Source organism: Brugia malayi (genome assembly GCF_000002995.4).
Source record: "Brugia malayi strain FR3 genome assembly, contig: Bm_v4_ChrX_scaffold_001, whole genome shotgun sequence".
NCBI lineage: Eukaryota > Metazoa > Nematoda > Chromadorea > Rhabditida > Onchocercidae > Brugia > Brugia malayi.
This window is the reverse complement of record NW_025062479.1, coordinates 650,001-766,730: the sequence shown is the minus strand read 5'-3', so window position 1 is coordinate 766,730 and position 116,730 is coordinate 650,001. Positions and strand designations below refer to the sequence as shown.

Genomic DNA, 116,730 nt, shown 5'->3' with positions numbered 1-116,730 from the left:
GTTCGCCTAGTTTTATTGCTCTTCATAAAGGCTTTTTCTCAAACACACTGTAAGAGCTTGTTAATATAAAATTTAATTATGGCACAAGATTCATTGTCTTTCATTAAATACAAATAAAACTGTATTACACTACAATTTTCGTGAAGTTCTAAAAAATAATCCTTGCGGAGATCACATGAGTCGCTTGCAAGTCACATTTCATTACTGAGGAAGACTCGATGTTACTAATCCAGGTTCGCTGTTTTGCAATACAGCCGCTGCCGCAGCACATGCGAAGTGCAACAGTTTGTCCACCTGATATTCTTCGAATTTTTATAAACTGGTCTATTTGAAGATAATGAGGTGTGCGGGTTTTTCCCTAATGAGTTTGCTGCGAAAATCTTAAAAAATTGTTCTCGTAAATGTTCAGACAAATAAAGGAATAAATGAAAAAACAAAGTCATCTACCTGCACAAGATCATCTTTAGTTCGCAAAAATCGCAACTCATTAGTAACTGCTACTGTATAAGCAATGCCTTCTGCAGCAACAAAGTCCTCAGCAATCTTTAAAAATCATTATTTTCAACATTTTTTTTTTTTGATTTAAATCTAGCGTGACATCACCAAAAACAAGACAATAACTCAAAAACCTACTTTAACGCATGAATTGATATTCTGAACTTGATGGGCTGCTCCGGATGGTATAAATACAACGTCGCCTTCATTCTGCACAAACATACGGCATTCAATCCCTGCAGCAAAGTTTCGATACCGTTAATAGACATGGATTAAACAAAAAGCGTGTCTTATTTTAAATAGATTCAAAAAATAGAATTACAAAACTGATGACTAAAAATTGAAACAAACCTCTTTCTTCGAAAAAATCCATCATTTCACGTGTCACCACAACGTCTTGGTTGTGAATAACATCACCACTCCATTCTTCCCCCTAAACAGAATTTACGTGACATTTTTCTATCAGCATGTGAATTTCACCTTGGACTGTATTCAAATTTAAATCGATGTAACCGCACTTTCACTTCTTTCCATTCCATAATGGCAGCACGGATTTTCGCATTATCACTGGGATGAAATATTTTCCAAATAGCACCAGCTTTTTCCGGTTCACGAAGAGCACGCTCCTTGTGAAATCCACGGATACCCTCTACATCTAACCGTCGCTCAACAGCTAAAATAATCTAACTTTCAGATTATTTTATATTATGAAAATTGATATCAATAGGAAGTTGCAAATGATCAGTAATGCTAACTAACTTATCAGTATTCAAAAAACAAAAAACTTGCCATCTCTCACTTCTTCTCTTGACATTTCATCCGGCGCTTTAACAAACGGCAAAAAATTTACTGCATCAGATACATCAAGATGCAATGGAGTGGAAGCCAAATGTGGAGCGTTATATAATCCTAAAAGCCATATAATTTTTGATAAGGAGATTAAAGTACCACTTTGGTAATGATGAAGAAGATCGCAAATATCTGGAAATTTATAACGCATACAAGAAAAACATGCTTCAAAGAGGGTTAAAGCTTACCGAAGCAAACATAAACTTTTGGTCCTGGATCTAGTTGCTCACATCTATTGTTGAATAAATTCAACAAATTCAATCTGCCACGGCCACTTTCCTTGCGATCAATATGTGTGTAATCCAGAAAAGGCATGATTTCATACAAATTTACATACTGTTCAGGAGCAATACTAGAAAATAATTTCGACTCCGGAAAGTCTTTTATCTGAAAAAAAAAAAAAAAAACTGTTTAAAATAGCAAGAATGCACATTCCAGAAAGATGAATCAAATAACATGATATAAAAACTGAGGACCATCACTAAGTTTGAAAGTTTCTTTGGTAGTTTAAATACTAAACTCTTAACAGTCGTCTCACCTTCATGTAACAGTCATCATTGCCCCGTTTTAATCCAAATTTCGACCAGAACATTCTCAGTGAGCACGGTTTATCACGAATCATCACAGTTGAAAAGTTCCGACTATCCAGAACACGTAAATTCCGATCACCTACAAACCTTTTGAAAGACATGCAGTAAAATGAATTTTGGAACTCAATGAATGAATTCCAATAAATGTGGGAAAGGACAATTTTTCCTAAACATTGCATTTCTAATTTCTGGACCATGATTCACCCAAAACATTTGGCATGAAGCTTTCTAAAATTTGGGGACAAAATGTATGATATAAATGTTTCAATAATAGAAAGTTTAAAGAAATTCCTAGATAAGAAAGCAAAACTAACAAGCCAAAATTTTTTCGAAGGCTGCCTGTGTCCACAATGACCGACGGTAACGGGGATGACGATTTACGTTTTCGACTACAATGGGATTGTGTGCAGCTAAATGAGCTTTAAAACGGGCGTAAGCATCCGACGAAAACTACAATTACATGCATGAAAGAAATCCATAAATCCAACATATACTTCAGTAAAAAAAAACAGTGTAACATTGATTTGAAAAAAAAAAAAAAAAACTTCAGGTGTATGGAAGAGAAATAATAGCAAAAATGCTGGAAAGCCCTTGCCTGATCTTCGATAACACAAACTTTCTCGATCGGAAATTTTGAGAGAGGGGAAAAGCAAGGGCAATAGCATTTTTCCTGAAATAATACCGGAATAAATATTTATAACTAATACTTGCACAAGTCACCACAGCTGAAATAACTTACCACTATAAAAATGTAAATTTGAAAAAAATCTGTCCAATACAAGCTTAATAAAGAAATCTGATTTGAAGAGAAAAGGAAACCAAAAACCATATGGCAAGTTAGTAGGTACTTTTATATTTGAGAAATCAAAGACATAAACAGCAGTAATAATGATCTTTTGCAATGTACGAAATACATAAGGAACAAATCAAATAATAAAATATTTGCACAAAAATAAGAGCTCCTCACTAACCTCCTGAAATAATTTCACATTACAGCCTCGTCCGTGATTACCGTTGCATAAAGCACCACCCCTCTTGACACCATATCGTACGATTTGTTTCATCGACTGGTAAAGTGTATCACGAAAAATGTCTTAAAATATATGTAAATTATAAACATAAAGCAAAGACTTAAAAAAAGATTTGTTGCAAAATATCCGCTAAAAAATTTGGCTGAATTACCATCAATTTCGCATATTTTTATTAATCAGATTTCTATCTGAAATTATTGGAGAAGTGACGAGAAAAAAAAAAATGATACCAAATGAAGGCAAAAAAGATCCCAAGTGAAACATAGAAGAACTGTGAACGCGACCATTTGTACAAGGAAGTGACTCTAACCAAATCGGAGGGTAAGAATCTGAAAACACCTTCCTTTAATATGTTTTCAAATTTAAAGTCAGCTAATAAGCTCGAGAATGACGAAATGAAATCCAGTGGAGAATGAAAAGGCAGAGAAAGGACGAAAAAAAAAGACTGAGTTTATTAAATTGTGAATGTATCTGAAACTCCCTACCAATTAAAAATCCTTATTTACATTCCTCTTCATATACCAATCAACTGCACTAATCCATCTTTCTCTATTTCCGATGACCTATATAGCTTTTTCCTTTAGTTCTTATGAAACTCAAAACCATCTGCATTTCACGAATGAGGATGCAGAATAATTCCTCGGGCACTATGTAATTTTCTTAAAGTTATCATCCCTTTCTTGCATCTTTTGGTAATATTTGTCTCAGGCATATCGGGAAGTCTTCCTTTTGCCTTATTAACTGCTTGTATTTCCATTTAAACTTATTCAAGCTTTGATCCGTGATGAGCTGACTTCTCCTTATTTTTCTTATCATTCCCAATAAGCATTTACGCTTCTAGAATTTATCAAATTTCGATCGCTTGACAAAATTAACAATATAGATTTCAAGAAGTGCCCATGGAAATCTCAAATTTATCTTTCAAGAAGTCATTTAAAGTTTTTTTTAACTCATTCATAAAATTCGCCACTCGTTCGATAATCAACGATGCGGACTTAAGCAGGTTTTCCTTAAATGCTTTTTATTAGAGATTCGTGTTTCTTCCGCTTACTGTCGTATTTCTCTGCATAATACATAGAAAACATGGATAACAAATGTGTAACAGGTAACATCTCGATATCCGCTGTACAATAAGATTAGGTAGGCTATTTTGTTGCGCTAAAAACTATGAGTAGCAAATTCTTCGCATATATCTTGTGTAATTCTTCGCTAAAATTAAGTCCCAACAATCTATCTATATCAAAACGAATTTTTCTTCTCGCCGGGGAGATGTTCGACAAATTAAATAGCGAGCTTGAAAAATTGAATAGAATGACACACACAAAGAATTCAGTGTCGTATTGCCAATCATTAGTGCCAGAAAGAGAAAGTCGTACAATCTACTTTTAACCGATCTGTTAATCGCTCTCGCAAAAATTGCATGCAACCTCTCAACATGAAGCAACTGAATTTAGGGTTGAGCTGCCTCAGTTTTTCAGCACGCAATATTTGAAATATTTGCATCACATTCCTTGCATTAACCTATTTTCTCTATGTTTATCATTTGTTAACTCACTTTTTACTGATTAATATATCTTTCACTTTTTTTTTTTTTCATATCATATATATTGAATATTTCAGTACTACCAGTGCTGAGCCAGATCAGCTAAATCGTCAAATTAAAATGATATGACAGCAAAACCATTACACAAAACCACAACACACAGTCTACGATTTAACAACTCATATTAAGTTCATGCTTGACGCCGAAAACTTTGCAAAAATCAATTAGTCTAACACTATAATATTGGCAATCACATTAACAATAAACGGATTTTAGTAAACTTGACTTATTAAACTTTGCTTAAAGAAACGTACCAAAAAGACAAATAATTAGACATGCATATATAAGTTTAGAGAATGTCTCACCACGCGTTTAGAAAAAATCTGTATGAGCTTCCCTTACTATGAAAAGTTGCAACTCTGTTGCGCCAAATTCTTATAAGAAATAGAACAAAACACAATAAATAATACTGGTCATACCTTTTCCGTCCAGTTTTTTATAACACGCTGTGCACAATTCTGACCCACAAATTTCACAGCAAAAATGAGCATTTAGGATAGCAAAACGACACGCGTCACATATTTGCTTCTCACCAAACGTATGATTGTAGAATGCATCTTCCTCTACAATGAAATATCATAATGAAAAAATAGCTCAACACTATCAGTGAAATGTAATCTGCAGATTTCATAGTAGCAACCATTATTTGAGACCTAGTAATGCCGAAGCACTGTGGTGCCTATTCTCAAAAGCTTCAAGAGACATCCTGTGCCATGCTGACATTTTCAAGCCTTCCCAAAAAGTATATTTTGTATACAAAAAGCTTTTCAAAATCAAATAAAGAACCTGAGTCCTACTTTTTTTTCTCATTTAAATTCGGTATGCAGCTAAAATAATTTGCTAAAATCTCTCATGTTCTACCTCAAAAACCCATAAATGCATAAACGAAATTCATTAGATTCATGACCAACAGTACTTCCATCCCTTTTAAATAAGTTCGAATTATGACAAAATATGTGAAATGTGATAACTAAATTCTACATGTGTTATTTTGAAAATCAGTCCTGTAGATGAGAATCATTATTCATTATGCTTCAACTCAATTATAAAAAACATTAAAAAAAAAAAAAAGTAAACTTACCACGAAAGTCCGATATGGCTTCTTGTTCACGAATTACCACTTTCTCGTAACTTGAATATACGCACTGTAGAACGTACGCAGCCATTTGAGACGCTTCTGCCTTTTCCTTTGGCTTGCCTACAGAAATTTTCCTTCTTCCTTTCATTAATCCACAAGAATAAAAAAACCAAAAAACAATGAAATCATATACTGCCGAAAAGGCTTACATCTCGTCTGTATTTTGGAGAGTTACAACATAAAATAATCAAACCAGTTTTATCGATAAATTGCTCTGTTGGAACGTCCATTTCCAGCAAAAATAATGACTTGATTTTCTCGATATCGTTAATCACAAGGTGGCGACATAATTTGGGGTCATCACGATTGCGTCTAAAAATAATGTTAAAAAGTTTCGCTATTTTAAAAGGAATATTTACATGCAGAAAGTTTTTCAATATTAAATAATTAGTGTGTAGTATCTTTCTTCATTCAAATTCTGTATGCAAGATGCAATAGTAACTAAGTAACTAATAAGGAAGAAAAGAGCCATATATATTTCATATATAGAGGACCTATGTATTTTATAAATCGACATAAGAAACCTACAACATGCGGTTGTAGAAACGACAATCCATGGCTTTCTTTTTATTCGGCGCAGCAGCACAAATTATGCAAGGGTCATACAACGAATTTACACACGGTCTTTCCTAAAAGATGCTTATTAATTGTCATATTTTTTTTTGGAAAATTTTTTTTTTCGATTCCAAAAATTTTTATGTAGGTCAACAAAATTTAAAGTCCGCTGTTATCCCAGTTATCCCAATACACAAATCCTTTCTAAGAATAATATAGTAGAAAATGACATAATATCCTTTTGCTTCAGGACTAGGATTCCATCAGAAAATTATTTGCTACAAGTATGCACGAAGCATTCCCCAACACCTGCAAACGCCAGTTCGCCAGGTCACAGGATGTTTCCACCAATTTTCGGAAATATTTATATTTCTTCGGTTCGTTATAGCGATCAGATGTTACAGTTTCGCTCTTCGTATTTTCATCTGAAATACAACAATGATACATGTGCAAAAATTCCCAATTTCTGAAAGCAATTTGTTCAAGAAAACAGAAAAACAATATACAAGTAGAAAATAAAAATAAAAGAAAACAAGTTATCTCCAGGACTGGTTAAATGTTCACTTGAAATGTTTCTCATAGGAGTTTTTTCTTTCAAATCCTGATCACCACGACACGATCCTAAACAAGCTTATCAGTAAATTAGCTTATAAACAAGCTCATCAATAAATTCTGCACTAACTGAATGACAACTTCTACGTTGACTTCAACTTCTTCCACCCATCCCAACTTCATCAGCTATCTTGTCCACAAGCATTTTGTTGTTGTTATTGCAATTCTAGAAGATTAAAACTAAAATAACATAAAGAGGCAATGCTAAGCGGATAGAAAAAAAAAGCTAACTCTGTGGCACTATAACACGTTCTGTAATGACTTCCTCGTATATGTCGCCTTGACTGCCTATGAATTGAGTTGCACCATCATCTCCGCAACCCGTTTCAACATTAGACGAATCGATTACAGCATGCTTTGCAGAAGTTCTTGGTCGCTTGCGCGGTAAGGCCGCATCTGATTGTATACCTAAAATTTTTGAACTGAAAACTGATAATCTTCTAAGGTCAACACGCTATTTAACTCGGCTGAACTTGACAAGGTCTAAGAACATGAAAACTGGCTTATGAAAGGGAGAACATTATTTCGATATGGAAATTCGTTTTCATGAGACCTCTAGCAATGCTGAACATAAAGAGGACATATGTCATTACTAAGAGATGAACTATACCAACATTATGTAAATTTAGTCACTTTGATACGACTAGGTAGAACACCAACTAGAAGCACCATATAAAAGCTATGGCTTACTCAATTTATCACTTGCTCCTCCTCCTGGCGATGCATCATTTTCCTCAGAATTCCTGGAAAATAATGAAAATAAGCGACGGTTTTCGGCAACCGTCAGTGAAAACTCTGGACACTGGCGTTCATTAAATAAATTTCATGCTAGGACTACGAAAATTTCAGAAAACTAAGTCTATATAGTCTTCTCAATTTCTGAACAGCAAATTCCTACAAGAGTAAGGGAAAAAATCCAAAAAACGTACGTTGTTAGATGTTCAGCATGACGCTTACCAACAGCAGCCATTGTTCGAGCCTATGATCAATCAATAATTCAACTTTAACGAATTACAGTCATCAAAATATAGGAATATAGAAAGTCCCAAATCAGCAGTTTCTTCTTCCAGACATGTCATTCACAGATTATTAATACATACGTGGAATTTATGTTACTCCATCAGCTCATCGTTTTGGTGGCAGAAAAATCATAGAAACAACGGAATATGATTGAATAACACTTGAAAGAAAATAAGAGCCGCAAAGTATCCTGGGATGATGAGAAACAAATATGAACAGAGAATATGATAAAATAAGATGATAAGAATTACGAAGCAGTAGATATTTCCGGCTATATGCTTTTTAGTTTTCAATCCTTCAACTGGTTTTCAAGTTGCCAGACAAAGTAATATACGGTTCGGCCCAGCAACCAGCTAACATACGTGAGCAGTAAATCGCTTGCAGTTATAGCTGTTCATATGAAAAGCCAAGGGAAAACGCAGAATACCAGATTTAGAATTGCTTTCAAAGAAATGGATGGAAGAATGAAGAATGTGAGTGTTAAGGAATCAAACCATTACATTTCTTGCAATATCTGAAGCTTAAGTATGGAATGGATAGATGGATAATGACACTTCCCAAGTACTGCTAGGTACCACAGAGTAACTAACTGTAATGTTGATTTATGGTACTATGTAGATTGCGTCAAAACTGCTCATAAATGGATATGCTAACTAAGCAGGGGAATGAATTAGTTTAGCATTCTTTGGACTAGATCCTCCTATCAGCGGGCAATTTTCGGAAAAACCTACGAATCTGATAGTTAAAATCTATTTCATATAACCAACGTTTTCAGCTGGACTGTGTAATGCTGCAGCTAACATTTAGATTACTTTTTCTTGGCTGAAGGACATATCGGAAGTCTAAAACGACACTAAAACAGTATTTGAAGCTTTGGATTTAATCCATTAATGAAGATTTGGATTGCCAATTTATCCTCATATCCATTTCTGGAACGCATGCCCTATGCAAGCCAAGAAAAATCTGTTAGTTGACGAAGATTGGATAAGAGAATCAAAAGATGAATAAAATAGATTGATGGTGGACACAATTAGGCTCTTCTGGAAGTGCCGAATTCAGAACAAAACCTTGCTATGTTGAATGATATTATTGTTCTGATAAATTCATTTATTATATCGATTGAGAGAGGTATCTCAGTCTTTTAGATTCATAGAATTTTTTAAAGGATTTCTTCAAACCATTATGAACAGAGAAAGCTGTCACCTAACCGATATCATTGATTTTATGGAAAGTCAGTAAACAAGAAACTAGTGAGCCTAATAAAGGTATAAATCAGTGGATGAAAATTTCAACTTATTAGATAGGTAAATTTGGAGGAGGAAGCTCTGTCAGGTTGTCCAACGTTTTTTCTGAGATTTTATCCGAAATTATGTCCAAAATATATAAAATATTTATAATATATGTCCCAGTTTTATCTAATACTCTTCCATAATTCTCCACTGTTCAAGTTCTTGTCCAAATGATTTCACGAAGGATTGTGCTTCAGTTTTTGTTTGTTTGCAACTTTGTGCTAAATTCTATGAGCAACTTCATTCCCGACTTCATCCAAGATTTTACTCCAGCCATCACCAAATTTCACTTTTCACTTTTCGAAATTTAAAAAAAATAATAAAAACACACCCCTCCTACACGTAGTCGTATTCGCAGCATGCCGAATTGCAAATCGGAACTGCTTCCAATAAATTCAAAACACTGTAAATGATAACATTCTAAATTCACTCATATTTATACTTTCTCCATAACTCATAATCATTAAGCATTTACGTAATCGTCCTAGTGCCTTTACTTCACCAACAATTAAAGGTGTGGTCGCATTTTCACGTCTACGCCTATTCAACGTCGACGACACGACGACGAGGACACAATTACAATGTCCTATCGCATTAATTCCAACGAGCAATCTACACGTAGCAACAGGAGAACAAAGACACGGACGTATCACCCCTCATCTAACCTTGCTAAGACAGATGTGAGAAATAGTCTGTCTCTCTTCAGCCATATTTCATCATCCGTTGTACCTCTTTTCCCGCCATTATAATTTGAACTGAGTAATTGTTCCATTTTTATCAAATGTCACGTACGTAGCTTTTTTGCCTCTTCCTCTCTTTTCCCGTCTGCTCTCCTCTGTCTCTCATCCTTTCTCCGTCTCTCTCTCCATCTGGCATCCATTCAGAATGTGTCTGTATACGGTACAAGGCGACCCTCTCTATGAGGAATGTCAGTCATACTGTAGCCGAGGCTAAAATACCCTTACAATCAGTCAGTTGCACAATATGTAATGCTGCTGAATGCTAGATTTGTTTATTGCTGTCATTGCTTAGCTAATGTCCCTCTGGTAGATTGTTTGCCAGGAAAGGTGTGGTACCTCTTTGGTTGTTGTCTTTTAGGTGTCACACATATTACCTCATCTCTCTTCATACAGTGCATATTTTATTTTCGATAGTTTTATTAAATCATTAAATAAAGCAAAGTTACATCAGTAGGGAATTTTCTTTTTTTTTTTTTTAAATTAATTATCACTTATCGATCTGAAAATGCTGGTGCATGACATGACATGAATGGTATCATATAAAATGAATTGTTGACTTGATATTGACGACTGATTTGATATTTTACAACAAGCTGAAGAATTGGTTTGTAGTTGTGATAAACTAGTAAACCTAAAATTAGGGTTTTAAGTATATTTGCACGATAAATAGTAATTTAGATGAGATGAACTATAATGAGGAAGCATTAATATACTTTCTTGTAAAGTATTTCAGAGTTGGAAATCCTTTCACTTTTTTCTTCTTTAGTAAAACGGTCATGCATTGATAAGCAATTGTATCATAGTAATAGTCAGCCATGCTTGCGACTCGTTTTTAAGGTTAAGCTGGTATCGATTGGTTGTGTACTGGTTCTTCACATGATGCAAAAGCTCAGAAGTGATAGCTTTAGTGTCAGGCTTGGATAATCGTTCTAAAGTAGATTTGATGGAAGTATTGGATAATTGAGATTATCCTAGATATCGTATCATGGTCATTGTTGAAGAGAATAGATACATTGAGGACTGGACCATTCATATAATGGACTGACGTGGTAGTTAGAGCATTGTTGAAAATCTTGAAACATTAAGTTCAATCACAGGCATGACGAAATGAAGCAGTTAGAAGAATGAATTGATAGGCATTTCTAATTTGATCTTTGGGATAGGTTTTTATCGATGAACATTTATCCGACTTATTTGTAAAAGTAATGTTTCTTTAATTTCGTTTGTTTAGCATTTGTAATATTGCATAAGTTAGGGAGGATATACAAGAGCAGTTATCTTAATCTTGAATTTGTATCATTTAGACTGCTTAGATATTAAAGTTTTGCTTAATTTGTTAAACTGGCTTCTTTAGGTTAATCTTTTCTGCATAGCATTGCAAATAAAAGATTATTGGATAAGCTTTTAACAAACGTATAATAAATTCTGAATCTGAAAAAGATACGCTTAGGGACTAATTTATGTTGCTTCATTTTGCTTGAAAAAATTTTAATTGCTTCTGTTGCTGATTTTAGTTTTTAGATATGACTGCTATTCCACCGAATGTTTCGAAGGCTTGTTACATTGGAGTTAGCAAGATTGGTGAAGGTATATTGAAGTTTAGTTTCTGACATTAAAGGAGTTTGTAATTTTTAAACTTAAAAAATTAAAATTTTGAAAGCTATAGTGATCCAAATTTTTGAAAATAGTTTCTTTATTCCTAAACATGTTTAGGAGTGTATGGTAGCGTCTACAAAACTGTCGATGAACGTGCAGGAAATATGGTATTAATCAAAAAAATTTACATGAATTCAGCATTTGAGAACGGTGTACCAGCTACATTAGTACAGGAAATCACGCTACTTAAATTACTGCGGCATCCAAACATTATTTCGTATGTTTTTTTTTTTAAAAAAAAAAAGCCCTTTTTTTAGTTGCAGTGTACTGACTAATAACATTTGAGAAATTCCAAGAAGAGTCTTGTAGTACCATAAAATTAGTAGCGGCTGCATATCGTAGTTTTGCGCAAGACATTTGTTCTTTTTAACAAAAAATAAATTTTGAATTTTGGTCGAATAATATCAGATGGAATTAATGAACAAGTGTTGGAAACGAAACTCGGTAGCAAAGATTTTAGGAGGCTCATGTGTCACCATATACGCAGCCAAAGAATTTGGATTTTACTTAAAAATCTATTCTTGCACATTATTTTTGGTTACACAAATTCCGAAACTGCAGTTAAAAATTGCAGCGCTAGATATTTTTGTCCATCAAATATTTAAAGTGAGAAGTTCTCGACTTCAATCTGAGATTTGATGAATATGTGCGGCTTACTAGTGCAGATATATCATTATAGCTCTAATTACTTCACTTCACGGTAATTGTTCACGAAGTAATTATAGCCTTGAAGACGCAATAATAAGCAACAGTCAACTGTACCTGATATTTGAATTTATCAGCATGAATCTGAAGACTTACATCAGCAAAATTCCCAATAATAAATTGATGGATAAAGCCAAGGTCAGTACGATTCTTCCCCTATTGGTTCTTTCGTCGTCTCCGTGAAAATGCAGCTTGTTAACTCTTTCAAATGCAAGAGAAAAATATTTATATGTGATTGAAATTCATTTTAATTTATTTATTTAGTGTTGGAACTCCAACTCATGAGAAATTGTAAGTTTAATTGCAGCAGAAGTCGTATTTGTACCAGATTCTGCAAGCTGTTTCCTACTGTCATCAAAGAAATATTCTTCATCGTGATTTAAAACCTGAGAATTTACTTGTTGACGATAAGGGTTTTCTTAAGCTTTCTGAATTCCATTTTTATGAAGCAGTTAACACGCCAGAGATATGCTATACGCAGAAGGTTTTTTTTTTTTTCATTTTCTTGTTTCCAAAAATAGAGCTGGAAACTCGTGCTTACGCACAAAATTAAATGTTTGAATATTGTTTGCAGGCTCATACTCAGTATTATAAGGCTCCGGAATTACTATTTGGTTCTACTTGTTATACTTCGGCAGTAGACATGTGGAGCATTGGCTGCATTGCTGCTGAAATGGCTCTGAAGAAAGCACTGTTTGCTCCGGGTGATTCAAACATTGATCAGATTTTTCGCATTTTCAGGTTTACTTCATGTCTATTAATTATGTTCTTTTTCTTTGCATTTATCGCACGGTTTTTTATAATTGCACTTTCAGTGTGCTATCGACTCCATGTGATGAAACATTGCGTGTTCTTACAAATGTGCCCAATTGTTCAGAAACATTCCCTAAGTGGAAGAATAACCATCTTCATGAAATTCTTGATCACTTTATGGATATTAGTGGCATTATGATCGTGCAGGTTGAGAATCTTTCGACTAAAAATTTTAAATCAAACGAAACTTTTTTAACCTTATTCTATCACTGCGATTCTAGGGCACTCTTTATTTCATTTCATTTCGGCATATTTTTGCAGAAAATGCTTACTTACGAGCCGGAGAAACGAATTTCTGCAAAACAGCTCCTGATCGATTCATACTTCGCTGATGTTGATCGAACAAAGCTTCCAACTAGCGAATAATACGAACCTCAATATTGTCATCACTCAATCAAGATTAATAATTTTTTCATTTACTTTCTGATCTGTGAAAATAGTTTTTTCTGTTTCGTTTTGTTTTCTTTTATCCCAAAAATATTATATTGCGGTTTGCTAAATAAAAAAAAAAAGCTGAAATTTTTAATTTTTTTTTTTTTGATTTAGTTTCTGAAAAATAGGGTATGCGTTTCTACTTAACTAGAAAACAAGAAATTGAATTTGTCTTCTCTCTGTTGTTGTTAAAATTTAATACGACATATTGTTGTCTTACTGTGAATTAAAAAAAAAAAAAAAAACTTGTCGAATGGAACTGTTTGATTTCCCTTTTTATCAATATCATCAAATATAATTGATTCATTCCAACACCGATCTTAGGTGGTCAAATGTATTTCCTTGATAGATTTATTCAAGATTTGTTACTTCATAGCATTATCACAGAGAGCTGCTGTACCATATACTGTTTGAAGTGTTTGTTTTTTTTTTGTTTTGAAATAAAGATATATTCAAAAATAGATGAACTTCAAGGAATGTCATCAAAATACTTATATTTTCCCAGTTAGCATAAATAATGTCAGAAACTTGGACTGTCCACTGAACAAAAGGAAAAATAAAAGAAGTGTATATATATCATTAGAGGGAGATAGGGCTTGTAAAGTCGCTGTTGCATAGAGGTGGCGATACGTCATTTATTTTTGGACCGTGTGGTGTGCATTTGTTTATGTTAATTTTATAATACAAGAAATCACAAAATTTCACTTCTTGTAGTGGGAGGAATATTTTATTTTACGAGAATGTATAGGAATTTGTTACATAAAAGGCAGAAGGCTAACTGAAATAGGTTTACATTACAAATATAGCATGTAGCAATGCTAAACTAATAAATAGTAAGCCACAAAGGAATTAGCAGTAAGTTTCCATCAGGTGCTATGTGATGGTAGGTATGTTGGTTGTTGTTTGAAGTGAAGAGTGATTGAGCGAGTAAAACTGATTTTAAGATTTTTGAATGAATGGAAAGAGTTAAGCATTCACTGATTGATTGTCTTTTCGGGATGAGAGTGCTGCTAATGGCCGATTTAAGACTAACCTGACTGGCTTTATGCTACCTATATCTGTTAAGTCATTATTTTCTTTCAATTTTAGATTCTGCTCTTCAGCGAAAAATTTTGGTGGTGAAGTTGCTGGTGGTATTTTCAACAAAAGGGGCATTTCATTTGCTTTATTTAGCAAGTGATTTGCTTGATTCTGAAATTGCTGTTGTTGTACACTTATTTGCTCCGAATTTTCAAAACGGACAGGTTGGTTTGCTTGGCTAGTTGAAATAGGAATATTCTGAAGACTGTGCGAATTTTCCGGAGAGATTATTCCAACAAATGGTAACAACTGCAAATTGTTACCATTTGTTGGAATACCTGAAGTAGGAGTAAAGAATGAATTGGCATTGTTAGGCAGTGCTACCGAATATAACGGGATATATGATGATTGTAATTTTGCTCCGGTTACATCAGGTTGAACATTAAGTACTGCATTTGCTTTTGTAGCTACCGGTGTTATACTGATGGGTGGTGGTGGTGTTGGTGGACTTATTGTCCATGTCATTGGATCAAACATAATTTTACTTTGCTTTTCGAGGAATTCCTTTGCACGCTTCATTATTTCCACTGGATCCTTCAAATTCTCTTCATCTTTCGAGTTTTCGCCGCACCATGTTGACCGTCCGGAATAACCACCGGACATGAAACAGTTGTGATATTGCGCTTCACAAATGATTCCACTTAACAATAGAATTAGCCAAATTATGCTTCTCGTCATACTTTTTGAAATACCCTGAAAAAAAATTTTTTTCTGTAATCAACTTTTTTTCTCATTTAGTACAAAATCTGGATAAAGCGGAATTTGATATATTAGAGTAAAAGATAACTTCATAATCTATTTTGACATACTATTCTATGCCACTATTAAACATTTCAGAAATACTGATAAGGTCTTTATCACTTCCAAATAGCCATGTTGCCGCATATGAATTTACATGGAGTTATCCGATATAATTCATTTCTGATATATTGATACAGTTTTAAGATATTGACTGTATTTCTGAAGATATTCACGATGATATCAAATCAATAAATTGTATCTCTCATCTAAGGTTCATCATTTCGGTGGAAAATGAAGCAAATTAAGTCTACATTATTCTCGAAAAACGAAAATACTGGAGAATGTCAATTTCAAATGAAAACTAGATTATCCGACTATGCGTTTGCATTTTTTTAAACGAATAGAATCCTTCGAAGTACTCTCACTATTTTTACCTCAGTAGAGTTTAATTATTTGCTGTTTAGGAATTACTGCTAAATTCAAATTGATTTATTTTCTCAAAGAAATTCGAATCTGGAAAAAATCGAATGACACGATAATTTCTACAGACCGTTTCATTAAGCTTTATTTTTGTTTTCAATACACCAATTTGAAATTTTCAAAGTTTACATGAAATAAATAGTTTTACTATTATTGAAGCTTGATATAAAATCAGTAAATTTGTGAAAAAAATCGCATTATTATTAAAAAATTTTAATTAATTATCTAACTTTATAGATTTCCTTTTCTATATCACTTACTTTTCTCTTCAATATCAACTTCAGCTTCTAAATGGATTTTCAACAATAATATCTCAGTAAGAATAGTCCATAATTTGGTTACTTTTTCATTGGTTTATAAAATAATAATTCTTAATCGTAATTCGTCCTAATAAACGGTTTTGCAAAAGTTAAAAAGAGAGAAAATATGGACAATGATTGGTATGGTATTGCTAATATTTCATTCAAGCAAGGAAGAATTAAGTGACAAATAATTTAAATAAAGATAATTTCTGATAGATTTCAATAGAAAAAGATGAATTCTAGGTAACCTTAAATAAGATTCAATCCATATAATAACCTTAAATAAGATTCAATCCATATAATCACTAAAGTATCTATGAATTGCATTCAAAACAAAAAAATGATTTAAGCACACCAAATGACATAATGTACTACTGGCATGTAAAATGGAAGGTTCAATATTTATTTCATTTCTTCCTACTTTATTGGTCTATTTAAAGTGACACGACAAATATCCATTCTTTTTTTAATTATTTTTAAACCACTTCCAGTCGCTTCATGATGAATGACTTTAAATCTTAATGACACAAATATAGACGCATGCATACACACATACACATACACTCGTAAACAATGAGATATTTATTGCATTCATTCATCATTGCAATATATTTTGCAAAAATTTTTGAAATCGACATTTGTACAAATGGAATAATAAACATTATCAGATCCTTAACCCAAGATGAATGAATGAATTGAAGTGATTTAGACTTTTAGATCTTGCACCAGATTAATTAATGATTTGACATGATTTCGATGAGGAATACCCTTCTATACAGGCATTTTGTGGTATGGTTATAACGTTGTATGTCACATGTTGCATATTTTATTATCTATGCATTCTTGTCAAATTAAAATTGCATTCTGCAGTAATTCTTACAACATTATTCAAATAAAAACATAACGAAATCATTCAAAAAATAGTTGAAGAGAAATTAAACTTGGAAAATAAATACTTAAAATGTGAAAGGAAAAGGAAGTGTATACACATGAAATTACAAGTATCGCTAAAAGAGTAAATTCAAATTATTTAAAATCAAAAAAAGGAAAAAGAAACATTTCACATAAGCTTAAAGTTTTGTCGTAATAATTTGAAATTTCCTTACTGTTAATTACATAAATCTTTTCTACATTAGAAATGATTCAAACTTTCATTGTATATTTATGTTTTGCATAATAGTAGCAAATCAAATAAATCACTATTTATTTAATAAATAATAAAATAAAGAGAAATTCTTGGAAAAAAAAAATCAGTCTTGCTAAAGTGATTGGTTAAATAAATTTATTAGACAAGTTTGATTATTCTTTTTCTTAATCTAGTGCATAACTTTCAATGATTTTGTTTCGAGCATATCATGATAAAAAGCAATAATAACCCGACTAACAGTAATAATATCATGTACAACATAGCATTAATGAGTAAAAGTAAAGGATGGATAATGATGTTTGCCAGAAGTGGTACCATAAATATGATCGATATCACTAGTTGGACAGTTATCCTGATAAAGTAAAGCAATTCCTTCTGCACTACCATATGCTTCATGATGGAGTATTTTCATTGGTGGACTTAAAATTTTTGGATGTGGTACATCGTGGATTGATTCCTGCTGTATATATGTTGTTGAAGGTATGATATCTGGCATCCATCCATTAACACAGTTTCCACTTAGTTCCGCATCTTTAATAGTTAATTAATGAATACTTTAAAATATTTTATAAATGATCAATTCTATAAGTTATGAAATTTGGAAATAAAAAGCAGAATGAATCTGATGATATTTTACAATTAACAATGAACAGTGAACCTGTATTCGATGACTGCAACAAGAGCGGAGTTTGACATTGAGGACCCAAAACTTCGTCCGCACTTTTCGGCAAATTATTCATCCATAAACCGTTATCATAACGAGCATTCCGCTAAAAACATAACTAAATTCTCTTCTTCTCATTATACTAGATAGCTTCTAATTAAGCAATTCTTTGCTATAAAATATTCTATTGAATAAGTCACAAAAAAAAAACAAGCCGTGAATATGAGTTTCACCTGTGACCTCTAAACTTGCCATTATAAGATTTTAAATGACGACATAATTTCGAGGAGGAAAGCGTATTTGAAATTCCGTATTATAAACTCCTATATATCTGATAATAATAATTTAGTTATAATTCAGTTTAAAACTCCTATATCTGATAATAATAATTCAGTTATAAATTCTCCTCTCAAAAATTTACCTCTACTGATGCTACGTTTAAGCGATATGTTATATGTTAAGATATTCAATGCAGTGACCTTTTAGTGAATATCTAATATCAGTGATTCAAAAAAGTATTTGAGTATATTTACTCTATAAGGATTGTTTTTCAAATGTTTAAAGCATTTTTAGGTGTGAAGTAAGACTGTATATGATCGAATTATTTGGAAATTATTTGGGAACAAGTTAAAATTATTGAGTGACTCTTAAACAAAAAATCGCTGAAGCATTTGGTAGATAAAACATTGAAGCAATCATTTTAAAACCATTAAAAACTTCATTTATACATTTTTTTTTTTTTTTTTTTCAATTAGAAATGTTATTAATGACTTCAGTTTTTTTATTCTTTTTTTTTTTCATAACAAAAGTCATCTTTGGTGATGGTAATAATAAGTACCTTTGGACCAAAATAATTTGTCCATAGAAAAATATAGGTAGCGACAAAAACCAATGTCGAATTGAGTGCAATTTCATAAAGTGGATTGTCGGCATGATCGAATAGTATGTAAAGACCAAAAGAATTATAGAATGCGCATAACATAGACTGAAAAAATGTGTCTTCTTTTGTTTGAAACATTTTTCTGTTAATCATACGATTACTTTTCTATAATCAAATTTTCTAAATTGATAAAAAAGGACACTTTTATGTAATAAATTCTTTATCCTTTTGACCTAATTGAACGTCTCATTCAGTTTTCATTTCCATTTTCATTAAAATGAACAAAAATATAAATTCCAGTAAAAAAGAGGTTAAAGTGAGAAAAAAGAACTGCTGGTGAAAAATTTTTGTGAAATGAACAATGATACCGAAACAAAGACGAAACAAAAGAAAATTTCTATATCTTCTTTATTGGATGCCACTAGATTTCAAAAATTCATATACTCTTTATCAGATGTCATTAACATTTTTTCTAGTATAACTACTTATTCAGCATTGTCCCATCAATTATCAAAATTACTTACGGCTGTATTTCCAACATTTGACAAATATTTTGGAACTTGAAGAATTGAGTAATTTGATTTGTACAAAATGAAAACAAACCAGAATAATGTGTAACCAAAGTGTTGTTCGGATGGAATACTCAGTGACCATACAGTCAAATTGTTTACTAAAAGATATCAGAAGAGCTGTCGAAAACGCATAGAAATCAAACTGAAATTTTTATCATCATTTACCGTCGAATTTAAAAAATCAGAAAATTTAAATATATAAAAAAAAAAAAAAATCAGAAAAAGATTTTTAGTCAGAAAAAATTGAAAAACCTAAAATTTTCTTGAATTTACACAAGCATTAGGGATAAACTTAGAAGTAAGCGGTAATTCAGTAAATTCAACAGCATTTCAAATTCCGAAGAAATTATCAATCACGTTGTTAGCAATGGTGGTATTTCCAAGATGACAAAGGATATTTAATCATCTATTGGAATATGACTTGCTTATGGTACATTTTGAACTTAAGTAGATATATTTTTTTTCCAAAATTCTGACCTTATATCTGCTAGACTGATCTAACCACTAAGTAAAAAATCGATGATAAAAGTGCAGTATTGATTAGGTGTGATCCTACTACTGTCAATTGATTACTTTAGTGAGTAACAAACTTTTCATAACTTTATGTGGAGAAATTGAGGAAGAATTTTGTATATATGTAGGCAATGCTTATTTCTGTGATGACAAGATAGGATGAAAAAAAAAAAAAAAAAAAAAAAAGGTAAACGATGCAAGGGAATGTTGTGTTTATAGTATTGAGCAATTTGAAAATTCTTGATAAAATACTGACAAATCGAGTAGGAAAAAGGAGAGCAAACGGAGATGAAGTCAGATAATAAATAAAATATATATATATTTCAAAAAGTGAATTACCAAAATATAAAGTGCAACAGGAATCAGGAGAACCCAGAAGAAAGGCTGGCTTGGTGAAAGTAAACATCCTGGAGCAAGGAAGAACGATGTTAGTGATAAAAGTATTGGAATAATCACTGAACATAGTATTATCATCCAGTAACTGAAAAATATCCATTTAAAATTAGTAAAAATTTGAGAAATTTGCATGTGGCACGTTATCTGTCCTTATTTGAAAGCACACTAGTAAATAAATAAGTACACAAAATATATAGTTTAAGTTGGTTTGTTAATAGCGCTATATTAATTAAAAGTATTTGAAAATCAGTCAGTTATTTATCTTATTTGTTAAAAAATGTTAGAGGACACTAATTTTTTAATAGCTAAATCATCCTAAAACTTACTTCGACTCTGTCTTTCCTGTTGCCAGAAGTCGATAAATGTGAAAGGAATACATAAAAAGCCATGCAAATACTGCTGAAGTGCATAAGCTTATAACTGTATTCCGTGCAAGGCAAAAAACCTGAAAAGATTTTACAATATCAATAAAATAGACAGAATAAAATTTGAGTTTTGGATTATTTAATTCTACAATGAATTACAAAAGTAGGTATAATAAATATCGAAATGCTCTATTTTCACAAAAAACGATGACTTTAAAGTTAAATGCAAAACCAAAACTCAAAAGTTGGGAATTAAATTCGAAAGTAGAAAGAAATACAATGCTTGGTTGAAGGCGATGAATTAAGAAAATAGCGACCACATCGAGTACAAACATAAGAATGAAGCCAAATCGAAGAAGTCTCAGACGTAGACAAGGCCGATAAAGACTTCGGACTGCTGATAGTAGAAGTAACACAAGAGCAAACATCATGCATAATGATCCAGCATAAGGTATGGTTTTTGAAGGTATAAAACGAATCTGCAAGTTAACGTTTAAAGAAATTTTTTAGCTTTAAGAATTTAGAAATTTAAGGAATGAAATAGAAATTTCATTTCTCCAAATTTTCATTCCTTTCGAATTAATCCGATTTCAAAAATTTTACTTACCAGAGCTCCATGATCTGGCCGAATAATAACTGTGTAAACACCGGATCTTTCGAAATTACAAATAGCATGGGTACGATTAAGTCCTACAAGTGTCGCTCTTTTTGCAGACCAGTCAAGAAATACATTTCCCGCATCTATATCTCCATCTGCCCAATCGTTAGTTCTAGACAGTTCGTCTTCTTTAGCCGGATTTTCTACAATCACACATTCTGGATATCTCCAAGCTTCTTCGCTAACCGGAAACAGTACTTGAATTGCACATGTGGCATTGTAATAAACGGCAACGATTGGTGCGTTGCAGTGAAAACGATCCACATTGTTGAACATACTGTAAAATGTGATTTTTCTCGGATAAGCTATTGTATCATCACATAGAAGCTTCATTTGTATACTACGAAAATTCTCCGTACGTTCGTCCACAAAATTTTTGAATTTCGGCCATATTCGACTTCCATCTGCAGAGATCTCATCTACTGCGAATACTGCAAAAACTAAGCAAATTAAATTACATAGATTATATTTTAATCCTTTAAAAAATCATCATTTTCCAAAAGATATATACATATATATATGTCAAAATTTAAATGACGCTAAAGAGATTTTATTTCGGAAGTCTATCTGAATGTATTGTGTTCTATGTGTAAAATTAAATTTAAACTGTTTTGAAAATGACAATTAAGCAGTTCAAATTGTATGTAAAATTCCTCCGCCTGTATTGCTATTTAGACCAGCGGAGAGAATAAAGAGAGAAATATTTCCGAACTATACTACAATTAACCTAACTGGAGTAAAACTTTCAAAAGATACCTGTGCTATTAGTAAACAAGCCAATTCCGTTTAATCCGTCATTTTTTTTAGTTATCTATGATTTTATTGCATTTTAATACAAAAAATGGAAAACAAAAAAAAGAAAAAAAATGACCCATATTTTGTCCGGAAAACATAAATGGTTTGAGATAAGGATGAACTTGATGCAAATTCGCTACATGGATACCATAATTGTTGAATAGGCGAATTAAGTGCGCATTATTTGGGTAATCTTTTATTTTTAATAAACTGTCCCCCATTTTCAGTAAGTTATTGGTATAATCAGCTGACCTGCAAATGGTTATGGTAGAGGAAACAATTCATTATACTTTACATAAAACTTTTTAAAAGTTTGATTTTAAAGCTTTTCTTTAAACTCAAAGATTTTGTTTGAATTTTTGAAATAAGATACAAACCTTAAATGACTATTGGGTGAATTATTTCCAGTAAGTTCATCCCTGATCAATTGTTTTACTACTTTTCTCACAATAGCAACATTGACACCTTTCAAATGCAGCATGCTGCTTGTCACATTTGATAAAGTTTGTACAAGTTTCGTCCGATCAGTAAAATTTAACTAAAAATTACAAATGTTTGCGTTTTTCGAAATACTATTTGCATATTTATAAAAGCAACATATTCCAAAGCATAGTTGAAAATTTCTGTACCCACAAAAATTTAGTGATATCAAAATAAAATATGAAGATCTTTGGAATATTTCAAGAATTAATTAATATTCACTACAACTATATTACCTTAGTGAAGGCAGGATGAGTACAGTTATAACTGTTGATCTGATCCCAGTAGGCACTTTTCAAGCATTTCCGTATAACCAAACCTACTTCACCATTTGGACAACTCTTAAAGAAAGCAGATCAGTAAAATGAATGTCGTGAAATAACTCAGAAAAGTACTATGTTACTTACAAATTCATAAAAAGTCGAAAAACGTAATGAATGGTTCTCTCCAGATTATAAAATTGTTTAATGCCTCGTGGATAAGGCGATTCATCAATAAAATTTACCTGCTTATTCATATCTAATTAATAACTTGAATAATAACGGTAATTTAAGGTGACAAAAAGACATTACTTGTCTTGCAGTTGCTCCAACAATTGTCGTTGGCCACTGGATGCCATACTCAATGTTTGATGGACATCTATTTCTAATTTTCAAACATTTCAAAGTTTTTCGATCTAGAACTTGATCTGAACCAGAACATCGATCACATCGACGACCGACTGCCTCACCCATACATTGGCATTGACCTTTCGAGGTACAAGTTAAGTCTGAGGAACCATAACCACATTCACAGGATACGCATTCATCACCCGAATAATAGGTGCCACTCTACAAATCATTTTTTGTTTTTCTCTTTTTGACAAGTTATTAAAAAAAAAATAAATAAATAAATGGAAATACTTTCGAGAAGATAAGGTAACCTTGCAATAGCATTCGCCCGTTTTAGTATTGCACTGCTCTAGGAAACCTCTTTCAGTATCACAGGAGCATTGTTTACATTTCGGGAAAGTACCATACCATCCTTTTGGACATATTTGCAACGCTCTTTTACGTTCACAATTTTGTCCACTTAATTCTTCACTGCAGATGCATTTATATCCTAAAATTGATGTCTTTCGATTTTCTCAAATTAGTAAAACGAATGAATATAAACTAGAATTAAATGAAAACATAAGCAAAAAAAATTAGCAATTTTTATGGTCATATGAGCTCAAATTGATGTTCAAAATGATAACAAAAAAGATAAAATTTTCGAAAATAAAAAAAAATAACTGAAACAAACAAGATGAGATGAAATGAAAGTAACCTTTCGAATTATTTTTTGTATGACATATGCCTTCTTTACCACATAAATTCGGTAATGAACAAATATTGACGCATCCATCACCAATGAAACCTGTAAAATTCCAGTTTATATTCTTCACTAATTAGCACATGAAAATCACACTTCTAACGATAATTGAAATTCTAAGTATCATTTGAAGGTAATCCCGAAGATTACATTAATTTTAAACTATGGAAAAATAGCTGTTAAAATATTTCACCGCAATAAACTGCTAAAAAAGAAAATGATGAATACCTGGGTTGCATTCGCAACGATGCCGGTCCCATTCTCGAACACAAATACTGTTAGGAGGACAGGCTTTTGGTGAATTACATCCGTTTGGTACCTTAACTCAGGAAATTGATTTTATAAAACGGAAGAGGAGTTTCAAAGCATTCGTTTTCTTGAAAAATACAACATTGAAATAATTTTCTTTTAACGCTTGGTGAAATTAAGAAAATGGCGATAGAATCCAAAGTTAATATTATTTCAGGTGTTATGCAACATTTTCGCATATATATAAAAGATGATTAATTAATACTTGACAACCAGGTTTTGTCATCATATTTTCAGCTAATTTCAACCGTAGATCATTGATTTTAACGTTCCGAAGGCATCCTTCAAAACGCTGTGGATAACTAGTTGATGGTGCTAATCCCGAATAAATTTTGCGTATGTCACGATATAAACCATTATTTTGCAAAACAATACGCTGAAATTTGAATGAATGATTGAAATTGTCTGATGAAAATTCAGGTTGGAATTTGGAAGCTTCGATGAAGCAACAAAGAAGAGAAGAGACGTGAATAAAATCTCTGAGACAATATAGGTAGCATTTTAAATTTCCTATTTAAATTTTTAGGTCATTTAAACTTGAAAAATATATTTTAAAAAATTAAAAAAAAAATGTCAGATAGAAGTTAAAACCTTTTTGTATAAGTGATCGATGACGATAAGCGTAGAATATTTTTCGACAACAATTGAAAGACTTTTCAAATTACCGTCAGCAAAACTTGGAAATGATAACAAATACTGTTCAGGACCAATGCTTATCAATCCTTTGCCGTGACTTACCTTCAAATTTAAAAAACAAATTAGCGCTTAAATATTTCAAATTTGAAATTTTTTGTTTACGATATTGCAAATCGCTGTGTCACATTTACACACACACACACACACGTATCCAACACTTAAAACTAATCTTTTCCGAATCTCTTGCGACATATTTTTAACTTTAAAACGTTAAGCATGAAGGATTACTTTATAATTGCCAACCATTATTGTGCTGATAAATTAATTGGATAAGTAAATTAATCTAATTTGAACAATAAACTCAAACGAAATAAGTAACGAAAAAGCATACCGAGAAAATAATGAATTGTGACCTTTTAGAAAATTCAACCGCAATAACTTGTGTTGCACGTGAACGTGTCCGAAATTCAAATGACAAATTGTGGAATTTCATACCATCTGGTACATTCCAGAAGACGAACGACTCTTCATCATACAGTGAAACAAATGAATCTTCTAAAGAGATGAATTTCAGTGATTTTCAATCTCCCACAAATAAAAAATCCTAGCCAATATGTGAAGAAAAAAAATTGTATCACAAAAACTTCACTTCATATACATACACGATGATTACGAGCACTATATTGAATAATAATAATAATAACAATAATCACTTCGAAATTTAATTTTCATATTTAAAATGAATTAATAATTTAATTACAGAATGTGTACCATTATCGGTGCAAGGTCCATTTGTATGTGTTGTTCCTTTACAACGGCAATGATATCCATCCCATGCTGGCTCACAAATTGCAGTATGATGACAAGGATTACTGTGACAATCATTTCGTTTTTGTTTGCAGCCAGGTTGTAAGTTTCCAATTTTTTCAAATTCTTCAAATTTTGAAAAATCCACGATTGTTTCATCAAAAGTTAGATTTGAGATACATCCGATGAATGGTTCCTGAATTCTTGCTGAACTATACTGATTACCATCAATTCCACTAATATAATTCTGTTCAGCAATAGTTACTGCTCGACCGCCAAGATTTATAGCAGCAGGAAGATCGAAGAATCGATAACAACTTACGGCTGGATCTTCACATCTATAAGTGAAGTTTTTGAGTAATTTATTGCTTTACTTAAGTTATTATTACATAAATTATTTAAGATATTTCAATACTACAACTATAATTTTTCACTTTTTTACTTTCTGATTATTAAAAAATCGCATAAAAAAAACTATGCATATCATTCATCCTACTTCTTCCAATAAAATTTAAGGGATCTTGACAATATTAACGAACTTTTTCGGTAATTTTGCAATGACCTCAGCGGCACATTTCTGATAACCGGTGACATTACTATATTTCATGGCAATATGAGCATCGCAATTATCCAGTGATATGATCAATTTCTGAATTCATTAAACTATATTGGATAAAATATGAAGTTTTGTTTTATCTCATTTTCTTCCTAAAGGCCTTTTGGAAGCTTATGACAGCTTTTTAGCGATCAAAAATATTGAACGATCAAGTATCGACTAACATTATCATAATAATCAAGTGTTATTTGATGCCATTTCCCATCACTTACTCGATTTTCTGGCCAATCATCCATTCTGACCTGAATAATTTGTAACACTCGATATAGTCTATTTTTAATTAACAGATTTCAAACAAAAAATAATTTTCATAGCCAAAAATAGAATTAGAACTGATAACTTTTAATAAAAAGAAAGCTAAATTTGTAGATGATGATTTGAAAAGAAAAAGTGACCTCATAAATATCATAACCTAAGGAAAACCGTCCTCGAATAAGTGCATCCTCGAGTGATACTTCTAGAAAATCGGATGACAAATTTCCGGCAAAAAGCATTACACCATTTGATTCCACTGTTGCTATACTAAATATAAATTATTCGATTCAGACATTTCAATAAGATGAATGAATCTTTTTGCTATTACTTTTCTAAAATATGATTTATCATTCTTAAACATAATAATAGTTTAAACTAAAAAAATTGAAAAATGAAATTTGGAACTAAAAAACTTTCACAGACCTAAACTGCAATTTCCAGTGCATTCGAGTAATCTGTAGAGGTAACACGATGTAACCACCATCTTCTCCAAACGACAATGAACGAAGTCTACACTGTGAGTCTGTGTCATGGGAATGCCAACGACACTGTATACACCTGGCTGTTCGATTTACTAATTTACAGACAGAATTCGAGAAGCACAAGTTTGGTAAGCAATTGTCCACATAAACTGAATTCTCGCAATTTTCGCCTTAAAAATTTGATCATTTGTAGAATGCTATTTCATTGTTAAGTTAACAGTAGTTGAAATTTCCAAGAAATTTCAATGAAAAAAAGAAATAATATTTTATTCTCAAACGAATCTTTTTTTTTTTTTTTCAATGATGTAACACTAAATCGAATTTATTTGATCAAATATTTGTTGTTTAGCTTTTCATCTTTAAAAATAATTCTAAAAATTTACAATAATGCAAAGATTTCCATTGAGAAATCTCATCGATAACTTTCAAATAATTTTTTTCCCATTACTTGTGAATTTTTAATTAAATAATAATCACTAATAGTTAATAAAAATTTTCATGTCTTCATTTTTTATCATATAATTTTATCTATATGACTTTTTTTTTTTTTTTGTTAAATTTTATTAAAGTTTTTCTAGCTTGAAAATTCATTGTGATATCCATTAAGAGAAAGTGATTTAGAGTTATAGACGATCCCTTGGGAGAAATGAAGTGCATTAATGTTATATGAACATTTGCATATAAGCTTATTAGGATTGTCGTTCGAAAAGGAAGAAAAGAAATGAAAGCTATGGATAAGATGTGAACACATTGGGCACAGGAAAATAAGCATTTTGTGAATGGTAATTATTCAGCACCCAACGGGTCAAATCATCATTAAAAGCTCTTACTATTCTATTAGTTTCTGAGCCAAAAAGGGTTAGTAAAAGAAGCCTTAAGGACTTATTCATATCACTCTAAGTGTTATTATTACATATTCGTCTTGTGCTACTCCAAGAATTTTTATTCCTAACAATTATTCATTGATGTTATTGTTCTTCTTGATGTTAAATTCTTTTCAATACTTATTTCTCTAGCTATGATAAAAATCTTATGAGCTTATTTGGACAGCAAAACTTTATTAATAATTAATAATTATTAATCTAACGAATGTGTTCAAGCATCTTAAAATTGTAATGAAATTTCATGTTCTCCTCATTCTCATTTTTCAAGCTTACTTGTTAAGCAACCGAAAATTGCTTGAAAATTTTCTTAAATTTCTTGCTGCGAACTATTGATGAACTTAAGGAAAATTAAAAATTGATTGTTTCAGAGGATATTTCTGCTGAGAATTATTTCACTTATAATGAAATGAGCAAAAGGAATTCGAAGTTATCATAATTATTGCTATTTAATTGCAAATTTTTCAGCTACTTGACTTCCTTCAATAAAAATTAATCACTATTTGGGAGTGATAGACTATCAATTTCGTGAATAATTCATTTAAACCGGCAATTTATGTAATTAAATTATGAAATAACCTGTCCATTGTGGTGGACAATCGCAACGATATCCATTTTCTAGTGATACACAAGTACCCTGATGTTGGCATGGTGATGTGAAACACATATCAAGACGATAATTACAGGATTGTTCAATGCCATCGCCACCTGTAAAACTTATTAAACAGTTTGGTTGCAGAATTTCGAGAGCTACAACATCTTTCCCAGTTAACTTTTAGTATTTTCAATTGACAGTAATCAAAATGACCAAGCTGAGGGGCAGTAACCAAAATGACCACGCTCAGATTCAAGGTAAATGTACCAAGAATGATTAAGGATCTGAAAAACTAAACATTTGCTTATTTGATTTCTAAAAAAAATTTTACTGTTATCTATATCAAATATTTATTGAATTTTTGTTATTTATGAAGCTGATGATGTTACATAAGACAGGTTAAAATCTATCTGTAACAAATATTGAGGAGGATTTTTTTCAATAACTACTCTTTTCTTTGACACAATTACGGTTATCGGCGATAAATATTCAAATTATATATTACCATAATCGATAATTTTAAGAAGGATTTTAATTTGATTTTTATCTTACACGGTAGTTTATTGACTCACACTTGCATGTCATTTCAATGCCCTCTTTAATTAAAAAGTTACTACGTGCTCTCTTGTCCACTTTTTTCTCCCTCTCATTATGATTATATTATATATTTCAATTTGGAATTGCCAAGTTCGTTATGAAATATGAAGCTAGAATGAATAATGTGTCATATCATATAAGGGCACTGATCCGTGTAACAACAGTTTTACGAATGACATTTCAACGCTTTTTTCCTAACTTTTGAATAACTGCCAGCTGAAATCAATCATTTTGCCTTGTTTGCAGACTATTAATGAATGTTTAATGGAATGGAACTCATTGTCCAGCACTAATTTGAAAAGGACTATGGGTGGCAGTAAGTCAACCACTAGGCCAATTGCTCAAATTTGGCGCATTCATGCAAAGAGATGACGAGTGTTGCGGATAGTATATATATATATATGTTCACTTATTTGCGTATTTATATCTTAATTTAATATATTAAAATACACAAATTCATATAAAAATATTCTCGCAAAGGCAGAAAGATGCATATAGATAGCCCATAGAAAGTAATTAAATTACTCAATTGCTAATGATTTATTGATGATAAGATGTGTTTCATTGGGCTTTCTACACCCCAAAATGTTTAATGGGAAAATCCGTTTTGATCCTTAAGGCTGTCTTCCTAGCATCTCTTATCTTCGTCATTAAATAAGATATACATATATGTATGCAAAACGAAGCAGTATATTGTGTTTTAGTGAGAGATTTCATTGGGAAAACAAGTGTTGAAATTGGTTGACCCATCTGTCATCAAAATTAATCGAATGTGACATACATGAAATTCAAGAAATTGATCGATGCTCTATCATCTATTGTTGTAATTATGAATGAAATCATACATATCCGTAGCATATAAATTAAAATTAAATGAAACTAACTTGTAAATCCGGCTGGACATACACATTGAAATGAATTGACAGTATCCAAAGAATGCATCAAAAAATTATCCGTTTTAAAATTCTGGAATTTTGTTTCAAACTTATTTTGATTTCAAATTGAACTGTGCCAGGTAGCGGTTCACATGGCGTATTGAAATATTTGCATTGAAAAAATTTTTTCATTCATCAAAAGAAAGAAAAAAGAGAGAAATTTTAATTTATAAGAAACTGCCTATTTTCCACTTCAAGATTTTATCCATTTGAGAATATTGAAAATTTCTTTATCTAACGAATTGATGGAAAAAGTTTGATGCAAGGAATCCATCGAATGATACATCCAACGAATGTGATTAGTTTATTTTATAGCTAATGAGAGAGATGATTCCTTTATTTTACAGCAAAATTTCAGAAAGCCTCTATTTACCTGCGTTGTTTTGACATATTTTTGAGTGTTTCTACATTGTTGAAAGTATGGACATGGTTCATTAGAACAAGTAGCATCTCTGTGTATTGTCAACCTCATGCCAATTATATCACTTAGCTTGACAAGACCGTTTCTAATTAATCCTTCTACACGCTCCGACCTAAATTAAAAGGCTTTTAAAATTTCAATTACGCTTTTCCCTATTTGCAAATGCATAGAGCTTGTAGCATTGTTAGATTTCATCGTATTTCAAATTTAAATTCAAATATTTTATTAAATGGTTCGTATCTGCACACGCTAAATGCTCTATGAGCATTATTATTATGTACCCATGTTGTCTTATAATTGATTTTAAAAATCGATTTTCAGCATTTCATATAGTTTAAACGTTTCAGAAGCTACGAATATTGCTGAAGGGGAGGATATATGGCATATTAAAGTAGGTGCATTAAATTACTTGTTTCTAACAAGTTAATTAGTTTAAAAATTCAGCAATTTAATTAATCAAAGAATGCACGGCTTATGCATTTAATAAAATAAATTACTTACCTTTGAACGGTATTTCCTCGATGAACAATAAATGATACATTCGTGTACTTGTTATGAGTATGAATACTAAATACCCAAATATCATCGCTATGCCAATCATCTAAAAGTGAAATGGCACTTGTGAATCGTTCAAAGACATCATTATCCAACAGTTCTTCATAACGAATATCCGGGAATCCAAGAGTAACCGTATCTCGAATAATTGTATCATCCATGGGTATATAAATGAATCGACATTTGGCACAAACGTTATTTGGACCATCTAAAAATATATTCCTGGCTATAAATTTATGTCATTATTTCAGACTCAGGCTCTAAACATATTTTTTTTGTCTTATTTCTTAGATGAATGAATTTCGAATTAAGAAATGATAAATTATTTTTACCAGAAACACAGATTTCATAAACAGTATTTATATGTCGCTTCCAAATATTCTTCGGCATAATGGAACCTTTATGTTGATCCACCATTAAAATATCGTTTATTTCAATGTCATACTCCAAGGTTGCATTATGATCTGGATCACTAAATTTATCCTAACATTAAGAATTTAAAATTTTAAGATTGAACTTTCTATATAATCCTCTTAACTTTAGCAGCACTGATGCTCTTGTATGATTTAGATTAGCGATTAGCGATACTAGTAATGAGAGAAATATCAAACTTTTTGTTTTTTTTTTTTTTTTTTTTTTTGCAATTTTAGGAAAAAAACCATCAAAAAAACCGAAACTAAAAGAGAATTTGGATGTCAATAAGTAAAATTAATTAATGAAAAACGGACAAAGCTGGAACATATCCTATCACTTGTTCCATAGGGTCATCAATATGATTTGCATAAAGAATAGTGAAATCACGAAGTTGAGGTCTGTTATCGTTAACATCACTGACATGAACATAAACAGGTACAATAGAACTTAACTGACCACTGAAATCATCTCATTCTACACAAACAACAACAACAAACATGTCATAAGTGTCAACACAAACATAATCTATTAAAATGGAATTAACCTGCTAATGAAATTAAAAAAAGAAATAAACCTGCTTGCTTGGATTTCAAGAAAAAAATGATTCTTTTTTGCTTCATAATCGAAAATTGCTCTCGAAAGTATATGCACCACACCGTTTTGGCTTGAATCCTACAATATGAGAAGGAATTTTATTAAAATTCTTTCTGAATGTTCAAAGCAGTACGCTTTACTGTTTTTGAGGGTTTAATAATAATAATTACTCATTCATTTTTAATTCCCTCACTTTTTTCAATTCATTTTTTTTTTAAATTAAGGTAATTAGATAAGAACATACCGTTTCAATATCGAAAAGCTTTGCATCAACGCCACCAAATATTCGAAATTGTATGAGCGCATTGTCACCTTCATCTTGATCACGAGCAATAATCGTACCAATTGTAGTACCTATAGGACTATTTTCCGCGATCCATAAATCATATCGAAGTGATTCAAATTGTGGTGCATAGTCGTTCACATCAATGATAACTATTGATACGATAGAAAAAGATGATAACGGTGGATTACCACGATCTTGTGCTTTCACTGTTAGTTCATACCTGGCAAAATTATATTCGCTAGTGATTAATGGAGATAAGCATTGTTAAGATTTTTAATATAACCTACGTTGTTGGAAAAGACAAATTTGTTTATGAAATGATTAGAAATTTGATTCTTCCTTAATTTCATCTTTTCTCAGAAACAATGAAATAGCATATGAATTTTAAAATGTATTTTGTGAAGGAGCTAACCTGGCAATCATTTCACGATCCAACTTGCTAACTACTCGTAGTGTTCCAGACGATCTATCTAGCTTAAAAGTGTTACCATTTCCATTTTCTTCAATCAGGTAATAGTCAATAATTGCATTATCACCCTCATCCATATCGACAGCTGATACTTGAGTGAATGATGTTCCGGTTGGCGTATCTTCTGCTATTGCAACCGTGTAATTTTCAGACGTAAATTCCGGAGCATTATCATTGGCTTAAAATAATATACTTTAATAAAAAACTTAAAAAGCAGAAAATTTGAAATATTTTGAAATACTGCAAGGAGATTAATTTCAAGAAGACATAAAAGTTTGCTGAAAACAACTGTAGAAGACGAATTAAATCAGAGTGAAAGAGTGAATGGAATAATTTACGGGAACTGAATAAGAATTTTGAAATATTTTAAATTGTATATTGACAAATTGCTTTGAGGTTAATAATTAAGATTTCTGAGAGTATTTGCTTAGATTTTACATAATTATTAAATTGTTTCTAATTTTTGTTCCCTTAAATTTAACTTTATTTATTTTATTGCAAGAATGAATGAGGCATTCCAATTACTGTATTCCCATGAGTAATCCGTAGGTTCTATACGAAGTCCTCAAACCTCTTAGCATAATTTTCGCTACCAAAAGCCTTATTAATTAAAATGTTTACAATGGCTTTTTTTTTCTTTTTGCTTATTGATATTGCAGATGTGAATTCGATTAAAATGAGTCATATTGGATTTCCTATTTGATCCTTTTAGATCCTATTATTTTCCTGGAATAAAATTGCAAATTAATGTGACATTGCTCACTTGAAAGATAGAAATTAATCATTAAACCTATCCTGAAAGATAAATTAATCATTAAACAATTTTTTTAATTTATTGCAGTCTTTCTGTTTTAACATCAAATATTTTCTGTAAAATTTGATGAAACATCTTTCCTTCCACATTTTCATTTAAGATAATTGTTGAGGTGTGATAGAACAGTTGAAGGATGGCAAGGCAATCAAATAAGCAATAATTAGCAATGTGACAAGAGATTGCAATAACTACAGTAAACATTAGAGCAATACTGGTGACAATCATTGGTCACATTCAATATCTTTCGTTTTGTCAGATTAATTAAGGGAAGAAGACAAAATGAAAAGATAGGCGAACATATGAAGGAAAGAAAGTATATTACGGCTCATTGATCTTTGTACAATTTGCATTGAGGAGCACACATTTGAAGTTTGGACAAAGCTACTTCCTCTTTTTTTTTGTCTCTCTTTTGCAATTGACAAGCATGGAAAAGAATTCTATGAGTAATCATTTTGAGTATGTATATGATGGATTTGTCATCAACATTGTCGCATTTCTTATTGCTGAGTGATGAGGTGATGAAATAAATAGATGAAAAGTTAGAAATGCCTAAGTGAAATTAAATTAATGTCAGAAAGAGAAAATAAAGTCTGACAAAAAAAAAAAAAGATTTGAAAATTTAAAAAAAATGAAGCAAACACTGATAATAGTTATAGAAAACACAATGATCAAATATTGATGAATTGAAAAAGTAAATTTACCATCATCTAGAATAACTTCGAGAAATGTGCTTGCACTGAGTGGATTAGCTGCATGATCGGTGACAGTGATATTAAGCAGATAACTACTACACTCTTCTCGATCTATCTCTTCAGCTATCACTATCAAACCGGTATTCTTATCAATGCTAAATTCTTTACTGTCTGAAAAATACTTGCAAATCTTGCAAATAGTTATTGATAGTGATCATTTTTAGGTGTAATTTTAAAATATAACTCGCGAAAAAATCGATCGAAAAATTTAGTACATAAAAGTGAGTTTTTAATGTGACATTTTGATGAACTATGAGGAATAATTGTTAAATTTACCAATGGAATAGGTAAGTTTGGCATTGTCATGTCGATCTTCGTCTTCAGCTTTCACTTGTATGACTTCTGAACCAATTGGAATATTTTCCGAGATATGTACAGTGAATGGATGGGTAAGAAATACCGGTGCAGTATTAACATCAGCAACAGTAATAATTACTGTGCATGTACCTGTTAAACCACCCTTATCAGTTGCTGTTATCAACACACGTAACGTATCATCCATACGATCAATTTCTCCTGACAACGATAATATAGCTCCCTGGAAAGGCTTCAGGTCTTCTTATGAATAGGTTTGAAAATTAAAATTAAAAATTGTTTTGTATAGCGAAGTTTGTTGATAGTAACATGCACAGTTCGAAGGTTTTTCATGCCCTTCTTTTGCGACCAAGTAAGCTTGCGAAAGCTTAATGAGTAATTTTTATAATCGTATTAATTACTGAAAAATTTTGAAAAGATGATTGGTAGACAGTATTTTAAAAACTTTCAATTCATAATCAAAGTTAAATTATGACTCTATGCATCTTGTTTTCAAATTTTCAGAATTGCCTTCATAGAAATCTTCAAACCCTGGGAAACTATTGCGAGAATCGGTAGAAACAGAATGTTGCACTCCAAACAGCATTCGTTGAAACTCTCATTTATGGCGCATTTTACCGCATACTCTTAGTCTTCTGAACTGAACCGACCCATTTCAACAAAACCCAGGATCAATGCTTATTTTCAGTTTTACTACATACATTCTTAACAAGGAATAATGAATGATTTTTAATAAAAGCATTACGTGTCATACTGTATTTCTACTCTTCTGTTTCATAGAAGTTTTCCAAATGAATTTAAATTTTTTCCAAAATGAAAATTAAACCAACTAGATACTTGTCTAATCAAATAATTAAATTTAATTTAAAATTTAAAACTATAGAAAAAAGGACCTGATCAGCTGAGTGAACAAGTGAAAAAATGTCTTTGTCGGCCCTCTCAATGCGATATACTATTTTATCATCATTATCATGATCGATAGCTTTTACAGCAATTAATGACGTTCCACGTACTTCGTTTTCTGGTATCGTAATATTATAAAAATTAGGCTCAAAATATGGTGCATTATCATTGATATCACGAACTATTATTGTTATCAATAAACTATCAGATAGTGGCGGTTCTCCACCATCTTCTGCTTTTACCTGAAATAAAAAATTTTACAAATTTTAGGTTGTGAGAAACATTTTTTTTTCTTTGTTCCAACAACTATCACAATAAGTTTAATAACCAAAAGCTATTGTTACTCCACTTTTTCCCCTCCGTTCCCTCTTGTCTTAAAAAAAAAAAAAAAAAAAAAAAAAAGAAGTAAAAAGATTTAGTTGGAAATATTCGGACTTTCTAGTCGAAGATTGCAAATTCCAGAAGTAAGCAATGAAATACATTGATCATGATCACAAAAAAAAAAAAAGTAATTTTACTACCTTAAGTATATACTTCTCCTTTTCCTCTCGATCAAGTTTATTTATAGTTGTAATAATTCCTGTCGTTTGATCAATCCGAAATGTTTCATTGGCACTATCTTCTCCAGCTAATTTATATGTAATTCGGCCATTGATATCATTATCTTCATCAATAGCAAAAATTCTTGTTATTTCAAATCCAATTGGTACATTTTCTTCCACAAATAACTCTTGCCGTGATGCGACAAAATGTGGTTTCTGAAAAAAACTTTCTTAATTATCGAAAAGTAAAAATTTCTTGATCATTTAAATAATTTTAGTATTCCAATAATTGATTACATAACAGTTTTTTTTTTTTTTTTTTTTTTTTTCAAGACAAGAAAGTGAACATTTCATTTTGTAATTTGAAGAAATCGTTTAGAAAATGTTAAGGAATAAATCATAATTGATAATATAGTAATTAATTAGTACATGATCATTAATATCAACGATGTTTATAGCACAATTAATTGTTGAAGATTGAGCAGGTTGGCCTGAATCTTTGGCTCGCACTAAAAGTGTTGCAGGATTGAATCGTGAATCTAATTTTTGATGCAATTTAATCCAACCACTTTCATAGTCTATGGAAAATCCATTGACGCTAGATGCCACAATGCTATAATGTACTTTTCCTGAAATCAAATGTGTAACTTAAATCATTGATTTTAATAATGAAGTAAAAAAGGAATTTAACTTATTTAAAATTTATTTCTTCCCATAATCTAAATGAAAATGTACCGTTTTGTCCAGAATCGCTATCTGATGCTTTAATTTGTAGAATATTAGACGGTATGGTGATATTTTCCATTATTGTGGTATTGCAAAGTTTCTGAAATTTCTATTACTTCTCAAGAGATTTTATTTTTTTTTTTTTAGAAAAAAAAAGACACTTGAATTCATTAATTTTATTAATTTTTGAAACTAATACATTTTACTTCTCAAATGTTATTACAATTTAAATAAATATTGTTTCACAGGACGATTGGTTAATCCTTTTTAAAATAATATTTGTTGAAATGGATAAAAAACACATAAGAGTTTTCCATTAAGTTTTATGCTTTTTGAATTAGTGCAGTTTATCAGCAATATAAAATTTGAATTAATCTAATCTAATTCCCTAACAACCATGCATAATACATGCTTTTTTTTTTGACAAAAAAATAATAATCAAAAATTACTGAACTGAAGTTGAAATTAGATTTTTAAATAACCTGTTCAAAAACAGGTGCATTATCATTGACGTCAAGAAGATTAATCTCCAGAAGAGCTCTTGATGTCATCGGTGGTACTCCTTTATCGGTTGCATATACATATATTCGAATAATATTCATCAATTCTCGATCCAGATAATGCGCTGTTTGAATAACTCCTGTTGAATTATGAATTTGAAGTAATTTAGCGCCATCTTCCTCACCAAGCGAATAAGTAATTTCACCGTTCAAACCGATATCTAGATCACGTGCAAAAACTGATGCTAATGTTGTTCCAATCTAGAAATTAGCAATTCAAAAATCAATTTTTGAAATTTTTAAAAGCTTATATATCATTTAACTTTTTTTGTCGTTAAATGATTTGAAGAGTTGCATTTGTGTTAAGCATTTCTTATTCTCATTATTCACCATGTAAAAGCAAATAAACAATAATTAATAAAATGCTAATTATTGTCAGTGCTTTTTATTAGGTAATAATGTTCAATTTCAAAAATTATTTATTTTATACATTTTAATTTTTTAAGACGATATTTTGATTGAAACTTATTGATGAAAGAATGTATTTGTAATATTTTAAATGACATAATTATTTCTTTAAACTTTTACTTAATTTTAATTTGATAAGGAGCAAATTAATAATGATCACTTTATAATTTGTATCAAAAGGTTCCACCCTCTATACAACTTTCATTGGTTTGCTTTTGACAAGAAACAGCATCTTATATCTAATTTCGATTTGCCAAGGGTATAATTATTTACTGGTGCATCCTCTCGTATTTCAGCATAATAGGAATTGCGTTCGAAAATTGGTGCATTATCTTGGACATCCAAAATTTCCACAATTACCGAACTGCTTGCTGATACAGCCGGATCGAGACGTTCATAAGCTGTTACTTTCAACACATGACGATCCAATGTTTCTCGATCTAACGCCTTCCCAACTCTAACAAAAATTTTTAAAAAAAACTCAGATTTCAAAGTTATTCTACTAATAGCATTGTATTGTTAAAACAAAACAAAACAAAACAAAAACAATATATTTTGAAAATTAACAATTTGTTGACGTTGACATTGTACCAATTAATTTTATAAATGATCAAAGCTGATTTAAATCGTTCGAATTAAAATAAATTTGAGAATAGGAAATGTCTGAGAATTAGAAATGAATAATAACAGTAGCTACTTGATTTGTTCAAAAGTATCCAAATACCTAAATTATCTCTCAGATCAAAGATTATTGTGTGAAGACAAAGGAATCTTCTCGTAATTTTGCATGCTCTTACTACTTTAAAGTTAGAATTATATGTTCGATATATGCTTCAAGAAAGTTTAAAGTGAAAGCAAAGAGCACTGCTTAAGTTAAATCATATATTTCAGATGCAAATTTAGATTTTAAAATCGTGAAAAGTATCGAGTAAGCAAATTTTGTTGTTTTTTTAATTGCAGAAATAATACAAATAATTGATGGTTCAACTTTTAACTTTAATTTGTTCATTTCAATGATGTGAGAGAAAAAAAAGAAAAAGGATCACGAGAGATGAAATTATCAATCATCCATTGCATTTAGATGCAAAATGCAAAAACATACTCGCAAGCACATCTATTTTTTTATGCATATCGTTAATAATAGTGAAATTTTCGAAAAAAAAAAACATTTCCACTTTACTGGTGGAAAAAGCTTTTAATTTGATTGAAATTTGTAATAAAAAAATAGCCAACAAAGAAACCAATTGATGAGTGAATTTCTTATTTAATTTGATAAATCATTAAAAATGCATAAAATAGTAAGCGATAGCAAGTAATTGCTTCAAGAAAGTTATATCAATGAAAAAAGAAAAAAAAAATAGGAAAGTGAAACAATGATGAGTTCAATGATGAATTTGTTGTTCCATAAAAAATTATTTATAAAAATTTTTTAAATTAAATATCTTTGCCACTTCTGGATAGACTTTAGACTTTTCTGTTGTATTAAAACAAGTTCAAAAAGTGTTCATTTTTTTTAGTGAAAACAAGGATTGCGGAAAACACAAATATTTGAATAATGGAATCAATGATGTGTGAAAATATTGGTTGAAAATAACTTAGAAATCTTGGAATTTGACCTCTTTTTTTTTTTTTTTTTTCATTTTTTAAGTATCAACAATAAACACATGCTTTTTTCAATTCCAACTTGTAAAAATTTTAATACTTAAAAACAAACAAAAAAGGTAAACAACACATACCTTATTTCGCCGGAAACTGTGTCTAAGGTAAAAATATTAGCTGAACGAGAGTCTTCTGGTGCTACCATAGCATAATACATTGATTCATTAGTGATATGAGTGGCATGTAATTTAATAATTAGTGAATTAACTGGTGTATCTTCCGGAATTTCAGTAATGTATCGCTCTTGTTGAAAGTGTATCCGTGGTACTGTTGGATTTCTTCTTCGCATCCATCGCTTTGGACGTCTTTTTCTAGCGTATTTTTTATGATCGAGAAAAACGGCACTTTTTCGGGATATATTATTACCAGAACAATCATATGAATATACCACATGCCATGGTTTTACGTAAAAGCATACACGTTCTTCAGCAAATAGCATACCGGATAAGGAATCTAGGGAAGCACTTGGTGAAGTTAGAAAATTTGGTCTATTGCATGTTACTGAATTAGACCAATGTAGCACTGGTTGACCAGGATGAATACATGGTGGATAATTGTACGGTAGCCATATGGTGCTATTTTCAATTGGTAACAAGCAACCAGCGGTACAACTATCAAGTACCGGAGGATTAAGATGAAATGTGATTGCATTGATTGGTAATAAAATGAAATAGATTATAACTGTCAATTTATGTTGTAATTGACAGAAATTCTTCATTGCTAAAGTAATTGCAAGTTTAGTTTTTCAAACTATTACATTGCTACATCAAATTTTAGCGAATCATTTGTATTGCACATTGTTGGTGAAATTACTGCAGAATGTGGGAATAAAACAATTTTAGTTGAGTAAAATTTGAAATATAATTAGTGAGTAAAATAAGTGACCGATTTTAACAGAGCACCAAACGGGACAATAAAATAATGAATATTGAAAAGGGAAAGAATGAAAGAGTGAGATGGGTAGAGTTCACTTTTGGGCGTGTCAGTAATGGTCGAGACTGGACCAAGCGGAAGTGAACCGAAATGATGCTTGACCAAAGAAAAGGTTCAGCCTCTTGTTATATCTCACTTTTCTATTATTACTATAAAGCAACCATCGATTATTACATAGATGAAAATAGGACTGTGAAGACGTAATATTGCTTCTAATATTCGGAATATAACGGTCACAATTACATTATCACAATTGATAATTCACCTGGATGTATTTCATTGAATTATCATTATTGAAACCAACGGATAGCATCGATCCTATAAGCAGAATGTCTCGACTAGAAGACAAATAAATTTCTCGATTGCACATTTTGCATTTTTACCTCTTCCATCGTCGCCATTTTTATGACTCACAAGAGATAATTAATGATTTCTTTGCTTGTTGAATGCTACAATTGAATGTAGTGGACAATGTATGAGAACAGAGATTATTTCAATAATTTACTATGAACTATGTCTGTTATGAAAATGATATTTGAGAAATTCGATGATGCATTCGGATAGTGTGTAGAATAAATTTTGGAAGATTAGTAATAGTTAGTTGTTTGACGATTAGTAGTAATAAATGCCCAAGCAATAGAAATTCATTAATTACAAGATTTAATCCATCATGCATATTATTATCATAACAAAAATTTTCTCATTATACATTTTAGTAGAAGGACTTTCATTACTACAACTTTGAATAAGTATAATAGTAAAATACGAAATTTAGATCTAGCTTGAATGAAACAGTTGGTTATTTTTTTTTTAAAAAAAAATTAAAATGATAGAAATTTGTTTCAACAACAAAAAAAAAAAAAAAATGGTTGATAATTCGATTAATGGATTATTGTTTGTGATTGAAATGCATTCATTGTATTTTTTATTTGATTTTTTTTTTTTTTTATTTAATAAAATTATTAAATTATAATGAAATAAAATAATGACACAGATGATGAGAAGCAACAAAAACCAATTTTCTTTTTACATTTTACAATCGGTTCATTTTCATTCATCTCTTAGAAGCTGTTCCAGTAAAATCCGTTTCCAAGACAACTCTCACCGTTGACTAGGATGTGTCATACCTTTCTTGAATTGAAATCGTTTGTTGACTGTAATCGATGTTGTTTTTTCCTGTCACTCCTCATTTTCCTGCCATATTCCATCAAAATTTAAAGCCTTCAAACGATAAATTAAAAAAAAAAAAAAGGAATGAAGTCATGCAAACCAATAAACTACTCTCAAAAATTCGAAGATAAATGAAAAAACCACGGGAATTTCTAAGACATATTTATTTATCATTTACTTATATATTATTAATTGATCATTGCTTGTCAAATTATTTTTTTAAACATTCATTTATATATTTGATTATTTATTTATTATTTATTCATTTATTGGTTTATTCATTTGTTTATTTAAAATTTACTTTTTACTTATTACCTCTATTTATGATTTATTATATTTATTTTACTTATTTATAATTACATTTATTTACAATTAATCATTAATTTATTGATTCATTTATTATTTACATATTATATATATATAATTTCGGCTTTTTACACATATTTGCTCATTTATTTAGTTTTTATCTATTTATTATTTATTTATCATTTTTTAATCATTTAGTTACTTATTTACTATTATTTATTAAGTCATTTATTTATTTATTTGCCACCCACCTATTTATTTATTTATTATTAAATTTTATTTTTTATTTATAAATAATAAATTAACAAGCAATTAAATAATAAGCCACAATTATTAAACATGTATTGTTTGATTAATTAATATGCATTATTTGTTTATTAAGTAACAAATAATTTTTTGCATGCTTACTTGTTTATTCATTCACTTGATTCAATTAATTAATTAACTTATTTATTTATTTTAATTTATTTGTTATGTATTTAATCTATGTAGCATATTTCATGTATCTTATATATTTATTCTTTCATTATTTATTTATTCGTTTACTTTATTTTTTTATCTTATTTATTTTGCAACATATTATTTATTTGTTTATTCATTTATCTCTTTTATTTAATTAATTTTATTTACTTGAGTTTCCAGAAAACTTATGATATCCTTTCATTCAGCAATAAGCTGGCGAAGAATTTAGAAGCATGAATCATACATTTGAATTCCGAGTGAAACGGTGCGGAAAATCGGAGTTATCACTCTTTTAAAAAAGGAAAAAAAGTGGAGTTACATACCGCATATATATTTTTGAGGTAATCTAGCTGATTTAAAATGTTGACAAATTAATCGGAACACAATCCGGAAATCATTTCCACCATTCCAAATTTAATAAACAATAAGCAAAATCTTAAATGAGAGTACATCAGCGTAGAACAACACCAGAAGAGATGGAATAAAGCGCTAATCAAGCTAAGCATTTGACAAACAATTTACGGTGAAGTGTTTTGACCATTCGTCCTATCACTATGAATTTGAACTGAACTATCAAATTAGTCCTATTGATGAATTTTCATTTGGAAAATTGCATCCTTACCCAAAAGCCTATCAAATTTGCACTAAGTACCAATCACGGGTATCCTCTTTTATAATATTGGTTTATACTTTATCACAAAAGATATGTATGTCCATTCTTACCTTAATGAAATAATTTTTTCATCTTGCATTTATAGCAGAGTAAATGAATGTCACCATATTACCAGAAAGCAATATTGTTCATATTTGAAATTTACCGATCCAATCATACTACTGCAACCATGCAAAATGTTGCGAAAAGAAAAAACAGAAATGAATGGAATCGATTTATCATCAAAAACTTTTCTTACAACACTTTGGAAATCTAGTAAAGATATATTTAAAAATGAATCCACGTAAGTTACGACCGAAAGAATTGATAAAAAAAAAAAAAAACTTTCTCTATGAACTGGAATGCAAAATTCTGTATGAAATTAAGATATCATTGTTAGTTTCAATTTAATTTTAAAAAGGCAATTTCAATTTCAAAGCATTCAGAAGTTCAACATTCGAAATGTACAAAATGAGATCTAAAAACGAAAGAAAGCAAATGATATTTATGTATACGTATGTATATATATATAAACGAGAGAATTCCACTCCATTTTTATGAAATGGAACTTTTTTTAAAGCAAATAGCTAAACGTAACTGAGGCAATAATTATTGAAATGGAAGACTTCCAATTTAACACAAATTTAATAGCAAAAACTGTGTACAGCAAAAGCAAGACATTACAAACACAGAATATATATGCATAAAAATGACATTTCCTTTTTTCTTTTCTTTCTTTAATTACAAAAGATACACACAGTTATCACAAAAGTGATATGAATACATAAAACAACAATAATAGCATCAAAGAAGTTATCAGTATAGTAAATAAGACATTTATTTTAAACATCATCAAACTAAAATCTAATCACTACAATGCGGCGCAGGTAAACAAGCTATTAGTGTCTGATTTTATCCAAAATGTCAAATAAGTGGATTTTGATAATTCATCCGGAATTCAGAGAAATTACTAGAATTTCCAAATGTTATCATAAACAATACACATATTGAGAGAGAAAATAAACGACATATATTACCCAAAATATTAATATAGCAACAAATAAAACAATTCGCAAAAAAAAAAAAAAAAAAGAAATCAGAAACCTTTTGGTCTCCTAACCAATAATCTAACATTAGGATATTGTTTGATGATTTGGATTGCATTGCTATGGGTCATACTACGTGTTGACTGTCCATTAATTTCCATCAGTTGATCGCCAACCTTTAAACGACCATCTAAAGCTGCCGGTCCATCTTCTGCAATTCGCAAGACGAACAATGGCATCGAGTCAAACTCCTGTCCACCTCGAATTGAAAAACCGAAACCTTTCGGTCCACGATTCAATTCTACATTTATAAGTGTTTGTTCCTGAAATAGAAATTTGAAATTTTTTTACTAAAAAAAAATAAAAAACGTTCAAGCAAATGACACAAATTGTTCAGGTGGTGGTAGCAGTTGGATTTAAAAAAAAAAAAAAAACATTATGTTTGTGTTGACATCTTTAAATACTTTAGCTTATATGTCAAGTTCTAAGTTCTCTTAAAAGCACACTCGAACGTCTCCACATTTATTTCATCAGAATATCCATCATTGTCGTGTCACTTCAAGTTTGACATAACCGTTTTAATTGACATTGAGAAAAATGTCCACAGTGTCAGCCAGTTTATCTTATTTTAGTCAATAACCTAGTGCTTCAAATGCTATACTGAACTAATTCTTCGGGAAAAAAAAGAAAAAAACAATATCAATAATAAAGTACAAGAAATTTTCAGGAACTGCGAACGATGAAAAATATCAGGGAAGTAACAAATCAAAAGCTTTGTAGAAATTCCGGTTGAGAAAACATAGTTTAAAAAGGAAGCATTTGACGAAGAATCTAAGGCAGATTCCAAGATTTCAATAAATTAAGAATGATTAAAGGAAAAGACTAATAATTCTTTCTTCATAAAGAACTCATCTGCGTGTATAAAAACGTATGTGTACATCAGTCATTCGTTATTCAAAAACTTTAAATTTTTCACTTCTGAATTTCTACTAGTTTAGTATTTAATGACATTTGAACCTTCGTATTTCATCAAAAATGTAGCGAATTACTAACAATGCTTCTTATAAAAGCATCAAAATATAGACTTGATTCTGCATTCCTTATAGTTTTAATATTTCTGTTACTTATGCCTTCTATTTATCCAGTATATTACAGTTGTAAGAAGAATGCATCAGCATGTCAATGTGTACAATGCATTACAGCTACAGGATGAGTGCAGAAGTAGTGCATGCAACACGAAATGCAACACGAAGAACACAATCACATACACCAACCGTAGGGATACGGATGACATTGCAGTGGGCGATGATGAGATGGTTATGGCGTCGTAATCGCTAAATTCAGAATACCGATCAATGCATGATATATTCCACAGATCTTGAAGTAATGACTCACAACTCGACTGCTACAACACCAAGCAAACTGTTAGAACTTTTGCTTTTCTTTTTTAATTTTTATAAAACAGGCCAGAAATAATCCACAATTAAACTACTTAACATGCGTATTTATAACGACAGCTATTGCCGTCATCCACACGAATGCAAACAATTGTTCCGGATATGAACACATATGCGAACAAAAAAGTAACGTGGAATCAAGTTTCTTACATTGATTATTCAACATTTCCGTAGTCTGTTTATCCCAAGGAAGACTATAGCATTTCAGATTATTTGGAACGCAAAAATAAGTAGGAAATTAATGTGACGAGAAATATCACAAAGTGATCTACTAGTCTGGACATGAAAAGTTAATGTTGTTATCAATTTCTTCCACCACAATAAGGTTAATTTTAGGTAGTCTATCAATTAAAATCTTTACAGTGAGCCCACGAAAAAATTCACAAATAATACCAACAGTAGCAATTTTTTATCAATTCATAACTTCATGGTTACAGCATACTCTTTTTTAGATCTTTTTACTTAGTTCTGATGAAATATTTTGAGAAATGAAAATCATAAGTGCCAAATTTCAGGCTACAAAGAGTCAATTCAATTGGCGCAGAAAAAAACAAGCAGTCGGTAATTGACAAAAAAAAAAAGTTAATAATCACTGAAGTAAAGGTAACAATTGTTAGTATGCGTAAAAGTTCGCGTCAGTTAAAAAATCAATTTTTGATAAAAAAGATACGAACAATGCAGAACCATATCATTAAAAAAAAAAAGGTACTAAAGAATATAAGAAATAATGTAGAAACAGCTTTTTTAAAAGAAACAGCTATCTTTCGACTCGATCTTAAATTAAATTAACAAAAGCAAAGAACAAATGAACGAACCATTTCTGGAGGTATCGGCGATATTCTGGTGATGTAACCGTTTCCAGCCGGATATCTGTACTGAGGAGCATCAAATGATTGATTAGGTGATGGACCAAGCTGATTTGTTTGACAGGAAGGATGGGAAGAATGTCCATAAATATTAATTGGTGCAATATGAGAAGTTGAATAATAGGATGTTGCAGAACCTTGAAAAAATAAATAAATGAAAGCAATGAAATAAAGGAAGGAAAAGATAAAAAGATAAAATAAAAGCAAAAAAAAATGATCTCTACATCTCGATTTCAGAATTTATTCCTAATAAAAACAAACATTTCTAGAAAGCATGAGTGATCACTTTAAATGGTACACTCAACCTATAATATATATAAAGTAACTTATGACTGAATTTGCCAAGGCAGGAAATGAGTAACGGATAAGGCTCTTGAAGGACACTTTCTGAAGACTGTTTACATCGCAAGTCTTCGAAAGAGACTCACGTCATTCATTAGTGCTTAAATAATAAAATGTTAGCGTGGTAACAATTCATACCTAGGGGACAGTTTGATGATGAAGGCAATATTGTCAGCCTTACTGATAAACCGGATTTTTTAATTAGCGTAACAATATCATTATGGGGTAACTTGGTAATGTCAATACCATTAACGGCTACTACTCGGTCGCCGATGTGCAACTGTCCACAAAGAGCTGCTGGTGAACCTTCCACTATCCTTCCTATAACTTTATAATAAATTAATAGCGACAATGCAAATGTTAATTAATGTGATTTTTCTTTTGCATTTCCAGCCAGTTTATTTATTTATTTAAGTCAACAATTACCACTTTTTTTCTTTCTTTCTTTTTTTTTTTTTTTTTTTTTTTTTTGACAACCAGTGTCAAATGCATTAATAAATTACATATTGTAAAGCAAACAAAAATAAATTCATTGTACCTTCTTTCATTACCAATTTTTACATTTTGAATCCAAAAAAAAAAAAAAGATAAACAAAATTAGACGAACCGATAGTACTTCCGTTGTTGTTGAAAGAAGATATGATAACAAAACCGAAACTGTCCCCATGATTTCGATTTAGTATAACATCATACATGGTATACATTGCATTCAACTGATTAACTGGAGCAGAGGTTGAACGTGATAAATCTAAAAAGCAAACAAAATTCAACATCCTGAACATCTGTACGGAAACTACTAAAACATAAAGATGTATATGCATTATGAAAAAGCACCATGAAAAATTGACCTCCAGTTTTAGGACGACGAACAACTAATTTGACATGTCCACTAGCAGCTGCTTTTTGCATTAGCTGTACAGCCATTGCATGACTTTCACCTTCAACATTCTTACCACTGATTTCAATAATTTCATCTCCTTGATGTAAGCGACCATCCTCTGCTGCAGCACCTCCAGGTACCACTTGACCAACTGTAATGCTTGTCCCTTCCTAAAATAATCCAGAATTAACGATAATAAATCAGTATTAAAGAAGTTTTCAATGAATAGTAACTTTTGAAAATTTACTTCAGTTCCACCGACGACCCGAAAACCAAATCCATTTGGCTTTCTGATTAGATTAACTGTCACCATTTCAACACTCGATTTTGCAAAAGCCGCCATTGGCATGTAGTTAGGTGTCGAGAATCCCAAACTTGTCGATGAAGGTCGAAGATTCGAAAAATTCTCATAAATATCGTCATTTGGACGCCGTTCATGCTGCTAAAATATGCAAAGCTTTTGCTTACTTTTATAGGAAGCATCAATGAGTACAGAACTTACTTAAGTAAACATCTCAGCTACTTATCTAAATATTTAAACTGCAGAAATCAAACATAGAAAATATTCCGACATGTATATTATACGTAACTAGCTAGTTGGAAACATAATAGAGAAGCTTTTAGTATAATACGACAAGAGGCTAAATGTAAAGTAATTCACCATTACCCTTGGAATAGTGTTTCCGGACCCATGGGCATTTACTATTGTACCGTTTGCGATGGCTAGGTTCTGACTAGTTGCAGGTTGTAGTACAGAAGTATGAGGATAGGTTTTAGTAGGTCGTGGAGGATGTGGTGCTGGAGTTTTCGACCGTGGTACCAATGTTGGAGCTGGACTAGGCCTATGCTCACCGTAACGAAATGCAGCTGACGGAGTACGTGATCTGAAAAATATATGAATACCAAATTATGATAATTAAACGACAGAAATGAAGAAAAAAATTGAAACTGATAAAAACATTTAAAAAGATAGCATAATTTTAGGTCCTTAAAATCCTATCAAGTTCTATGTTTAAAATTAAACGCTTTAGTGTAATTTCACCAGTCAACTGAAATATGAAGTATCTTTTAGCAAGATTTGTTTCGCTTTTTTTTTTTTCTCAATACAACAGTATCAACACAGCAATTTTTGCAATTAGCATGCAAATGATTTTTACCTGTGCTTCGGTGAATTTCGCCTTACAATCAGTTTGGCCCAGAATCCAACAGGACAATCCCTTAGAATAGAAACTAATTCATGATGTGGCATTCCTCGGAAATTAGTAACACGCTCCTCACCCACTGGACAGCTCGAATTTCCACGGGGATATGTGGTTCGCATCTCCAAAAGAGTATCACCTTCCAACAAATTCTCACATCTTTCCGGATATAAGATTTTTTTCACTCGTTGTCCCTGGATACTTTCGAAAATTGTGAATCCGAAACCATCACTACCCTAAAATAGAAAACTTTTCGAGAGAATTTTCTAGAATATTCGAAAATCAATTCTGGAAATGTCTACTTTTTGGATTCATATGCAATGATGAATATATAATTCATAAATAAATAAAAAAAAAATAAATAGATAACCTTATTGATAATAATTTCTTTGACGTCATCTGATCGTGTGACATATGCATTCTCAGTAACAATCTGAGGAAAAAAAAAGATTTGTTTACAGTTGAAAAGTTCATTAATTCATAAATTGCTGAGTGAAAAAATTCTCACTACAAAAATTTCATAATTTTAATCATAATCTTTAGCAATTTTATAATAAAAAGTGAAAGAAAGAGAAGGGAGAAGAAAAAAAAAAAAAAAAAAAAAAAAACCTTATTTGTAGGATCGAAAAGTAATGGATAACCACGGCAAATTTGTAATGTTACGAGTTCACCAACAGCAATTGACTGAAATATTAAACAAGCATGAGCTTGTGATGCGCCCAACACGCATTCACTGTTAACATATACGAGGACGTCACCCATCTGCAAGATACCGTCTCGATGAGCCGGTCCACCAGGAATAACATTTTTGATCTGAAAACAAAGACGGAAGAAATGAATATTTCTATTCATATTTTTATTTTTCCCAAGTGGAAAAATTATTGTAGTAAGTTAAAATTGTAATTATATCTATAAATTGTCTTTAAATTTGACGAAAAGATGGGTATTAATTTAGAAATTAGCAAAGCTAGAAACCTGCAAAAATTCATCCTGCAATGAACTACCGTCATTACCGATTAATGTAAAGCCAAGTCCTTTCGGTCCTTTAACAATACGTGTTGTTATAAGTTCACCACGAAGTTGAGATGGATCCCTTTGAAATCAATAAACATTTATTTTTATTTAAGTTTGAATCATTTTACCAAATCATAATTTAACATATAAATTTTGATATAACTTGATTAAATTAATTAATTCAATTCTACAACATTTGATGAAAAAAAATCATATTAGTGAATACCTTGTGAAACTATAAACAGATCCAGCAGTATGAGATGGTGATGAATGATTGCTGTAAAGAATTGAATGTCGCCTGGATCCTGTACCATCATTAGTTAGAAGAGTTTTTGTACTACTACTACTTGCATCATGATTATTAACATATGCATAGGAATGTGATGGAGGTACCACATCTGTCACCTTTTGTAATGATGAACTGGATGGACGTTCGTATTGAGTACGCTTGTTCACGTGACTAAAATAATTGCTACAAAATATGAATTCAATATTTATGGCAATAAATCCGTAATGAATTATTTATACCTACAATATCTAATTTACTATCTTTTGTGCATTTTTGCATGTCAATAGCAGTGATAACAGTTGGTGGGAAATGATTTTAGATATATCACTTCATCTAATATTACAATTATCTATAGGTAAGCAATTTAAGCAATTTAGAAATGCTGAATCTTACTTCCAACAGATTAGAGGATTCGGTTTAGAATAAAGAAAGGAATATCATCATTCCAAGTAAATATTAGAGACATATCACCTGTAGAAGATAATTTGATCAAACAAATTAGCCATAATATTCACACATATGTGACAGTGTTCCTCACAAAAAATCCAAAATATCTATCTTCCCATGCTGTTTATTGTAAAAATTTATGAAATTTCACACTCTGGTTGAGTGAATATACTTTATAGCATAAATTATGAGAAGTAATAGTTGTCATTAATAAAGAAAGAGAGATGAAGAAGACGATGGGAAACTTTTTTTTTAAAAAAAAAAGAAAAAAAAATAGAAGGCCTATAAAGTATGAACTTATTTTTCACTTTTTTTTTTCTTTGGTTAAAAAACATTCTTATAGCCTGAAGCATAAAGGATGAAGCATTGGGTATGCATGGATGGCACAAAGGCATTTCTTTCTTTCTTTCTTTTTTTTTTTGAAATCAATAAAATAAGGGGGATAGGACAGGAAGAGAAACGAATTTCAAATTTAACTGTTAATGAATAATCGATTAAAAGATAATTTTAATTGAAATTTTGCAGACAAATTTGTGAAATCAAGGTGTTAAAATCAACTTTTTTCCATTTTCTTTCTCTTCAGCCCGTAATAGATAACACATGATCACAAAATAAAACAAAAAAAAAGAGGGAAAAAGGTGAAGGATCTTGTAACGTATTGTCCTGTCGAGAAATGGATTATAAGAATGAAGGGTATGATCGGGAACGGAATCAGATAATACCAATTTTTCATATGACCAAATAAAACTAAATCACATCATGAAACTTGTATATTTTATTCTTGGTGAAATGAATGACGTGTACCACTTAGCGGCCATCAACAGATTAATGAACTTCTGTGAATTTTAACACTGAACATTAAATCTGCTGTCAGCTCTCAGTAAATTGTTAACAAAAAAGCTCTATTACCAAAAAAAAAAAAAAGAAAAATTTGGGTTGTGAATTTGAAATCCTACCAGAAAATTTGATGATAACAACTGTAATGTCCCCTCGGGTTTCAGTGAAAGTTATGAAATAAAAGATAAGTAAATTTTAATATATCCAACAAATTGTTGAAACTACATGGGGTATAGTTAATATAAACTTCCATCTTGATCATCCTTTGCATAATAATAAAATTTATCACAATATATTGACACTAAACAACAAATAATTTGATAACTTACTCAACATAAAATGTCCCATAAATGCCATCATTCACTTTTTCCCAACCATCGGGTAAATCCCTCGGATCTTCCCACTGTGTTGTGCCAGTGTTGTGACTAAAAAGTAATCTAGTATCCACACAAATTTTTGTGACAATTCCTTGTAAATAGGTAAACAAGCAAAACCAATGGAATGATATCGCTTGAGCTCAGATATAACAAAATTATGGGATATCAATTGATAAAAAAAAAAAAAACCACTGTTGAGTTTAAATTTTGGAAATTATAACAAATAGCTTACTCAACAAAGTATTTTTCGCCTTGATCAGAGTATGCAATCTCCCAGTTGGGAGGTAACGGTCCCTTTGCATCGCTTACCATTTCATCATCCTCTAATGGTTTTGGTGTTCCGTAATAATGTCCTTTAAAGGTAGAAAATTAAATTCAAATTCAAAGAAACAAAAAAAAAACACTGAATTGAATGCCGAAAACATTGGTCACTAAAAACAATTCCTACTGTTTCAAACGTAAAAGATGTCAATGAAATCGTTTTATGGGAAAATAAAAGCAAAATGAGAAATGAAAATGGACCAACAATTGTGACAAAAGGTAAGGAATGGAATGTTTGCAAAGTATGTAAATAATATGAAGAGATAAAATTAGAAGTATTGGGAAGTACTGAATAAATTTATCCAAAAAAAAAAAAGTATGAATTGAGAAAATGGAAATATAAATTGAAATCTAATTTAAATAACAAAGAGCTGAAAGCCATTAAACATTTCAATAGTTATAAATGCAATGGGTTCAAACAGATGGATGTAAAGTACAGATGAGAAAAAGACAGATATTTCTGCAAACATCACTGTATTTGCATAGAAAAAGAAAGAAAAAAAAAGACGAATGTTAATGAGTAAGTAACAAAAAAAAGAAAAAACGGAAATTAAAAAGCAAAGGAGAGAAAAAGTAAGTCAAAATAAATTATTAAGTTTAATGGGAAAATCAATCCTGAAATTAATAAAACAAAAAAGTGGGAAGAAAAGAGGAGAAATTTCAATGAAATTTGTCGTCCAAACAAATTTGATACTTAATAAACCAGCTAAAAGATACATATTTCTCATTTTTAATTTAAATTATACACAAGAAAAAAAAAAAAAAAAAAAAAAGAAGGAAGCAAAAAGAAGATTGAAACGAGTTTCGACAAAATGTCGCAGCTTTCAATCATAACTTCATCCTTCCTTTTTTCCTTCTCTCTCGAAATACATATACTACTAAATCCATCAATAACTTAATCCTCCTATCTAAAAATAAAACCATATTGTGACGATTAATTCTGAATAAGAGAAAGTTATCAAAAACCGAAATGATCGATGGAAATAATTAAGTACTATGAAAATTAAAATTATGCTATCCATTAAGCTTCGTATTTACTGCATTCCATATGTTTTCTGACATTAAATTTCATAAGAAATGGGGCAATATTTAAAATATTGAAAAAAAAAAAAAAAATGCAGCAGAATTTATGAGACTGAAATGAAATAAAGATAAACAATTAGTTTAAAAAAAAATAATATGTTAAAACTTGAAATAACAAATTTTTTATATTAAATTGCTAATTTTTGAAAATTTTTGTATGAAATTTACTGAAAGCTAACAACTAACTAAGCTGAATAGACGACAGTAATGTAATGGAAAGTTTGCTGAAGGGTTAGAAATGATAAGGATATAATCATAAGAGGCGAAACACATCAACACGATAGTGATAAATATTGCTTATCAGTAAGGAACCATCATCACACTGCTATGTTTAATGAAGGTAGAAACGTTTGCTGTGTATATCAACAAATGAATATGTATCGTTTTCCAAATAAAATGAACAAATTGAGGCCAAAAGTTAGGAAGATGATCAAATAGAAGGATGGTTCGAGGCCGAACAAGGAGGAAAAAGGAGGAAGGACATGATAAAATCAAACATACCACACTACTACAACGACAAACAAACAGTGTCCTTCTTCAATTTCACATAACACAAATATTAGAAATGGAAATTTAAACGGTGCAAAGTATTGCAAGGTTAGTGATAATTTACAATCCATTCTTGTAAATGTATAAAAATTAGGCAAAAAAAAAAAGTCAATTTCTCCTATAATTAACTAATTTAATCCTAAAAAGAAGGAAAAAAAATGGTAATTATGTAATATTTGCAAGATAATCCACGAAAATACCGATAATAGACATTAACGATCATAGATAATTAAACTTTAGTTTTAATGAAGCGATTAGGATGCTAGTAACTTAACTATTTCCTGTAATATAATTTATCAAACAGGTTTTTGACAGTATGAATCTATTATTAACGAATCCAAAATATCCTAAAGATATCGCTCGATGAGGTAACAGGACCGGAAAATATCAAATTCTGTTTGGACGTATTTAAGCGTGAATATATATAGTTAAAGTAAAAAAAGGGATGGTTCGGGCATATACTGACAATAAATTATAAGTGACTGACTGTAATAATTAACAAAAGAAGTTTTCGTAATTAGGAAATCAGATGCAGAAAAACTGAGGAGACAATTATATTAAAACAATACTCATTCGAGAATTCTGGACAATGAAAATTTTTATGTTAGTGTATTGAAGCATTTATGGAATGCAATGGATTAATTAGCAAAATTAACCCGGGAATGATGTTTTGAAATGTTAGGTTAGTCCTTAAAGAAAAGAATTTCAAATATTTTCTTATCCAATCTATTTCTGAATAAAAAAAAAATATATATATTTAATGAATTCAAGTTATAGACATGAGTGATACAACCGCCACAGAAATTCGTAGAATTCAATAGTGAAATGTTGATTGCAGCTAACAAAAAGAAATAAAAATTTTATGATAAATTTTCAACGAAAAAGCACATCGGAAAGTTAAGCAAACAGATTTGAAGATCGATGTGCAAAATGAAACTATTTTGAATAATGAATGTGTTCAGTTAGTGGTTAGGTATTTTAGTGACAAATGTGATGACAATCTCGTGGATCAATTGAAATAAATTTTAAGCAAACACAAATTTCAGTACTTAAAAAGAGAAACAGAAGAATGAAACGATTATAAGGAAAGTATCAACAATTTGCAGACCACTGCCCATTAGTAAACATTGGAACATAATCAACAATTTTGCAACAAAATATATCGGAAATCATTTTAAATTTAATGCTTAATTTTTAAATATTATTTTTTATAAAATTTACATCCATATCTTTTTTCAGTCAAGACGTACAAACAATTTCATTCATCAGAGCTTAGGGATATTTCAATATACAAATGAAAAAAAACAACAAAATAGATTCCATATTTCTTTCTAGAAATACTATATGAAAAAAGCAAATCAAATCTCGAGAGAAATATCTGCAAGAAATATTGCATTCAAACAGCTAATAGAATTTCAAATGACCAACGGAAATATCTCTATTTGATGCATTTAAGTTTCCGATTATTTGTTTGTTTATCATTCAATGATTACTACTCGCCTTTTGCTCTTTTCATTTTTGCTGTATGTATGGCTAAAACATTTTAATGAAGCTATTATAAATTGAATTGCTTAAGTCATTGTTGTTAAAAAAAAAAAAAAAAGAAAATATAGTTTGATGCTTTCTTCGGTTCACGTCTGATATTTGACGTGCGAATAGTAAGTGATAGCTGTAATTTTTTTTTACGTTATTCTTGCGTAAAATGAATTTTCCTTTTCCAATAAATTCCTACGCGGTTTCTTGGTTATTGCATGAAAAAACGGGAAAGCCCCATGGGAAATTAATACACAATGTTAAAGAAAAAAAAAAACAAAGTGATAATTTTGAGCAAAGCAAAAAGTGCGGTTGTCCATTGCGACAGTTAAAAAATGTCGCAGCATGAGCGCATGACGGAGTTGTCATCTCATTTTAACTTTTTTTTTTCTTCAATTTCTTAGAAAATTTCCCATTCCAATAAAAGAATCACAGAAGGAAATGACGAATTCTGGTACAACAATGAACAGTAAAAGCATCCAAGCAATGATATGAAAAGAACACTCAATCAATCAATACACATTAATTATGTCACAAGTTTAAGGTAATATGGTTAAGCAAGCTTTCGGTAAACAAATTCAGATAAAAGGAATGAAGAGTTTGTTCCATCTCGACCTGTCAGCAATACACACACACACACACACACACACACACACACACATACATATGTTTATGTATAAATATATACACGCTACAGCAACGCGAAGGTCAATCGCCTATCACCTCTACCTGTTATAGTCTTTGCACCGAAAGGTAATAAACATACGTACATACATACATACATAGGTAATGTACATACACACACACACACACATACATATATACATACACACATACAGTAAAAGAAAACACACATATACACAGTATATCCGTGGAGCGAAACAAGGTGTAACACAGGTATCGGTATAAATACTTCAGCACGACGATACACGAACATACAGAAACAACTGAATATATACACATACACAAATACACATGCAAACACACATACAAATATACACATACATAAGGAAACGAAAACTAGATAGAAAGGCAGGTACTTGGGAAGAAACGCTCGAAAGGAACCGTCTATCGAAGTGATCTAACTGAAACGATTGTAATGTGAAAGGAAATGAACAAATAAATTGTGCGATATATATAGCAAGTTTCCTAACAGCAAGAAAAATTACAACGACGGCAATGTATCATACCGTCGCAGCTGTCGCGTAGTAACTAAGGTCAACAGCCATCGTTAGCTTCGTCTATTCAAAGGCATATCCGCTCCAAGTTTGCATCGGATGGAACAGATCTGAGTAGAATTTTGGCGAAAGAAGCACCTACACACCAAAAGAAGTAACTGATAGATGGTTATTTTAGTTACGGAACAATCATCAATTACTCATACCCCTCGAAACTTCTGCACTTATGTCTCAGAAAACAACCGCGGACAATTGTGTGGTATGAAGTAGATGTAGACTGAATTCCGAGGACCCATGTCGCACCTTTTGCAGACAGATTTGTCATCACTGAAGGTCGAAATTGTCTAGCTAAGTGATCTCTATTACTGACTAAAGATCATTGTTGCGTGTTCAATCAAGCTCAAACAATTATAAGCTTGTCATACCTAGATTATATAGATATTTGATATTGATGGAAAAGTAAACTTTTGTAACTATGTAGTAATTTTGTCGCCAAATGTTGCTTGCAGACCCATTTTCATCGTTTGAGACACTAACTGCTTGCTTTAGATTTCAACCTTTTACATTATAGAAATATTCTAAACACATTGAAAGACTTCAAAGAGATGTGCCGCTGAATGCGCTTTTAACAAACAAATTTTCATGTCAAAGAAAACTTCATCTTGCCGCTATCATCTTTTAGCTTTTTCACAATCCTAACCAATTTTCAAAGTCGCTCTCAAATCTTACAAATGATGAATTCGATGCAGTATAGCATTTTTATTATGAGTGCATTTGTCGTGTCAACTTTTTAACGTAATCTGTCAATGAATGGTTCAAAAGGTAGCAATCTTTGCTTTCTTCCAAACCAAAACTTTACAACAAAAATATGAATTTTTATTATAATCAGTGAAGGATAAGATCCTCTATACTTCACTGCTTATAATGAAGTGACAAAGGACCTTTACAAGAAAAGCATATCCACAAAACAGTATCTACCGGTACCTATCGTACAACCATATAGAATACGGAGTACGGTATGTGGTATTTGATTATCATTTTCATGAGTGATCGTCATTATGCTCACAGTTTAAACTAGTAAAGCAGTCTAGACGATTCTCTGCTATTCCACATTTACTACATATAACAATTTTGTATCATTTGAAAAATTTCCATAAATAACCTTTAGATGAAAAGACGAAATGAAATGAAAGGAAATTGTTTAAGAAACTGATCCTTGGCTATAGCCTAGCGTTCCGATACAATATCGACGTGAAATGAGCAGCACTAAATGCTTAATAAATTTGAAAAATGTCCTCATATTGCTATTTAATTTAAATGCTATGAATGTACAAATGAAAATTCATTTACTTCGTGAAATAAACATGTCGTCCGACTTGTTGTTATAGGAATGAAAAAATTAGCCTTTAAAATCTCCAAAGTTAACGTTAGATCGATGTAAAATGTTTCAGTCATTTAATAGCTTATATCGAAGGAATTTACTTTATAAATTCAGTTAATCTCTCTCTCTCCCTCTCTCTCTCTCTCTCTATTTCTCTCCCTCTCATAACTTTCATACCACTTATTTATCACTTAATACACAATTTTCTCCTTCTTTCCATCTGTTTCCTCGGGGAAATTTCAGGATGAACGTCTTGCTTAAATTAAAATTAGTAATTCATTTTGACTTAACCTAATTTAATCTTATTTATTCCGACTCATTTCCTAATTTGATGTTCACCCCAAAGTGCAACAACTTCCATTTAGGACAATCATATAATTATGTATTTGTTACAATACATTGATATCTTCAAATGCAACTTATTATCTAACATACATCAAACTCTTTCCGAAATAAGCTGAAAATAAAATAAGACAAAGAATATTGTGTCATTTCCTAACGAATGTCTTCCTTCTCTTTCTCGCATACATTTTCAAATGAGAACAAAAATTCTAAATCAACTACATGTGATAATCTCTGAATAACATTTCCGGAAATGCATATAAAGATATTACTTTTGATTGAGTTAGAAGACATGTGACTTATGTTTTCCCATAATTACATGCAAATATTACACATCAAGATAACCTCTAAGTCAACAAAATTGCTTATTACAACTTTTCACAAATTAATTCAAATGAATGCAAAAAATAAAATCAATGAAATTACAGTTAATTTAATAATATCAGCAAAATAAAACACTGTAAAATTCCTAATTGTTTTTTTTTTTTTTTTTTTTTTACTATAAATTTATTTATAAAAGTAATTTGATGTATAACAGATAGATAATCTAATTCTAGAATACCTATCTAAGATTCAAGAATGTTACTTCCGAAACTATGAAAAGAAAATAAAGAGAATATCAGTGAATGCAGTAATGATGAAGTGAGCTGAAATCGAAAAAGCACTTCTTCAAGGTACAATTGATTATTTGATGGTAGAGTGAAATTAAATAAAAATTTTTATAGCATAATTTTTTTCAAGGAATGCTGTCGGCATTCCTTCTAACATCCACCATAAATCGTATTCGAATCAAGAAAAAAAAGAGAAAAACCCTTTAGCTGTTGCCAACAAGAAGATTTCAGCAATGCATTCATCTCCTGTTTAATGACAGATGGGCGACACGCAAAAAGATGTAATGGATCAGGTGGTGACAGATCAGAAATTGTATAACTAAGGAAGATTGGGCATTAAATATGAAAAAATAAAAAGTGTATGTAAGACAGATCTAAAAAATAGGATTTGAAAATTTCATCAAAATAAGGAAACCTTGATAACGACCATGCTCCAATAACTGATTGCTATCACGTAACTGCCGAAAAGTTGCAACATCGACAAATTTGTAATGTACACCATCAATTTCACCATTTCGTGGTTGCCTTGTGGTATCTAAAATTATAAATCAGTGAATATTTTGTTTTATCAAATGAAGATTATTCATTCAGATTGTTTACTTCTCTTTGATAATTTTCAAATTTCTTATTTACACAAACTAGCTAAAGCTAAATGATATTATTAAGCATAAATGCTAACATGGCACTGTTTTCTGATAAACGTTATTTCGGATGACAATTTGCAGTTCCGAATAGTCTTCGCTAGCTAGAATTTCTGCTATACTGGATGGAATTGAATCTATAATTTAATTTTTAGTTACAATTATTATGAAAATCCCTTATCAATATTTTTCTTATTAATTTTAACTAAAATTTATTATTAATTTTAAATTTCTATTTGACAGGGGAATGATTAAATTTGTAACAATTGTGCATTGCTTACCACTGCACCTGATAGGAAAGACTATCTTTTTATAGCAGAACTTACTTTCACTTACAATCTCCATGTAAAATGATTCATTTATGGCAAATAAACCTTCCAGCAACTTTCGTACATCTCGTAATAACATTCCCGATACTTTCCTAAATATTAAATCGATTAAAAATTATATGTATTGGTGCTAATTAGTGAATAAATAACATGAAATGAAGCAACAAAATAATGATAGAAGAAATTTTTAACCTTCCATTGATAGATAAAATGATATCATTAATTGCTAAAACATTCAACAGATCCGGATAAAGCACTAATTCCACTAGTATCAGACGACCTTCTGAAGATCCACCTTGTATAGTAAACGGAACCAATGGCGGTTGGCATAAAATCTATAACAAATATGGAAATGAGCAAATGCATTATTTATGCTTGCATAACAAAAAAAAAAAAAAGGAAATGTATTCATGTTTTATAACCAACTGATTCAAAAAAAAAAATTAACCATTCCGATAATAACATATAATGTTTCTCTGGCATATTTGTCATCTTTTTTGATTAAAAAAAAAAAAGAGTAAACAGAGAGGGAAATGAACAAGAAAGCTCAGGATGCTCTGAAAATGGCATCTACCAATCACTTTTACGGAATGACAAGAAACTGTGAGATGACCGAACTAATAAATTAACTCTAATTTGATATTGTATTTCTAATATAATATCAGGAATAGACAAAAATCACTGATACATTAAAAAAAAAAAAAAAAAAACATAATTGTAGCAAAAAAGTTTAAATTTAGCTCATCACAAACAACTCCGAGTAAGTAGATTTTGTATATTAATAAACTTATAAAAAAAAAAAAAGCTGAAATAAGCAATAAATTGTGCTTGTTTAATCTGACCCGTACAGTCCTGGTCATCGTTTCCAGAAAGTTGCATTTTTTATCAGCGTCGTCTGATTCTGATGTATGAGATGTTTTCTGGGTGGTATTGATCGAACTTAGCTTTTTTTCTAGTGTAACTAAATCAATTTTTCCTCGATCTTCGCTTGTTTGTTTATTGATCATTGCTTTTCTCGATGACATCGTTTCAAACTGCCCCCAATATCACATATGCAACAAAACAAAGGTCAAATTTTACGTAGCAGTTTCACGATAGCAGGATATCATCGATGCATCCTGAAAAGTAATTCTGTTCACGTATTACGCAACATATTAAACCATTTGGTGACGCAAATATGTTGAGTTTCTAAAATTTAACATTTCAGAAGGCTACAGTGTTCATCCTAAGAAATCAATTTCGAATTCACTCAACGCAGTGAACGTTACAGATCCAAAAATTTTTTTTTCAAATGTAATTTAAACTAAAAAAGATGCAATTTTAAAATCAGAAAGGTTTAATTAATTCAGACGAATGAATATCCATTCTAGCACTTTTCCAGTGAAATAAACCTGATTGGAGGCTTCCACAAACTCATTTTAATTACTAAATACACATCGTAGGTGAGATTTTTTTTTAAAAGAAAAACTGAAAAATGAAACTTGAGTTTTTAATGGAACTGAAAGCAACAAGCAAATAAAACTGAGAAATCGCCCTTAAGTTGAATATGTGCATGAGCAAATAAATAAATTAGTAAATTCCAGTTTTGAAAATATTTCATCTATTAAACTTGATTATTTTATTTCTGAAGGAAGAACGTGAGAAAATACGAAGGTGAGGAAAGATTGTATTAAAGATAATAAGGCATAGTAAAAGCAAAAAGGAACGAGTAATTACAATTCCGCAAAAAAGAAAAAAAAAGTTTTCGAATTTTCGAAATGAGAAGACGAAATTGCGATTCCACGGCAAAAAAAAGGTGAGCTTTAAAGAAGATTAAGTAAATAACAATGAATACATACATTTCTTCTTATATCATTCATTTCATTTTATTTATGTATTATTCAGCAGTGAAAGAAACTGGAAAGCAATCAAATGAAAATAATTGATTGCCGACAACTAATTTTTGTTTTTGATAAATTGATAAGCCATATTTCATTCTTTTAAATACTTGCCCAACGAAAATTCCATCTAATTTACAATTTTAGATAGTGAAAGTAACTTTTTAAAATGAACAAATAATAAAAGTTAAAAAGAACAAATCGGAAATTACGAAAGAAAAATGAAGACAAATTATCCTAAAAATGCGATAGAATAGATTTGCAGGAAAAGTGAGGATAATTTCATCACATTATAATTTTAAAATGAAAAAAGAAAAAAAAAAAATGTTTGCTGTGATAATTCGATGCCAACTAAACAGCTGTCAATCATTTTTTAATCAGTTGAATTTCTCGCTGTTGCCAAACATTACATATTTTTATGAAAAGTTTCCAATTTTCAATTAAAATCTATTTCTTCGTTAGAAATAAATCAGAAATGAAATTGTAATTGCAATAAAGGAAAAGCTATTGCGCAAAAAAAAAAAAAATTTGTAATTTAAATAAAAATAAACTTTAGAAAATAAATGAATTACACAATAAACAACAAACACAAAACATTTTCATCTATTCCATTAAATCTACTGGAAAAATTAGTGGAAGAAAAGGGAAAAGCAAAGAAAATAAGAAATGGAAAAAAGCTAAAGCTATTGCTATAAATCCCTAAAAGTTCTCAATTTTTTTCTCCAATTTCTGTAAATTATATTTGAAGAGGGTGGAAAATTTTACACATTAAATGAGAGTGTGAAGAGAATTGGAAAAAGCAAAATTTGGTCTATAGCACATGAACCAGTGCCATAAATGATTTCAAATTTGATAAAATTTAAAAATGAATCGATTATCAAAGCGAATAAATTCCCGAAAAAAAGTTAATTCGAATTTTAAATTTCAAGAAATAGCGCCACTTGTTTGATGATAAAGCATAATATTGATAAATGAGTACTGAGGAGGGAAGAGGACAGGGGACAAATTGGAAACACCGTAATGTATGTATATATGTATGTATGTGTATATGTGTGTGTGTGTGTGTATGTGTGTGTGTGTGTGTGTGTGTGTGTGTGTGTGTGTGTGTGTGTGTGTGTGTGTGTGTGTGTGTGTGTATGTGTATGTGTGTGTATGTGTTCATCAATTCCAAACTAATTTTTCACTTCTGCAACAGCGCCACTGCCAAATGACACGACCAGAAGGGAAGATGCCACTTCTCCGACGCACTGTTATTTCTTCAATACGCTATAAAACATCGGCCATTTACTACTTTTCACAATTAAATTCAATTTATTAACTAATTTTCACTACTCCTAATGTCATCCATTATCAGATTCATATTCCGGAAATGTGCAATAATAAATGAAGCATCAGGAAATAAATTATTTTCTAGCTTTTCATTTCTGATTCAAAAAATTTAATTTACAGATTTAGAAATCACTTTGAGAACTAATGAGATGAGCGAGAAGAAGAAAATGAATGTGATCACTGTCAAAGCTATTATAGCTCTAATAAATAATACCATGTTTACCTAACCAAAGTTACTTTTCATTTTAAAATCTTAGCTTAATATCAGACATCTAGCATCTCACCTACGTTCTTCTGTTTTTATCTTCTCGAATAGCTGATAAAGAAAGAATAAATGATTGGAAATTCTTGGGCTGAACTGCCTGATTAATTCAAATTTAGCCATCAGTTATCACAACATAGTCCAGAAAACTAACTATCTTATGTTCCAGTTTAGAAGATAAATTAGCTCAAAAATATCACTGACAGAAATGCAACATAACAAGAAGTACTACCATCTGGCAATCTGTTATCTATTCGAATAATAAAATATGCAACGGAAAAGGTCAAAGGAGGTAGCTGGGTTAGGCAAAAAAAAACGGGCAATAAATCTATTATGCAACTTTGTCTCTTTTACGCTTCCAGAATGCCCAGTCAAGAGTACTGCTTCGTCGAACACATACACAAATTAGTCAAAAGATGATATTTTCAGGGTAACTCTGATAAAAAAAAAAATTGGTAAATGATTTTAATACGAAATCTACAGAATAAAGGGATACAGAAATATTACAACTGTATAATCTTCGGATAATTAGACCATATCATTTTCCCACATTTTATCGTTTTCTTTACTGGTCATAAGTACATCAAATTTTTTTCTTTAAGTTAATGGGTGCTATTTGAGAATTATTTTGTGAAGTTACAAACAATAACAAAGTAATAAGCAGATAAATTGCTGAGTGTAAGGTCAAAGTGTAATTATGTAAAAATTATGTGACTTTGTTTGTTTGGCAAAAACTATAAATAAAGTGATGTCACTGATCATTGAAAGATGTATTGTATTTTAAAAAAAGCCGGAAATGGTGTGTAAGAACAGGAAATAGTAACGATTTTAAGATAAATGTGCATATCAAAAGTATCCCAGTATAATCATTGAAAATCGAATTATTTCTATCAAGATTGAATATTCTTTCTTTTAGCTCCTCTATTTATGGAAATTTACAGTTCACTCGAAAATTGTTGAAATATATGAATAAAAAAGATGAGTCAATCGCTTGTTTACAATTCTACAGCATTAATCCTTTGCCATCTATGTTTGTTCCACAGTCTTTTATAAAATTGCTCATTTGAAATGAATATTTTACACTCCAGAAAATTCGACGATTCTATTTTGTTATAAGTTTCACTTTATATCATACTAAAAAAAAAAAAAGACAATGTGATCAGTTAAGATTTCGTATAGTCATATTTTTTTTAATTCAGTTTGTTAAATTAAAATGCATAAATGAAAAATGCGAAACTTCCTTTTTTTTTTTCGGAATAATTTCTAGCTTTGTAATATTTTCTTGAAAAGACAATCGGAAAAGTCATGAATACCCATCTTATGACTTCATTAGAAACAAGAATGTTAACAGTAATTTTCAATGAATGATATGATTTAGATGTATTAAGCAGAAATGAAACAATAAAATTAGAAATGGAAAAAAAAAAAAAAAAGGAAAAAAAAGGACGAAAAAAAGACAAACAAAATAAGTTAATTGAATGCAAATTGAAAATATAAAATGAAAGTAATTTAATTGCACTCCAAGAAAACTATGAAAAAAATGTAAATTTAACATAACTGTAACAAAAAAAAAAAAAAAAAAATAGAAGGAACGATTATTTAAATTTGTTGAAAATCTTGAAATCAAAAAGGAGTAGAACAAACATTACATTAGTAATATGTACGAGGAAAGAAGGATCGATAATGGCCGTAGTGTGACCGAAGAGACCATCTTATGATTGAAATTCGGTAACTTCCAAACAACATTTGCATCTGATGGGAACAAGGAAGCAATATAAACCGACGACTGTGCTCACTTCTTCTCTCCTTCAAATTTTCAAATTGCTGAATGGACACTAATAATGACGCGTAACTTCTGCCAATCGCATACGATGTACTCCCATCCCGGATTTATCCATTTCAAACAAGAAGAAAGGAAACAGAGGCGATATTCGACGGATATTTCAATAGCAATTACGCAGATTAGCGAAGTAAAGTGTTACTCTAAAGTACCGTGAATTCTCGAGAATTGACGATATATATATGCTCATCAAAAATGACGCCAATCTGAAATTTTGAAAAGGATTACAATTAAATATCAGAAATCGACAAGAATCGAAATTATAACGAATTCACTTGACCAATGATCAAGTTAATAAAGGCAAATCATCTACAGGATGAGATTTGATGGTATTCTAGTTACGCAATACTCTTGGAAATAAGATAGGAACCAAAAGAAACATTAGCCATATGTTAATTGCATCAGGTAGTCAAACTAAATAACTGACTGATCAGGACGGAATGGAGAAGAGATAATTTGCATGATTTCCGGAAGGCTACAAATACTTAAATCATAATTTAGCATTGGTGACGAATAGATTTCAATATTATTGATAATCACAGATAAGGGGAGAATTTAAAAAACAACAATTACAAGGTCATAATTTGAAAGAGAATTCAAGTGTGGTCAAGAAGAAAAAAACAACTGTAAAGGGGTAGCTTCATTTACTACTACCATTTCATAAATCATTCCATAAATGAATGCAATATGTGTCACATGCTGTCACAAATTTAATTTTCTTAACTAAAGTAGAAAATTGATTTTTTTTTTTAGCATTCATTTTTCATTTCGTTTTTTTTCTCCTTTTTTTTTTCCTCTTTTTTTTGCTAAATTTAAAATTACATCAGGATAACTGTTCACTTGTCAACTAAACATTTCCTTTATAAATTATGGAAGGAGAGAAAGTTTGCAATAATAAATGAGTCTTCTTCAGCCATAATAAATGATAAATGCACTAGCAGAAAGCAAATAATTAATTAATTGGTATTTTGTTGATGGTTTCATTAAATGTGCCACAAAGGAGAGAGTAGCAAATAATAGCTAAATGGAATGAAATTTGAAAGAGATGTGGTAACAGTATTAGCGACCCGTGGTAATGCTGTAGAGATGGATAAGGAAGAGAGGTTGAAGAGGTAGGAAGGAAGGATTAGGTAGGGGAAGCAAAGATAGATTGGTGCGCATTTATTGCGCTTCGGGGTGGGAAATGCAGAAAGAAGATTGCAACCGGGTCAAAAGTCAAACAATAGCCGTGCTGCAATTGCTACTACATTCCGAAATATTTACATATGAAGCAGGGGCAGATAGATATAGCGCCAATCTTTTTGCAATAGCAAATTTGATAATAAACAATAATTGATGTGTTTCATCGAAATAATAATAATCTTTTGTTTTTGTTTTTATTTCGAGTATTTTAATTTTAACTTAAACTTTTACACTACTTATTATTATCCAACGAAACATACATTATTGCAATTTAAGAATGCCTATTGTAATTTCTGTAATTTAGCGAATGATGTGGTTTGATTGAATATAAAGGATAAAATGGAGATTATATTATGGTGGTCTAATCGGAATTTGAATCGATCAAAGGGAAAACGGATAGATAGATTGATGGGACAGATAAAAGTATCGAAAGGAAGGTTTAACTTTAAATTATTAACATTAAATAGAAGAAAGGAAATGGGAAAAAGAGAGAGGGAAAAAGAAAGAAAGAAGAGAGAGAGAGAGAAATAGGAGACATGAAATTTTCCCGATGAAATCACTAAATCTACATAACATTTACAACTTACATCATTTCATTGGTGAAATACAAATTATCATTTTTCTTTGTAAAATTTCATTCATTTCAGTAAGGCAAATTAGGCTGTTTCTATTCTCACATTGTTATGCCAAAAATAATTGATAAAAATGACCTTTTTTTATCTCTCATTCGAGCATTGTCAACTATGTTAATGTAATCTAAAGAAGTATTTTCTGAATTAGTGACCGAAGGATGGTTCCATTCAAATTGACCAATCTAAAAGTGACCAGGGATTATAATCAGAAAATGATATGCAAGGCCAATGAGATTTACCACTGATTTTTTTTTTGTTTTTTTGAGCTTTGCATACAAGCATTTTCTTAAATGAATACTTATCATTATTGGTTAAAAATTGCTATGGAAACTTATCAGTAACTCCAATATTATTACCATCAAATAACTGTGAAGTGATAAAATCAAATAATCTGCAAGTACTGTTAAACATTTGATAGAAGAATATATTGCAAGCCAAGTTACTTAAGTCTGATATGTAGTTTGAGTACATTATGTTATTATCAGTTGGTAAGATGGTCAGTGAAGATCGAGAATTAGGAAATTTGAGAAGATAAGGAATTAAATCTTTCAATCAAATGGTTGAATTATGTTGGCTGATGGAAGTAAAATCTGATAATGAGAGGACATTATCGCTATCAAATAAATTTCATATTTTAACATTTATCAGGATTGATGGGTGCACCTGTTCATTAACCGTTCTAGAATAAGATGAAGAAGATGGAAGAATCTTTAAATGACAATATTTAATTGTTTCTTTCTCTTTCTCTATCAGGAATGTTTACAATTGAACTGCTGATAGCCAAAAGTTGTTATCATAGCAATTTTATCATCCACGAAAATTCATTCCATTAATGACAATGGAAGTTAGTTTTTCCGTCTTATCCGCTTCAAATCATCATATCAATGGAATAATTTAAATTTGATAACACATCAAAGAAATGGATCAGCTAGAGTTTATAAACGACAGTTGAACTGGTTTTATTTTTAACTTCAGGAATAATTACACCCGCTAACAATATTAGCTAGGCATATTGAAGGATTGAAAAGTGAAGATTGATATATGTTTAAGACATTTCAGCTTTCTTTCATCCATAGCATTATCTTTTCATTTTCAAGATTATTTGATTTTAATGCATTGAACATGAAAATTTGTTAAGTTAAGCAGTTTAAATTTCGTGAATGAAATGAGGGAAATTTGCTTTCATAAAATTTAATTTTGATAATTCATTTTTGCAATGAATTGAGTGGTTTAAAGCACAGCAGGATATATCTTCCGGAAGCTTTAAACATGCCGAAAAGATACTGTTACATTTTAATTCATTAACACCAGGTGGTGTAAACTACCAATAGCGCCAGTATCAAGTTTAATGAGTGGATTTTTTTGATAGTTGACATCATGAGATTTGTTCGAAATAATGGTATCATAAGCTTACGCCTCTGTATGCAATTATGTTATTAATTAGAAATTTACTCGTAATTTCTCCATTTCAATATAATTAAATTTCATGGTTTAATAAACTTTGTGAACTATATTTCAAACAAACACTTACTTCTAAATCATTCTTATCATACAATGCAATAAACATCATTTACATTGAACTTGATTGGAAACTTTAGAAGCATTAATTATTTTACAATATATTTCATAAGGCTTATTAAGTTATAAAATTTATTTGAAGTAATCAGCTTATTTAAAAACGAATAGTGATTACCGTTTTAGAGAAAAATAAAATCATATCAAAAACTGATATTAGGTAATGGTAGAGGAAGCTGTAACGTATAAAAATTTTCCTTAAGTTTTATTAAATATTTTGCATTATTTGTAGGAGTTATGTTGCAATGCTTTACAATTAATTATCAAAATGAGGATTAAATTTTACATAAATGTTTTCATTTCGTTTTTTTTTTTTTTTTTTTTTTTTTTTTCTTTTACTCAATGAAAGGAATTCAGAACAATTAATGAATTCGAAGAGGCGACAAAAGAGATTTCAGCCATTTTAGAGAAGTAGCAAGGATAGCTTTGAGTAAATCTTGTTAACGTCATGTACTGAAATTTAGACGTCTTACAGATTTGTAGATGACTTTTCACGTCAATAAATTGCTTACTGGTAATATCTGATTGTAAGCCAATAATCATTAATTGTCAAATAATCGAAAGAACTTCTTACTTCATGCAACTTTTAAAATTGTTAACAAACCAACAGATGAAGGAATAAGTTTTTATTAATGATTCAGAGGAAAATTGAATAGAAAGTATATTGTATTGCTGATAAACTTAATCAACTTATTCAGCTTATCATTGTTTGCTAAAAGGAGTAAGTGCAGCAAATAGATAGAAATATAAATAAATTATACATATGAATTTCTGTATGCTAACAAAAATTCATTTGCTCAACATCATTGCAAGTATTTTTTTACAGGAAATACAGGTATGATAAATATAAGCAGACAATGTTAAATAGAGCACTGTTTGGGTGATAAAGAAGCAAAGTAAATAAATAATGGAATATTTGTTATTTTGATATAATAGTTTAATGTTTTAAAAAATTCGCTTTGATTTCAAAAAAGAAAAAAAAAAAAGAAAGGAGCATCTGATGATGCATCAATCGGCGAAGTAAAAAATTGAAATGTTAACAGTGATAATAAACGAAGACAAAACAATCATTTTATAAAACGTTTCTTGAAAGTAACCATCGATCAGTTGCTAGTAATGGAAAATACTGCTATTGTTGCTATTCTAGTTTGCGCCATTTCTGCGGCATTTGCTCAATTACCTGTGCCATATTTTGAAAGACCGGATATGATCACCACGAATACAAGATGCATCGGTATTCTCTTCTCTTTTTTCCTTTTTCATGGCATATTAACAGTAACAATAATAATAGTAAATACAAAGTAAAAATTAGAAGATAAATTATTTGATTAATAAATCAAAATGGTATCACATATAAATATTATCAAAAATTAATACATCCAAATAGCTTCTTAAACTTCAAAATTTATTTAGCTTTGATAAGTTTACCATTTGTTTCACCAGCTAGTTCACAAGTGACGTTTTATGATTGTGTAAAAGTCAAAATTGGTAAGATGATACTTAAGCCAAGTAAACAAAGTTATGTTATTAACTTTGAATTTCTCTGTGCAAGAAATACAACATTTCTTTGATTCAAATTATTGTAGAGAAAGAGTGTGAAAATTAAAACTAATAACAATCCTTTTAGCTTCAACATTTCTGTACAAAATCAAAATTAAGCTATCTTAACTTTAAAAAAATATTTTTTTTTTTTTTGTTTTATTACTACTTTTATTTTGGTATTTTTCGTATATTTCCCCGAAACAGCAAGAAACTTACGATATGAAATTTAAAACATGAAAAGAAGTGTCAAGTATTCAAGATTTTCCTACAAACAGTTGTAATATTTTAACGAAAAATCAATAATAATTTATAAAACTGAAAAATTAATTGCTATTTATATATAAAACAACAACGTTTATTGTTTTTATTGAAATTATTTACTTTATGCCACATTAAATTCAATTAATTTTACTCTCTAATTTTGTCTTAATGACAGCTATCACAATCTTATCCGCTTCTTTACTCAAGCGGAATACTGGATTACGAAAAGATTACGAAAAAGTTTTTAGCTGTAACAAAATGATTTTAGCTCAATCAAATTCAATAAAATTGGCCTATCATAAGCCAAAACTGTGATTTTTATTCGAAATATATCTTGAAATGCTCACAACAAAAGCAACAAAAATTAGCATTGTTTATAAAATTAATAAATCATTTCAACTTTATTCCACAGATGCTCCAATGATGATTATCGTTAAGTGAAGAAAATTGTTAGACGCTTTTGCTTTTTTTTGGAGTAAAAAATGACAATGCCGAAAAATGGGAAAAAAAAAAGTGAAATATTCCGAATCTTTCATATCTATAAGTACCATAAAAATAATGATCAGAAAGGTGTATGATAAGTTTTATGGTTATCAGTAATTCAAGTATATCTGATGTTTCTTTTTAACTAGCATAGCTTTAACTAATCTTTTCAAAGATTTTGCCCTTCTCAACTTTTCTCGAATAGCAGTTCGAGATTACTACAACCTGAAAATAATTTGGGAAAGATTTAGGACCAATCATTTTCAGCATGTACAAGGGCAGCAGCTTTTCGAACGAACATTGATGGCCAAGATACAATTGCCCAATGTTCATCTGGGAACGATGTTAGAGATCGATGCCAAGGATGCTGTGAAGTTTATGCCATTTACAATGGAAGACAAAAAGTGCTCTTAATTATATTTTATTTGAAATGAAATTTTTGCGGGATTTATAATTTGAATCATTGGACTGATATATTTTAATGTTTGGCCTTCAAATGTCTTATTTGAGAAGGACAATAAAAATTGTTTATCAAAGAATTTAAAAAAAAATTTGGACAAAACTTTTTGTTTTTTGTTTCACATTTTGCCTGACTTCAATGAACTAATTAAAGTAAAGTTTAACTTCATAAAATTGAAATAAAATAATTATTTTGTTCATTATTATTAGTAAAAAAGGAAAATACATTGAATTTTATTTCAATAGAATTAATTTCAGGCTGAAGCGGCTAGTTTCCCCAGCAAAGATGGAAGCTGTATTTGCTGCATGACATGTTGATTGATCCATTAATCGTCATTTCATAAATCTAATCGATCCTTGATATCACTGATTTATGAGCATTTATTGTCTGAGTAACAATAATTTTATTTTGCATTTGCTTTTCATTTACACAAATATTGCAAAAAACCTTTCGAAATGAAAATTATAGTTGAGAGATAACACTTGTCGCTCCATCCATACTTTACCTGTAAGTTCTTTAGTTGTTCAGTTGTCGTCTTACAGCTAGCTATCCTGTGTTATAATTATATTGTCACCAAGTCTAGCGACTTGTATTGTACTAGGCTTCAGGTCCTACCAGAAATAACTTGTCCTAAAGCTGAAGGTCAGATGTCACACGACGATGCACTACCGCATACCAAAAAACAGTCAGTATTAAATCATATTGATCTGTACTTTATTTGAAACGAAAATCCCGTAGAAAAATAAGAACAATTGAAACTATATTAAAAAAAAAAAAAACACCAAATCAGTGAATATTAAAATTTTAAAGAAATGTGTTGAAGTATATTTACCAATCGACTTAATAATGAAATTAGCACAGTGAAATCCATCATTCACAATATGAGCTATAATTGATAGCTTTCAGCTATTCCGAGGATCAAAAATTGAGAATAATTATAAAATATGACTTCTTCCTTACCTTAAATGTTTGAAAAAAATTTTTCAGAGTTCTGAAATATGGTTTTTACTTTGTTTCGGACAAGTTTCGTTTTTGTATCTATGAGATTTAAAAATCCCTGAATTTCATTCGTTTACGGTTTATGTAATCAGAAATCTGAGCTTGCAGACATCTGTAATAGACCTAGAATGAATGTCAAATGGATAGTTGTAATGAATGTGGAATTATCAAACATTTTATCAAAGTTAAAGTTTATATATTAATTGAGTGAATGAAAGAAGGAAAGAAAAGTAAAGCTTACAACTTTTTAACATATTATTATCCAAATTATCGCTCTAAATTAGTACGAAAAGCAAAAAAATTCCACATTTACTATGTGCGAGAAAGCAGTAATTATATTTCAAAGATTTGTAATTTAAAAATTTGAATTGCTAAATTTAAAAAATTCACTGAAATGAAAAACATGCAAAATCAATTCAAGCTAAGTCTTTCATCCTATAAACAATGAATGTGTGAATTACTTTCGCCATTTCCTTTAGTCTCTAGAAAATAGTAATTATATTTCAAACATTTGTAATTCAAAATTTTGAATTGTTAAGTTAAAAAGATAGTACAGCTCATCAAACAGTTACCACAAAAAGTTTTAAGTCGAACAAAGTTCATTTGATAAAATTTGCCGAGAAAAAGAAAAAAAAAATGTATCAAATTAAATCTGTTATTCATTGTCACATTAAAATGATTAATTGACAAATTTTGTTGTGACACAACTAATTAGCAAACATTTGAGACGAACATAATTGATACCATATGTATCATTTTAAAACTCATAGCACTTACAAACATGAAAACTTTAACTCCATTCCTTGCTATTAACAATTAGCCTAGTTAAATTTCAATACCTTAAAGTGAAATTTGACTAGAGAACTCGAGACTGGAAACACTAACAAAAGTTAAATTGTACCTTTAATCATCTGTTATATCCTTGTTTAACTACCATGTATGAACTACCACTCATAGATTAAAGTAAACAGAATGCTACAACATTGATATATCCCCTCCAGATAGCATATTTAATTAACGGGACAAGGTTACTCATCCAACCATTCGATGGTCACCAAAACTGCCAGCCAGTGTCGCTCGCTGTGTTAGTACGAAATGCCACCAACGAAGTTCGTTTGTTTGCAAAACAGTGCATTTCCTTGTTGCAACACTCATTGAAATCGTCGTGGGTGGTTTAATTAGTGTGGCATCGAGACGCGTAGCCATTTGCGAATGTCTGCGATATATTTGTTTACGATTTTGCATTGACCTCTGCTGGACCACCCACGATGCTTCGTTTTCAGTTTCTGTTACTGCAACGGTTACTTACACACCAGCAGCCATCACAGTGGATTTCGTTTACATCAAATGCGATCAGTACTATTCCATGCATTTTTGCAACTGCACAATCATCACTGCATGTAATTTGTTTTGTTTTGCGTACATTTGAAATTGATGAAATGAATTTTGTCTCATCATAGCTCTGCAGGGAAATTTATAAAATTCATAAATATTATTAACATTTTAAATTGTGGTATTTCCTTATATGATAACCTTTTCATAGAAAGTTTGCGCTTTTAAAAGGATTTTTTGATGATATATGCATCGTATTATTGAAAATTATAATTATAATAACTAGCACATGTTACAATGTTGTTAAATGTTATGCATTTCGATGGAATATTTAAATGAATAGACAAAATATGTGAATCATAAATTTGAAAGTGTTATCATTTTTACATGAATCAAATAAATTTTACACTTTTAAACTATTATTTTAACAATAAATACAATAATTACTTATAGTATTATCCTTAATATGAAATTGTCCTAATTTGAAATTATGAATTGTGACTGGGATAGAAATGTGACTCGAAGTTGAAAGAAATTATGAGTGCTAAATTCATAAAGAGTTCAAACTGAGTGTGTTTTCTCTTTTCTTTTCTTTTTTTGCATGAGACTGATAAATTGTTCTATAATTTCTTCAATTACATCTTTACATATCATTGAAAACATCGAGTATCGCAATTTAACAATAGGTAACATCAGGTAATAGTTTTGGATCACAGAATAATCGTGAAACACTCTCTTTAACTTTAACTTTAATTTATCGTTTCGATTTATTCGTCCCAAATAACAGAAAGTTTAAATTTCATTTTTGGATAAAATTTTCCTTATTTCTATTGAACTAAAATTAATATTTTTTGAAATCAATTCGTCTTTTCTGCTGAATTCTAAAATACATCAGTCAGGTCGATCTCAAATTTTGATTAGCAAAATTATGCAAAATGTCGGGGTGTGATGCAAGAAGTAGCGAACGATCTAAGTAGTACTGTTTTGCTCTCTCAAATTAAATATAACTTTGACGTTATTCAATCAAAACATCTGCGACACACTAAAACCTATTACAAACTACCGATCCTTATTACATTTCAAAAACGAGTTCTCTAAACTTGTATCAAATACTGATTGCTGATAATAATAATAATAATAATAACAGTAATAAATAATAGCAAATAATGATGAGGTTTGCGAAAAAATTTAAAATCCGAATACCACACCAAATGTATTTTACTTCTTCCCAAATCCAATTATTTAAGGTATTGAAATTTTTGAAAATTAAAATATCCTCTTTTGAATTCTTTTTAGAAAAAATGAATCAGTAAGATAAAAGAGAAGAAATTCAGACCGAAAAATCAAAATAATTGTCCAAAGAATGATGATGCTTAAAAAATTTCTTTTCTTCCTTTTTTCCATTGTCGCAACCGTATGCTATTAATTTTACTTCTTCCTGTCTGAATAATTTTGCAAAAAGGTAAGCGATCGAATTGTGTATAATCGATTGTTTCAAACAGCTTTCAATGAAATATTTGTTGACACTTAATACATCAACTATGTCAATTCAATGATATGAATTCAATGCAATATTGCATACACATATAAACGTATGAACACATATATTTTGATAATATCTGTTAAAAATTAAGTTAAAATCAATTGTTCTGCATCAGATGTTTAATTTCATATTTTGTTTTTATCAAATAATTATTGTATATTTTTGAGTAAAAATTCTATAGAAACTCTATTGTAATAATAAAAAATGAGGCATCGCTGCTATCAAAATTAGTTGTTCCGAGATATTTTCTTGTTTTTTTACTAATTGTTCCAACAGAATTTGATGAGAAATCGAACATTAACCGAGATGGACGAGTTAGAATGGAAAGCGAAGAGAATTAAAGAGGAAATGGAAAGAAATAAAAAATTATTAACTTTGTTGTTATTTGTTATACTCTTTCGTTACTTCTCTTATTTCTCTTCTCAGAGTTTTCAGACAGTGACAGTACTCAGATTTTAAACTTCAAAATTAACATCACAAAATCAAATAGTTTTGTTTGTTTCTAACATTACTTCTTCCCATTCCATATCTAACTCTTAGCTTATCACATAGCAGCAATCAGTCAGGTAAGACTTGAAATCTAATTACATCAAAACCGAAATGCAGTACTGCATGAATTTAAATAATTGTAAAATAACATTGTCGCCATAATAATAATAATAATTTATAAATAATAATAATGATAATAATAATAAATTTACTTTTCCATTCACCAGTTTGTCTTTATTTTCCAGTTATATTCTAGTAACAAACTTATTGACAAAAGCTTCAATAACAATGAAATTAGGTAAGAATTCTTTTCCATTTTCTCATGCCATGCAAAATGGAAGTTTGCACTAGTCTACCTGACATTTCTTGCCGGAACTTAGTTATGCTATTTTGCATAACTAAGTTCCGGCAAGAAATATATGCTATTTTGCAGTTTGCATGTTTAAGTTTGCTAAAGTATATCGGTTAGGACAATTTGTTTGTACTACTGGAAGAAGACAAAGAAGGTTAGTGCTTTGAACGAATGAATTTAAAAAGGTTTTGAATCTTTTTTTAAACTACCTGCTAACACAATGCTAAGTTTTGAAAGCATTTCTTCAACGAATAATTGAAATTGCTGTTGGAAGTATCTTTATGAATATTCACTCAATTTTTTGAAGCAAAAATAGGTTAATTTTATATTGCACATTTTTTAGGACAGAAACAAGCCTAGTATATAGCAGACTTATCCGTAATTTCTGCTGAACAAGATGGCAAATTTGGTGACAATTTACGTCCTTTCATTTTTGATGGTGTAAAAGTTATCCAATACTTGGAATTCTGGAGTGGGAAATCCTGAAACGAGTAGATCAACCACTATAAAAACATGTAATTGGTTGAAAAGCTTATACTTTAATTTGATCTTAGGCATTTGACTGTTCCCGCATTTTCTGATCCTTATGAATAATGCAACCGGGAATGTCGTCTTTCTCGTCAATCGATGCTTTTTGTAAAGTTGACATTCTTTAAGCTGTATGGATCAACACAATGCTTTTTTTTTTTTCGTGACTGGTTACGAATATGTTCTGGTCTCTACGGCTTATAAAGTATGTATTTGAATTTATTTTATCAGTTAAATGCCAGATATATCGTAATTAGTGGTGAATAGACAGACTTTTCGCTTTGATAGTAAATCTGCTGACAAAGTTTTCTTCTTAGTAGATTGAATTTTAATTTAAAAATTTTAAATAAAATAAGACGAGAAATTGAGCATATCATTGCTGCTAGTTATGTAGAAAAATGATATATTAATTAACATACAGTGATAAACAGTCTATCTGTTTATCTTATCTATCTTGTATACTTCACATTGGGAATGAAATTTCTTAATCAAAAATTTTTATTTAAAAAAGAAGTCTTAATTTTTGCTTTATGAATGCAGCAAAAATTGTTGGTCCATTGGCAGTTTAAAATAATTTTACAGTTTGCTGAATAAATCTCATATGACAACAAATTTGAGTACTTAGAATTAAACTTATGTATTAGTTTTATCAATAATTTTTTTGATTATATCGTCTTAAAAACTTTTCAGTTTTTAAATTTAAAAATTTTCGTTTTGACATTTATTGTTAGCTATATTTCTTTTTTTTTTTTTTTTGTTCACATATCTTCGTTACTTGCTTCATACTGTTTAAAAAAAAAAAAAAATTAATTTTGAATATAATTAGATGTAGTTGCTTTTGTTTACAGAATTTTAGCTTACTGATTCATTTATTTTTTAGAAGCTAATGCTAACAAGTAGGAATGCAACAATATTAAATTTATCCTAATTTCAACAAATTCCGAAATTGAATAAAAAAGGTTTGAAACATGAAAAAAATTAAATTGAACCTTTTTTTGATTATAAATGTGATCAAATAATTCATTACAGTGACATTAATGTCACCTGCATTTCAGTATGATAATTATGTTATAGTAATTAAAGTATTGCACTGATTTAGGTGTGAAAAAATGTTGAGCTATTATTTTGAAAGATAAAATAATAAGATTTAAATAGTTACTTGCAAATTTTTATTTATCTGATCAAAATTATAATGCCTTCTAAAACATAAAATATCACCGATATAGTAAAACCAAAAAATTATAATCAGACAATAACAAACAGAAAGGTTATTTAAGGAGTGAAATCGAGTTATTACAATCATTTTCGGTGTAATTTGTACTAGTGCAGTTGCTTGACATTATCTCTATAATAATTGTCATTTTGGTGCGACAATATCCCCTCGTCCTATTGTCTCTAAACAAAGTGGGAGTGTTTTGTTTGTTGTGTATTGTTAACGTAAACTATCCCTCTTAATTCTATTTTAATTTTCTTTTCTTTTTCTTTTTTTTTTTTTTTTTTTTTTTTTTTTGATTTTCAAGAGATATTAGCAATTAGCAAGATAAAACAAATCATTAATCAATTAACAACAGTTATTTGCCAGTAGAATAAATATTTTCGGTAAAAAATGTAAAATTATAAATTTGAAAATTAACCAATATTTAAATTCCTCACCGTAAATACCTCACTTTTAGCTTTTATTTCCTTTTTGAAAAATTTCAAACAAAATGGAGGTTGACGAAAATTCATCGGAAGAGCCAATGAGTATTGAAAGAAATGAAAAAGATGGTTAGAACTATATGGATCAAATTTTCATATCCTATTTCATTTCATTTCATTGTTTCGTCTTTTTGAATGCATCTTAATATCGCCAAAAAATTTTACAATCAGTCAAAAGTTAATTTATACATTAAAAAAGCGTTAAAAAAACACAGACGCACACACACACATTACACATTAAAAAAGCGACGAGTTTTTTAAAGTCTAAAATTTACAAATTTCAAAGGTTTATAAATGATTGCTTAATTAAGTGTAAAAGCCAAATAAGATAAGACTGAATCTATGACAAAAGTGTGACCATTTACTGAAAATGTGTTCGCGAACTTCTTAAGCATAAAGTAAAATAAGCATTCAGCACCTTTTTCAAGGTCAAGAAATAGGATTTAACCCGATGATAACTCGATTTATATATATGCGTTTGTGTGTATGTGTATGTGTGAAGCAATTATATATATAATCGATATGCTTTATTATTTCAATTTGTCACTGATATATTTTATCATTTCATTCATGTTTAATAATTGTAATATCTGATAAGGAAGAGAGTCATTTTGTAGTCTTACTAGTTAGATAGGTAGTGAAATTTAAAGCTATTATTGATTGAATGGCAATAAACTTCAGTAATACTTTCACTTTTGTCATTTAAATTTCATACCTGAAACGACCAAATAGTTAAAAAAAAAAAAACATATTTTGTCACTAATTTTATTGATGAAAGAAATGTCAGTGATAATGCATTCTAAAGTAATATCAAGTTATTCGATTAAAATATAATTTTCTTTCGCTTTTTCTTTTTTTCTTCAGAACCAGATACAACTGAAGAAGAATGGGATATTTTTAATGAGTATGGTCAACTAGAGAAAATTAGCGAAGGTCTAAATTTGTTTCATATGTTCAATAATTTATTTCGATTTTTTAATATCACTGTAAATTTCCATATATAAATTTTTTTTTTTTTTAAAAAATGCTGTTAGGTGCATATGGTATCGTTTACAAGGCTATTGATTTGCAATCGCAAGAAACGGTGGCAATAAAAATGATTCATTTCGAAAACGAGGAAGATGGTATCCCGGTTACATCTTTGCGGGAAATTTCATTGCTCCGTGAACTAAAACATCCAAACATTGTTCGGTGAGTTCTCTTATCTTTTTTTTTTTTTTTTTTTCTTTCTTTCACTTATATTTTTGAAATAAAAAATTGTATAGAAAGTGTTTTGGTGACATTTTTTATGGTATTACATTACTAATTAATTTAATTGTTAATAGTATATTTTGCATTTTTTAGATAATTTTCTAGTAGATCCGTATATCATAAGAAAATAAATTTTTAAATGTTATTTGAAATTTTAGTCTTGGACGAGTTATTCTGGACGTATCGTGCATATTCCTGGTTTTCGAATACATTAGCATGGATTTGCGTGATTACATTAACTCACTTCCGGACGGTGTAACAATGAGCACAATAGAGGTTCTTGCTTCATCTTTTTTTTTAAAAAAAATCATATGTAATTTTCAATGATAAAGTTTGATTTCATCATAAAGCTGTCGTCTTGAAATTTCTAAATGTTTTAGCAAAAAACTTTTTTGTATCAAATTTTGCGAGGCGTTTGCCACTGCCATGAGCGCCGCATTATGCATCGCGATTTAAAGCCACAAAATCTGCTGGTTAGCTCCGAGGGAATTATAAAACTTGCTGACTTCGGTCTCGCACGAGCAGTTAGTGTTCCAATGCGAGCCTATACTCATGAAGTAAATTTGTTCGCATTTTCTAACAAATCAGATCATTCAAGAGTGATTAATCTGATTGATTAACTGATTTCAAATGTAGTTGAGAATATGTGTTGTTTGAACTTTTTGCTTTTAAATCTATTCTAATATTCTCAAGTAAACACAACACTTCATTGAATCACTGTATTAAAAAAAAAAAAAAAAATCAGAACTGAGAATTGATAGATCATGAAAATTATTTCTTATCGGATATCAATAGCTACAAAATGTCAATGATTATGAATTATTTCACTGATACTATTTTCTCTAAAGTTTCAATCATTACGATTTGCTGTTTATTAAATAGATCGCCACCTTATGGTATCGGCCACCGGAGATACTACTTGGTGAGAATCGATATTCGTTTGGAGTTGATATATGGAGTGTCGGATGTATATTTGCTGAAATGGCTGCGAGAACACCTCTTTTTAAGGGTGACTCAGAAATCACTCAGCTATTTTCTATTTTTAGGTTTGTCATCTATCTACAGGTATATCGTTCCTTCATCTTTGTTGCTATTTTTCACTGTTGGCATTTTCAGCATAATGTCAACTCCAACCGAAGATAACTGGCATGGAGTATCGCAGTTACCAAATTATCATGATACTTTCCCTCAATGGAAAAGATGTTGTCTGGACAAGGCATTGCACAGATGCATGGACTCTGAGGGTTTGAAAATCTTGAAGGTTCGAAGTGTTTTTTTTTTTGCAACTCTAAATTTAGGAAATTTAAAAATGGAAAAAATGATAACTGTTTGAATTACAGGCAATGATAAAATATAATCCGGCGGAACGAATTTCGGCCAAAGAACTTTTAAAAAATCCATATTTCAATGATATCGACTGGGAAAAACTGACAGCAGCTGGTTATGATAATGCTATAAAACTCTATGAAAACTACTAACTCTGATCTAATCTCATCTACTATTCCAGAGTTATTCAGCTAATCATTTCCATCTGTTTTTTTCATTCTGCAAATATTTGTACAATTAAATATATGGATTTTAAATTGATATGATATGTTTAAATGTGGATGTGATACACCTCTTGGTAGATAATTATTAAAACACGTTTTCTTCCAATAAATTATTTAATTTATCATCATTTTTACAGAAAATCTCATGTGCAAAAGCTCAAGTTCAAGATCCTAAAATCAAATTGAATTGCAGAAGAAATTTTTCAAAAAGCAAAATAAGTTGAGCTGCAGAAGAAATCATTCAAAAATCCTGAATGGATTTTTGAATGATTTTCAATAATTAGCATAAAGGAGCTAATTAAATTCTGAAGAGATAATAGCCATATAGTTCTAATGATGTTTTACTTTTCTATTCATAAAAATTTGCTATTTCTGGAGCATATTTTCATCGTAAAATTAAATCAGCAAATTTTTTGGAAGGAGATCATCTCAACTACAATTGTCAAATGATTCAAATCCGAATAGCTACAAAAAGTTGTAAAAAATTATAATTTTTGATATTTACGTGGACCTATTCTAGCAGGCAAAATGAATAAATAGCTTTTTTTTTTTTTTTTTTTTTTTTGTTAGCCTAAACAGAGTGAAAACCAAGTGCTCTGCTAGGCTTTATTGTGAATAACTTAAATTCATCCTACTTCCAACCTGAAAAAGAATACTTTAAGAGATAAAGAAGTATTATGGCGGTGTAGGAATTGCCGTAAATTGAAATCAGCTTATCATTGTATAGTAGAAACGAAACGAATAGATTTAAGTTTGAGAGAAACAAACTGGTGAATGAATTTTATACGACATTGAAATATGATAGAAATGAAATTTAGAAGGTTCTTTTGATTAACAATGTCTCCTTCAGAAAAGGAAGAAGGTGAGAGGGAGAAAATGATAAGTAACACACATTCAGTTATCTCTTAACAAAGATATCAAATCTCACTAACAATGCTCATAGATACTAATCATAGCAATTAGATGAATTTCGAAAGAAAATAAACAATGAAATACTAATTTTCACTTTGTAATTTTTGATTAATAACAAAAGAGAAAGTTTGATGGCAGAAGAGAAGAGATAAGATGAAAATTGAATTTCAAATGCTTAATCTTTCGTCCTTTTTGGCCAATGAATAGTTTCATCCTAGACTATGTATGCTTTATAGAATAAATGATTTAAGACAGTATGCGCCTAGTTAAAAGTAAAGCATTTTATATTAGAAATTTTATTATTATCTAAAATTTTCAATTCATGACGCGTGAATTACGTGAAACTGACAAAACAAATGGACATTCTCGAAGTAGTAAAATTTATGAGAAATCATCAATAGACTCAAAATAGTTATATTCAATTCAACATTCACTATACTTCAATATTAGAAGAAAAAATCATTTCAATCATTAATGTAAATAAATTTTAAAAGATCAAAAATTTTTATTTCAGTGTATTATTTGAAATTAATTTTATATATTTGATTAAAGCATCAAATTTCATTTGTTCGATGTATAAGAAATTTCATTCATTTAATTATCAAATAAAATTTGAATTACAATATAAAAACATTACCAACATTGTTATTTTAGGTTACGTGATAGATTAAAGATGAATTATTCGATCATCTCTCCCTCCCCTACCCTTGCTCATTCTCCATTGCATAATCGCTCGTCCCTTCCCTCTCCTAAATCATTTCAAATTATCATTTACCCATCCATCTACCTACCCACCCTATCTTCATTACCGTATCCCACCCACGCGTCTATCATAAATCTGATAGCATTTGGGGAGCAAAAGGGCATTATTTGTAAAAGTCACGTAGTCTCGAGGACTGCTTGCGCCTTCTCCTGCCCTCCACCTCCGCCTCACCCTCATCAGCCCATTTCATTCATTCCTTCCTTCCTTCCTTGCTCGTGCGCTTCCCTACTTACCGTCAATTTATATATTCAATCCTTATTAATTTATATAATAATTACCCTATGTCCAATACGTCCACGTAAACACGTGCGACACTTTGCATTCATACCTGGAACGTATGCATTGGTATGAATTAGCTTGTGTGTGAATATAGAAATGAGTATGAATATTATAATATTATCCTTATGATTTGCTATAATAACTAATGCTTGTAACTTACGTATTCTACGTATAGCACAAGTAATCTAGTTCGTCCTGTTTCCAGATATTTTTTTCCTAATTATATTTGTCTTCATGAAAACACCTGAATTATATGTCATGAAGAATTCACAAACCAATCACTTTTTTCGAAAGTTGCATTTGTGATTTACTAATCTATTAGCTGGAACAAATATATTTCTAATAGAATCATTGCCATCATTTAGTTATATTTTTCTCCTTTTTTGTTTACAATTAATCGTTGTAACTAACTGAGCTGCTGTTATATTGTAAAGGTAGAATACATGTAATATATAATTATATTATGCTTTTGCAGTAATTTTAGAACTTTTTTAACATGAAAATGTAATGCACAGTTACAGAACTGGAATTAAACAGAACGATGGATAGAACTGCTTTGGATAGATACGAACGGACTGAAATCCTTGGTGAAGGTAATGAAGAATATATCATGTTAAGATCATAGGGAGCAGTTTATGAATTTGAAGTCCTGAGAAAAAAAATAAAAATTAAGCATTTTTCATTTTTTCTCTACTGCTAGGATCGTTTGGTATCGTTTACAAAGGATTTGAGAAGAGCACAGGTGATTTGGTAGCAATGAAGAAGATGCGCTTGAGACATGCTTCGGAAGGTGTTCCGGGTACGGCTCTTCGTGAAATGACGTTGCTTAAAAGACTAAAACATCCCAACATCGTTTCGTACGTCTTTTTTTTTGTTTCTATTTAAAGCTTTTCGAATATATAATTTATTGACCATTAAATTACTGGAAGTTAAAAAGTGAATGTAAAAGGATCTTGTGCCATAATTTGATTGTTGTGAAAATACTTATTATTCCAAGTATATTATTGATAATGAGAAAATCATTTGTTTCATATAGTTCTTCCAATTCAATGTTGCTAACATACTGTAGTACATTTTGACCAAAGTTTGATTGATTTTAGTTTGAAAGAAGTGATTCTGGACGAACGACTGGTTTACTTGATATTTGAATACCTTAGTATGGATTTAAAAAAATGCATTGACAAAATTCCTTATGAAGAACTAATGAATAAAAATGAGGTTGGTATACTTACGTTCTTACAGACAACATTCTGTAGTTCCGCAAATTATTCCTTCTTAAAGCACAAATTTTTAGTGGCTTAAAAAATTTTTAAAAAAATTATTAATATTATTCGTTGCAGCTAAAGTCGTACTTGTACCAAATTTTGCAAGGTATCTGTTTCTGTCACCAGCGTAATGTTCTCCATCGTGATTTAAAACCACAGAATTTGCTGGTTGACGGAAAAGGTTGCCTCAAGATTGCTGATTTTGGTCTCGCAAGAGAATTGGAGTTTGCAGAAAGAAGATACACTGATGTGGTCAAATTTTTTCAACTTTATTTTTTCTATTTCAGCACTCCAAAAATTGCGCAACATCTCAATGTTTTTTTTTTTTTTTTTTTTCAAGAAGATATGTTGCCCAGATCTTTAAAACAGTTGTTAGAATTTATATTATTTGCAGAATTTCTGCATTGCAATTTATTTGATAAACTTAGTCTATAGGTGGTCACTTTATGGTATCGACCACCAGAAATACTGTTCGGTTGTACCAATTATTCGATGGCAGTTGACATTTGGAGCATCGGGTGCATTTTTGCTGAAATGGCCATGAAAACAGCTCTCTTTAGGGGTGATTCGGAAATCGATCAGATTTTCCGTATTTTCAGGTTTGTTTATCATATTAATTTAACATCCATATTCAATTATGATGCTTCATTATTGAAATCTTCAGTATACTGTCAACTCCGAAACAGGAACTAGAGAGTGGTGTGTTAAAAATGCCGCGATTTCTAAGATCATATCCGGTGTACGAAAAAAACATACTTTCGAAAATTCTTGCTAGCTACATGGACGAAGAAGGAATCAAGATCTTGAAGGTATGGAAAGCTCATCCCACGTTTCAGAAATTTTGTAGTTCTATAAAAGTTGGTTGGTAACTGTTTAAGATACAAAAGTTTTCTACTAAAATTCTAAAATCTATAAGTACATTTCCATTACTATTATGTTCTTTGCAGACAATGCTTACTTACAATCCGAGAGAGCGGGTCTCAGCAAAGGCACTGTTAAAGAATCCGTACTTCAACGACGTCGACCGGTCGAAACTTCCAGCGGGGAATTATGACGGATCTGCTGTACCACCTCGTCTCTGGTTTTAATTTTCCCATCCTTTTCTGCACTGATCGTTCTTTTATTTTTCTGGTTCTAATAATTATTGAAAACTATATATCTCAAATGTCTTAAACTTACTTTTATATGTTCAGTTTTTCCAAATTACCTAAGTAATGCATACATCATCTAAAATAAGAATTCCGCAAAGATAAAAAAATAAAAAGAAGCTGTATCAGAGTTTGAAAATTTTTTTGAACGTGTGAATTTATTTGTTAACTGTTCACTTTTTGGCATCTCGAATGTGTTTTAATTTGCTTAAAACTTTTCTGTGAATATGGAAAGAGTTCTCTGTTCAATAAAGTTTTGTTCTATAATGCGTATCAGTTAGCATGAACAAGTTTTCCATAACTCATACTAGAATCAGCTTAAATTTGAGTTGAAATTATAATCCCAATCTTTATGGAAAAGCTAACAAAAACTTAGCAGAAAGTTTTTGCGCAAACCAGATTTATGTATTTTTTAACAATCAGAAGCATTGTTATGAAGGGAGGAATATTAGGTGGTCTTAGAACTTCAAATTAAAGTTTTTGAATTATCTCTACTCGCAATGAGGTGCATTTTGCTGGCACATTTCTAAATCATTGTTACTGGATCCTCGAGCTTCAATTAGATGTTTATCATTTGTTGACAATTGATCCACTCCCTTTTTTTTTTTCTACAGATTATTTGTCAATATGCACTCGATTATAATCTGATATGGAAGCATAACATCGCTAATGAATTGAATATGTCTTGATATCTGAAACTTTATCCAATATGTTTATCATTTTAAAAAAACCACAGATTTTGAGCATTTTAAAATTTCATGCTAAATAAGCTCATCGAGGAAGATTTCAAAATTTCATATACATTTGATAGCTAATAGTATGTAATCGTAACAAAGATGGCATTACAGAATTTGTTATTTCGATCGAATTAATGCATCAATATTTTATTAAATTTTATACAAATCTGATAGCATATTTTAATGGATTTTTTAGCAAATATGATTTGATCAAAAGTTTTTAAATTAAATTTTTTTTTCTCTCCCTCGCTTCTACTACTCTCTCTTCTCTCTCTTTACCGCAATGTTTGCCATTTCTATGCAGGTAAATCATTGATTCGAAACATCAAAAAAAAAAGAATAAAGGTTTTGCACGACGAAAGTAGAAAAAAAAAAAAGAAAAGAAATGGCAGTTGTAATTAGGTCAAAATGACAAAGACAATGAATGTGTGATTCGAATGTGTTATTGACATCAAACCGAACGGAGTTAATTTTTATCAAATTTCTAGCTGAATCATCTTCGAACTAGTGTTTATTAAAATTGTTTTCGCCGACTTTTATTCTACCACCAGAAATATTCTCGTGAAATATAATGTGTGATAATGATGTATCTACTACATTTTATCACTAATTGAATGAGATTCATTAGATTAGTGATGATGCTGGCTTCTAGGATTAATGATTAGTTACTAGAATACATAAAAATTGGACTTAAAATTATTCATAAAAGTTATTTAATTTTATCGTACGTTTTATAAACTGTGCAATTTTAGTGGTAAAAACGAAAGTCTACTGCATTTCACGATGTTAATTTGCTTATGGATTTTATTAGTCTCTGAAACATGCGGTAATTTTCTTTTTTTAATTTGTTTTTAATTAATAATTGTGAAATATTAGAAGCTGAATGAGTAAACATTTTCAAAAACACATAATGTTAATAATGTTAAAATTGTTTAGTATAATGATAAAACTACAAAATATTTCATCATTTCTAATGATTTAATTTTATTTTCAAATTTGATTTTCGTGTTTCAGGGCAGATATCATTTACAAAAACGAATGAAAATGAAATTTTTGATGTAGCATTTGGAAAGTTTATTTCCGAAGCTGATCATTCAAACAATGATCCGAGTACGTCGAAATTTGGAATGGTCAGAAATAAACCAGATGATAGCATGTCTAATTTAAAGGTTTACTGCAATATTTATTAGTATATTAGCAATTAATACATTTATAAAACATTTTAATTTAAATGAAATAATTTCGAAAAATCAATAAATAAGTATAAGAGTTTGTCACATGTATGCACGAAATGGTCTAATCAATAAGATTATTTTATATTAAAAGTGTTTTTCATTGATTTTTAAAGAATTACTTAAACTAATCTAATAAGTGCTTATTTTTCTAGAAATCAGATGACATCAACAATCAAGACATATTTGGTAAACAGTCATTTGAAAACGATATGATGTCTATATCGTCAAGGTTCCAAGAAATGAAATCAATTATTTTTTTGGAGTTTTTTGATTTTATAACAAAAGATTTCTGTATTTTTTTGTATTCATGCTTTCTTCAGTATTATTTTTTCAGTAAAAGAATACCTGAAAAGCTTTCACCATCAGTTCTCGATAGATCATTGATGATCATCGGTATTATAATTATTTACAATTCCATTACAATTCCATCTTTTTTTTTTTTTTATTTATTACTTGCCTTCTTTTTTTGCACCATAAATTTCTAAAATATTTCTAAACAAAAAAAAAAAAAAATATTTTTATGCCATAAATTTTCTAAAAAAATAACTTCAGGAGAAAAAGCCACTGGTGAAATTCTGAAAGAATTCAGAGAAGATGGAACTATGCATAGTGTCACCACTGAAATAAATGGTAATTTACAAGAGCCAACATCACAAATGAATGAATTTCTTCACAGGTTGTTTGAGATGATTTTTTTTTTAGCTTTTTTCATTAAAAAGTTAAAAAATTGAAGAAATTGAGAAAAATTAAAAAGTAGCAAATTTTAAAGTACAGATTAGGTAATTCTTTTAGTGTAGCAGATGAAGATACTGTCGAAAAGTTGGTTCAGGATTCAAATTTTATTCACACTAAAGAAAACTGGAATTTATCTCAGCCACATACGGAGAATTCATTGGATTTCCTCACTGTTAATACACCTATTTCCAATTTGAAAATGGTAACAGGAACAGATGATTCCAGTTTGAATATTATGGATTACACTGCAGGGAACATTCCGAACAGCCCGATTACCTGGAGCAATCCACAAATTTTTATTGAACCTATTCATATTGCAAATTTTCATTCAGGTACCAATTTTTTCAGAACTATCGTAATTAAAGCACAATTATAATTGTGTAATGAAATTTTGAAAAATGTTTTTCGAGTTATATAATGTTGAGCAGCAACTTAATGAATGATTGATTTCTGTTTGCCTAATAATCAGAAAAAAAAGCTTCTGCTATTGCCAGCTTAATGTTTATCAATTTATTTGTTTATTTTTTTTTTTCAGGTGATCAAATTTTATCTGTAGAAGCTCATGACAGGTTTAATAGTTCAATAGAATTCATATGTATGTTACCGGAAGTTGTATTTTGCGTTACCGATTTACTCAGCAATGATAGTTTTCGATTACGGATTGTTTACACTAGTACCGAGAACATTACGAATTTTAATTTACCTCTTACTATCAGAACACGAAGTCACGGAAGAGATTCGTATACGGTTTATATTTTATTGAATCTTTTCATTTTGATTTATTTTTATTTAGTGTTTATTTTAAAAGATCTATCTATTTTAATATAATTCTTTTGTCCAATTTAAGTTACGCATTTGCAGAGTTGGAATGCTTCTATACATTTTGTTACGGATTATTTGAATCCGGGAAATGAAATTCGTGCAGAAATCTCAAGCATGTCAACGGAACAAATTATTGGACATCAAGTTGAAGCAAGAAATGATAAGAAATTTCCTGTAGAACCAAATTTCATTGCTTTAGAGGAGCAATCACTTTCTATCTTGAATGAATCATCCATTAATCAGTCTGAAGAGGCAACAAGGAAGCCAAAAGCGCCTGTTTTTATTTTTATGCCACATTTCGAGCATAATAATTATGAAATATATGTACCGGAAGGAAAAAACAAGGTTTCACAGAAAATTTTGATTTCAATCATTTTTTTGTTCAAATTCATTCTCTTTTAAAAAAAATTTTTTTAATAGTTGTGGCAAAAGTTTTAGGATTTACATAGCATTAAGGGAAACATTGAATGAAACTTTCAATTGTATGCAGTTTAATGTATGCAAGATAATAAGTATACTGCAGGATTCGATGATTGTTGCTGTAGTTTACTTTTTGACCCATACTGATAGTGTCGAAACAAAATTTTCAATTCAATCCGAGCCACTTCAGTGGTTTTATCTCGGTGAAATGGAAAAAGAAACGGTATTTTTTGTGAATTTTTCTCATTTCCTCTTCCTAATATTTTATTACTGAATTCAATAATTCATCATTCCACTTTTTTTTTTTTTTGCTAATATTAAATAAATTAGACATTGCTATTTAAAAACACTTCCAAAAAAGCACTTATTTAGCATTTTTGCTTTATTTAGTTATGTACGACTAGCATCTAAATCTAACAGTTATTCATCCTTGTGTCTTAAATTGATTTTATTTTACCGATAACTTAGATATATTTGCCATTTAATTTAACATCAGCTGAATTGCATTTATGCACACAATAAAATACCTCAAAATGACCCAAATTAATACTTTTGCAATCTTAGTAACCCAGAAATATTTACTTAGCATGAATTTTTAGTTTGATATGAGTTAATAGATTGTTATATTTTAGAATGTAAACCGCCTTATTATTTCAATTAAAGTTATGCTACATGATGGTGCTGACGTTGATTTCAGAAAAACCAACAATGGCCAATATAAATTTCAAATTAAAGTAAAGTTTTTTTTTTTTTTTTTTTTTTAAAATGATTCTCTGCATCATACACGTTTTTCAAATGATATGGATTTCCATCAATTTCATTATATTATTTTAGGCTAGCCAAGGCAATTTTGAAACTTCTACAAATATCAATGTTGAAGTGCTGACGTTTGCTACCAAAGGGACATCTTATTCTTCTGATTTAACAACAATTTCTAGTTCGACCGAAACATCATTGATGGAAGAATTTACTATAACAAAACTTTCTATTGATTCAGAACATTATACTGTTACAGGCTCTGAGGATATTTTTGAGAATGCACCTGGAATTACTCCCGAGACTATATCGAATCTGAAACAAGTTGATATAGACACATCTACCGCTCATGGTAGCTGGAATATTAAAAAAATGCAAATTGAACCTACAAAGGGTTCTTCAGAAAGTACAGGTGAAACAGCAATCGAGAAACTGAGCAATATTCAAGAAATAGAAACTACAGAATCTGTCTTAGGACCTGAATTTTCTCGTGCTACTGTATCTCGAAGTTGGCATGCTACTGCAACATTATCATTATTTCCGGAAGAATCTCCTATGCGTGAGAATTTTGTGGAAAATTTCCAGTCGACCATTCATGATATTGAAACAACAACTAATAGTGCTGAATCTGAAGCGGAAAAACGATCAAAAGGATCTTTCTTTCTAAAAGTCAACGAAATAACAAAACACCAGTTAGAATCAGTGACTAAACCAATTCCTTCCTCATTTCGAGAATCATTCGAACAACTTCTAGAAACAGTTTCGGAAAATCAAAATATGGATGGTTTTGAATCATTACAAGATTCTGAAATAACACTTTCAGAGAATTCTCAAAAAGTTGGTTCTACGAATTCTGATAGTGATAATTTGGATGACAATCAATACATTTCAGCTTCATCTGAAGAAGAAACATCAGTGAGTGCCAAATTTTATAAGAATGCATTAACAACAGAAATAGATGATAGCACCAAAAACAACGAATCCGACGAAAGCAATAATAATTTCTTCTCTTCCAGCCAAGAACAGCTACCAGTTGATAATAAATCAAAAATGACCGCTGTTTCATCAATCCAAAATAGCAATAATTTATTCTCGAATAGTGCAATAGAAGATGGAAAAACTTTGCAAGAAAATTTTGATGCATCCTTCATTTCATTGACAACAACACCTGCAGTGGATGATTCTGCGAATAATGTTGACAACATGCACTGGAGCAAACACTTCCAAGAAAACTTCAAAAAATCTGCACCAAACTTTAAAACAAACGAAGACGACTTGGTTATACATAAATTAAGCACTAATAATGGTGATATTAGCACTTTTCTTGTTGATAATGATAATACCAGTTATGATGATATCAATACTGATGATGAGGATAAACGTCATACTTCTGCAAATATGAATTCTTTTACCGGGAAAGAACATACTAATAATAGTATTACCATTTCTGATAATATTGATACAACGGTAACTTCAAATAATGCGATAAAAACAGTTAATGGAGAACACAGAAATAATAGTATTAGGAGTCAGCAAACGTCGATAAGCTTAACAGACAAGGTTCACATGAATTTAGATTACGAAGCAAATGAAAGTTGGAATCAAAATGATAAGGAAAATTTTGAAATTAACAAAATGCAACGGACTCAGCTGACAAACAGTGATAAGACGACAGTTGCAGTTGTGTTACTTCCAGAAACAATTCGGACAGAAACCGAAGCTAAAGGAGAATGGCCTGAAGAAGGTGATAGTCTAGTGAATGGTTTCGGAATCAGTGAGATGGAATTAAAAGAAACAAGTAAGTTTAAGTGGTAGAATACTTTTAACAGACTTTCTGTGATCAAGTTTATATGTTTAAATCCAAAAAAATACTATCTGAAACAACTAGGAATTTTCACATTTTTATAAGAAAAGGGAAACATAACAATCGGATAAATAGCAAGTCATGTGAAGGAAAAATTTGATAATTGATTTTTAATTATTCATCAATTTCAGTGATAGATATGAAGTTAAGAGCAAGTGAAGGAGACAAATACATTTTGCCTTATGAATTTCGAGATTCCGACATTTTGTCTGATCTTGATATTATCATTACTGCCAGCAACATGGTAAGTTACTGAAAATCTTGAATTGCTTTTTTTCCTAAACAGTTAAATTCAAAAAAATTGTTTTTTTCTTTGTTTAGGATCCTAATGATGTGATTATGGTATCAGTAAATTCTTCTGCATTAGAAGTTATTCCACATCGTATGCAACCAGGAAAAACGGTTTTTCTTGCTATTCGTGATGCTGAGAAACTAGATCGCGATCTTTTGGATGGACCTGTTGTTGTTAAGGTGAAATTTACTGGTAGTTTTAAAAATTTCTTCTAGTGACTTTGAAAAAAAAAGCGAAATGAATTATATAGGGTAAATTCATAACGTTTCTTGTCGACAAAACTATGTTTTTTAGGTGACAGCATCTCAGCGAACACGTCCGTCAGTGATATCATCAAAAGTAATTAAGCTTATGAGAGATGAAAGTCTAAGTAATGAAGCACCAGCATTTTTGTTTCCTGAATATGATTTTCATATAAGTGAAGGTAGTATAACAGGACAAAAGGTTGGCCAAATGGAAGTTGAATTTGTGGATCACCGTGAGCATCCAATCACTTATCAGTTGATTGGCCCCGGAAGTGAACTGTATATTTTGCATATTTTGTTGCAGTATATTTACTTGTATAAATAATGTAAAAAAAAAAAAAAAAAGTAGTTTTAATTTATTTAAATTAAGTTACTTCATTTCGGTTTACAAAATGCTCGAAATTAAAATTCATTTGTCTGAAATTATTAGCCATCTTGTTTTAATATAATTTTAAAACAAATGATTAATAGCTGTAAGTTGAAAATTCTACTTTCTTCATATTTGAAAGTAAATTTGCCTAAAAATTCAAAAAGAAAAAGCAAACAACATTACTTTTTTTTTATCATAATATGCATGATAAATTCTACATTCTCTAAAATTCACTCATTTAAAGATTTGCGATAAATGGCGGTACAGTAAGCGTTTCATGTCCAAGTGTCATGCCATGTTTGGATCGAGAGCAAACTACTGCATATCACCTTCTTGCTATCGTTACTGATCTCAGTAAGTTTTTTCATTAATAATCATTCAATCATAATATGACTTACCTGAGGTCACCAGTAATGTAAAAATTACTTGAGAATATATCATCAACATTTTGGCTTAGTCCTTTTAGATTTTATGACACGTAGAATTTCACCCCTAACTTTTCATTACATACATCATCTTGAACACGAGCTGTTCACTTATATATTCACTTAAAGTGTATTAAAGCACAGATTTTCACCAGCATACATCCCTTTCCATACTGCTAGACCGGAAGTGGACTGATTTAGGAAAAAAGCATACTGTCAAAAGAGACTCTGGAATGTTGCTTATTTCTGAAATAGATCAGTTCAAGTTTTGTCACCAAATAATCTTTATCACCATTTATTGTATGTGACACCTATATAACATACAAATGTCCTGATTCTTAAGATGGTTTAAATTCCGTTCCTGCAATTGTAAGAATTCATATCGACGATCAAAATGACAATGGTCCAATTCTAGAAACATTGCAAAATGATATTACAGTATCAAACGGCCGTCTGACGAAGCCTTTTGTTGTAAAGGTAATAAAAGTTGATTTCGAATGAATAATTTTAAATGATGACAAAATAAAAATTACTTCCATAAATAAAAGGATGAATTTTTGTAAATGTTAAATTTTTACGGAATAATTTGCAATTAATTAACAGGTAAAAGATAACGATGCGGCACCATATAATATCAATGAGATAAGCATTGATGGTCCAGCGTCAGCATTTATTTCGCTAGAAAAGGTGCGTGATGACATTTACTACGGGCGGCTTTGGTCGCTGCCAGCAGCAGGAACTTACCAATTGAATATAATTGCCCGTGATCCTAATGGAGATATTCCAGAACAAAAAATTGCCGTTAATGTACAAGTGCTGGTAAGTTTGTCTCTAGTATCAATTTTTTAATTTAATTTTGTTCAATTGAATATCTCATTTTATTGTATTCCAAACTTATTTTTGGCTTATTTGTTTAAGATTTGTTTCCAACTATTTTTACAACGAATATGAAATATGCAAAATGAAGATTCTTTTATTTATTATTTTATATTTTTAATTAATGAAAATAAGTCGAAAAATTTATGTGTTTCAGAATACTGTGACAAAAGCTCATTTTAAACGAGCCAAGTATGAAAGAACAATTAATACTGAAAAGCTATTCAAAGGTTTTTCTTTTTCCTTTTGAAATCTCAGCTAAAGTAAGAATTTTGAATTGATAAATTATAAATTTAAAATGAAAGTATTAGATTGTTTCAGGTAATCCCATCTTGCAACCGGAACTTGAAAATGCACCACTTGATGCACTAAGGTTTATCCTTTTAAGAGATGATCCTGGTTGGCTATCTGTGGACGAATATACCGGAAATGTAATTGTTGGTGATGTACCACGGTAAATTTTCTGCACAATTATTTATAAATATTGATTGGTCATAAGATACAACTAAATAGCCAAACTTTGTTAGTGTAATTTTTATGGCATTGAGTGAAAAGAAAAAAAAAAATCACTAAATATCCATACTAATTCGAAAATTTCTGGAAATATAGGAAAAAATTAAACAACCTAATATTCCTAGTTTTGCAGAACCGGCATTGTTAGTGGGAAGTACAGCTCATCTATCGCAGCAGTGAATCGCACTGACGGTAGGCTTATCACCGAATCCGTTCTTGTTCTTACCGTAATTAGCGACAGTCATGTGAAGAAATTGTTTACCAAAAAACTTCTTGTCCACACATTACGTAAAGGTTAGTTCAATGAACTAATTAAATTAAATGGTTTGTTTTATTGAAATTTGACAAAAACTATCAGTTGAAATTTATTATTAAAACTTTGTAAAATGATATGAAACTTTTATAGTATATTGATTATTAAAATCAATAGAAGTAAAATATTGATTATTAAAATTTGCATCTGTTAGATCCAACAGCAACTCGTCAAACGGTACAAATACTTCCGGAATATAACAAAGCATCAATAGCAATTGTTCGAGATAGTATCAGTGCTGTAGATGAACAGCTTCGTCACATTCATATCGATAAGGTAGGTTTTCCTTTCTTACTTTGATTTCTGAAAAATATGCAATGATTCTGATGAATATAACACTGTGAATATAAAATTTTGCAAGCGATAAATTACAGAATGCAATATCAAATAGTCACGGTATGATAATAATGGATATGAAACGATTACTACAGATACGGATGTTACAGTTCAATTTATCATCAAAAGAAGATGCTAATGATTTTGGTATTTATAATAATCATGAAGAAAAACTAGAGATATTGTCATTTTTAACATAATTTAAATCATTTCTATTAAATTACTGTATTTTTTTTTATTTGAAAAATGTGCTAATGAGATGCTAAAATTTAAATGATTTTAATAGTAGCTATTAATTCACATCTATCATTTTAAAATAAATAGCCCTGTAGCAAAAAATGAAATTTGCCAAATTACAGCAAAGGTAATGTTGTTTCTCAGTTCGGAGCCAGTTGAGATGGAACACGAACGTAAACGACAAGCACAACCAAGATTTGGCTATCCATGGCGAAATGATATGAATATCATTCCAGTAGCTTATTATTATTTACTTCATTGTTTTTAATATATATATATATATAAGATGAGTTGAAAAATCAGATGAGTTGAAAAATCATTTAATAATTAATATCTGTTCGTTAGTGTTTTATGATTTATCTGTCAATCCTCTGTTTATTGGCAGATGTATTCATTTACTCACTTAGAATATTTCAATTATTGTCATAGCATTTATTTTACCTTTTCACTGATCATTTTTTTCTGTTGAAATTATATGAACAACATTTTCAGATTAAATTGGTTGAAAATTCACCAGAAGGTTACACGATTATTTCGTTACCAGCTCACAATCCTATGAATGGAGCTAAAATTATGGATTTAAGGCTTTCAGGAGAAATGACTCAACATTTCACTGTGGATGGAAGAAGCGGTTAGATTTTAAGTTCTCACAAAAACTAGGAAGAAAATTTAAGCTGCTTTTAGCTTTTAGAAATGCGAACGTAACAAGCTATGATTAGTTATGGATCATTATTTACAATAATAGCTTTTAATATATGATTTGTTTGAAGACACAATAAATTTGTCGACTTTAATTCACTTTTAAAATTATCAAATTATCGACATTTGCATCCTGTTTTGTGATCCATAATGAATTGCTTCAGGTGATGTGCATGTTATAAAACCTTTCGATTTTGAAGCGATGGAACCAGAATCACATATATTTGATTTATTACTAATCGCAGGTGAAGAACCATATGACACTGTGGCAATACTACGAATTGAAATTATTGATGTTGATGACAATCCACCAAAAATTACTAAATTTGGTGATTACAACTTTGAAAATGTTCGTTTTATTTATGAAATTCACCAAATCATTGTAATTGGTTAACTATTATCTTTGATCAATAGAGCTATAATGAATAGATGCTACCACTTAGTTTTAACCATTATTCAATCATATATTACAAGTACTAATTAACTGATCAATTAACGTATTTATCAGTTTTATTACTGTTAAATACGTTAATTGATCAGTTAATTGAACTATTATTGACAACTTTTAGTGAAATTTTAATAGCTTGGTAAATGCAAAGGTTCAGCTAACAGTTGGCAATCAGTTGAAAAGTAATTGTGTCAACTTTTAGCACTGAAAACAAAATTTGATGATGCATGAAAATTGTCGTACTTTATAATATCGCTTTGACCAAACACTTTTCAAACGTTATTATCATATGCTTGAAATTTTAGTTGACAATTTCGGAGAATTCATGGCCTGGTACAGTGCTTTTTGAAGTTCAAATATCGGATCCTGACTATTTATATGGTAAAACAGGTGTCTTTAATTATGCATTAAGTGGTAAAGGATCAGCTAATTTCCAGGTTAAAAAGGTAAGCATTTGATAAGCATATTAAAAAAAAATGTCTGAAAATCTAGTTTAAGATAATACTTTCGATGAACGGTTAAATTGTTTGCTTTCGTTTTAAGAAATTCATTATAGTCATTTTAAGTAATGGAATAAAAATTTTTTATTACTTCTTTGCAGGTAAATGATACAGTGGCAGTAATTGTTTCGCCTGCTGCTGATTTAGATCGAGAAAAAATTGAGGAAATGGTTATCTTACTGAAAGTTACTGATTCTGGTGGTAACAGTGACAGTGTAGTGGTACTTTTTAAAAGATTTGTAATGATGAAGTCATAACAATTTATTTCGCAACTAAACTTTATAATAATTCGAGAAAAATTCAAAAAATTATGCAACAAGGAATTGCTCCAATGATTTTACACAGACATAATATACTTTCTGAATTTAAAGAATATTTGCCATTTGTCAAATATTACTTTTGCCAATGATACAAACTAGAATCAATATATTTAGCTAAAGCAAACGCAGATCACTAGTATTTATCGGTTACTCTTTGATTTACGTTAATTATTTTAAGCCATCTACAAACAAATACTACAAACCTCAAATTTATTAAAATAGATATTACATTGCAGGCAATTATCACTATAATGGATGTAAACGATAATGCACCCATTTTTCTTCATAGCGAATATAAAGTTGAAGCAGTAGAAAATTGGCCTGAGGCTATGGTACTAACCTATGTGCATGCTGAAGACAAGGACAAAGGCCTTAATGCAGATATTCGTTATTCTCTTTCACCAAGAAATAATCAGTGTATGCTTTTTGCTCCTCTTCGATATCACTGACTGAAATTTTTCAAATTCACAGAATAACAATAGATTTTGTCACCTTTAAATTCATTTTTATCGGTCAGAAACTTGTATCTTAGAAAGTTTGCATTTTCACCAAGGAAAAAAAAAAAGATTTAAACCTATAGGAAATGATATTGAAAATTTATGTTTACTGCATTATAACATTTTCTTAGGGAATTTAATAATTTTGGAATCTTTAAATTCAGGTCCGAAATGCGAATTCATTATTATAAAAATTAGATTCTTGCACATTTTACTAAGAAACTAACGGAGTATGCAATAAAATTTTGTGAATTATTAATTTTGCAAAATCGAAGAAAACGTCCACAATAATTTTTCAAACAATTGTAGACTTTGAAATTGATTCAATAAGTGGATTAATACGTGCCAAGAAAGCATTGATCGGTTTAGCTCGAGCACATTCATACGATTTCTCAGTTGTAGCAAGTGATCAAGGTTGCTTAACTTCTTCCTAATTATATTTTTAACTATGCATTAAAAAATTTATCTGGAAGCAAAATATTTGAATGTTAAGTTTTCAAGCAACTTAAACTATTCGTTGATAAAATGAAATAAAATCCAGAATAAAGAATGAGCGAAATAAGCATATAAGATGTGAGAAAAGTTATTTACTTTTATGAAAGGAAAATATCTTATATCCTGACATTCATGCTTATATTTTCGTGATTAATTTTTTAAAGAAATTAACCACCATTTTTTATTGCAAATTGTAATTATATCATTTTCATCACAATAATTTCAAATACTTGCAGTCATATCTAAATATTCATGACTTAAAAAAAAGAAAAAAATGTGACATAATTTTATTTCAAATGAGATTTGGTAATTCAGTATTAAAAAGATTGTAGAATTTCAGCAAGTATTTTTTCTATACTGAAATTACTGAATTCAGGTATGCCACCGTTATCAACCACAGCAGCTGTTAGTATTCACGTACTCGAATCCACGTCATTAAGTCATGCTGGTGACAGTAAGGGTATACACATAGTGTCACCGTCCGTTCATTTCACTTTACAACTTGAGGAGGTCCAATTTTCATCTTCACTTTACAGTTATGATAAACTTATTTTGGATAACGAATCATATATTTTTAATGACAATAAATTAAGGGTAGGATGGACTTACTAAAATCGGTTAGTTTTTTCATTTTATTTAAAATATACGATGGTTAATTTCATCGTACTCAAAATTTTCAATTATTAAACCTTGATTATAAGTATTGTATTTCGTTTTTCTTTTTTTTTTTTTTTTTCAGAATATTCCAGCTAATGATCGTGTTTATGCAGTTCAAGCTAAAATTGGTGGTTTCAATGAGTTATTTGGTCGAGAAATTAAGTACTCAATAATGGTTGGTTACTGATTGGTAAAGTAAATTGACCTTAATGCTTTTTATCACAAGTTTAGCAAATATATTTACAGAAATAAATCTGTGAATAAATTTGGTCTTACGCTTAAATAAACGAGCAGTAACAAAACGAAATGTTTTTCTTCTTGATTTTTATTTCATTTCTTCTAGAAGTATTAAACTTTTAAAAAGATTGTTAAATTACAAAAATCCTTAAACCATATTTCAAAACTAGCAATATCAAAACCTAACTCTTAAATATCAATTTTTAATTGCTTATAATCAAATAATAACCTACATTTATTTAGCATCAAATTAGCCAATCTGCATAAATTATTTGATTTCAGCCAGTGGATAATGTGACAGATGGCGGATGGTTTACAATTGATACAATTAGCGGCGACCTGTTTACTTTACAAGAATTGGACCACGAACTTCAACCTGCGATAACTGTTAGTTTATTTTAATTTGGATAGGATTCTAATGCCCAATATTTCATTAGCTAGCAACAAATTAAATTGTGAAAACAAGCCACTCATTTTACACTGTCCATTGAAATGTACATTGAAATTCACTGGCTAAAAAAAAAATCAGTAAAAAAAATTTTTTGAACCGATGGAAACAGGTTTTTAAAAATGTTTGTAATATAAAGACAATTATTTAGCTTAGTTTACAAATCATAATTTTGCAAGTTTTTATTTCAATTTCACTTTTGCATTTGCAAATCAATAATTATTCCTTTCCCCAAGTTGAGTCGTTTTATCTTCCATATTTATAATTGAATCAAATTCCAGAATCATATAATAAACTAAAAATTTGTTATGATCTTATATATGAATTAGAAAGACTACCTCATCTTGAACAATATTTTTCAAAAATCTTCAAATATGTTTGCATAATCGAATACTCTTTCAACATCAAAAAAGTAAATAATAACTTGATGAGCAATCATATAATTTAAAATAAGAAGCAACAATATGTTTACACAAATTTCAATTACATTCTTCATTGTACGCACTGCTTCATTCTGATTTCTATAAATGTATTTTGAAGAATTTTTGACCAATAATTTTTAAATCCATCAATCACTTTTTTTGAATAGAAATAATACAGTTTTTGAATTTCAGTGACAAATTTTACTACTAATATATTACCACAGCAAATTTTTAACATTATGAAACCTTAAAAGCATACATTTAGCCTAAAAATTTCAAATCAGATAATAATTCAATAGTTGAAATTTTGTATATTTTAAGAGATAACTGTAATATTTTCTATGACATTCCAATGCACTGCTATTAAACGAATCATTTCTTTCCATTTCAAAAAAAAAATTCCATATTCTAATGATAGATTGCTAACATAATTTGCTAAAAAATTTCTATATTATTTTGAAGAATGATCTAATCATCTAATTACTATTTTACTGAGAGAGACAATTATTTTTAGTAACATTATGATACAGTGTATTATTTTTCAACATTTATACTGTAACAACACAAATATTATCATTATCGGTTTTGTGAATACTGCCTATATATATTATCATTTTCTGATGTAACCAAATATATGTTGCATTGTAAACATTATTATTATTCAATTTCTAGAGTTTATAAATCTTTCATTCGTAATTCTGTAAGCTTGGAATACTTCTTTCTTTTTTTTTTTTTTTTTTTTGTTAAAGGTAAAAAATTTGCGAGGAAATGAAGAATAAGTTTGAAAATTTCTGTTGATGCGCTCGTTAGAAATTCGGAAAAGCTTTATATTCTAGATGTTTAGGGATGGTCAAAACAGATAAGCATAAGACGAATGAATTGGCAGACTAAAAAACATTCCACATTAAACTTTAATATTATTTTATGCTCACTACGTTCTTTTCTGGCATATTTTCAATTTACTAAATGAAATCTTTCCTTTTCAATTTATTCACATAAATGAATGTGTGCTAATTTTTGTCACAACATTTTAGCTATTTCAGCATTCTGTCCTTAAGTGTTAATTTATTGTACAACAATATGTTAACAAAAATTTTTGGTCAAATTTTAGACTTAATTTATTGAGAATTCTTGTTTCGTCCTTTTTTTTTTTTCTTTTGCCTTCAAGTAATTGCATATAACAAAAGACATTTCATGCTGAAATTAAGCGAATAAATTGAGCAAAATTCGAATTTTCAAGTATTATATTTGATCACTAAGTGATGGTGCTACCTAGCACGAATCACATTTCAATTTTTTTTTTTTTTTTTTTTTTCTATTTTGAAAGAAGGGAAAGAGGTTTGGTAAAGTCGGACAGCCGTCCTGTATAATATGATTTGACGAAATGTGGCGTAGAACAAAATTTGAAAATGGCATGCCTTTTTTTTGTGAGGTGTGAACCATTGTTATAAACTGAAAATTTCCGGTTATTTACACTGATGAGCAGATGGTCGAATAATTGAATTGCATAATGGCTTCGTTCCATATGCATCAAACCTTCACTTCTTCAAAGATTTAATATTTTATGAGGAAATTTCATTTCTCATCATTGCAAAATTTTGCATGAATTTTGCAGTGATGAAAAATACTGAAATAAGTATGTGATTTTGTATATAAAGTATACGTATTTGTGTGCCATAAGCGCTTTTCCTTGATAATATTTTAGGTCCAATTTCTGAAATTACAGTAAGCAGAAGAGTTACTTGACATAAGCACAAACGTCTTTTTGTCACTCATTCCGTCAAATCATTAAGTAAATGGACTATTTGCTAATAATGGTAAAATTTCATATTCAAAGTCTGCTTAAAATTGGAGTAATCATGTTTGAAAATTTCATTTTGTAGATGCAAAAGAAATAAATATAAGTCCGAGTGGACGTTATTTTTTTTTATTTTCATTCAATTGATATAAATATTGTTTTCTTTAATGTTGCCGACTTTTTTTTTTTTTTTTGAAAAGCAACTAGATGACATTTTCAAGACTGGTTTTCTCATTTCCTTATTTTCCTGCTATTATTAGAACAAATAATACCATATTTTACGATGTCCCAGGCAATTATTTTTGTTTTTGTAAATTACTTGTTAAGATTTTGCTGAAAATTTGAAAATTTGACTGTTTTAGATATCCGATATTTGATTTTACAAATTTTCAGTTTGTGAGAATATAGGCAAAGATAATGTGAAGTAATGAATGTCAGGAAATTCAATTTAAGTAAAATCCTGACGACATAATTATCTCAAAACTGAAAACAAATAGCAAAATACTAGGAATCCATTCATCAGCAGTGATCACTGATTCGAAACGGATCAATCATTTCTATCAAACATAATAACCACCTCAATCGAAGCATCGATTTAGATATCATTAGCATAGGTAATTAGAGAGAAAGTTAAATATAGAGTAAACTGATAAATTCCCCTATTTCGACTTTGGTAAAGATCAAAACATCTATATATGAAAGTGTCGAAAATACTTTTTTTTTGTAAATTCTTTTTAATAGTAAAGTGAATCTGAAAGTTTTCTTATTTGCTTAATTCATCCAGCAAACATCTGCTTTTTCTTTCAAATGTGATGATATTTGGATAGAAGATTTAAATTTGATTAGAACGTTACTGGATATCAAAGGAATGCCGCATTAAACTTTTGAAATTTTCTATTTTTTCTCAACTGAAATTTTTTTGATAAATTTTGGCAATTTTACTACTCTGTTGAAAAAAAGCTTTACTTTCGATCTTTTTAATTTGTTTGGAAATTCATGGTTTATGATACTGATTAGAATCATTTCTCAATTCGTGTCACATATCTATTGTTTCAAGATTGCTAATTAAAAAACAAATAACCATCATTCAATATTCTTTTCAAGATTTCCTGCAATGATATCCGATGATAGCAATGTCAATAAAAATTTGCATTAATGTATGCTGTTTTAAGTTATATAAAAAAATGCAAATGAAATTATGACTTTCATCAAAACATATTCATTATTTGTCACTTATTTGTACTGAAATCTGACTGTAATTATTTATTTTCTCGGGCTTTTTTTTTTTAGAAAGCAATGTTTTTCTCTATTATAACAGAATTTTTTAATACTTTTCTTTTTTTCTTTTTTGTCAAATGAGAACTCGAAGAAAGATAAGAGCAATTCGAATAATCAACTTGAAATTTATCATTAGTTACTTCCTCGTAGAATTTCCCTTCACTCTTGGTTTTGAGCTATTTATGATCATTATTAATGATAACAGAATTCTGCAATTCGATTGATTGCCATTTCGAAAGTAATTGTAAAAAGATAGTACGTGAAAAGATAGTAAGTATTTGGCGTATTGTAATTTTTGGAAGAGAAATTTTTTCTATTTTTAAGAAATGAACCATTCGTAATCTTTTTTAGGAAATTTTTCACTAATTTTTTCTGTTTTGTCCGATGAAAAAAGCGATTTATTAGTCATCTCTGAAAGAAAAATTTTTGTAACCTTTTTTTTTCATAGCAGATATTTTTCCATTTTAAATTTCTACTGCTTTTTCTATTTGCCTGAAAAATAATTGTTGTCGCCTACCAAAAGTGTGAAGTAAGAGAGAATGACGAAAAAGAAAGGAAATATAATTGTTATTCTTCCATTGTTTGATTTTAAAAATTTTCAAATACAAGGTTAAAAATTATTACATTTATCACAGTATTCCATTTCTGATGAGATTTCTCTTCACATGAAAAATTAATTATTTTCGTTTATGATTTGAAAATAACCGAAATTTCGAGCGATCATCTCATTCTTCTCCTCCTCCTCCTCCTCAACTCGTTGCAACTATCATTGCCACCGGGATATGATATACTTGCACCTGCTGTTTATGGGTCATAAAAGAAAAAAATTTAACAAAAATGTTGAAAGACTGTTTATATATTAGTTTTTTTTTTTTTTTTTTTCTTCCAGTCCTCTGATTCTCACTTCCATGAATATATTCTACTTGTAAGATTCATTCAAGAATTGTTTTGTTTACAATTTTATTTTCCTTCCTCTTTTTTTTTCTGATTTGCAAAGGATAAGAGAAGTCAATCTTTTGTATGGAATCTTCTCTGTCGTACAATACATTCTCAATTTTTGAAAAATCCTTCAATTCAACATTTGAAGTCCTTCTCCTCCCTTACTACCGCTTCTTCATACTTCCGCCTTGTATCAAAAATAAACAAGAAACGACAGTACATCGTCTCCAAATTATAACGAACAACGAAATAAATTGCATTTGTTGTAAATATCTGTTGACATAACCCCTCCATCCATCCAACCATCCCATTTCCATCTTTCAGGACTTTTTAACTTCTTTCTTTGCCATTCCTTTCTTCCTTTCCTTCTTCCTCAAATATTAGTTCAAAAAGAGCTTTTCGAATGCCGCAATTTCATTCTGTCATCAGTTTGAACACTGTGTTTGATATTATTATTTGTTAATTTTCCCATTTCCGTTTCGTAATAAATGGCTTTAGCTTCATGTAATTTTAACATTTTGACATATTTTCATTTTATTTTTTAGTCTTTCGTTCTCTTTTTCTTCCCATATTGATTAGCGAATTTGTCAAATACTGAAAAGCCTTTTCAGATGTCGTTAACACTTCATTTAAGATTAGAGAGATGACGAAGAGAAATAGATTGAAGAATGATCAAATTGAAGAGAGAATAAAAAAGACATATCTTTATTTTTTTCACAATTTACTATTTTTTTTTTTTTTATTTTTCATAATTTAATATTTTTCTTTACAATTTTTCATAGTTTAAATTATTGTATTTTAATTTTCTTCTTCAAATGATTGTTGATCTTTATGAATTTTTTTTTGTTGAATATTCTGCTTTTAGCACTTTAATTTGAATAGACAGTTTTGACAGACAAGTGGATACTTTCTTAACTAATAATTATCATATTTTTACTCAATAAAATAAGGTTTATTATATTTATGTGTGGAGAAGTGATTATATGACAAACTTTTGATACGATGCAAAGAGACAGAAATATGTTGAAGTGATGAAATGTTGAATTGATTTGCAGAGTTTTTCACTTTCTATCTGAAAAAATTATTATATAACATGAAATGAGCTAATGAATGATTTGTTCGGTGAGCTAACCTTAATTGAAATGAAATGAAAAAAAAAAAATTATAAATGGTAAAAAAAATTAGCAATGACACAAACCAATTTCTCTTCCTCTTTTCAACTCTTTGCTTAGTCGATCGTTTCATTTTCAATGCATTAATTATTTGATAAATGCTTTGCATAATTTGTTTGCTTTTTTTTTTTTTTTTATTGGATTAGAAATGACAAAAGTAAGCAGGAGATAGGCTCAATGTTTCGGATTGCATTGGGACTGTCACCAAATAAGAAGTCAAAGAAAAAAAAGGAAGCAATGAATCGATTAGTTGAAAAGGAAAAGTAAAATTGCTTTTATGCTTTCGCTTATATGTGTACGCTTAGTTTGAAGATTTCCAAGGAGTTGCCTGTCAATTTGGTAAGAAATCGAAAAGCATACATTATATGTTATGTAGAGAGGGAACATTCTCTCAGCAATATCTATTTATGGCCATAAAAAATCAATCATGTTGACAAGTTATTTATCATTTTAAGTTGATTATGTTGGCAGCTTTCTTTCTTATCACATTTTTTTTTTATCGTTAACAAATCATTAAATATCAATTTAGTAAGAAATCGAGTTCAAAGTAATACGAAATGTTGGATATGATGTCATGAATGTACTCTTCATAAGCGATGCTATCTTCGGATTAGAAGAATTATTCACTTTTGTTTTGATGATATAGCATTTAAAGGATTCCAATGTTTTCGTTGGGGATGGCACAGGAGAACAGCTATCGTCAAGTGGTTTTTTTTTTTTTTTTTAATTTTTATTTTATCGTTAGAAACTGTCATTTTGAGTAATTTGATGCTTCTACAATTGATTGACACTTTTCCCATAGAATATAAAACTTCGATACTTTTTTCACCATTTTCAAACTTTTTAAAATAATTACTCAATGTAATTCCTCATAAAGTAATCACAGCATATCATTTCATCGATTTTGTTCCATTTGCTGCTCCTTTTTATACCTCTTCCTCATTCCTTCCTTTGTCAATATGAGGTAAGTAGCTAAATGAAATAATTTTCAAAAATATACTTTGTCTTAATAAATCGTACTTTTATTTGATACCGGATTTTATAGCACTTCCAGCAATAATTTTTTTTCCATAGTTGACAGTAAGAGGAAAAGAAATCCGTTTACATCTCTTGACATTGTTAACTTTTGCCTATTCCGTCACCAAAGTTAAAAAAAGAACTTTAGATTTTCACAAAAAAAAAAAAAAAGAACTTTAGAGTAAATTTACGCATTTTGTGTTTATCGGGAAGGAAGGAGGATAAAGTGGTACTGATTTTTAATTTAAAAAAAGCAGTCTTTTGGGACTATTTTCTCACATTGATTAATGGTCGTTATTGCCGTCCTGAAATGATGACCGTTTTTTTTTTTTTTTGACGTTTTTGTTGCTAACTTTTTTCATGTAGTTGTTATTTTTGCATGTTTTGCAAAGGTCATATAATTAATCGTACAAATGTGAAAAAGTGAAGGAAGAGGTAAAGGAGGATGAAATTATGGTATCGGTTCGTGCCCATCCATCTAATTAATTACCTTCTCAGAGATTTCCGTAGCGGTTTATATTTGTTGTTATGTCCATCTGTTTTTTTTTTTTTTTTTTAAATTTCAAATTTCATTACCAATTTGTAAAGAGTGATTAAATTATCGTCCAATTTTGCCATCTAATTTGATAAACGAATTGCATTCTTTCGAAACTCTTATAGTCCTTATTTGTTGGCACAAATGAACAGAACAAACAGTAGTGTAATAGGGAAGACAGATAAAAAGTCTTTATTTAATTAGGTATATTTCTAAAAATAAGGTAATGAAAATAATGAAACACTGGAAAAGTTAAATTTTCATTGGTGATGAAATCTGAAATTCAAAATAAAAAAAAAAAAAAAAAAAGATGGAGTGTCAATAACATTTTGATAGTACTAATAATTTAAGCCGCTATCAAATTTCTCTTTTTAAGATAAAGAAGGTATACTTTTTTTCTGATCTATGATTTTCAGTTGAGCCTGTCAAATTTCGGTATTAAAAGCATTTTATGCTCATCATTAGCTCGAGAAACTCGTTCTTCTCTACTGTTTGAAACTTTTAAATGTACCATATTCATCATCTGTTTGTCTTGATTAAATTTGCTGAAATTTGAATCTACATCGAACTGAAAATTACAAATATCGTTAACTGATTAGTTCTTCTAGTTTCTTCTCCAAAAGAAATTTATGCCTATTTGAAGTTTATTTTAAAGTCTGCTAATTTTAAATGTAATTCAAATATCAGATGGAAGAATTCTTTTTTTTTTCTTTTTTTTTTTTTCGAAATTGAAGAAATGGAGAAAAGTAGAATGTAGGAAAAGTTGAAAATAATTGCAGTATGACTGCTTTTTGGATATTATAATTTGGTTTTGGTAGTCATCCGGCATTGCTTCTGCACAAATAAATTCCGATGCAACACGTGTGGCGTGCAGCGTATGCAACGTTAAGACTGTATTTATCTAAGTGCTATAAAGTAATTATCAGTTTGCAGAAAACCGGTTGTACAGTTTCGCTTAAAATAAATGTATAAAAAGTCAAACGCCAAAGAATAGATTTTATTTTTATATGGCCAATTATTCTTACCAGTATTTGTGTAGAAGAATTTATTGTTCAATTTTATCTGTTAAACTTTTTCATTTTTTTTTTTTTTTTTTTTAGAAAGGAAGGTTAATAGCAGTTATGGGAGAAGGTAACCATTAATATTATAAAGAGAGTTATGATGAACAAAGTAATCATTTCAGCTTATTTCGGCAGTAATAGATAAAACATTTAAACTAAATTCAAAAAGAAAAGAACAAAGCAGTAACAAAGGCTTGATCTCTGATTGTTCTTTTGCTTATTTTTTAAACAAAATTGTAAAGATTTACTTAAAAATATTAGCATCGTTTTATTACAGATCGAACTGACTTCAAAAAAAATTTTTTTTTTCTTAGTTTTCCTTTTCAACTTCAAATTCACTAATAAATTTCTTCTCTGTTGCACTGGAACATTGAGTTGTAATCGAATTGGCTTTCCTTTTTTTTTCTTTTTTTTCTGTCTTTTTTTGGAAAGAAATGTTTCACTGAATTCCTCCATTAATACATTCAATATGATTTCTAAAAAATAATTATTACTCTAAAATGTTAACTTGCGACGATTTTCTTTTTCACATGATTATATGAACTGCAATCACATAAATTCTGAGTTTCCAGATTTATTTTGAGTTGAATTTAATGAAAGGTTAAAAGGGGAATCTGATTAGAAGCATTGCTTTTTCCGTCAGAACTACCATACAGCTTAGTGAGATAAACCATAGATAAATTTTACTTTTAAAGGTTAAAGGATGTGTTATCATGAACTAATTAAGACAGTATTATCTATAAATAAAGTAAAAAGAGAGGGAAAAATTGAGGGAATTTCCCCTTAACAAAAGTCATCTCTTATTGTAAAATGTAATTGTAAAAACAGTTCATTCACAGTTCTTTCCAGTAAAATTTGTCATCTGTTTAAATGTATAAACTTTTCTATTTACTCTTTTCAGTTCTTTCTGATCTAACGAAAGATGTTTTTCCGTTTAGGATATTTTAATTTTGTTTGCACAGATTTTTATTTTTTATTTATTTTTTTGAATGAGCTACTCCTCAATACTTTCGAAGGTCATCACTACATTTAGCGGTGCAACTCAACAGGAAAATTTCATAATATCTCATAAATATGAACTGAAATTTAAAGAATTTAATTTATGCACTCCAATGATTTATCTATATTTGCAGAAATACGCTGCAAATTTTGTTTTTCCTTTCCTCTGTTGTCGATAATTTATCACTAATATCGTAAATATTAAATGTTATTAAAAATTTCATCCAAATTTGATTACGTTATTTGTATAAAACAATATTCTAAATAACCATTGAATCAAAGCTTAATTTTTAACATTGCAAATTAAATCTTCAAATCTTTATAACATTTTCTTTTAACTGCTACACTTCATTGATTCTTTTTTAAAATTTAAATTTGTATTTAAATCCAATTGAATCTACAGCTTATAATTACAATCAAATATAGAAAGATATATGAACATCTATCATGTAATATCATCTATCTCATTATCACAACAATTGATTGTAATAATGACTAAGATTGAAAATTGTTATGTTCCTCTATCCGTGAAGGTTAGAAAAAATTTCGATAACAGTCTGTGCATCACGATTTATTGGCGGTGGTTGATAGAAAGTGTTAGGATGATGCAAAAATTCGCACAATGCCGTGAGAAGAAGGACAGTCGCACTTCTTTCAAATACTATTGAAATATTTTACAGAAGTGAAAAAAATTAGAGGAGTGATCTGTCCTTTAACAAGGAGCGACCCAGTAAATCTACTTCGTCTTCCCCTCATATTTCTCTTTTTTTTGTCTTCTTGCTTTTGAATGATTGTAATGTATATTTTATGCATATTGTTATCCTTCTTCTTTCCCTCCATTTTTAACAATTCCTTTCATTGTCATTTAATCAATCTATCTTTCTTTTTCTGCTTAGTTCATTTCTTCCTTTTTCCAAACAGTTTTAAGATTTATCGAAATTAGTACAATTAGTGCCTCATTAATTGCTGAATACTAGTTTCTACCAAATTTATATGTTTTTAATATCACTTCATTCCCTCCTTTTTCACTCTGATTCTTGGCCATTTTCATCTTTTCCAATTTTAAATAGAATTATATTTACTTGTTTTCCCGGCTTAGAAACTTTATCTATTATCTTTTACTATTAATTATTGCAAATTAATCAGCATAAATGGGAGATCACAGGGAATGTTGAAGAATTTGGATGATATTAAATCTTGCCTATTGATAAATGGTTTATTGATGTTAATAAGCTATCCACTAATGAACATATTTAATGGTAATTCAAGAGTACTCTTGAAGTTTAATAATTTTTTTCTCCTTCTGACAATTAGCAGCACAGACAAACATTTTCTCGAAACTTCCTTTTCAATTTGTCTTTATCTTTTCCCAGTGTTATTTTTAATGTCATATTGCTGGACAATTTCTCTAAGTAATCATGCATCACATCGAGTATATTTATTTTCACGAGCAGTCAAATTCGGTATTTACATACTTTTGCGCAAATCATTTTAATATCCGAATGTCTCAGGATTACTCAGAATTTTACGAGAAAAGTTTATTGAAGATGGATTACGGCTATTGAACAAGCTTTTACGATCTCATTGTCACGAGAGATTCGGGATTTTCAGAGGAAAGTTTGTTCGAAGCTTTTGAATGATAGTGGTGCGGTGCTATCGATGTTGCAGCAAAGAACGCAGTGACAACTTATTCCATGTCTTACTAAAAGATGAATGCTATTGAAAAATTAGACAAAATTTTACGACGTCTAAGTAGCAAAAGTCGCCGTGCTACTACGAGACGTGTGAACTGTCATCCAGAAGTTTCTAGCTCATGCAGTGATGAAGATGATTTAGCAGAACAACAAACGGATTCCTCAAAAAATGACCGTAAAAGTGGCAATAGCCGTCGGATACATTTGAAGCCAATAATACCAACCATTCAAGGAATGATAGCAACAGCAACAAGGCGATCCTCAGTAAGTGACAAACATTTTGTTAACAGTAATAGATTTCAGGTTTCAGCAATCAGTTATTATCGTGTTTATTCGGCCGCAATGGTATGTCATCATTTACAGGAAGAACTGGAAAGGACATATAATCTGCAGCAGCAACAACAACAACAACAACAATTGCAGTACGTCCAGCAAAAGCCAGAAGAGGATGAACATCCGAAGACTGCGGAGACTCATGATGGCCAAATGTTAAGTGTTGACAACTGCGACACTTTCAGATCACTACTTTCGCCCTCCAGGTTACCAGCTACTCGGATGCTGGCAGATGATTTAGTAACTCAGACTGTGGCAGGCTCTACCACTCACGACAAATCATGTGAATCCGAAGATGTCGATTATGTATCCGATTATTCTACCTATGGAGTACAGCGAAGTGTAACACGGAAATCCGTTTATGAATTAGATATGTCTATGGATGAATCTTTGCCAGAATCATGCGGGCGTGAAAGTGGCTACTTGTCCGGAATTGATGTACGCTACAGTATATCAGCTGCTGAATCACCTGCTTTATCACCTCTTGGTGTAGCTTTTTTTCGAGCTCAACCGTTGTTTCAACGTACGCTAGGAGCGATCACGCAGCAGTCTTTTGATAGTGAAGAATTGCAAAAGAACGAAAAAGGTAATCTGAAAGTGATTGCCATTCCACAACAAATTGGCAATACAAAGGATCTGAAGCTTCAGGATGAGGAAGCCAAAATACCGGATTATATGAGTACTGAAAAGCTACTCCGGGATAGTATTGCGGAAACGAAATACATAACAACTATTTTTGAGCTTTCGTCGGGTGGTATCGTTGGTTTAATTGATGATGTCCTCAACGAATTTAGTTTGTGGTTCCATGAAGAGATTAGCCTCTTAGGAATTGCATGTGAGGTGCAGTGGTCGGTACCGGAGAAACACCGTCATCTTGCATCCGAGAAAAGGTACTTATTCTTCTCATATTAACCTAATGCTAAACGTTAAGCGCATATCACTTAACAAATAATATCTAAAGAATCATGGAATTGATGGAAACTGATTATTAAGCCATATGGTTCAGCTAATAATTGATTTCACGCTTACTTTTGACAAAACCTGTAAGTTATTTGAGCTATTTGTTAGCTTGAATTGTTTACATATGGGTTATTTTCCGGGTGTAAGGTGATTTTAGCGATCATTTGAATAATTTAATATTAAAAAAATCACTTAACTTTTCTTTGCAACTTCCTTGAAATCACTAATCAAGCTTAGACTAATAATATCTAGAATGAAGGAAGCTCTTCATCATTCACTCCGGCAAAACAATCGCCGTGTGTTAAACATGAAAAGTAGAACTGGTAACTATCATTTGCCGTTAACGATGATATCAGCTATAACAGAGGAAAATTGTGCACGCGATTGTCAGTTAAATTGCTTTCAAGGTAAATCCATCCTTGACATAGCTATTTTTGACAACATTAAAAAATGTCAGCTAAAAAAAAACTTTCCAAAAATTTAACCTTCTTCAAATTTTTCATTTATGCAAAGCACCCTGGAAAATCCCTTTGATAGTTTAAATATGATAATTCGATAAAGCAAGATTTCAAATGCAATACGTAAAGTTTACATATTTGTGAAGAATGCAGTTTACTGTAGGGAAATTGAATTTGAAGACAGAAATTTCTTTTTAAATCCAGGTAAAATTATGTCCACTTATAAGTCAGTTTAATAATATTGAGGTTGTCCAGAAACTTACGCTCGTATAAAAAATGTCTGGAAAAAAATATCCTGAAAAAGTATCCTGTATCCTGAAAAATTTACTTCAATTTGTTCGTTAACTTAGGTGTTTATCGTCGTTTCTACACATCATTATTGCCGTATCAACACACAGACACAAGTGTATGGCATAGTCCGTATTGGAATTTACGTGATATCAATCAATCAAATCCACAAAAGCCAAATCCGGAACAGTTCATTTTTGGACGTGATGCGACCAAACTTGATGTCGGCAGTTTGGTTGCTGTTAATGTTGTCGCACTGAAAATTGTACTATAGATAACGACGTTAAGCAAAAGCTTTTTTCATATCCTTCAAAAATCATTTTTCCGAAACTTTTATCATAATTAGTTGTAATTAGCTGCGACAACTGCAAGCATATCTGATTTTCAAACTGCAATATTCTCCATTTTACATACTAATTTGAAAATTGTACTTCACGGCCAAGCAATGTTATGGCACACAGTTCATTAATCTTTTAACTGTTCTTAGCCAATTTTATTCAGAAAAAAGTATAAATTCTTACACTTCTATTTAACTTCCTCATTAATCCGAATAATCTGAGAACAAATATCATTTCACAGAGTCTAATCTCAAAACAAACATCACTTGACGGAATTTGTCTTGAGTGCATCTAAATCATAAAGTTTGACTTTCAAACTCTGACTTCATAAAGAATGATTTCTTATCACTAATATTTAATTCAAGCTTTCAACGATAATCGCTTAAAAAAAGACTTATCTTTGATTCAATGAGCTAATATTTTATCAAACGAATCGAAATACTTCATTTAACTACTATTTCATCCCTTATTTGTTGGAAAAAGATTGAAATATCCTTGAACTATCTTTCATAACATTTAATTATCATTAAATATAATTTAAAAAACTTCTAAACTGCATGTAATTTTGGTTTAAATCTACAGTGAGGTCTATTTTCACAAATTTAAATAAATTAGATAGTACTAATTGCTTCTCTTTTATTCGAATCATGTATAAAACATTTTCCTTATTTTACTCCATTCATTTTCAAAGCTAACTCAATCTTATAATTGTTTGCTTTTTGGGCTTCCTAATTCTAATTCATCATTAACATTCGGGTTTATATCTTCCGATTAGCTATTCATTTGTAATAGCATTGAATTCCGAAATCGATGCTTTAATTTTTCAAACTTCTCATTTCAAAATTCCGAACTTTACTATCAAATCCATATAATCATCATTTTAAATTCAGTTCAAATATTTTTTAGTACATCAATATTTGCAAATAGTGTTGTACAAAGTGCCTTCCTTTATTAATCACTTTTAGCAACTATATTGCAATAAAAGTTAAATGCAGTTTATTTGTAAGATGGGATAGTTGTTGAAGACAAACGGATGTCAAAATATTTACCTTTGAGCAGTGCTTACCTAATCATTTGTTTCTAAATATCTTTTGAATATCACATTGTGTATTCCATTATTAGAATCAGTACTGAATTAATTTATGCACAATGAAATTCAGCTTTTTTCGAAAGAAATGTCCGGGAAAACTTTCACTGCAATTTATAATCATAGAATTCATTACTTTCAGCTGACTTTCTTCCCAAAACTTTCCGAAATTTAAATTTGAAAATACTACTAATTCGCATTTTTGTTCGACATACATGTTCAAGTATTACTATTTTTCTTATATCCAATAATGCTTGGGTTCGTTTGCAGGCATTTCATTTCTAGCTATAAATAGTTGGGACAAATTTTCGAAACAGAATTAACCTTTCAAGTTTAATGTTTTTGTGGTGCAAAAATGTCACCAGAATGAGTAAACTATGATGAGTGGCTTAATTTTAATCTCTAATCTAATTAAAAACTTTTTCAAATAGCAAGAGTAATTTTTTGAAATTTTGATGCAAGCTATAAAGTAAATCATAAAGTTCAGTTGACTTTTGTATACTAAGGTTAAAGTCCTTTATAATTCTCTTCCTCTTTTTAATTCCTTCTACATTGTAGTATGCTAACATCTTCTTAGCTTCAAAAAAAGTAAAAATGCGATGAATGACTGAAATTAAAGTCTAGACATTCCGTTGTATGAGTCAAAATATCGTATTTGAAGATAAATAAGAGCAGCTTCAAGTCGAAAATGGTATGCAGAAGACATTTTGCTACAAATTCTGTGATCTTGACATTACTTTGTAATGGTTTCATCAACTTTTATTTCCCTTTTATGATGACTAATAGAGTTCAAATTGCCATTAAGAAAGTCGTTGAGATGGCTTTTCATAATATACCTCCAATCACAAACTTAATTACCAATTTGTCGCTTACCGGATGAATTGATGTCTTGAAAAATAAATAGAAATACTCCATGTCATTATTACCGAATAAGATGAGTCAGAATATTTTTCAGTGTTGTTTTTAAATAAAGTTCTGTTGATTAAATCAAAGAAATGAGAATCTCCAGAGTTTGTAAATTTTCCCAAATGAAATTAAGAGAAAATTGATCCCATTTACTGCTAATTATTTTTAGCTAAAAGTAAAAGCAGAAAATGCTGTGGAAATGGACAAAACAGCAACACGTCTGTTGCGAATTGAAGTTAAAGATATCAACGACAATTTGCCAATCTTTTCGGAAATTCACAGTGTAATTTTGTTGCTAAAAAATTATATTTTGTCCAATTGAAAAAAATGCCACTCTAATTGAAGCAAAAATTGAATAAATCATTCAATTTACATTTATTTGAACAAAAGAGAATTGCTTTGACACTTAATTAGAAATAACTTACTTTACAATTAGAATCTACTCTCAAAATTTGCTGATTAGCTTCTGATTGATTTTGATCGTTGACTTCCATCGTGCAATAAATAATTATCAAATTTCAGTCAGTACCTTTAGTGTTTGTGATTCAACCAGGTAATACAACTATTGGACGATTGAAAGCAGTGGATATAGATGATGCGCCGTATAATTCCATATATTACTACATGTTACCTAGTTGTAAGCTTTGTCATACAAAAAATTTCTCACAAATGTGTGAACTTTTGATTGAATATATCAATTAAATAGCAAATAATTGAATAATTTAATGAGTTGGATGAATGTAAAAAAAAAAAAAAAAAACTGACTCAAGTCACAGTAAAGGTACAAATCGAGATGGAATATTCACTATTGACAAACAAACTGGTATTGTTTCGGTGACAAATCCCAATGATCTCAAATATGATGAATATCATTTATGCGTCTTAGCCAGGTCATATAATTCCTTATAATTTTTCAAAACTGATTAAATTTATTCAATCAATAAAGGTTTTTGTCTGAAAATTAACCAAAAAAAAAAAAACACACTGCTCCTTATTACTATATACTAACGAATGTTATGGAATGCTTTAAGTATTTCATATTTAGATGGTTCTTTGTAAAGTTTAATTATTCTAGTGCTTACAATATGTCAAAGACACCGAAAATATCATTTGACAGTAGTAATGCAAGTATGATTGCATTTACGGTACGAACGGAAACAAATAGCGTTGTAGAGCAAGCAAATAAAATGAAATATCATTTTCAAAACAATACTGTTAGTGTATTTGGTAAGTTAACTTTTTTGTGTTATCATTATCAGTCCTAAAGTTTCTGATATGTGTGGTAATAACCACTAAAAGCAACTTATAATTTTTTTCTAGGAATTGATTCCGAATTAACCATACCAGTGACTCGATTGAAAACACATCAACCAATTATTACATATCAATTTGGATCAGTGCACTTCACACCGTACATATCACTTTTCTTTTCCTGATTTGAATTTTTTTTTTATTATTTATCTAAACATACAAATATATTTAAATTAGTTCAGTGCCGAAAATGAAGATGCACCATCGGAATCAGCGCCATTCTTCTCGGTCGATCCAGTATCAGGTGATATTCGTGTTGATCCTATGATTGGTGATTATGCGGAAGGTGTGTTTACATTTGATATTGTTGCTACTCAACAACGAACAGCTACAGAATCCATACAAATTGCACATATTGTTAAACAGGTAAGACTA

At 30.0% G+C, this 116,730-nt stretch overlaps 10 protein-coding genes across 14 annotated transcripts in view; 6 read left to right on the top strand and 4 right to left on the bottom strand.

Moving 5' to 3' along the window:
* Positions 1 to 201: 201 nt before the first annotated feature.
* Bm10151 lies at positions 202 to 9,543 on the bottom strand (the record flags this gene model as incomplete). 2 transcript variants are annotated; one of them, XM_043073158.1, is made up of 22 exons in its annotated part: positions 202 to 294; positions 448 to 543; positions 634 to 731; positions 847 to 928; positions 1,014 to 1,168; positions 1,285 to 1,404; positions 1,533 to 1,731; positions 1,883 to 2,013; positions 2,249 to 2,384; positions 2,530 to 2,604; positions 2,906 to 3,027; positions 3,196 to 3,294; positions 4,988 to 5,131; positions 5,650 to 5,766; positions 5,900 to 6,018; positions 6,235 to 6,335; positions 6,571 to 6,686; positions 6,826 to 6,882; positions 7,105 to 7,281; positions 7,564 to 7,616; positions 7,803 to 7,852; positions 9,514 to 9,543. In XM_043073158.1, 22 exons carry the CDS (start codon positions 9,541 to 9,543, stop codon positions 202 to 204), a joined length of 2,370 nt encoding a protein of 789 aa, XP_042929092.1. The 2 variants fall into 2 exon arrangements, with proteins under 2 accessions (XP_042929092.1, XP_042929093.1); XM_043073159.1 differs by lacking the exons at positions 6,571 to 6,686; positions 6,826 to 6,882; positions 7,105 to 7,281; ... (1 more) ...; positions 7,803 to 7,852; positions 9,514 to 9,543 and having other exon boundaries at positions 6,235 to 6,263.
* A 1,902-nt stretch (positions 9,544 to 11,445) lies between these two features.
* Bm10150 (cell division control protein 2 homolog, putative) lies at positions 11,446 to 13,462 on the top strand (the record flags this gene model as incomplete). Its single annotated transcript, XM_001896894.2, has 7 exons — positions 11,446 to 11,509; positions 11,636 to 11,795; positions 12,304 to 12,421; positions 12,591 to 12,767; positions 12,858 to 13,024; positions 13,099 to 13,243; positions 13,358 to 13,462. The coding sequence occupies 7 exons, from the start codon at positions 11,446 to 11,448 to the stop codon at positions 13,460 to 13,462; spliced, it is 936 nt and encodes a 311-aa protein (XP_001896929.1).
* Positions 13,463 to 14,494: 1,032 nt separating this feature from the next.
* Bm10149 (Uncharacterized protein) lies at positions 14,495 to 15,286 on the bottom strand (the record flags this gene model as incomplete). Its single annotated transcript, XM_001896895.1, has 1 exon — positions 14,495 to 15,286. The coding sequence occupies one exon, from the start codon at positions 15,284 to 15,286 to the stop codon at positions 14,495 to 14,497; it is 792 nt and encodes a 263-aa protein (XP_001896930.1).
* Positions 15,287 to 17,543: 2,257 nt separating this feature from the next.
* Positions 17,544 to 40,203, bottom strand: Bma-fmi-1 (Cadherin domain containing protein; the record flags this gene model as incomplete). The annotated part of the gene is made up of 41 exons (XM_043073157.1): positions 17,544 to 17,809; positions 17,937 to 18,048; positions 18,781 to 18,927; positions 19,426 to 19,536; positions 20,247 to 20,388; positions 20,630 to 20,748; positions 20,947 to 21,147; positions 21,276 to 21,757; positions 22,198 to 22,373; positions 22,499 to 22,659; positions 22,838 to 22,942; positions 23,174 to 23,431; positions 23,524 to 23,702; positions 23,910 to 23,999; positions 24,183 to 24,273; positions 24,469 to 24,639; positions 24,855 to 25,001; positions 25,291 to 25,454; positions 25,671 to 26,044; positions 26,246 to 26,355; positions 26,487 to 26,564; positions 26,718 to 26,844; positions 27,001 to 27,229; positions 28,520 to 28,648; positions 30,017 to 30,098; positions 30,441 to 30,600; positions 30,990 to 31,251; positions 31,376 to 31,515; positions 31,772 to 31,915; positions 32,032 to 32,129; positions 32,296 to 32,557; positions 32,750 to 32,984; positions 34,322 to 34,483; positions 34,649 to 34,910; positions 35,581 to 35,832; positions 36,112 to 36,348; positions 36,562 to 36,761; positions 36,868 to 36,958; positions 37,341 to 37,619; positions 38,100 to 38,283; positions 39,563 to 40,203. 41 exons carry the CDS (start codon positions 40,201 to 40,203, stop codon positions 17,544 to 17,546), a joined length of 7,860 nt encoding a protein of 2,619 aa, XP_042929091.1.
* Positions 40,204 to 44,104: 3,901 nt separating this feature from the next.
* Bma-magi-1 lies at positions 44,105 to 60,737 on the bottom strand (the record flags this gene model as incomplete). 2 transcript variants are annotated; one of them, XM_043073156.1, is made up of 19 exons in its annotated part: positions 44,105 to 44,377; positions 46,327 to 46,514; positions 46,858 to 47,040; positions 47,327 to 47,467; positions 47,568 to 47,769; positions 47,847 to 48,041; positions 48,267 to 48,483; positions 48,757 to 49,034; positions 49,169 to 49,231; positions 49,408 to 49,611; positions 49,774 to 49,891; positions 50,039 to 50,272; positions 51,715 to 51,810; positions 51,995 to 52,115; positions 59,176 to 59,295; positions 59,440 to 59,538; positions 59,728 to 59,822; positions 59,923 to 60,065; positions 60,573 to 60,737. In XM_043073156.1, the coding sequence occupies 19 exons, from the start codon at positions 60,735 to 60,737 to the stop codon at positions 44,105 to 44,107; spliced, it is 3,135 nt and encodes a 1,044-aa protein (XP_042929090.1). The 2 variants fall into 2 exon arrangements, with proteins under 2 accessions (XP_042929090.1, XP_001896932.1); XM_001896897.1 differs by lacking the exons at positions 59,176 to 59,295; positions 59,440 to 59,538; positions 59,728 to 59,822; positions 59,923 to 60,065; positions 60,573 to 60,737 and having other exon boundaries at positions 51,995 to 52,074.
* Positions 60,738 to 69,543: 8,806 nt separating this feature from the next.
* On the top strand, positions 69,544 to 71,490 carry Bm6388 (Uncharacterized protein; the record flags this gene model as incomplete). 2 transcript variants are annotated; one of them, XM_043073154.1, is made up of 3 exons in its annotated part: positions 69,544 to 69,661; positions 70,981 to 71,117; positions 71,431 to 71,490. In XM_043073154.1, the coding sequence occupies 3 exons, from the start codon at positions 69,544 to 69,546 to the stop codon at positions 71,488 to 71,490; spliced, it is 315 nt and encodes a 104-aa protein (XP_042929088.1). The 2 variants fall into 2 exon arrangements, with proteins under 2 accessions (XP_042929088.1, XP_042929089.1); XM_043073155.1 differs by having other exon boundaries at positions 69,634 to 69,661.
* Positions 71,491 to 78,122: 6,632 nt separating this feature from the next.
* Positions 78,123 to 80,843, top strand: Bm4787 (the record flags this gene model as incomplete). Of its 2 annotated transcripts, XM_001896901.2 has the most annotated exons (8): positions 78,123 to 78,183; positions 78,979 to 79,047; positions 79,149 to 79,305; positions 79,524 to 79,641; positions 79,746 to 79,922; positions 80,248 to 80,411; positions 80,482 to 80,626; positions 80,706 to 80,843. In XM_001896901.2, the coding sequence occupies 8 exons, from the start codon at positions 78,123 to 78,125 to the stop codon at positions 80,841 to 80,843; spliced, it is 1,029 nt and encodes a 342-aa protein (XP_001896936.1). The 2 variants fall into 2 exon arrangements, with proteins under 2 accessions (XP_001896936.1, XP_042929087.1); XM_043073153.1 differs by lacking the exons at positions 78,123 to 78,183; positions 78,979 to 79,047 and having other exon boundaries at positions 79,211 to 79,305.
* Positions 80,844 to 83,410: 2,567 nt separating this feature from the next.
* On the top strand, positions 83,411 to 85,222 carry Bm10147 (cell division control protein 2 homolog, putative; the record flags this gene model as incomplete). The annotated part of the gene is made up of 7 exons (XM_001896902.1): positions 83,411 to 83,462; positions 83,570 to 83,726; positions 83,970 to 84,087; positions 84,210 to 84,386; positions 84,570 to 84,733; positions 84,799 to 84,943; positions 85,082 to 85,222. 7 exons carry the CDS (start codon positions 83,411 to 83,413, stop codon positions 85,220 to 85,222), a joined length of 954 nt encoding a protein of 317 aa, XP_001896937.1.
* Positions 85,223 to 86,802: 1,580 nt separating this feature from the next.
* On the top strand, positions 86,803 to 99,713 carry Bma-cdh-10 (Cadherin domain containing protein; the record flags this gene model as incomplete). The annotated part of the gene is made up of 32 exons (XM_001896903.2): positions 86,803 to 86,845; positions 87,034 to 87,188; positions 87,407 to 87,483; positions 87,589 to 87,647; positions 87,807 to 87,930; positions 88,047 to 88,321; positions 88,525 to 88,736; positions 88,851 to 89,156; positions 89,335 to 89,454; positions 89,864 to 89,965; positions 90,066 to 91,785; positions 91,983 to 92,095; positions 92,173 to 92,322; positions 92,438 to 92,667; positions 93,003 to 93,112; positions 93,527 to 93,660; positions 93,787 to 94,002; positions 94,217 to 94,289; positions 94,381 to 94,513; positions 94,706 to 94,866; positions 95,040 to 95,161; positions 95,260 to 95,368; positions 95,581 to 95,693; positions 95,951 to 96,089; positions 96,322 to 96,506; positions 96,911 to 97,051; positions 97,207 to 97,326; positions 97,662 to 97,842; positions 98,232 to 98,336; positions 98,794 to 98,927; positions 99,157 to 99,249; positions 99,594 to 99,713. 32 exons carry the CDS (start codon positions 86,803 to 86,805, stop codon positions 99,711 to 99,713), a joined length of 6,075 nt encoding a protein of 2,024 aa, XP_001896938.2.
* A 10,976-nt stretch (positions 99,714 to 110,689) lies between these two features.
* Positions 110,690 to 116,730, top strand: part of Bm10145 (Cadherin domain containing protein) — a gene marked incomplete at both ends in the record, with an annotated part of 7,761 nt that continues 1,720 nt past the window's right edge. The window contains 10 exons of the mRNA XM_043073152.1: positions 110,690 to 110,938; positions 111,038 to 111,897; positions 112,220 to 112,374; positions 112,776 to 112,948; positions 115,214 to 115,327; positions 115,567 to 115,681; positions 115,826 to 115,934; positions 116,120 to 116,271; positions 116,365 to 116,455; positions 116,538 to 116,721. Of these exons, the coding sequence (XP_042929086.1) occupies positions 110,690 to 110,938; positions 111,038 to 111,897; positions 112,220 to 112,374; positions 112,776 to 112,948; positions 115,214 to 115,327; positions 115,567 to 115,681; positions 115,826 to 115,934; positions 116,120 to 116,271; positions 116,365 to 116,455; positions 116,538 to 116,721 (2,202 nt within the window). The remainder of the gene's footprint in view (positions 110,939 to 111,037; positions 111,898 to 112,219; positions 112,375 to 112,775; positions 112,949 to 115,213; positions 115,328 to 115,566; positions 115,682 to 115,825; positions 115,935 to 116,119; positions 116,272 to 116,364; positions 116,456 to 116,537; positions 116,722 to 116,730) is intronic.